Source organism: Camponotus vicinus, unplaced genomic scaffold (assembly GCF_025532165.1).
Source record: "Camponotus vicinus isolate PSW18456_S1 unplaced genomic scaffold, iyCamVici1.0 SCAF_7, whole genome shotgun sequence".
In the NCBI taxonomy this organism is placed as follows: domain Eukaryota; kingdom Metazoa; phylum Arthropoda; class Insecta; order Hymenoptera; family Formicidae; genus Camponotus; species Camponotus vicinus.
This window is the reverse complement of record NW_028141979.1, coordinates 14,912,263-15,053,464: the sequence shown is the minus strand read 5'-3', so window position 1 is coordinate 15,053,464 and position 141,202 is coordinate 14,912,263. Positions and strand designations below refer to the sequence as shown.

General features: G+C 33.4%; 5 protein-coding genes, 6 long non-coding RNA genes and 5 pseudogenes across 19 annotated transcripts; 10 read left to right on the top strand and 6 right to left on the bottom strand.

Annotated features, from left to right (window-relative positions):
• Positions 1–7,523: 7,523 nt before the first annotated feature.
• Positions 7,524–8,457, bottom strand: LOC145974787 (uncharacterized; annotated as a pseudogene). The gene is made up of 3 exons (XR_014439795.1): positions 7,887–8,457; positions 7,707–7,824; positions 7,524–7,615 (listed from the first exon to the last, which is right to left on the bottom strand). The product of XR_014439795.1 is annotated as an uncharacterized LOC145974787 (transcript).
• A 12,602-nt stretch (positions 8,458–21,059) lies between these two features.
• LOC145974453 (uncharacterized) lies at positions 21,060–22,536 on the bottom strand. Its single transcript, XR_014439680.1, has 5 exons — positions 22,449–22,536; positions 22,160–22,258; positions 21,884–21,985; positions 21,534–21,644; positions 21,060–21,445 (listed from the first exon to the last, which is right to left on the bottom strand). It is a non-coding gene; the product is annotated as an uncharacterized LOC145974453 (long non-coding RNA).
• Positions 22,537–26,844: 4,308 nt separating this feature from the next.
• Positions 26,845–29,017, bottom strand: LOC145974214 (uncharacterized). The gene is made up of 4 exons (XM_083104022.1): positions 28,913–29,017; positions 28,017–28,050; positions 27,766–27,859; positions 26,845–27,482 (listed from the first exon to the last, which is right to left on the bottom strand). The coding sequence occupies exons 1-4, from the start codon at positions 29,015–29,017 to the stop codon at positions 27,320–27,322; spliced, it is 396 nt and encodes a 131-aa protein (XP_082960148.1). The 3' UTR covers positions 26,845–27,319.
• LOC145974452 (uncharacterized) lies at positions 27,881–54,300 on the bottom strand (annotated as a pseudogene). The gene is made up of 6 exons (XR_014439679.1): positions 54,199–54,300; positions 53,213–53,368; positions 32,514–32,862; positions 31,822–32,415; positions 29,411–29,636; positions 27,881–29,343 (listed from the first exon to the last, which is right to left on the bottom strand). The product of XR_014439679.1 is annotated as an uncharacterized LOC145974452 (transcript).
• Positions 33,561–34,720, top strand: LOC145974455 (uncharacterized). Of its 2 annotated transcripts, none has more exons than XR_014439685.1 (3): positions 33,561–33,720; positions 33,832–34,174; positions 34,432–34,720. It is a non-coding gene; the product is annotated as an uncharacterized LOC145974455 (long non-coding RNA). The 2 variants fall into 2 exon arrangements; XR_014439686.1 differs by having other exon boundaries at positions 33,829–34,174.
• LOC145974496 (uncharacterized) lies at positions 43,101–44,163 on the top strand. Of its 2 annotated transcripts, XM_083104359.1 has the most exons (3): positions 43,101–43,361; positions 43,470–43,589; positions 43,673–44,163. In XM_083104359.1, exons 2-3 carry the CDS (start codon positions 43,580–43,582, stop codon positions 43,882–43,884), a joined length of 222 nt encoding a protein of 73 aa, XP_082960485.1. In that variant the 5' UTR covers positions 43,101–43,361; positions 43,470–43,579; the 3' UTR covers positions 43,885–44,163. The 2 variants fall into 2 exon arrangements, with proteins under 2 accessions (XP_082960485.1, XP_082960484.1); XM_083104358.1 differs by having other exon boundaries at positions 43,101–43,589.
• Positions 47,947–50,558, top strand: LOC145974982 (uncharacterized; annotated as a pseudogene).
• A 1,506-nt stretch (positions 54,301–55,806) lies between the features above and the next one.
• LOC145974456 (uncharacterized) lies at positions 55,807–57,194 on the top strand. Its single transcript, XR_014439687.1, has 3 exons — positions 55,807–56,121; positions 56,204–56,359; positions 57,011–57,194. It is a non-coding gene; the product is annotated as an uncharacterized LOC145974456 (long non-coding RNA).
• A 5,485-nt stretch (positions 57,195–62,679) lies between these two features.
• On the top strand, positions 62,680–66,359 carry LOC145974524 (uncharacterized; annotated as a pseudogene). The gene is made up of 10 exons (XR_014439722.1): positions 62,680–62,745; positions 62,896–62,973; positions 63,054–63,199; positions 63,309–63,399; positions 63,501–64,071; positions 64,140–64,416; positions 64,583–64,761; positions 64,878–65,173; positions 65,710–65,951; positions 66,276–66,359. The product of XR_014439722.1 is annotated as an uncharacterized LOC145974524 (transcript).
• Positions 66,360–67,996: 1,637 nt separating this feature from the next.
• LOC145974525 (uncharacterized) lies at positions 67,997–74,809 on the top strand. Its single transcript, XR_014439723.1, has 4 exons — positions 67,997–68,382; positions 68,630–68,748; positions 73,900–74,014; positions 74,241–74,809. It is a non-coding gene; the product is annotated as an uncharacterized LOC145974525 (long non-coding RNA).
• A 9,822-nt stretch (positions 74,810–84,631) lies between these two features.
• Positions 84,632–88,182, bottom strand: LOC145974454 (uncharacterized). 3 transcript variants are annotated; one of them, XR_014439683.1, is made up of 3 exons: positions 87,732–88,182; positions 85,286–85,456; positions 84,632–84,770 (listed from the first exon to the last, which is right to left on the bottom strand). It is a non-coding gene; the product is annotated as an uncharacterized LOC145974454 (long non-coding RNA). The 3 variants fall into 3 exon arrangements; XR_014439681.1 differs by lacking the exon at positions 87,732–88,182 and adding an exon at positions 86,627–86,709; XR_014439684.1 differs by lacking the exon at positions 87,732–88,182 and adding an exon at positions 85,922–85,949.
• Positions 87,312–91,798, top strand: LOC145974451 (uncharacterized). Its single transcript, XM_083104298.1, has 9 exons — positions 87,312–87,975; positions 88,254–88,482; positions 88,757–88,825; positions 89,411–89,808; positions 89,918–90,124; positions 90,254–90,577; positions 90,775–90,916; positions 91,048–91,217; positions 91,332–91,798. Exons 1-9 carry the CDS (start codon positions 87,593–87,595, stop codon positions 91,789–91,791), a joined length of 2,382 nt encoding a protein of 793 aa, XP_082960424.1. The 5' UTR covers positions 87,312–87,592; the 3' UTR covers positions 91,792–91,798.
• Positions 91,799–94,216: 2,418 nt separating this feature from the next.
• LOC145974213 (uncharacterized) lies at positions 94,217–95,155 on the top strand (annotated as a pseudogene).
• A 4,904-nt stretch (positions 95,156–100,059) lies between these two features.
• LOC145974854 (uncharacterized) lies at positions 100,060–103,561 on the top strand. The gene is made up of 3 exons (XM_083104914.1): positions 100,060–100,493; positions 101,081–101,172; positions 102,957–103,561. Exons 1-3 carry the CDS (start codon positions 100,259–100,261, stop codon positions 103,518–103,520), a joined length of 891 nt encoding a protein of 296 aa, XP_082961040.1. The 5' UTR covers positions 100,060–100,258; the 3' UTR covers positions 103,521–103,561.
• Positions 103,562–112,653: 9,092 nt separating this feature from the next.
• LOC145974770 (uncharacterized) lies at positions 112,654–114,142 on the top strand. The gene is made up of 3 exons (XR_014439789.1): positions 112,654–112,946; positions 113,726–113,761; positions 114,031–114,142. It is a non-coding gene; the product is annotated as an uncharacterized LOC145974770 (long non-coding RNA).
• Positions 113,639–116,577, bottom strand: LOC145974769 (SNAPIN protein homolog). Of its 2 annotated transcripts, none has more exons than XM_083104782.1 (3): positions 116,457–116,577; positions 116,140–116,326; positions 113,639–115,769 (listed from the first exon to the last, which is right to left on the bottom strand). In XM_083104782.1, the coding sequence occupies exons 2-3, from the start codon at positions 116,289–116,291 to the stop codon at positions 115,727–115,729; spliced, it is 195 nt and encodes a 64-aa protein (XP_082960908.1). In that variant the 5' UTR covers positions 116,292–116,326; positions 116,457–116,577; the 3' UTR covers positions 113,639–115,726. The 2 variants fall into 2 exon arrangements, with proteins under 2 accessions (XP_082960908.1, XP_082960907.1); XM_083104781.1 differs by having other exon boundaries at positions 116,140–116,381; positions 116,457–116,576.
• Positions 116,578–141,202: the final 24,625 nt, after the last annotated feature.

Sequence of the window (141,202 nt, the reverse complement as noted above, 5' to 3'; positions counted from 1 at the left end):
AAGAAATGTAATTTTCAATGAAACAGCTTAAGTGAAACTTCCCAGAAAGAATACAGTTTTGATTCAACTAGACAATCAGAACTTGGAAGAAATGGAAGTCAAAGAAGGAAACAAAGATGTTCAAATAGAAGAGGAAGAAGATGTTCAAATAGAAGAGGAAGAAAGATCCGAAGAAGATAATCAACTCAAAGAAAAAGAAGCACGAGTGCTACGACCTAGAGAAACATTGCGTCCACCTAAACGATACGAATCAAACCTAGTCGAAGCAGATGTACCACTGACTTTTGATGAAGCGATGAACAGCTCAGATTCAAAAAAATAGAAGGAAGCAATCGACGAAGAACTGGACGCTTTGAATCAAAACGATACGTGGGAGTTAGTCCCACTACCGCCTGACAAAAGGAGCATCAGCTCGAAGTGGGTATTCAAGGTGAAAAGATATCCCGATGGAAGAATTCAGCGTCACAAAGCTAGACTCGTTGCTAGAGGTTTTGCTCAAATTGAAGGAGTTGACTATTCGGAAATCTACGCACCGACTACGAGATATGACACAATTCGAGTCTTACTCTCTTTATCAGTGTCAAGAGGCTTAAAAATATCGCAATTCGATGTAAAGACTGCATTCCTTCATGGTGAATTAGAAGAAGAAGTCTGCATGGATCTTCCTGATGGAGTGAAGGAATCCACGAATCGTGTCTGCAAGCTAAAGAAAGCTCTTTATGGACTTAAGCAGGCACCTCGCTGTTGGAACCGCAAGTTCGACAACTTTCTTCAAAAATTCGGATTTCGACAGTGTCAAGCCGATAAATGTGTCTACAACGGCGAATTTGAGGAAAAGACGGTTCTAGTCGTCATTTATGTGGATGACGGTCTTATTCTGGCAAAAGATGACAAGATCTTAACCAAGGTGCTCAATGAGTTAAAACGAGTCTTTGAAATTACTGTAAATGAGCCAGGATACTATTTAGGGATGGAGATCAAACAAGATAAAAAGGATGGGTCAATCTTTATCCATGAAACCCACCTAACCAGTTACATTGATCGACTACTAAAGAAATTCAACATGGAAGATGCAAAGACAATAAGTATACCAGCTGATCCGTACGTGATACTGACACGTAACTCCGAAACAGAAGAGAACAACTTTGAAGAAAAGGTCTCATACAGAGAAGCAATTGGAACACTAATGTTCGCAGCACTCACTACCAGACCGGACATTATGTTTGCTGTCAATCTTCTCAGCATTTCAAACTAACTTTAACAGCAATCACTGGAATGCTGTAAAACGTGTGCTTAGATACTTGAAAGAAACACGAGACTTCGGAATTTTATACAGTAAGGATTATGAAAATACAACATTAATCGGCTATTCTGATGCTGATTATGCAAATGATCGAGAAACCAGACGTTCAACTACCGGATACGTTTTCTTAATGTGTGGAGGTCCAGTTACCTGGGCATGTCAACGTCAGAAATCCGTCTCTTTGTCTACAACGGAAGCAGAGTACGTAGCTGCATCAAATGCTACAAGGGAGGCAGTATGGCTAAGACAGCTGCTATTAGAAGTCGGAAAAGAAGTCAACGCCACCACTCTATGTGTTGATAACCAAAGCGCAATCAAGCTGATTAAAAACCCAGTCTTTCATAAGAAATCAAAACATATAGATGTTTCTTATCATTTTGTAAGAGAAAAATATGAAGATAACGTGATAAATGTAAAATATGTTCATACAACAGAACAATTAGCTGACATATATACAAAAGCTTTGCCTAAAGCTACTTTTCAAAAGATTCGTTAGTAGGTATACTAGGCCGGTTCTTCTTCTTCTTCCTTTAGTTTAAGTGGCCACTTCTGATCTGAAAGGCGATGAGTATATTCGAGCCAGCAACAGGTTTAAATGAGTGGATAATGCAAGAGATAGAGAAAGATGAATAAGGGGGATGATCCGATTAGAGGCGAAGGTTACAAGACTTAAGGAAAGAGAGCAGTGTGTGGATAACCCCGGGGAAGGGTCGATTTAAGATGTTTTGAATTTTGTAAGGCCGTGTTAAATCTTCAAATCTTGCTAGCTGCGAGAGCAATGGAATCCTTTGTGTGCTGTATAAAGGGCAGCTCCAAAAGATGTGGTCTGCGTCTTGAGTAGGATGTCCGCATGGGCAAGAGGGTTCTGAAACCAAGTTGCAGCGATATAAGCTGTAGTTGAGGGCGTAATGGCCACTTCTAAGTCTGCAGCAGGTGGTTATGCTCTCTCTATTAATTTTGAGTTTATGGAACCAAGGTTTTAGTGAAATGTCTTCAAATGAATTAAAATATTTGAATCCTTTGTGTCTACCTTGAGTCTTGAGTAATCTTCTAGAACTTTCGATGAATTTCCTTTGGGGTATAGAGTAAAAGTCTGAGTGAGGAAGTTGTCTTTCAGATAGCTTGCCTGTTTGAATGGCTCGTTTTGCTAGGTAGTCGGCTGTTTCGTTTCCAAGTATGCCGGTGTATGCCGGGATCCAAACAATAGTAATTTCGTAATCACCTGATCTTATTTTTTGTAATTTTTGTTTGATGGCGTAGACCACGTAGTTATAAGAGTGAGCCAGATTAATAGAGGAGAGAGCTTCGGTGACGCTTTTGGAGTCAGTAAAAATGACGGATTTTGTGATTGAATTGGATAATATATATTCAAGGGTGTAGAGGATGGCAAGAGCTTCCGCGGTAAAAATGGAAGAATAGGAAGGAGTTTTATATAAAAGTTGAAGGTGAGGAGAGGGAGAGTATGTGGCAAATCCTGCATAATCGTCGGAATCATTTTTGGAGGCTAGGCCGGTTCTAACTCAGGTCCTCTCAGGGGGGGGGTGAGGCGCGAGGGGAACCGCGGCGCGGGGGGAGTGACGTCACGCGCGGGGAAGGAGGAACTGCAGCGCTCGTTGAGTGACGTCACGCGCGGGGAAGGGGGATCCGCGGCGCGAGCGATGGACGAGGGGGTCCGCGCGGGTAGGGGGATCCGCGGCGCGAGCGATGGACGAGGGGGTCCGCGCAGGTAGGGGGGATCCGCGGCGCGAGCGATTGACGAGGGGGTCCGCGAGGAGAAGGGGGATCCGCGGAAAGAAGACGGTGTGAGAAGGATAGCGCTAGTTGTGGGAAAAGGATAGCGCTAAGTGTGTGAAGAGGACAGTGCGACAAGGATGGTATCAACGTGCGACAAGGATGGTGTCAACGTACAACAAGGATGACGTCAACGTGGGACAAGGACGACGCATAGGTGGGAGAAGGACGACGCAAAGGTGAGTGAGTGAGTGATAGCGACGAACATATGAAAGAAAGAGAACGATAATATCGCGAGAACAACGTGTACGAAAGGGAGAAAATGATAATATCGCGAGAACAACGCGTGCGAGAGAGAACGATAGCGCGAAGAGAACGCATACGAAAGAGAGACTTATGATTAACGCATGCGAGAGAGAGAACTATAATATCGCGAGACTTAGAACGATAATAGCGCAAGACAACGCGTGCGAGAGAGAACGATATTGCAAGAACAACGCGAGTGAGAGAGAACGCATACGAAAGAGAGACTTATGATTAACGCGAGACTTACAACTAACGCAAGAGAGAGAGAGACGCAAGAGATGGGAGCGCAAGGGAAAGGCGCGTAAATAATTGCAATGTTTTATAAATTACAAATATAAAATTTATTTAAATGTGTGTGTGTGTACTATACAATTTGTGTGTGTGTGTGTGTGTGTGTATGTGCGTGTGTCTAATAATAAAATAATAATAAGAATAATAATATAATATAAAATATCTTATTGTAAAAAAATATATATACAGGGTGACCCATTTTAACTTAGGCAGCCAAATAACTCGAAAAATAAGCAAGATAGAGAAAAATGTTTTAGACAAAAGTTGTATGGTTTCGAGGGGGCCATAAGATGGTATCATTGGTTTGACCTTGAAGAGTCATTTGAAGGTCACGTGAAGGTCACTTCAATTTTTTTAAATGGAATACCCTATATATTTTTGTACATTCTTGTAGCTTATTTCGAGAGCTTTCCAAAACACTATAATTAAGTACCTTTCCGTTAAGTACTTTTTGAGTTATGATGCTTGAAATAATTTCTTAATTTTACATAAACCGTAAAATATCTTGTAAAATATTCATTTTTCGATTATCTTACCTTAATACTTTTATGTACAAAATAATGAGAGGAATCAATTGGTGTAAAGAAAACACATAGTTGTTTTTAAGAAAAAATATGGAATTGTTAATTGCAAATTACATATTTTTTCTTCGAAACAACTATGTGTTTTCTTTACACCAATTGATTCCTCTCATTATTTTGTACATAAAACTATTAAGGTAAGGTAATCGAAAAATGAATATTTTACAAGATATTTTACGGTTTATGTAAAATTAAGAAATTATTTCAAGCCTCATAACTCAAAAAGTACTTAACGAAAATGTACTTAATTATAGTGTTTTGGAAAGCTCTCGAGATGAGCTACAAGAATGTACAAAAATATATAGGATGTTCCATTTAAAAAAATTGAAGTGACCTTCACGTGACCTTCAAATGACTCTTCAAGGTCAAACCAATGATACCATCTTATGGCCCCCTCGAAACCATACAACTTTTGTCTAAAACATTTTTCTCTATCTTGCTTATTTTTCGAGTTATTTGGCTGCCTAAGTTAAAATGGGTCACCCTGTATATACAGGGTGTCCCATTTTAATGTCCCACCCCAAATAACTTTCTTATTTTTAATTTTAGAAAAAGATGTTTCAGACAAAAGTTGTATGGTTTCAAGGGGGACATAAGGTGATGTCATTAGTTTGACCTTGAATAGTTGCTTCAAGGTCACGTAAAGGTCATCTTCAATTTTTTAAATGAAACCCCTTACTTTCTATTGCATATTCATGTAGCTTATTTCGAGAGCTTTCCAAAACACTATAATTAAGTACCTTTTCGTTAAGTACTTTTTGAGTTATGAGGCTTGAAATAATTTCTTAATTTTACATAAACCGTAAAATATCTTGTAAAATATTCATTTTTCGATTATCTTACCTTAATACTTTTACGTACAAAATAATGAGAGGAACCAATTGGTGTAAAGAAAACACATAGTTGTTTTTATAAAAAAATGGAATTGTTAATTGCAAATTACATATTTTTTCTTCAAAACAACTATGTGTTTTCTTTACACCAATTGATTCCTCTCATTATTTTGTACGTAAAAGTATTAAGGTAAGATAATCGAAAAATGAATATTTTACAAGATATTTTACGGTTTATGTAAAATTAAGAAATTATTTCAAGCCTCATAACTCAAAAAGTACTTAACGAAAAGGTACTTAATTATAGTGTTTTGGAAAGCTCTCGAGATAAGCTACAAGAATATGCAATGACAAATACGTTCCATTGAAGAAATTGAAGGTGACTTTCATGTGACCTTCAAATAACTCTTCAAGGTCAAACCAATGATACCATCTTATGTCCCCCTCGAAACCATACAACTTTTGTCTAAAACATCTTTTTCTAAAATTAAAAATAAGAAAGTTATTTGGGGTGGGACATTAAAATGGGACACTGTATACAGGGCGATCCTGAAAAACGTTATGTCTTTAAAATGACGTATTCCTGACACCATTCTAAGACAATTTTTCCTTTACCAAAATTTGATTTGAAGCGTAGTTTTTGAATTATGAGCAAAAATAGTTAGTAAATCACGCGTCGGGTACAGAAGGCAGGCAGGAGCGGCGCGGCGTGCCGCGAGCGCGGGCGCAGCTGACCGCCCGACGGGTGATTATCACCGCATGAGTCGCTAACTATTTTATCTTATAACATAAAATTATGCTTTAAATAAAATTTTGGTAAAGAAGAAAATGTCTTAGAATTACGTCAGAAATACATGTTCCTTAAAATAACGTTATTTTAATAATGAAAAGTTGTTCCGGATCGCCGGCCGTCCGACGTTGCAATCAGCTGATTGCTACACGCGATGTGTGTATGGCGGAGTGTGTGCGTAAGAGAGAGAGAGAGAGAGAGAGAGAGAAAGAGAGAGAGAGGGAGAGTAGGAGGGACAGACATTCATACACACGCACGCACTTTTTTTCTCGCTCTCTTTCTCTCTTTTACGCAACACTCATACACTCTCTCATTCAGTTTCTCACTCACACTCTCTCGGTCACTCACTCACTCACCTGCTTACTCACTTGCTCACTCACCTTATAGCAGCGTAGCGAATCTTCATGCTATGTATTGTTGTTATCTGCTGCACGGTTATGATTGCTAGAGATGCGCGACACATCGAAATTTTTTCGATTATTAGTCTGACACTCGATTTACTGTTTACGTTAAAATTACATTATTGTAATTAAAATTACATTATTCTTGCGATTGACTTAAATCTTCGCATCGTGAATGCAATAATTTCGAAAACGTAATAACGTACAACACATGCTTTTTAAAATAATAATTATTTATTATAATTAAAAATAGTTATTATTTATAATAAATAATTAATTTTTTAAGTATGTCATTATACGTTTCATGTTTTCTACCGCATTCGCAATGCGAAGGTTTTAGCCGATCGTTCGTCTTATTTCGCGTCAATCACGCGCCACGCGCAAGTCGTTTATTAGATGTCGCGTGTCGCGTTTCTGGCAACATAACTCTTGTGGTCGCGTAGTCTCCGCGGTCCGTCGCTTCGCGTCGAGTCATGTGCTGTTTGCATTCGCGTTTCTTTGAAAGTAATTTTTGGTGTCGATAAATCAATAGTGAGTGAATAAACAGTAAACTCGTTATCGTGTAATCTGTATTGTGTCAATCGAGTGTGAGACTAATAATCGAAAAAATTTCGATGCGTCGCGCATCTCTAGCAATCATAACCGTGCAGCAGATAACAACAATACATAGCATGAAGATTCGCTACGCTGCTACAAGGTGAGTGAGCAAGTGAGTAAGCAGGTGAGTGAGTGAGTGAGTGACCGAGAGAGTGTGAGTGAGAGACTGAATGAGAGAGTGTATGAGTGTTGCGTAAAAGAGAGAAAGAGAGCGAGAAAAAAAGTGCGTGCGTGTGTATGAATGTCTGTCCCTCCTATCCTCCCTCTCTCTCTCTTTCTCTCTCTCTCTCTCTCTCTCTCTCTCTTACGCACACACTCCGCCATACACACATCGCGTGTAGCAATCAGCTGATTGCAACGTCGGACGGCCGGCGATCCGGAACAACTTTTCATTATTAAAATAACGTTATTTTAAGGAACACGTATTTCTGACGTAATTCTAAGACATTTTCTTCTTTACCAAAATTTTATTTAAAGCATAATTTTATGTTATAAGATAAAATAGTTAGCGACTCATGCGGTGATAATCACCCGTCGGGCGGTCAGCTGCGCCCGCGCTCGCGGCACGCCGCGCCGCTCCTGCCTGCCTTCTGTACCCGACGCGTGATTTACTAACTATTTTTGCTCATAATTCAAAAACTACGCTTCAAATCAAATTTTGGTAAAGGAAAAATTGTCTTAGAATGGTGTCAAGAATACGTCATTTTAAAGACATAACGTTTTTCAGGATCGCCCTGTATATAGGGGGAAGGGGCGATGCGCCGGACTGAGGGATGCCGCTCCTAAAACAGAAATACATTTTATTATTTTTAAATTATTTAATAATTTATTTTAAGATACTTTTTGATATATTACAAATTGAAAGATACTTACAATATTATCCACGGCTCATCTTTATATTGACCAATACGCTCAATTTATAATTTTACGCAGGTTTGGATTCACATATCTGTTTATCCTCTCGTCGACCATTCATATACTCTCGTAAACTCTGAAATTAAACATAACTGTGAATGTTTTAAAATTATTACACATCGGTAAAAATATTTTTACCTTCAACGTTTCCAAGTCTTGCCGTAGCATATTCTCGTGCTCATATTCGAATTTGTCCATTTTTTTTCGTAATTCAAGATTTTCATATAGTCTATTTCCAAAACATCGTAATGTAGTGTGATTAGGATCTTCCTCGTAGATACACGAACTTGCATCACATTTTCTAAGTGAGTTCGCACAAAATTTTCGAGATTTGAGAAATCTCTTCAACGAATTTGTGCGAAGTTTTTTCAAGCCGAGCTCTCGATGTCTTATAAACTAAACGATTGAAGTTTCAAGATTCTTCTTTGAAATTTCTTCCCGCTCATATTGAAGTAATTCTTCATCATCACTAGTCCGAAAATCGAAATCAGGTTCCTTATCAGATGATTCTTCCTTCGCATACAATTTCTTCCATTTCTTTCTCTTCTCTCTCTCCATCTCAATTCTTTCCACCACAACTGGATCCATCCAATAATCATCATCATCCGTATCATCATCGATGATAATAACGTCGTCTTCAGCCATTATACGTGACCAACGAAACACAAGACCAACGAAACACAGAACAACGAAAGAAATAATATTCTAATGCTGCAAACTCCTCTTCATTATATATCTTTTAATATCTTTTGTCTCATTCCAACTAGAGCATCACGTCTCATCTACCTCAGCATTTCTCTACATCTTTAGCGGAGCGTGTTGAGAAAAATATAACTATTCTTATTCGTATGGAAGGAAAGAATTAAAATCACAGATGGAATAAAAAATAATTATTTATTGCACGCATCGTAAAGAATATCATTTACAGCACATGTTAATAATTCGCAATCAATTAATGATTCGCTGTTAAAGACATCACCATCGCGTATCGTTTTTACAGCATCGCATACAGTAGTAATATTGTTACGTTGTAATACAGTTTCAAATTGTTTAAATTTTTCATTCACGAGATACGTATTCTCGCATAACCAATTGTGCATATGATCGATACAATTTTCAAAATTAAATAAATGTAATAATGTTTGTGGTTTCATGCACAAAGAATTGTCACATAATGTGAGTTTTACAATTTTCGATTGATACATTTCGATCGATAAATCTCCAATCCTTAATGGGAGAGCAGTCGATTGTAGAAATTGTTCATCTGTTTGCTTCTGCATCAACAAATTCCACGTTGAAAAAGGCAACACTATTTGATTGCCTCGATTATCGCCGAGAATCAGCTCCACGTACGATACAGCTCCAACGCTTATTCCAATGTCCAAATATTTATACGACGTCGGGGTTAGAGCGTATCTTCTTCCAAGTATGCGAGCCGCACGACGAAGCTGAATGCTATAAAAATATATATAAATTAGACCAATATTTAAGAAAATTTTAATAAATAAAATTTTTAAATCTTTTTTCTTACATGTCACATTTTTGCTTCTTACACGGTGGAGTTTCACCGTTTCGAATCGGAACGTAAAAATTCATATCGATTTCTTCAGCAGTGAAGCTTTCACACGCGCGATTGATGCAATACTGATCGTATTAGAATTATTATTAACTCAAATAGTATCGCAAATTGCGATGTAGAGGGGATTATTGCTGACACATTTTAATTTCCTCTAAAATTTTGTCGCGCTGATGTACGGCTGCGATGATATCATCATCCTCAGAACAAAGATTTAGCTGAATATAACAAAAATTTTCAAGCGCCGATGTACGGCTGCTCCTGATGCGATCAAATGTACGTGACAAAACGCGAAATTATCAAGGTTAAATTGCGCATCAGAACAAAGATTTAGCTGAATGCGCTAAAATCAAGCGCCGATGTACGGCTGCTCCTGATGCAATCACGTTAGATTTTTCAAATGTACGTGACAAAACGCGAAAAAAATAACCGTCAAGGTTAAAATGCGCATCACCCCTAGACAAAGATTTAGCTGAGTGCACTAAAATCAAGCGCCGATGTACGGCTGCTCCTGATGCGATCAAATGTACGTGACAAAACGCGAAATTATCAAGGTCAAATTGCACACGCTATTCCGGGGAATTTTTTAAGATTAAATTATTCTAGAATGTTCGATGATATGCACGAGACAGTATATAAATCATGATAAAGAGGCACACCCCACCAGTATTTTCGCTAAAGTACATCCGGAACTATCATTGGGAAGCGCATTTCGCAAGTCTGATACAATATGGAGGAACAAAGGTTGCGAGAGCAATCCACATTGATTGATTCGCTGGAAGACTACATTGTGTGGGAGCAACGATGCGACCAATACATCGAGTCGTTGGAAGAGCAAAGTCGCATCAAGCGACCGCGATTATCGATCGGAAATCGACAATCGCTGATTGCTCGGATCGCGCGCCTCGAAGGGTTGAAAAATTCGGTACGTGGACGTTTCGTACACGCAGGTGCCGGATGTAGCGCGCGTCAAAATGGACTTGTGTGGCGTGAGATTGATACGGCGTTCGAGAGTCGCGTATCGACTGGTGCGGTGATAAACTATAATCACATCGAACCTCGCCAATTTCTCGATGACGCTAAAGACATTGTGATAGAACATGTGCAGGACGTTATAAAGAAACATTATAATGTGAAAGTGAACACTATATTTAACGGTGAATTCGTGGCTGGAGATAAACGTGCCAACAAAAGTATCAATACGAGAAACTACGAACTCTTTCGCACATCCGATTTACGCGAGTGGTATGAACGGCGCGTTATTGAACCCACCCTAGCATCGCTGGAAGAGTTTCAGGAACGCGATAGCGGGTGGGCTTTGTCGCGAATACTAAATTTAACTGTAAATATAAATAAGTATGATCCTATGCATGCGGGATGTCACATTAAATTGCCGCGGGAGATTATGATGAAAAGAGCGGTGATTAACGTGCAATCAAAGGACAATGCATGTTTCGCGTGGGCAGTGGTCGCCGCCCTATACCCCGCTGAAAGAGACACGAATCGGGAATCATCGTATCCGCATTACGCGACAGTGCTGAATCTCCAGAACATTGAGTTTCCAGTGACTGTGAACCAAATAAAAAATTTTGAACTTGCCAATGACATTTCGATCAACGTCTACAGCATCGAAGACAAGAACAGCATTGTCCCGATGCGTCTTTCGCAGCAGAAGCGGGACAAGCATATCAACTTGCTGTACATTGAAGACGACAACAGCGGACATTTCGCTTGGATTAAGAATTTATCCCGGCTCGTGAGCTCACAATTGAGCAAACACAACGGTCAAAGATATATCTGCGATCGGTAAGTTTAATTTATATTATTTGAATAATTATAGGTTATAAACTTTGTTATATAAATCTTTAAAAAATTTTTCTTTTACAGATGCCTGCATTATTTTAATTCGGACGCCAAGTTGCAGTCGCATACGGTCGACTGCGGAAAGATGAACGATTGCGCTGTCCGATTGCCGAGCGATAAAGACAAGTGGCTCGAGTTCAACAACTTTAATCGGAAGGAGCGGGTTCCATTCGTGGTCTACGCTGACTTGGAATGTGTTTTGGCCAAGACGGAAGAAAAGAAAAACGCATATCAACACCATCGGGTATTTAGTTTAGCCTATTATGTACATTGTTCATACGACGAATCTTTATCGGCGTATCATTCGCGTCGTAGCGCCGATTGTATAGCTTGGTTCGCCGCAGACCTCAAAAATTTAGCGTTACGTGTAAAAAATATTTTAAAAAGAAATGTCCCCATGGTAGATTTAACATCCGAAGAGTGGAAGAAATTCCATAGCGCCACTCAATGTCATATATGCGAAAAACCGATCGTGCAAGACGATACACGCGTTCGCGATCATTGCCATCTGACCGGACGGTACACAGGTCCAGCACACTCAAATTGTAATTTAAATTATAAAGAATCTTTTTGTATTCCCATAGTTTTTCATAATTTATCCGGTTACGATTCGCACTTTATTATCGAGGAAATAGCCACAGCATTCGAAGGGAAAATCGAGTTCCGATAACTAAAGAGAAATATATTTCGTTCACAAAAGATGTTTGTATGGATGAAGAATCAAAAACTCATGTAAAATTACGTTTCATCGATTCATTCAAACTCCCATCGAGTCTCGATAAATTGGCATCATTTTTGGACAAAGACAAACTCAAAATTTTAAAATCAGAATTTCAAAATTTATCAACAAAAAATTTCAATTTATTAACGTGAAAAGGTGTATTTCCGTACGAATACATCGATTCTGTTAACAAGTTGCAAGATACGTGTTTACCACCGCGCGAATCATTTTGCAATTCCTTGACCGGTGACACTGTATCCGAGAGCGATTACGCGCACGCCGAGAACATCTGGACGCGATTCTCCATACGGACGCTAAGCGAATATAGCAACTTGTACCTCAAAATTGATGTCTTGATGATTTATTAGCCGACATTTTCGAAAACTTTCGAGATAAATGTATCGAAAGTTACGGACTCAACCCCGCGTATTACTATACTCTCCCCGGATACACGTGGGATGCCATGTTGAAGCATACGAAAATTACGTTCGAGTTGCTTACCGACATCGACATTATGTTCATCGAACGTGGTATACGCGGCGGTCTGAGTCAATGTTCCAACAGATACGCTCGCGCTAATAACAAGTACATGGAGTTGTACGATCCATCGAAACCATCATCGTACTTGATGTACTTTGACGTAAATAATTTGTACGGATGGGCAATATGTCAAAAATTGCCTTACGCCATTTTCGATGGGTCGATGACGTGACCAATTTTAACGTTTCATCCATCGCGCTAGATTCGCCTACAGGCTATGTCCTCGAAGTGGACCTCGAGTACCCGCAACATCTTCACGATGCGCACACTGACCTACCGTTTTGTCCGACACGCGACAAACCACCTGGCAAGCGGGAATTCAAACTGCTTGCAACGCTATACGATAAGAAGCTTTACGTGATACACTACCGCAACCTGCAGCAGTGTACGCGTCACGGTCTTCGCGTAACAAAAATACATCGAATTTTACAGTTTTCATAATCTCCCTGGCTTCGAAATTACATAGAACTAAATACACATTTCAGAACATTGGCTAAAAATGATTTCGAAAAAAATTTATATAAATTAATGAATAATGCGGTGTTTGGTAAAACGATGGAAAATGTGCGGAATCGTGTCGATGTTAAATTATTAACAAAGTGGGGTGGTCGGTACGGCGCAGAGGCGATGATCGCGAAACCAAATTTCCACAGCAGAAGCATTTTTTCAGAAAACTTAATCGCTGTGGAATTGCACAAACTCGAGATGAAATTCTACAAACCGATTTACGTGGGTATGTGCATACTCGACATATCCAAGACATGTTTGTACGAATTTCATCACGAGTATATGACGCTAATGTATCGCGACAAATGCCGGGTAATGTACACCGATACGGATAGTCTCATATATCACATTGAGTGCGCGGATGTGTATGAGAATATGAAGCGCGACGTCAACAGATTCGACACGAGCGATTATGCAGTGGATAATGTGTACGGTATACCGCTTGTAAATAAAAAGGTACCGGGCCTGATGAAGGACGAAAACAACGGTACCATAATGACCGAATTCGTCGGGCTCAGAGCAAAGATGTACGCGTTACGAGTGAATGGGAAAAAGGACACAAAGAAAGTTAAAGGTATCAAGAGTAACGTTGTCGCGAGAACGATAACGTTTGACGATTACACGCGGTGTTTAAACGAAGAAATTGAAATGACGCGTCAGCAGTCGTGTATACGATCTAAACTGCACCAAGTATACACGATCTGCGAGACGAAAATTGCTCTGAGTCCGTACGACGATAAGCGGTATACCGTACCCGAAACCACCGATACGTTACTGTGGAGACATTATACAGGGTTTAGCAAAAGTGTGGAAACCCCTTAATATTTCGAAAAATACGCATTTTAAAAAAAAATGTTTCATACAAAAGTTATAGGGTTTTATGTGGCGCATTAGACAGCAACATTATTATGACCTCGAATAGCGTTGTCAAGGTTATGTGAAGGTCACCTCTAACTTTTTAAATGGGACACCCTATATGCTTTTGCATATTCTTGTAGCTTATCTCGAGAGCTTTCCAAAACACTATAATTAAGTTAGTTTTCATTAAGTACTTTCCGAGTCATGAGGCTTCAAATCATTTCTTAATTTTACATAAACCATAAAATATCTTGTAAAATATTCATTTTTCATTTATCTTACCTTAATACTTTTATGTACAAAATAATGAGAGGAATCAATTAGTGTAAAGAAAACACACAGTTGTTTTTTCTTTACACCAATTGATTCCTCTCATTATTTTGTACATAAAAGTATTAAGGTAAGATAATCGAAAAATGAATATTTTACTAAATATTTTATGGTTTATGTAAAATTAAGAAATTATTTCAAGCCTCATAACTCGGAAAGTACTTAATGAAAACTAACTTAATTATAGTGTTTTGGAAAGATCTCGAGATAAGCTACAAGAATATGCAAAAGCATATAGGGTGTCCCATTTAAAAAGTTGGAGGTGACCTTTACATAACCTTGACAACGCTATTCGAGGTCATAATAATGTTGCTGTGTAATGCGCCACATAAAACCCTATAACTTTTGTATGAAACATTTTTTTTAAAATGCGTATTTTTCGAAATATTAAGGGGTTTCCACACTTTTGCTAAATCCTGTATATATACAGGGTGAGCCATTTTAATTAACGCACGCAATTATTTCGGAAACAAAGCATTTTAGAGAAAAATGTTTCAGACAAAAGTTTTATGGTTTCGAGGGGGCCATAAGATGGTATCATTGGTTTGACCTTGAAGAGTTATTTGATGGTCATATGAAGGTCACCTTCAATTTCTTAAATGGAACCTACTATTTGTCATTGCATATTCTTGTAGCTTATCTCGAGAGCTTTCCAAAACACTATAATTAAGTACCTTTTCGTTAAGTACTTTTTGAGTTATGAGGCTTGAAATAATTTCTTAATTTTACATAAACCGTAAAATATCTTATAAAATATTCATTTTTCGATTATCTTACCTTAATACTTTTACGTACAAAATAATGAGAGGAATCAACTGGTGTAAAGAAAACACATAGTTGTTTTGAAGAAAAAATATATAATTTGCAATTAACAATTCCATATTTTTTCTTAAAAACAACTATGTGTTTTCTTTACATCAATTGATTCCTCTCATTATTTTGTACATAAAAGTATTAAGATAAGATAATCGAAAAATGAATATTTTACAAAATATTTTACGGTTTATGTAAAATTAAGAAATTATTTCAAGCCTCATAACTCAAAAAGTACTTAACGAAAAGGTACTTAATTATAGTGTTTTGGAAAGCTCTCGAGATAAGCTACAAGAATATGCAATAACAAATAGTAGGTTCCATTTAAGAAATTGAAGGTGACCTTCATGTGACCTTCAAATAACTCTTCAAAGTCAAACCAATGATACCATCTTATGGCCCCCTCGAAACCATAAAACTTTTGTCTGAAACATTTTTCTCTAAAATGCTTTGTTTCCGAAATAATTGCGTGCGTTAATTAAAATGGCTCACCCTGTATATACATATATATATATATAAATATATATATATATATATATATATATATATATATATATATATATATACCTGAAAGCAACAGCGAAACGGTTATAGAAAGCATAATATTAGAAGAAAATTTATTATACATTTATTTATATCAACAGTGAATTTTATGATTATTTATTTATTGACATCGTATCTAGATCTTTTGCAATGTGTATACATTTAAGCAGGCCCGTAATCAGGGGGGGGCAAATGGGGGCATTGCCCCCCCTAGGGACTTCATTTGCCCCCCCTGGCAAATTTTTATCTTATTTGTTTCCTAATGCTCTGCATATTTAAGGCCACTAGGCAGTAAAAAAAATTTTTTTTTCATTTTTAGAAACTATTATGTTTCCTGAGTAAAATGCCGTTTTATTTATGTCAAAATTCATAAAATGCGAATTTAGCAGTCACAAAGATCAAGCGCCGCACGAATTCGTTTTCGCTCGAATGCAGGTTGTTATTTTATGTTTTTTAGTCAAGAATTTATCAAGAATTTTTATTAGTTATTCTTCGGAGAATAAGACAATGCATATAATTGCATATTAAAAAAGAGCGGTTTTATTTCTTTTTTGTAGACAAGGTATGTATTGATAATCATACTTTGAAATCTTTCGAAACTTTAAATGCGTTTTTCTCCGTTTCTCATTTTTTTTGTTTTGTAGTGATAACTCAAATATAGAGGTTCGAATCGACTTGAAAAAAATTGAGTATGTTCACAACACATATAATTTCGGACTGAACTTCTAAAAAGTCTGGGAAAAGTCTAGTTTTTGAGAAAAAAATCAAACAGCTCACTTTTTTCGACAAAAAACAAGCTCACTATTTTAAAAATTTTGTTCAAATTAATTTTTTTTTAGGTTTAGTGCAAAATCGGATATATTCTGAAGAAAAATTTACAAGGAGATCACTATATCTTTTTGCGTTTAATAAAAATTACTGCAAAAAGAAACAAACATCTTAAAAATTCATATCTGATCTGTCATCTGCAGCTCCATTTTTAATGCATATTTTTAATTAAAGTAATATTTGTTTATACTTTATGAGCCTAATAAACTGTTAAAGGAAGAGGGATTTTCTTTTTGCCTTATTTAACTGCCTACTTTCCTTAAATGAAATTGTGCGCAGGGCCTTACTACCGCGACTCTAACTGCAAACAATTGCCTATCTAACAGTTAGATAGGCAATTGTCTGTATAGAATCGCGGTAGTGATAGCGAAACTGTCATCGTGTGCCACTTTTGGACAACGTTGTTTTAAAAATTCCCTTCTCAAAATTATGGAAAAGTGGTTAAAAGATTTCAAAGCAAAATCGAAAAATGATGGAGATACATCAAATAAGGATTCCCGCAGTTCTTTTATTTTTAATTGTACAGAGTCCAATTCCAGTACTTCAGAATTGTCAGTATGTGCACCCAGTACATCGTATATATCACTGAATAATGCATCAGGTATCATTCTTATTAAATTATCTTTTAATTGTTTAACATTAACGACAAAAACTTATATTTTTCCATTTTCTGTGATTGTGTAATTTTTACAGATAAACGTAATATTTTTGAACAAGTTATACCAGAATTTAATGAAAGTAAGATTAATCGTATCATTTTAAAGAAGTATCCAACAACTGATGATAGAAATTTTCGTAGTCAGTGGTTTGACTTATTCAAATGGCTTGAATATTGTCCTGAAAAAGATGTTTGCTTTTGCTATCCTTGTCGCGTTTTTGGAACGACTGAAAGTAAAGAGACCACTTTTACAAAAACTGGCTTTTGTCAATGGAAAAAAGCATTAGACAAGCAGAAAGGTTTTTATAAACATGATTCCACCCAAACACACAAAATATGCATGAGTAAATGGACTGAGCAGCAGCAACGTTGCAGCAAAAATAAAGAAATTTCTACTTTGGTTAATGAATCTGTTTTAGAAAAACATCGTTACTATATTTCTTCTATATTTGATATTATAAAATTCTTAGTTATACAGGAATTACCTCTACGCGGTAGTTATAAAAAAGATGAAAAATCTGAATCGGGTTTGTTCCAAGCACTGTTTCAGTACACGGTTAAAAAAGATAAACACTTGGCAGAATGTGTTAAAATAATCCCGGAAAATGCTACTTACACATCACCTCTCATTCAAAATAACGTAATTAATATTATGGCTAAATGCGTAAAAGAACAAATATTAGAAGAAATAAACACTGCTGATGTTCCATTTTACTGTATTATGGTAGATGGAACAAGGGATAGAAATAATGCAGAAGCAATTTCTATTGTATTACGTTACATTAAAAATGGTATTCCGAAAGAGTCTCTGTTAAGCATTGAGGAAGCTGTCAGTCTAAAAGCTGAATATTTGTCAGAATTAATTTTACAGGTATTAAGAGAAAATAATATAAATTGTGAACATATGTTAAGTCAGTGTTATGATGGTGCGGCTGTAATGAGTGGTCATAAAGGTGGAATACAAACTTTAATTCAACAAAAATTAAATCGCAGTATTCCTTACGTTCATTGTTTTAATCATCAGTTGCATTTAATTATTATTGCTCTCGTATCACGTATTTATGAAGTACAACAGTTTTTTGATTATTGTAAATTAGTTCACAAAATTTTTAGTACTTTTAAATTTAAGTCATTTTATGCTAGTAATACAACCACTCGACTGTTAGAACAGCGGTGGACAGGTCATCTTCATGTTGTACAAGTAATATATAATAATTACAGTAAAATGATCGAAGCGTTAAGCAACAGTCTAACTAATTGTAATGAATTAGACGGCAATGAAGTGGTCGAATGTAATGGTTTACTAACAATTATGAAAACCAGAATGTTTAGATTTATTTTATGTGCCATATTAAAATTATTGCGAACGATCGAGCCTGCAGATAAGCTTTTACAAACAAGAGAAAATGGTCTGGCAACTGCTCTACCTCTGATACATTCCGTATATTCTTGTATTAAGGATTATCGCTCCGACACAATATTTGAACGAGTTATGAAAGAATGTACTGATTTACTTCCTGATGTTGACGAGACAGCTGATAATAATCGTATTTTAAAAAGAAAAGTAAAATTAAATGATCGTTTTTCAAACTTTGTTTTAATGGAAAGTTCTGGTTTATATAGTAACAGATCAACCAACAATTATCAACAAATTTATTTTGAAATATTTGATTTAGTCATCAACGAGATAAATACTCGATTTTTCAGTAATAATAGTTTAATTAATGTTATAGATAAAATTTATAATTTCGATTTTGATGACATAAATGAACTACAGATACAGGCACTTACAAAATTGAATATTACAATTCCGTGCAAAGAAGAATTTGTCTGTGTAAAAAAGTTTTTCCAAGAAAATAATATTAAAAAAAAAGATTATTTTTCAAAATTATTTCACCAAAAAGTTGCTTTTAAAGACACGTACAATTTGCTGGCTACAATTACAGTCTTTGGTTGTAGTTCAGCCACTTGTGAGGCCTCGTTTAGTACTCTAAATAGAGTACTAACGCCACACAGACAAGTTATGCTGTTTGGTCGGGAGGCCAATCTGACAATATTACCTTTTGAAAAAAAAAAAACTGAATCAATCGATCAAAATGTTTTCTTAAGAATTTTCAATAACGAGACAACTCGAAAATTACAATTATTTTAATATTTTAACATTTACTTGATTGTAATTTTATATTATTGGTATTTCTTATGAAATATTGCATCGATATTTAAATAATAAAAAATAATGTATTTTGTGCATTGGAAAAGAGTTTTTGAGACTGCCCCACCTAGAATTTTATTTGCCCCCTCTAACATAACGGGCTGGTTACGGGCCTGCATATAAGCATATCCCAATCACAGTTATTAAGCACAAAACAAAATGTTTCACCTATCCGTTGTTCATGAGTGCATTGAGGAAAAGATACATATACATTTCGATCAAAATTTCTCGTTTATATAGAATCGTATACAATTATGCATGATTGTATCTGAACTATATTTGTTACTTATATATATTTATATATGACGCAAGACTTATATATAATTATATATTAAACTAACAGAAATCCATATATAATTATACATAAAACATTGTGAACATCATATATAAGTATGCAAAATGTGCACTTATATATAATTATATGTAACAGTTATTGCACTTATATATAAATATATATAATGTCCTGTACTCTATCATTTATAATTATACATATTTTTGCACAATTATATATAGTTTTGTACAATTATATTCAATTCTGCATGAATATACATGAAAAATTTTTTACCAGGTATTTACTTAAACTGATCTGTTCAATTAAATAATTAAAGTATAATATATTAGTAAAATTAATAATTGAAATTAAATGTAATATGTGATTTTGCATAACAAATATATTTATAGGTTATTTTTAAATGTAAGGATTGGGTATTAAATATTTAAAATTATACAAAGGTTGATACACATCTGAAGAGAAATCGTTAAAATTAGATTTAATTCCATTGCTAAAATTAGCTTTTGGACTGAATACTGAGAAAGTTGTATTTGGAAAAGTAGTTTGTTGGAGAGTACAAGACTCGGATTGTGTTCCATTGTAAGTATTTGTTCATATTATTCTGCATCTAAAATAAAAAAATTTTTTCTTTAATTGATATTCATTTATTAATGCAAATAATTATTTAATTTTTTTCAGTGCTTTTTGCATTGTGGATGAGAAAAAGACATGTATCGTTGTTACGGTGTACAATCTAGCTGTTAGCTAAAGGTTGCGAGGAATAGTTTTATAACAAATCTTGATGCAACTTACTAAACTTATACATATTTTAATTGAGTATAACATATTATATATTATACAAAAGTCATAATTTTAATCAGAAAGATAAGAAAAATTATATTTAGAAACAAAGTAAGAATGCCATTATTTTTCGTTAATTTTTTATATTATTTATGAAAAGTTTATTTATTCGTTACTGTGTATAATATATAATAGTTAAAGATCGAAAAGTTATGGTCGGGGATTCTGTTGGTATACCAGAATCTTTGTGATACATCTTTGTGATACATCGAAAATTCTATATGAATAATGTTAGTATTGAATACATGTTTTTTTCTAAATCAAATTTTGTCGAATACATATATACATATTATATACAGGGTGAGCCATTTTAATTAACGCACGCAATTATTTCGGAAACAAAGCATTTTAGAGAAAAATGTTTCAGACAAAAGTTTTATGGTTTCGAGGGGGCCATAAGATGGTATCATTGGTTTGACCTTGAAGAGTTATTTGAAGGTCACATGAAGGTCACCTTCAATTTCTTAAATGGAACCTACTATTTGTCATTGCATATTCTTGTAGCTTATCTCGAGAACTTTCCAAAACACTGTAATTAAGTACATTTTCATTAAGTACTTTTTGAGTTATGAGGCTTGAAATAATTTCTTAATTTTACATAAACCGTAAAATATCTTGTAAAATATTCATTTTTCGATTATCTTACCTTAATACTTTTATGTACAAAATAATGAGAGGAATCAATTGGTGTAAAGAAAACACATAGTTGTTTTGAAGAAAAAATATATAATTTGCAATTAACAATTCCATATTTTTTTACCAGAACATACCTAAAAGTGTTAAAAATACCATTTTTCGCAGTGGCTATTTTGACACTTTTAGGTGCGGCTTGGTAAATGTAACATTTTTTTATCACTCTTTGAAGTTTAATATATGATTTCTATAGATCTTTTTCTGCAGAACTCGAATCCATTGAGAAAATAAGGCTAACACGTACCGTTTTATAGTTATTTTAACATAAAGAATTCGAAAAATGGCCTTTTTGGTACTTTTTAGTGTAGATATATCCAAAACCTGACGTGATAGAATTACTATTCGGGCATTGGATTCGGTTTTAGCACGTCAAAATCCTTCGGAAACAACTATTAAGATCTGAGGATCAAAATCGATGTCAACCTATGTTATTAGATAAAAAATAATAAAAAAATAAAAATAATAGATAATTTTATTAAAGAGATATAAAAGATTGAAAATAAAGACTTACACAGTTGAATCTTCTATTTGTATACTTTCTAACATCTCATCACTTGAAAATTGAATTTTTTCAATTATATCATTTTTGTTGAGAATTAAGACGTCTTGAGTTTCAGATGTTCTATATATGTAAATATTAAAAGATTTATTAAAAACATAAATATAAATGTATCATCAACTTATGTTTTATCTTTATATACATATAGATAGAACATAAATTGTGTGTATATATGTATATATATATATATATATATATATATATATATATATATATGTGTATATATATATGGGTGTGTGTATAAAAATATTTATAAAAAAATGTAGATAATTTGTATATTGTATAATTAAGTATAAACTTACGTGGGTGATTCTTCTGTGTCTGTTGACATTTCTTCCACTGAAGTAGTTGGAGTTGTTTTACTAACAGTTATTGGAGAATTCTTTTTAATGTCATGGGGCTTACTATAAATTAATAAGATTTAAATTAATATATAAAGCAGAACATAAATGGTGTGTGTGTCTCTTTTTATAAATATTATTTTATAAATAATATTTATAAAAAATGTAGATAATTGTATGTGATATATAAATATATTTACATATATGTATACATTGTATAATTAAATATAAACTTACGTGGGTGACTCCTCTGTGTTTGTTAACATTTTTTTAATTGCAATAGTTGAAGATTTGATGTCAATTTTTGAAGAATTTGTTTGAATATCTTGAGGTTTACTATAAATTAATGAGATCTAAATTAATATATATAAGTGAGACAAAGGTAGTAAGTAGAAAGAAAGCGAGCGAGCGAGCGAGAGAGAGAGAGAGAGAGAGAGAGAATGGGAGAGAGAATAGGAGAGAGAATGGGAGAGAGAATAATGGGAGAGAGAGAATGAGAGAGAGAGAGAATAAGTTAAATACTCACATGGTAATATCTTTAGAATTTATTAAAATATTGGTTTTTGTAATTTCTTCTTCCAAGGATTTATCGTATTTCACTTTAACTGAAATAAAATGCGTTTTGAATTAGTTTTTTAATTTAAAATTAATTGTGTATTAATATATATGTACTACTTCTATAATATATATGTAATTATAATAAATATGTAATTTTCATTACATATTTATTATAATACATAATATATATTTATTATAATATATACTGTTATAAAATTATATTTTATACATACCTTTCTTATCCGATATTCTCTTAGACATTTTTTAATAAACTTTTATCAAGACCGGAAAACGAATTCGAAAGCTTGAATTTAAATTTATTTATTTTTTGTTACCATAGTTTATATGTTACTATGGCAAATAATAAACTTTATATAAAATAAATTTTTTTATTAGATATTATATGAAGTATGTTACATGTTTAAAGTAACGCGCATTCTGCATAAAGCCGGATCTACATTGGTCGTATCGTAACGTCGCAAGTCGTAAGTCGTAGGCAAATTGACCAATCATGGTTGATTATTTTTGAAATAATCGACTATGGTTGGTCAATTTGCCTACGATTTACGACTTGCGACGTTACGATACGACCAATGTAGATCCGGCTTTATATTATACTAAGTAGCTTATTGTGATAATATACGATGTATATATGTACGCGTAATTAATTCTTTATCTGTCTTATTATTTGTCCAATATTTACTTACAATAGAAATGATAGTGTTATCTGCATACATCGATGTTGATTTATAAACTGGATACTTTTTTTGTGTAAAACTGAATACATTAACACTACATACATTAATATTATTTATTTTATGTATTTATTATGTTTTTAGTATTTATTTATTTTACAATTCAATGTATAATTATGTATAATTCAATGTATAATTAAACACAACATATTTTAAAATAATTTACAACTACGTTTAATTGAACATAACTATATACAGGGTGTCAGTGAAATTTTAGCCCATACGAAGTAAGGAGGTAGGCTCAAATTAAGAAGGAAGGACTTGTACTGTTTTGTGATATTCACAATAATTAACGAAAAATTAAATAAAGAATATCGGGGGGAATTTGCGTGAGTAGAAGCGGGCGGCGACGAGAGTCGTCCCACTGTAATCTTATACTAGGCGCGCGGCGAAGCGATGGGCGGATCGCTCTCCGAGACATGATGGTGGCGTGCGATATATCGCAATATCGCGCCGAAAAATGACCCGTCCTTTTAGTGGCGATAAAATGATGCGCTATCATTTCCACACTACCTTGCGGTAGATAGCATGGTGCGCTTTTTTTATAGTGGTTTCCCCCATAGGCCTATTCCACTCTCAATTTAAATATTTGTGAAAATTGTTCAAAATGCCGTTACTGTACGCTGAATGTATCGTAAATCTAAAAAATTGATGATGACAGTACCTTTACAAAAATTGATCCGTGATTGAAAATCCCTCGATAAAATGTGTTACACACGTTGGTAATGATACGGACGTAATCCATTACACGTAAAGCGTGATGTACCGCGTATCGCGAAAAACCAAATTCATGTGCCACATGACGCACGCTAGTTCAGGATTTTCATAAAATGCTTCAAGAATCTTTTCTTCATCTCGTACACGAAGACGCACTGCTGGACCGGTTATCCCGATATTATGCACGATACCCAGTTTCACATAATTATTGCACAACTCGTAAAACTGTACGTTCACTTGGCTTTCGTGCACGCCCGGAAAATCATTCCACGTAAATTACGGCCGCGCGATAAGTATTTTCTTCCGCTAGTCCCTATGCCACAATCATATCCGTATATTCCTGCAGAGTACACTTTATTTTCACTATTAATTTACTACGCGAACACAAGATTTTTACTAAAACCGTTTGAGCTCTCGCAGGCTGTTGCCAGAATGCATACGCCAGCAGCACGCAACTACAGCTGAGCGGACATGCGAGTGTAAGCGTACGTGTGAGCTCGGCGCCTGCGCATTATGATTACAATCACATGTCCGCTCAGCTGTAGTTGCATGCTGCTGGCGTATGCACTCTGGCAACAGCCTGCGATAGCTGAGACAGTTTTAGTAAAAATCATGTGTTCGCATAGTAAATTAACAGTGAAAATGAAGTGTACTCTGCAGGAATATACGGATATGATTGTGGCATACGGGCTAGCGGGAGAAAATACTTATCGCGCGGCCGCAATTTACGTGAAATGATTTCCCGGTCGAAAACCAAGTGGACGTTTTTACGTGTTGTGCAATAATTATGTGAAACTGGGTGTCGTGCATAATATCGGGATAACCGGTCCAGCAGTGCGTCTTCGTGTACGAGATGAAGAAAGGATTCTGGAAGCATTTTATGAAAATCCTGGAACTAGCGTGCGTCATGTGACACACGAATTTGGTTTTTCGCGATACGCAGTACATCACGCTTTACGTGTAATGGATTACGTCCGTATCATTACCAACGTGTGTAACACATTTTATCGAGGGATTTTCAACCACGGATCAATTTTTGTGAAGGTACTGTCATCATCAATTTTTTACATTTACGATAAATTCAGCGTACAGTAACGGCATTTTGAACAATTTTTACAAATATTTAAATTGAGAGTGGAATAGGCCTATGGGGGAAACCACTATAAAAAAAGCGCATCATGCTATCTACCGCAAGGTGGTGTGGAAATGATAGCGCATCATTTTCTCGCCACTAAAAGGACGGGTCATTTTTCGGCGCGGTATTGCGATATATCGCACGCCACCATCATGTCTCGGAGAGCGATCCGCCCATCGCTTCGCCGCGCGCCTAGTATAAGATTACAGTGGGACGACTCTCGTTGCCGCGCGCTTCTACTCACGCAGATTGGCCGATATTCTTTATTTAATTTTTCGTTAATTATTGCGAATATCACAAAACAGTACAAGTCCTTCCTTCTTAATTTGAGCCAATCTACCTCCTTACTTCGTATGGACCAAAATTTTCCTGACACCCTGTATACATTGAACTATAAAACACATAACATATTTATATTTTTTTAATAATTATACATTGAACTGTAAAACACATAACATATTTTTATTTTTTTTATAATTATACATTGAACTGTAAAACACAACATATTTTTATTTTTTTTATAATTATACATTAAATTGTAAAACACAACATATTTTGAAATAAATTACAACTATGTTTAATTGAACTTAACTATACACATTAAATTGTAAAACACACATAACATATTTTTATATATTTTATAATTTATTATATTCGAGTAATTTTATAAGTTTCGAACTTTGTAAACATTTTGTAACAAATATTATTTAAAATTTTTTAAATAATAAATGTAATAATTATATTATATTATAAGAAATTAAAATTTAACATTATATTATTGTTATTATGTATTTGTTTGAAAACATATAATAATAAATTAAATGAAATGAAGAAATATTTTTTAGATTATATTTTTATTTAAATTAATTTATTATAGCATTTTTTTTATAATGAACAAATATTTTTTTAAACATTTAATAAATAATTTAATAAATTTTCTATAAAATTTTTCTATTAAATATTGTATGTCGTATAAGTCACATGTTAGAGAAGTAATGTTTTACATTATATTATATACTAAGTGGCTTCTTAGATTGAAATTGAAAAGATAATTTCGATAAATCGATTTCAGAAATATTTAAAATAAAATATATACATATAGGTGTGTGTGTGTATTTATAATTTTTCAAAGTTTTTCTTTAAAAATTTTATATATTTTATTTTATATTAATTTAAATATATAAAACTGACACGAATTTTTTTAAATTTAAAAAGTAATATGAGTACTATTATTTATTACTTAGTAATATAAACATAAAATAACATTTTAATCTCTTGTAAAATAATATTTTGATATCTTTGAAATTAATAGAATATTTAATTTTAAATAAATATGTTAAAAATCTCGAATATATCGAAATATTGAAGCTTCTATTTCATGATGTTAACGTATTATTTCGTTCACGACTTCCCAATCAGCAGACAATGTTTTTAAAAATGTTTGTGAAAATGTTTGAAAAATGTTTTTAAAAACATTTTTAAAAACGTTTAAATCATGGGTTAAGTCCCCTTTTATTCATTACAAAAATATTTATTTTAACATTTGAAAAAATGTTTTTTTAATATTTGATAAATATTTATTTTAAAACGGTTGAATATATATTTTTAATGTTTAAAAAACGTATATTTATTATTAAATAAATGTATTTAAAATGTTTTTTTCAATAATTAAGAAATACATATTTAACGTTGAAAAAATATTGTTTTATATAGGTTTATTCTATAATCTATAATATAAATAAAATTTACCCCTGATATACTTGCTAACTTAAATTTTTATTGTTTAATACTAATACAATGAGCTTTGGCAGCAGAAATAAAATGGTGCATTATAGAATTGCGCGACAATACAAAATATAGATTAGTCTATATTGCTAATAATGTTAATGCTATATCAAATCTACAAATACACATATTTTAAATTTTAAGCGAATGATATAAAATTATAAAATGTTACCAATATTAAATATATATCTTAGTACGTAAACAAACTAATAAAGATTATTTAACAAGGGTTATTTGTACATTTAAGTTATAAATTTAACGTATTTAATAAGAAATCAATCTTTTTTTCTTTTTTAATAAAATAACACCAGTCAGGAAATTAAAACTGAACACAAACATAAAAGAAAAAGAATAAAAAAATATAATACTGTAACAAAAGTGACTTATCTTTGATCACATGCAATATTACCTATCGTTATAATCGCAACTCATTGTTACTTGTCTTCATTATATATCTTTTTTATTGTCTCGAAGATACTTCATTATCTTCGTCATCTCCGTTCTCTTCGTATCTTCGTTATTGTCAGTTTCCGTCTCATCTTCACTTGTAGAGCTGACATCAGTTGCAAGTTTATTATTGTTCATGTCATCTTGATGCCTGTCTTGATGCCTGTTATTAAAAATACATCAATATTAATAAACAATGTTAACAGATAAATTTTGTTCATGTAGGGACAGATGTTTTGTCATATGAATTTAAATGCATATCAGGACAATATATGGAAAATGTACATGTAGTACATCCTCTAATATAATATGCATAAATTCATGTATAATTTTGTATAATCTCTATATGTGTAATCTATTTTCTTATAATTTTTTTTATTTATATGTATAATGTACCCAAAATTACTAAAATATCTTATTTAATATATAATATAATGTATATTTACTTTTTTATACGAAAGCTGGCTTGAGCTAACCATGGTCCTGCTTTCCTACCAAATATCGTATCATTTATCGTTGGAATTTCTTTAGCAATTGCTTCTGTAAAGAAATATAACAAACCCACAATCCATGAATATATAGAAAAATTCAAATTGTAAAGATATTTTTTATACACTTCAATTATCTTATATTTATATATACATAAGTGTAATTACATTTTTATTAAGAGGTTTAATTGTAATTAATATAAACTTACCGATAATTACTCTCGATATTCGGCGTTTCGATAACTGTCACGGACGAACTCCGCGCGTGCCGGCGGATAATCACAGCCGGGATCAGGATTCGGTTGTCGGTTAGGCAAGCTTAAAGATTACGCTCGGAATTTTCGTCAGAAATAAAAGCGATACTTTATTCACGTTGAGTGTGTACAAAAGTGAAATGTATAGTTTGTCTAATAGAATGATGTGACTGCACGTTGCAGTGCGTATGTATGTAACGGCGTGTGTGTGTGCGGCACGACGGTACGCTGCAGCGGGTATGCGGTCGCGATGCACAAGTAACCCGTGCGTTATTATCTTTCGCGGGTTCGTACGCTGGAATGCGCGTATACCGCGTGTGTTTACAAACGACGCGGTCAACGACCGTTTGACGTAGCGTGGCTCGCGTTTTTGTCGCGCGTCTGGGCTTTCGGTCTAGCCCCGTTTTTACGCAGGTGATAAGCGTACGGTTCTTGGAAATTCGCGAGTATTTCCTTGACGGAGATAGGAAATTCCGGGAACGCCGTGCCGACGAGAATGCCTCGTCCGAGGTAGCTCTCCTCTCTACCTCGAGGTGTATGCACCGGCGTTTAGGCGGTCGGATGGTAGACCGATATCGAGATCCCTCGATCGAACCGGAGTGCACTCTGATTCGGTTTCTCTCGGTCGGATAATGCTCAGATGGAAGGAGCCTGTGTCAAGAATCGAGAGTGCTCGATGGAGGAAGAGTTCTCTCTACCTCCTGATCTTGATAGCTGGCTAATTCTTTGGAGCGGTCTAAGTTTCGGATCGTTTCACTTGCGTGAGCGGATAGGAAAAATAGGTAACTAATTCGCCGAATGCGGCCTTTTTATACCGGCTAATTACCCGCGTCGGCGCGCGGCGGTATTACCCCTTCCGAACGGGTTTCGGAAAAGCGGTACGGTCGGGCCCGTTCGGAGGGGTTCGGGAAGTGCGCCGAACGCAGGCTTTCGCCGGTCGGCGATTCGGGCCGCATCGGCGACGCTCGGTTCTTTTCGGCTAATTTTAGCCTAACGGCTTAAAGCCGTTATTGCGGTGTGTTCAACGTTTAAAAAAGTGTGGGCGCACCGCGCCCCTGCCTCTGCCCGGCGGGTGTTCTGCCGGGCGGCAGCTTCCGGCGGATCGCATGCCGGGAATACAGTAACGTGCAGGGGGTGCATCGTTACATAACTTTTGTTTATTTCCTCGTTGCCCTTTCCAATTAAAAAGATTTGCCAGTTTATCTTCTAAAACCATTCGAAGTACGGAATTCACTTGTTTTTGAAGTGATTCTCCCATAATTCCTACATGCAAAGCATCGACCTACAAGTAATTAAATATGTAAAACAACTGATATGGAGTGTTTTTGAACAAAAATCAAATATCTTACTACTTTGAAATGAAAATTGTCATCTTTTTTTAGTTTACGCTCAATTTTTTTTAATCATCCAGATTTTTTAATGGAAATTCATCGTCCAAAACTTGTGAAGAAGATGAATTTTCAATTTTTTGTCCAGGTTTTAGATTTTCAGATTTTTCAATTGCCTCTACTTCCAAGAAACTTTCAATGTTTTTGTCTATCTTGCGCCAAAGAAATTTATACGATGACATTTCAGCTAAAAATAAAAAAAGAATATTATTGAATTCGTTATAAACTAAATATTTAAATTTAACACTTTCAGTATTAATATAAAATGTATTGACTTATGAGTTTAATTTTATATGTATGTGTGTGTGTGCTCGCGTGCGCGTGAAAGTATATATATATATATATATATATATATATTGTGACCGTTTATTTTTTTGATATTGGGCTGATAATTGTAGCCGGTGATTTTGGCCCACGGCACACCTTCGGCGCGATTTCTCTTCAAAACTTCAACTCTAAATTTGCATGGGCGCCAGGTGCGGGAATATGCACCGCTCTAATAAAGTCTTTGGACGATATACGACACTTAAAAGAAAGCGAAAGAATTTCAAAGCTATCGCGACGGACACTCGGCTAGCCCCGTATCGAGAATGGTAGAGGGGCGGTCCATTTAATTTCTAATTTAATTAGGAAGGATCGAGAATGCAAGGTCGCTGAAAATAACACAAGTTATTAAAATGACAAAGATGGTAGTATATTTGACATGGATAATTAAGAACATTAATGTTTGATAGCAGGCCGGCGCGGGCGGTTTGAGAAAAAAGTTTATACAATTGGTTTTATTTTATCACCGGCAGCAACGGGCCGGTGTGCGGACACAAGTATCGCGGTAACACACGCCAAGTCTCGACAGCTAGGAATTTAAACAAATCTTTGATAATAATTACCGCGCTATTCGCCCGGTTAATGTTATTTACCCTGCGTGAAAGAAAGAGAGCGAATTATAAGATTAGAATAAACAGCCGGACGCAAAATGAGTGAATTCTTTACACAATGAATTGAATTATCAATTACCGGTATGTTACACGTTAACGAAAAGAATTTAGATACGACTCGATTAATTAATAAAAGACACACTAGATCAAACGCGAACAATTACTCTCTATGATATAATACACGGAATGCGAGTCGACGCTGCAACGCAATTGCCAGCTATCGAATATCGAGATCGCCGTATGTGTGTGAGCTCGGTTACAGTACTTTTAACGGACAAAAATTTACAGTTAGCAATAATAATTGTACAACAAACACTTAAAGTGACTGTCGGCGCGCAACTGGGAGAGAGGGCACTTAATTTTACGAAAGCTCGAACAAAGTCTTCCGGCCGGCCGTCGTACTTTAAGACGCAAATATCAAAGACGCAAGAAAAAGAATCTCACAATGAATTTAATGACGGCAGCTATACGGCACCGACATTGTTCGAGCTAATTCTACCTGAATTATTTAACAAATACGGCCAGATGGGGTCGACGCTTGTCTCACCGGTGACTCCTTGCGGTTCTCCGTGCTCTCGGCATCTACCTCTCGGATCGATATTTCTGGGCCGTCGCTCTCTTCGCCGGTCCGCCGAACAGTGACGAGCGGAAGGCCCGTCGGAATTACGCCGGCGAATTAACGCGTAACTAGGCCACCTGTGGCGCTTCCGCAACCCTCAGGATCGTCGCGTGGTCTATCTTATCCTGCGGCCTTCAGGGCCGTACATGTGCCTGTCGCATCCCGTTTTCTCTTGGATTTTTCCTAATTCCTCTCGTTGAGGCCCGTCCGGAGGGATATTTTCGACAGCCACTCGCCGTTATTTATAATGTTCTTCTTTAGCGCTGTTCCGGCCGAGGGGGCTCCGACTCGGGGTCCCAGTGTTAATTTATCCGCTGGTTGGCCTTCCCCGCAATTGTTCCCCGCACCTGCTGGGCATATGAATGTTCACAGGGGCGGCAGCGACAGTCTTAAGTGGACTTTACTATTGACAAAATTAGATAATAATACTTAGCTTGGCGTGTTCCTTTTAGTCGGCGCCTCCGCTCGCCCGTTTCCTTGTATCCTGGACTTCTTCCTCACGTTGAGCCACCAGATGAGATCCCGCCAGCGTTTCCCATCACGTCCGCGCTTAAACCTAATCTTATCACGCTAATACATAAATTTTTACGCAAGGGAGGCGAGTTTAATCTCGCCTCCAATAGCCGCTCTCTCCCTAAATCTGGGGAGAACGAGGGCTCACGACAATTCTTGGTCAGATCTCGCGATCCTTGTGACGGACCGTCAAGTGTCACGTCACAATATATATATGATTAGGATAATTCTTCTTAAAAGTAATATGTGTGCCTTATTAAAATCTTATATTAAATACATAAATATTTACAACAATTGCAACATACCACTAAAATGACAAATTGCATCTGCAAGAGATTCCAATGTCACTTTTCCTTCTGAAGTATAACAACAATTATGATTTAGTTTTGATTGTATTTTACATCCGTTTGAGGAAATTTTTCCAGAATGACATATTCTTTCTGAACTATTAAATGTAGATTGATGCGTTTCCGTTAAAGAAGAATCCTCTTGTGAAAATTTTATTTTTTTAGATGCCATGTAACTTTTACTTGGTGTTTCGTTGACATCATATGAGGAGAGTAATTCTTGTTCACTATTATCCAAACTTGAACAAACTTCATCTGTGCATTTACTTGTACACGCTATTACTTTATCCATTTTTTCAGGCAATAACTGATTTGCCTGCGATAAGTTGCACATATTTGTTATTTTTGGAATTGATGGTAGCGGCGGTAACATTGACTGTACATGACGTCGTCTTTTTTTAACTGACTGATTTTCTTTATCTGACTCGTTAAAATGTTTATTTGGTTTTTTTAATCGTTTTCCTTTTCCTTTTTCTTCAATATCCGAATACAATTTGGCGTTCGGATTCTTTGAAATTTTTATGAGCATTTTCATTCCTTTATCATAATTTTCTGCAAAAGAATTTCTCATGAATTTCAATCATACCATAACAGGAAGAACATGTAAAATATGAGAAGACATAAACGAAAAATTATCTCGTAAAACTTACCAATGTTTCCTTCTATCTTCTTGATAGAAAAACAATTCCAATCTAAATAAGGTTTTGTACACTGTTTAACAAGTTTTTGTACGGTTGCTTGATGCTCATTCATTGGATACCAACTTAACGTTTCACTGTTTGTAATCCATGAAGAGGGAATAAGATCGTTGAAACTTTCAACATCTTCTTCTACGTCAGTTTCAAAATGAACAATAGACCACTCTGTCATATTATCGATAATTATTTCTTTTGTAGCAGATATTGATGTTTTATTAAAAACATTGTCTTTTACGTTTGATAAATGTTCATTCTTTTTAGGATTTGTTTCATTAAAATTAATTCCATCATTCATGGCAAACTAGAAAAACAAGAAAGAATATATATAATATTTTATATAATTTAATATTTTTTAATATTTTATATAAAAGCTTATTGACTACATAGTTTTTTGAGCAGTATTTTGTAATACTATATATTTATATAACGAAAAAACTAGAAGACTTATGGTCGGTTCAAAACATGACCTATCGAATTTTGACATTTAATTAATGTTGAATCGTAATTTATAATTTACATCAATTCAACATTAATTAGAGATTGTTGTTTGATGATAATAGTTGATTCGATAGGTCATTTTTCGCACATAGTAAAGCTTAAGCAGTAGAAATTAAAAGAATTTCATCTATACGGAATTTTCAACGTGGCTTAAATTATTTAAAAATGGCTGCTTAAATAATATTCTCAATTATGATTGACTGCTTTCCTTACATCTTAAATCTTATTGTTTGAGTTTTTTATATGTAATTGGTAGAGGTATATGTAATTGATAATTTATCAATGGAAATAAGGTCCGAACATATAAAAAACTCAAACAATAAGATAATAATACTCAAACGATAATTTATTAATCAAGTATCACTTTTACCTCAGAACCAGATATTTCTTGTATATATTTCTTGTCATATATCACAAAATACCAGATATGAAAAATAAGAATAGTAAAATAGTAGAATGAAAAAGAAAGAGAAATATAAGATGAATAAAAAACTAAAATGATGTATTACTTAACACGTGTCATAATGTAAAATTGATGATACAACATAACCGTCTTTGTATGGCATTTGTACATATTTTGTAGTAATTTCTGATAATGGCCATTCTTTGAGATTAGACAATTTATTTATTTTAAATATTCCTACGCGGGAACTCTCAGAAGGTATATTATAAAAATTACATTTATTAATAAATTCTCTACCAATTACAACTGGAATCCGTAAAAGTCTAGAAATAGCAATGATTTCAATTTGAATAATATTTCCACTAGCAGTACCACAACAGTTATTCGGACTTTGGTTTATTTTAAATTTTGCAAGAGCAACACCACGGTACTGACGCGTACACTCTGATAATACCGGACCGGTATTATGAGGATAATAAAATTTTGGAAATTCATCGTTTTGATCTGACAAATAATTAGATTCAAATGCCATTATTTCTCCAATTCGGCGACCGATTTGTTCAAGCGGTTTACTACGTCCTCTGACTTTTCTCTTAATATTCTGCATATAATTTTCAAAAGGAAATGCAGAAACTGTATCCAAAGAAAAATCATCTAACTTATCAATAAAATAGTCTGCATCGTCAGTTATATGAATATTGTTATGAAAATTGTGAGTAATAAAATTTTGATTGTACAATATTGCGGTCGACTGAACTAAATGTTTTAAAAGACTTTTGGCAAATTGGCGAAGTTCTTGCTTTTTACAAAGAATTGGGTTTAATAATATTCTCATTGCAAAATGAAATTCTAGAAAATGAATATATTTCTGTTTATTTAAAACATTTTTGAGGACAATTGACCCTATATATAAAAGAAATAATCGAAATTCCGTTCCTTTCCATCGTAAAACAATGTGCAGCTCTCTAGGTTTTCTTGCAAATTCTACTGGAATACACTTTTAAAACTTAACAAGAAGATTTGAAACTAATTCAATTTGAGCTACCGAAAGTCTATGAGGAATTGCTCCCTTGTACCACATATTCAATATCATCGAACGCATAACACCAAGACATTCCAAGTGCAAATAATCAAGAACAAAATCATGTACAAAATCTAAACTCGCAATATTAGTAAGAGGGGTATTTTTACGACGAAATTTCGAATCTTTCCATTGTAAAAAATCTTGACAAGTACGAGCAGGACTCTCTAAATCAAGGAAAATTCGTCGATTATCCGACGTAATACCACGAACAGTACATCTAGTGCAGGAAAAAAACCTGTATGTGATACTGTTCCCATTATGAAACTTTTTGCTGGAGCATCACAAACAAAGTAAATACCATCTAACCATACTGTATAATTTTTAAAATGAAAGCCATTATTTTTCAAATTTTTAACTTCTATAATAAAATCTTCTAAATAATCTTCTAAATTTGCAGGTTTCTCTTTACCATAATATATTCCTATAGGAAATAAGGAATTTGTTACGTAATTTTGAAACAGATACTACAGTACATTATATAGGATATACTTGATCAGACGAGCTTTTGAATAGAGGTAATCCATCAATGTTTATTAATAATTTAAAAGAATGTGCGGTTTTTAAATATTTAGGAGCAATTTTTAATAATTGTTTTTGCAATCCAATATGAATATAATAGCCAGGCTGCACAACTTTTTTAATTAATTTTACATTTGTTTTCAATAATGTTCGTGCATCGATAGGAAAGTTGGTTTCTAATTCATTGGCAAAACATTTATGATTTTTTTTCAAACCTTTCAATAATTCTGAAACAGCTTCATGCGTTATATTATGCTTTAAAGCCCAACCGCGAAGAAATTTAAGTACTTTGGAATTCCTAGAAACTGAATTTTCGCTATATTCTGAATTAGATGGTGAGGGTGAATGTGGGAAGGACCAAAGATCATTAGAGTCGACATTTTCATATAGAATATCATGTTCTCCATCGTTATTCCAATATTCAACATTAGAATTTTCAGAAGTATCAGAATGTTCATTCTCAGAGTACTCAACATTTTCCGAATGAGAAGAAGGTTCAGAATGATGAGAGAGTTCAAAGTGATGAGAAAGTTTAGAGTGATAAGAAAGTCCAGAGTGATGAGAAAATTCTTTTTCAAGTTAAAGAAAATCTGGTATTTTGGAATTATTTTTTCTGCCAGGAGAATATGACTGCTGAACATTCGATTGGTCGAAATCAACTGAAGAACTGGTAAAACTTAATTCTTTTACGTCTTCAGCATTTAATCTACGTCTTTTTGCTTTCTTGCAAAGTTCATAAAATAGTTTATCTTTGGACATATTCTTGAATAAATTAAAAATATATTAATAAAACTATATTATTCCAGTAATTAGTATGTTTTTCAGTGTTTCACTTTTTGTTTACATTTGGAACATAATAATGTCAAAAACAATAAATTGTATGTTAGACTTCCCCATAATCAAAAATATAAGGAACACAAAAAACAAGTATTTTAGTGATTATTAGAATAAGAGAGCTATTTTGTATTGTGCAGAGATCATAAGTCTAACACACCTTTTACATTATGTTTAAAATTTGAACAAAAAAAAAACAAATGAAAAGAAAACTAAAAAAATCTAATAATTATATACATTTTTAACCTAACAATCAAACATTTAAAAAAACCAAGTAATTGTTAAGAAAAAATAAATTATATAAATTAGATTTACTCAATTTTATATAGAAGATTTCAAACAAGAAAAAGTAAAAAAAATTATTATTACTTATATCACATAAAATATATTAGCCATAAATAGGTTATAAATACAAATACAAAAGTATAATAAAAACACAGTTTTTAATAAATCCTTACGATACATCTAGTATTATATTGAGTATTACCTTATTGGCAAATGTAGAACACTTCAAAATAAGTAGAGAATAGCAATCACGAAGCACTGCTTAGCACAATTAAGGCACAAAGGAACAAAGAACTCGTGCACTGTCGTGCAGCCAGTTTTAACGGTTAGGTTAACGCGCACTGTGATCGTGCCACGTAGTGGCGCGTACGCGACGACTCACACAACCAATCAGAGATAACCGCATGTATTAATGCGCGAGAGCGTTCTGCGCTCGAAACAATGGCTGCGTTCCGTTTCACGCATATGCGCGCATTTATCTATAGTATACGTTACGCATACTATAAATAAATGCGCGCATATGCGTGAAACGGAACGCAGCCAATTAATATTCACCATCATCAAATATACAATATTTTTATAATCATAATTAAATTTCCTGCAAAGACACAACAGTAGTCAAAAGACACAACAGTAGTGTCTTATGCTAAGTCCACGCAAACAACAATAACTAATAAAGACGCGTCTTATTGTTGTTTGTATATAATAATGATTTTAAAAAATATTTATGTAATGTTTATTTAATTTCTATTTTATATTAATTATGCCAAATATAAATAAATATTAAATTAATGTTTAATAACTGTTAAATAAATATTTTAATAAATTATATTATATTTGGCATAATTAATATAAAATAGAAATTAAATAAGCATCACATAAATATTTTTTAAAATCATTATTGAAAACAAAAAATAATGTTAATGTAAATGTAAAAATATATATTAAATAAATATTAAATAAACATAACATTATTATTTTCTCTAAATTGCTATTTTAAACGAACGTTTCATAAAAAATAAATATTAAATAAACATTAAATAAATATTATATTTGCAATAAATTGTACAAATGTACAATTAATGAATAATAAATATTAAAAATATATTTAAAAAACATTCTCTGTTGGTTGGGTTGCTTCATATTATTTACGTCTGTCAAATATCAAACTCAAATATATTAAAATTAATTCTAAGATAGAAAAAATTAACATAACATAAAAAAAAGAGATAGAAAGAAAGGAGAGAAAGTAAGAAGATATATAAAGAGCAGAGAAAATAAAAGTATGTAATAATGTTTATAATGTGTGTATAATAGTTAAATTCTGTTTGCTAGATCATTACATAAATAATTATTTACGTATTATATATGTATATAAGGATATAATTTGTTTTATCATATAAAATATAATAAATAAATAATTATTTAAGGTTATTAAAAATTAAAAAATAAGAAAAAAAATTAAAGAAGACCAAAAAATAGTGAAAGAGAAATAGAGAGAAAAGAAGATAGATAAAGGAAGATTTTTATCAAGAAAAAGAGAAAGAAAGAGAGAGAAAGAGAAGATATATAAAAGATAGAGAGAAAATACAAAAAAAGAAAGGTATGCATTAATACTAATTTAAACACACATTTTTTTAAGTAAAAATTTTGCTCGTCATATAATTAAAGAATCATTAGCACATTATATGAGTAAATATCTAGCAACATAACATATAATATATTTTTTATTATATTTTATAGATATATAATAAATCTTTTCTTTTAAATAAATAAAAACAAACACATATTTAAGTATATACAGGGTATCCTAGACCACCCGTACACCCCTTTTCTTTCAAAAACTAAGCATTTTAGAGAAAAACGTTTTCGACAAAAATTGTATGGTTTTGAGGGGAACATAAGATGGTGTCATTGGTTTGACCTTGGATGGCATCGTTAAGGTGAGGTCAAGGACACCTTTAATTTCTTAAATGGAATCACCTAATTTTTATTGCATATTCTTATAGCTTATGTCGAGAGCTTTCCAAAACACTATAATAAAGTATTTTTTCATCAAGTACTTTTCGAGTTATAAGGCTTGAAATAATTTCTTAATTTTACATAAACCATAAAATATCTAGTAAAATATTCATTTTTCGATTATCTTACCTTAATACTTTTATGTACAAAATAATGAGAGGAATCAATTGGTGTAAAGAAAACACAAAATTGTTTCGAAAAAAAAATGTAATTTGCAATTAACAATTATATATGTATAATTATATATATATATATATATATATATATATATATATATATATTGTGACGTGACACTTGGCGGTCCGTCACAAGGATCGCGAGATCCGACCGAGAATGAATTTGGGCCCTCGTTCTCCCCTAATTTAGGGAGAGAGCGGCTATTGGAGGCGAGATTATACTCGCCTCCCGTGCGTACAAATTTATTTGTTAGCATTAAGATTAGGCTTAAGAGCGGGCACGATGGGAAACGCTGACGGGATCTCATCCGGCGGCTCAAAATTGAGGAAGAAGTACAGGATACAAGGAAACGGGCGAGCAGAGGCGCCGACTAAAAGGAACACGTCAAGCTAAGTATTATTATTTAATTGCGTCAATAGTAAAGTCCACTTAAGACTACCGCTGCCGCCCCTGTAAACATTCACATGCCCAGCAGGTACGGGGAACAATTGAGGGGAAGGCCAACCAGCGGACGAAAACTGACACTGAGACCCCGAGTCGGAGTCATCTCGGCCGGAACAGAGCTAAAGAAGAACATTCTAAATAACGGCGAGTGGCGGCCGAAAGTATCCCTCCTGACGGGCCTCGACGAGAGGACTTATGGAAAATAACAGAGGAAACGGGGTGCGACAAGCACATGTACAGCCCTGAAGGCCGCAGGATTAAATGGGCCACACGACGATCCTGAGGGTTGCGGAAGCGCCACAGATGGCCTAGTTACGCATTAATTTGCTGGCGTGATTCCGACGGGCCTTCCGCTCGCCACTGTTCGGCGGACTGGCGAAGGGAACGACGGCCCAAAATTACCGATCCGACACGTGGATGCCGAGAGCACGGAGAACCGCAAGGAGTCACCGGTGAGACAAGCGTCGACCCCATCTGGCCGTCTTTGTTAAATAATTCAGGTAGAATTAGCTCGAACAATGTCGGTGCCGTATAGCTGCCGTCATTAAATTTATTGTGAAATTCCTTTTCTGCGTTCTCGATATTTGCGTCTTAGAGTACGACGGCCGGCCGAAAGACTTTGTTCGAGCTTTCGTAAAATTAAATGCCCTCTCTCCCAGTTGCGCGCCGACAGTCACTGTAAATGTTTATTTGTACAATTATTACTGTTAGCTGTAAAACTTTGTCTGTTAAAAGTACTGTAACCGAGCTCACACACAAAGGCGATTGCGATATCCAATAACCGACAAATACGTCGCGGCATCGGCTCGCATATTTCCGAGGCTCAAGTCATTTGATACTTTATTGTTATTGATAGTTTTTCGTGTCTCGATTCAACCGTTCCTGTTAGATACGTTACTAGTCGCTAAATTTTTTCGTTGAAGCAGCAGATATAATGTATGTATAATCGGTTCGCATCTATATTCGCTTCTGTTAACTGCGTGTGCGACGGGTAGATCCATTATTATAATTAATTATTTCTATTCGCGAAAGACGGATGTCATTAAAGGAGTCGACACCGCGGTGCTCATTATTAAAAGTTATTTGGGGATTCGTAGCTGCCGAAACTCTAACAAGTCTCGTTTAGCGCGGAATTCCGGGACTTTTCTTGTATGCTTTTTTTCTGCCGCGTGACATATGATACCGCGGTGATCGCGCTCGAATGCCGGCCCGTCGCTGCCGGCTAATAATCGGATAATCAATATTATAAAACCGCTTTGCATCTACACGAATCTGTCTGTCATTAAAATTTATTCATATGTTAAATATATTAATTCTTGTTATTATAATATTATGTTTTATTTGCAGCCACCTTGTATTCTCGATCCTTCCTTGTGAACTGTTAACACGGACTCCCCCCCTCTGCCAATTTCGAGACGGGGCTAGTCGAGCGTCCGTCGCGATTTTTCTGAGAATTTTGCATTCTTTGTGTACTGCCGATACGGTAAATTTTATAGAGCGGTGCGGATTACCGCACCTGGCGCCCATATATTTGATTTTGGAGAGAAACGTTTTTTTTTGTTATGTAAGGAGATCGCGCCGAAGGTGTGCCGTGGGCCAAAAACACCGGCCACGTAAAATCATTAGCCCTTAAAGAATTAACGGTCACAAACTGGCGCCCAACGTGGGGCCCACTAAAAACAGGGCATCTCATGATTTCAAATTTTCCGTTAGAGATTCGTTGGCACAAGGAAGAAGGAACTCGAGAATAACAAGGTCAACTGTAATATATATTGAATTTTGAATGTTGTGATATCTCTCTGTGTCTGATATTTGAACATGTATTTCTCTTGTATTTGAGGGTCGCAAGCAAATATGATTTTGAAAACAACTGTTTTGAAAGTATGGGAAAGTCTCAGAAGCATATATAATACAGATTAATATTTTTCCCGTACGGGAAACTTTTCAATTAGTAATATCGTCTATTTAATCGGTTTAATGAAATATCTAGAATTATAGCTGTCGATTGGAAAAAATTTTGTAATTTATTTTAATTTAATGAAAATATTAATTTTTTTTCAATATTAAAACTTCTGAGATACTATATATTGGAATTCAACTTTTTTAAGAATTTTATTCACTTCTGGAGCTTTTATTATTATCTCTCGGTTATTATTAATGATTGTTGATGACTTCTTGAAAACTTCGTAATCTTTTGCTTAATTTTTTTTATATATTATAATTAATTCTTCGTTTTTTTTGTTTTGTAAGCTGTTGAAAAGTCAACGTAACGAATTAAAAGTCAATATAGAGGACCTTATTGTTTATTTAAATTTGGAATGCTTGCGCACCCCTCCTCCTTTCTTTCCTTTATTGGCGCATTAATTGCTGCCTACCGCTATAATATTCGGCTTTATAACTTGTATATTGATGTGTGCTATTTTTGGATTCTTTTTCTTGTGTATTTTTTTCTTTTACCGTTTGCCTTGTTAGCGATTGAGATTATTTATCTTGATGTATATTCTGTGTATTAATGTGCCTTTCTTTCAGGATTTAATTGCCATAGTAAAATTCTTATTTTAAACCAATCTTTTTTTTATCTGTGGAATTTCGGTGTGATTTTATAAGAGGGAAATTATTTGGGAAAATTATATTAGTAAGGATTGCTTGCTCGGAGTTTTCGGAACATTAGAGTCGTTTGTCTTCGCGTTAGTGTTTATATTTTTGTGTGTTACCGTTCGGAGCGTTCGCCTATTATTTTCGAATTTAACGATTGTCATTGTTAGCTTCTCTCAAGGATCTCTCGAATAAAGCCTTCGCAGTGTAACACAAATATTTGCGTCCTCGGGGAACCACAGCTTTCGTCGATCGAAACACGTATATTTTCGACTCGTATAGTTGCCGTGAGATAACGGCCAATTTTGAATTTTATTTCGAGATCGAGTGTTCGCGATGAGCGTAGAAAATCGGAACGATACGGAATGGGTTCACGCGCTGACGGTGGACCAGCTGAGCTAAATATATTAATTCTTGTTATTATAATATTATGTTTTATTTGCAGCCACCTTGTATTCTCGATCCTTCCTTGTGAACTGTTAACACGGACTCCCCCCCTCTGCCAATTTCGAGACGGGGCTAGTCGAGCGTCCGTCGCGATTTTTCTGAGAATTTTGCATTCTTTGTGTACTGCCGATACGGTAAATTTTATAGAGCGGTGCGGATTACCGCACCTGGCGCCCATATATTTGATTTTGGAGAGAAACGTTTTTTTTTGTTATGTAAGGAGATCGCGCCGAAGGTGTGCCGTGGGCCAAAAACACCGGCCACGTAAAATCATTAGCCCTTAAAGAATTAACGGTCACAATATATATATATATATATATATATATATATATATATATATATATAATGTATATATAATTATACATGTAGGGAATATTTCTGCGTAACTTTATTTGTGTCTACGCAGGCAAATGTAATAAATATCTATGTAACTATAATTATGGTTGCGCAGTCAAATATATAAATTTCTACAAACACACACACACACACACATAAGTATATATAATTATCATTATACATGTAGTAGCGAATATTTCTGCGTAACTATATTTGTGTCTACGCAGGCAAATGTAATAAATATCTATGTAACTATAATTATGGTTGCACAGTCAAATATGTAAATTTCTACACGCACACACACATACACACATATGTATATATATGTATATAATTATATACTATATTATATATATGTATATAATTATATACTAATTATATACTATAGAACTATAGAGTCATAGATATACATACTTATATATAATTATGTACATAGATAATCTTTTTCTGCGTAACCATAATTTGTATGAATAGATTACTTGTATTGAATAAGGTTTAGATGTTGCTTTAAAGGAAAAGAGTAACATCATATTTGTAAAACTATATTTTAAGTTTTGGGAGGATGGACTATATATGTTGATGCTGTCTTAAAATAATATTTATTATGATTTTATGATACGCTACAAACTTATATCAAACTTTTATATATATAAAAAATATATATAAAAGTAATTATATTATTATTATTTACTTATTACATACATCTATTTAAGTTATTTCGAATTTTTAACTTCTTTTTTTCTCTTATAGACCTAGTAATGGCTAAATTTCAATTTTGTTTAAGATAAGAATCTAAACAATGACAGAATTGCAATACGTTTTATCGTTCAATTTAAGGACGTTCCCAACCTTCGTTGCGGGGTATGCTTTTCAGGGGAGCGGGGGGAAAACTCGTAAGCGAGCAAATGTTGGTAGCATTGCATAGCAGAATACTGGCTATATGATACACGGGAGAGAGCGGCGTGCTTTAACCTCAAAAGATGGACGAAAAGCAAGATCAACTTCGTTCTAGTGTTACAGGACGATTTACAACTATTAAAAACATCAATAAATATAACAGAATACGAAAGATGGGGTTAAAAAATTCTCATTACGCAGCAACAAAAAGTGATAATATTCAAGTAAAAAAAAACTGAAAAAAGTATTCCTGTTGAAGGTAATCGTATCGTGGACTTAGATTATATGTCAGAACAAATGATTTGCTCGTCTTGTGGAGTAGATCTGCTATTAAAGAACGTCGTGAACGAGATTCGTCATTGTTTAGGATCCTATTTTGATGTAAAGTGTACTTGTGGTGCAATCAAAAAAGTACTTTCATCAGAAAAATATACCAACCCTGCATCTGGAAAAAAAGTATTTGCTGTCAATACTAAAATGACTTTGGGTAAGTTGTTTGTTTTTTTTTTTTCATTTCATTTATGATTCCATGAACTAATCTTTATTTCATAATTATAATTATTTTTGTAGCTTCTCTACATGCTGGAGGTGGTATAACCCAAACCAATAAGTACTTATTTTTGCTTGATCTGCCCGTGGCTTCATCGAATACGTATAAAATGCACGAAAGAATTATCGGACCATTAATTGAGGAAGAAGCAAAAGAATCATGCATAGAAGCTGTGTTAATAGAAAAAGAACTGACAGAAAAAAATATAGAAGCCTTAAAAAAGACATTGTAAGACTATGCAACATTTTTCTAATCATTTTAAGTGTCATATTATCATGCTCAATGAAACCCTAATAATTAATTTTGAAAGAATATTATGATACTAGTATAATATAAAAAAATCAATTTACATTTATTTAAATTTTACAAATGGAACAGAAAAAATCTATTTTTATTTATTTATGTTTTTAATTAAAATTATACTGATTTATTATATAAATTTTATATGACGTACATTTTTTACAAAAAATTTAATGAAAATTTTTTCCTAGGATTGATCAATTTTAATGAAATCATTGTTGCATACAGAAAATATAAATTGTAAATACATTTAAATTGAAATATAAAAACACAAAATTTCTACCAAAGATTATACTATTTAACTTATTAAATTAAGTCCATTTCTTCCTACATCCTTTTCCAGACCTCCCGAGTATCAAGAAGGATTCCTTATAGTTACAATTGAACCGAGTGAAACTGAACTAGCCAAAAAAATCGTTAGACTTTTCGTTTCCTACGATATGGGTTGGAGCCAAAGGGGTAATGGGTATAAATACGACAGCTTAAATGGATTTTGTGCTATAATTGGATTTCATTCTGGTAAGGTATTAGATTATTGCACCAAAAATCGTAAATGTATTTTTTGTCATCACAAACAAGCTACTGGAAGAACAATCGAGCACGATTGTCGTTTGAATCATTTTGGCTCAGCTAAATCCATGGAACCTGCAGGTGCAGTTCAGTTGACTGTTAACAGCAAAATTTTAAAAGAAAATAATGCTGAAGTGGGAGTAATCATTGCTGATAACGACAGTTCTTGCATGAGTGCGATTCAAGAAGCTAGTGATCATACTATTTTGAAACAATCGGATATGAATCATACGAAGAAGGGTGTTGGGAACAGATTGTACCTCATTCGCGAAAACAAAGCTTTAGATCCAGACGGGGAACTCTCCCATGATGCCATTGCTTATATAAAAAATACTTTCGCTACTATAATAAAAAAGAACGTTGGAAACATTGATGAGATAAAAAAATGCTTAAAAAATGTGCCTTACCATGTTTTTGACAGACATGATGATTGCAACGACTCTTTCTGTGGATATATCAAAGATAAAGACAATTATGATAATAGTCGTCATTTTCAAAATGAGATATTATTTGATGCGCTCAAAGAGCTTTTTGACAAATTAGCAAATAATGCTGCTCAATATTCGTTAGCGGGGTCTTCTCAAGCAAATGAGAGCTTAAATAATAATATGAGCAGTCACTGTCCGAAATCGCACTCATACAGTACAACAGAATCTTCAGATTACCGATTTGCAATTACAATTGCCCATAAGAATCGTGGGGAAGGATTTTCTGTAAATGTTATGGATAAAGCGGGAATAAATTATAGTAAATCTTTACTTGGATATGTAAAAAAAACTGATTTGAAAGCTTTAAAAAGAAAACAAAAAGATGAACAGCCAGAACAAAAAGCTAAAAGGAAATTTAATACTTCACAAAAAGAGCAACTGCGAAACAGAAAAGAACATTCAGAAGAAGATACGTATTTCTCCAACATGGCTTTCTTTGGGAATGCTTTACCAACTACTTTTATCACAAAAACATCAGATAATATTTTTTACAATACCGATGATGTTGCTTTCGTTTTTTTCGATCTCGAAACAGGAAGTTTTAAAATTGGAAAAGATATTTTGCAAATTGCAATGAAAAATGAAAATTTATGTTTCAACGTATATATAACACCGAAACAATCTATAGATGCTTCAGCTTCGGCAGTTACTGGACTAACTCGAAATGGAAGGCAGCTGTATCTTAATGGTAAAGAAATTTCAAGCGTAGCATGTAAAGTCGCTTTTTTGAAAACAATAGAATTCTTGAAATCGTTAAAAAAGAAGTTATTTTAGTAGCCCACAATTGTCAGTTTGATTACAGGCATTTTATACATGCAGCTACACAACTTTCACTTATCGATGAACTTTCCGAGTTTATTATAGGATTTTGTGATTCATTACCACTTTTCAAATTAAAATTACCAAATAGAACAAATAAGTACAGCTTATCAGTGTTAGGGAAAGAGTTACTGGAAATCTCTATGAGTGCGTCTCATAACGCTGTTTTTGATATTAATGTGTTGGAAAAGTTAAGCTTAAAATACCTTGATATGAACAATATTATTGAAACTAAAATAACAATTAAAGAAATTATTGAAAAAACTGAAAAGAGTAAAAGAAGCAAAGAAATTGAACAGACATTGGTTCCTTTACATAATATCATTTCCAAATTGATGATAAAAAGATTAGCTGAAAATAATATTTCATACGAAGATTTATTAAAGAAATATAAAGATGAAGGAGAAGAAAAATGCATTGTGTACCTGAAAGGAGAAGTTAATGGTAAACCAAACATAATAAAGAATAAAAAAATTGTTGATACAATTATACAATTTCTTAAATGTGCCAAATAGTTATTTCTATTGAATATGAGAATTATTTTTATAAAAGTAAAATATCGATTTAGATCTTAGATAATGTAAGACTGTTTAATATGCCAAATAATTATTTTTAAATTATTATGAGATATTTATTATAATGTTAAAATAATTTTTAAATAAAGATTTTTCTATAAATAAGTATGTAATTATTTTTATCAAATGAATTTTTTCCAATTTAGCCTTTATGACATTTTACGTACTTCAAAAAAACTTTATATTCACTTATATACAATCATCTAACAATATCCGCTAAGTTTGATTCGTACGCAGTTCAAATCGTATGCGCATTTGCCGCGCTTGCGCAAAGACGTTCGATTCACACTACCAACATACACAAATTCGGAAACAGTATTTTGTTATTTATTACAAAACTACACGGTAAACAATGCCCATCTTAATAACATTTGTTCTTTATAAAAAAACCAACGATTTAAACCCAAAAAATTGAAAATCGTATATCTGGGTCCAAAGATATAAACTTTTTTAAAATCGCCATAAGAGCCCGTGTTAAAATGTCAACTTTATCCTTTTATATTAGCCAAACTACACGGTAAAAAATTCTGAAAAAATTCGAATCTTCTTCTTTTACATCAAACGACAACATATCCAAAAGTCAGACAAATCGTATATTTTTGGTTATAACTTGTGAACGTCCTTAATCTGAACTTCTAAAACTTTCTTTGATTCTTCATACGTGAATTTTATTTTATAATAAAGAATAATGCAATAATAATGAAATCTATAATAGTAAATATGTAATGATAAAAACTTAATTAAATCAATAATTAATATTTAGATGCAATGTCAAAAGATCTGTTGGAATCTAATTTGAGTACAATATTTTCTACGCTCCGAAATACAGAACAATATTGGCATAGACCGAGAAGTGATTTAAAGTGTATGGCGCAATATTATGGACCTGCAATATGGTTTTTGACATTAAGTCCGAGTGAATGGTTATGGGAAAATTTAGGTGCATATATTCGTAGAGTAAATGGCTGGAATGATACTTCATTATCTGTTAGCGTATTGATTGCTAAAGATCCCGTATCAACATCAAGATTCCTTGATAATAAATTCCAGGCAATGCTTGATTTTATTAATTCAAAAGATAATCCTATTGGAGAAGTAACTCACTATTTCTGGCGTCGAGAATATCAAGGTAGAGGTATACAACACTTTCACTTATTAATTTGGATTAAGGATGCACCAATTTTCGGTGAGTCTACTGTTGAAGAAGTTTCTAAATTTATTTTAGAACACGTAAGTTGTAAATTGCCGAATAAAGATATTTCACCGTTATTATATAGACGTGTTAATACACATCAACGACACATATATAACGATTATTGTCTTCGTTCTAAAAAAACAGAAAGTAATAAGGTTCTTTGTGTGTGTCGCTTTGGATTTCTTCGTCCCGTTACTGAAACTTTGAAAATGAGGGATGTGGCAACTTCAATAGCAGGAAGGAAACAATTGAAACATAAAAGTAGACTTTATGATCTTCCTCGAACAGACAATGAAGTTCTTATAAATGATTATAATCCTGTTGTGCTTACTGCATGGGAAGGCAATATGGATATACAATATATTGGTGAAAAATCATCATTGCTTACTTATTACATTACTAAATATATGAATAAAGCGGGAAAAAGTGAATTGTCTGATTCTATTCTTAAAAGTACAGATAGTAAAAACAAATCATTAGCAAGTCGTCTATGGAATATTGCTTTGCGATTTACGAATAACAGAGAATGTGGAATTCTTGAAGCTGCTGATACATTGCTAAATATTCCTTTACATGGAACTGATTGAAATACGACTATTAGATGGTTAGATGTTAATCAGATACGACACAGAAGATTAAAAAATCGTAAAGAAATTGAAACCCTTAATGCTGAATCTACAGATATATTTTATCCATCTTTGATAGATAATTATTATCCACAAAGACCAAATGAATTAGAAGAAAAATCTCTTTATGAATTTGCACAATGGTACGATATCACGAAGACTAAACCAAGTAGTAAAAAGATTGAATATTATAAAATAGGTAATAATCAATATGTTAAACGACGACGACGCGGACATTTTATTAATCATTATAGATTTAATGTTAATAACCAACCAGAAAAGTACTTCTTTTCGTTATTATTTATGTTCAACCCCTGGAGAAAATTAGAGATCTTAAAAATGGATGCGATACTTATGCCGAATCGTTTTATAAAGTAAAACTACATCTTACAGAAGCACTGCAATATCATGAAAAATTAGAAGAAATGCAAAGAGCATTTGAAACTGCAGAAGAATTAGTTAGACAATGTCTACATGATGATTTACAGAAACAACAATCTCAAGATGATCCTGAAAATCCAATAGGTGTTCAAAATGTAGAGGCTGATGGAGCAATGCAAGATTTTAAAGATCTTGGTGAGAAATTAATTCCAGAGATTGATGTGATTGAAATGATAGCAAAATTAAATACGGATCAAAAACGAGTATTTGATAGAGTTATTGATACTGTACAATCAGATAAATCAATATTACGATTATACGTTAGCGGAGAAGGTGGTACTGGAAAAAGTTTCTTAATTAAGACTATTAAATGTTGGATAAAACAAAATCTTAATAAAGATACTGCTGTAGCAGCACCTACTGGAATAGCAGCATTTAATATAGATGGTTTGACAATTCATAGGTTGCTTCAATTACCCGTTCAACATGGTCAGACTCCTAAATATAAACAACTATCTGATCATGTATTGAAAGTTTTACGAGCGGATCTTAAAGATGTTATTCTTCTTGTAATTGATGAAGTATCAATGATATCTAATTTAATATTAGATAATGTTACTAAATTTAATGTTAATGTATATACATCTTCGATTGTCCGAAATATTTGACACTAATGATTGCGATGATGGTTGGTTTGGCCGAAAGCACATTCTATTATTTGGAGACTTACTTCAACTGCCTCCAGTACTCGAAGATCCTATTTTCATGCACTTATCAGATGAAAATATTGCTAAATATCTTGGCTCTTTAAATGCTGTTAATTTGTGGACTACATTATTCGATTACGATGAATTAACAATTAATATGCGTCAGCAGGGAGATGGCTCTTATCGTGAATTACTGTCAAGAATTCGTTTCGGTTTAGTCACAAAATCTGATTGTAAGATTCTTGAAAATAAAAAAGTATCTTTTAAAGGTAATTCTTTTGAATATAAATTAAACGAATTATGTGATTTTATTAACACTCTGCCATCAGATACCGTTTGTTTATTGCCCACTTGTCATATGTGTGATGTTCTTAATAATGCAATGTTAAGTCGTATTGCTTCTGAAGAAATATTATTAATCGCTGAAGATACAATTGAATGTATTCCATATGTAAAAAAAAAAGTATTAAAAGTATTATCAAATAATGATGATGGTAATTCTAGAACAGCTGGCTTTCCAAACAAATTATGATTAAAATTGGAGCTAAAGTTATGATACGACGTAATATTGATGCTAGTTTGGGTCTCGTAAATGATACAATTACTGAAGTGATTTCAATTGTACAAGATCCATGTACTAATAACGTAGAAAAGATTAAACTTCTTTTACCATCAGGTGCAAAATATTTAATTGAAAGAGTAAACGTTAAATTTGAGGTGATGGATAGAGCATATGTTACCAGAAAACAGTTGCCATTATCTCTGAGTTATGGTATAACTATTCATAAAAGCCAAGGATTAAGTTTGAAATGTGCTATTATGGATATTGGTAATTCTATATTTAATTGTGGTCAAGTTTACGTTGCGTTGTCACGAGTAACATCTTTAGATGGTTTACATTTAATTAACTTTGATCCTTCGTCAATAATGGCTAGTGAAGAAGCTATTGTCGAATATAACCGGCTAAGACGTATACATAAACCAACAGACATAATAATACCTCTAAAAGGACGATATCCGAAAGTAAAAGATGTTCTATGGGCGTTACCAAAAATAATTACTTCCATTCAACAGTCGGATGAAAAAATAGAGCGAAGTACTGCTTGGATTATACGTGGTTTCGAAAATACAGATAAAGTTTCATGCTATGCAAATGCAGTATTGCAATGTTTATTAAATTTTAATGTTATTAGACAGCAATTGTTTCATTGTGAAAAATCAGATGTTTTACGTACATTAGTATGATATGAAAATGGTGTGCGTAATCTAAGTACAAATTCAATACGACAATATTTAGGAGAATATTTTTCAAATCCAGTAAAACAAAATGCATCTGATTTTCTTATGGCTCTTTGCGAAAAATATGATTGCATAAAAAGTCTCATGAGAAATCAAATAGTTTCTACAAGACGGTGTAAAACCTGTGATAATACAAAAACTATTGTTGATAATAATATTATTATTTCTATTCCTATTAATAATTTGAAGACAAAAAAATATGATCTTAATGATTTGTTAAATGTTACTTTTTCACATTGGTTTCAATTGCATAACGAATCGTGTGAATATTGTGCTGAAAAAAATAATATGTTATTAAAAATAGAAATAATATTGGCAAAAGAGATAATCGTGATTCATTTAATATCTTTTCCATCACAAAATGATAAATCAATGAAAGCGACACATGATTTTAATTTATGTGCTATTCCAATGACTAAGATATTAATAGATGGACGTACAAAGTGACAAATGCCATATTTTTTCAAAATCCTGATATTGATGAATTATATAAGTATGTGCAGAGAAGGAACATCTAATATTTGGATCGAAGCTAATGATGCTCAAGTTAAGAAAAAACAGTGGACTAGAGGTGGTAAAAATGTTTGTTTACTTTTTCTACGAAGAATGTCTAATAAGTAATATATAAATATATCCAATATTATAAAATTAATAATTTAAATATCTGTAGTAGGCAAGAAAGACCGTCACATTTTGAAAAAGTATAACGGGGGGTTTATTTAAAAATGTATAATAAATACGTACAATAAAAAAATAATATCCATAAAAAATTTATAAAATATGTAATGTTTAATACATAAAAAGTGATATTCTTAAAAAATACCTTTTAAAGAAAAGTTAAACTTAAATATCTGTAAAAAATGATTATATAATATTTAAATATCTATAGTAAGCAAGCGAGACCGTCACATTTTGTTATAGTATGACGGGGTCGTGGTGGGTTTATTTAAAAATGTTTAATAAATATTATGAAAAATAATAATTATGAGAAATTAAATTTAAAATACATAATTTTTTATACAAAAAGAAGTGATATCCCTAAAAAAATACCTTTTAAAAAAAGGTAAAGAAAAAGCGTCGAGTTCATCTAAAAACCGTCTCACAAAAAATAGCTATCACAAAAAGTAGCTACCTTTATGTAAAAAATTAACTCTGAAAAATTTTCACAAAAAATAGTTATTTTTATAAAAAATACTGATATTAATTATAAAAAATTGCGTCAAGTTGGGGTGCAATTTCACTTTAAGTTTGTTAGTGTTATAAAATTTTATACATATGTGCTTTTATATAATCCGCTGCTGACAAATAGGTAGAAGTTCCGTTTAAAATCTATTACATTTTTGTCATAAAGAAGAATATTTTTGTTAGAGTTGAATCAATTTTTTAAAATAAAAGATTACGTCAAATGATTTTTAAATTTTCTAGAAAATTAAAATAAGATTAAAAAAACTTATTAATTAAAAATTCAAAAAAATGAAAGATTACGTCAATAATTTTTCAATCTTCTACAAAAATAAAATAATTTAATAATAATAAAATTAAAATAATTAAAAGAACAAATTTTTTTAAAAATTAAAAATGAAAAAAAATATAAATTAAAAAAATTTTAAATAAAAAACTCGGCGCGCTACCAATTTGATTGGCAATAATAATAAATGATAAATGAACAATTACATATTAACATTATTTCAATAATTACTAGGTAGCGCCGAGTTTTTTTATTTAAAATTTTTTTAATTTATATTTTTTTTCATTTTTAATTTTTAAAAAAATTTGTTCTTTTAATTATTTTAATTTTATTATTATTAGATTATTTTATTTTTGTAGAAGATTGAAAAATTATTGACGTAATCTTTCATTTTTTTGAATTTTTAATTAATAAGTTTTTTTAATCTTATTTTAATTTTCTAGAAAATTTAAAAATCATTTGACGTAATCTTTTATTTTAAAAAATTGATTCAACTCTAACAAAAATATTCTTCTTTATGACAAAAATGTAATAGATTTTAAACGGAACTTCTACCTATTTGTCAGCAGCGGATTATATAAAAGCACGTATGTATAAAATTTTATAACACCAACAAACTTAAAGTGAAATTGCACCCCAACTTGACGCAATTCTTTATAATTAATATCAGTATTTTTTATAAAAATAACTATTTTTTGTGAAAATTTTTCAGAGTTAATTTTTTACATAAAGGTAGCTACCTTTTGTGATAGCTATTTTTTGTGAGACGGTTTTTAGATGAACTCGACGCTTTTTCTTTACCTTTTTTTAAAAGGTATTTTTTTAGGGATATATAAAACGTAAAATGAATTAAAAGCATTGTATAAATCAGATATTGTTAAAGCAGAGCAAGCATATATTATATGGTCTCACTTTACAGATTTTTTAATTTATAATATTTGCCTTGTCTTGAACTAGAAAATTAAAGAGTCTCTGTTGAAATTCAAATCGAATTAAAACAAATATAAGAATATGTGAAGAAGAAAATTTGAGGGATAGCGTCTATATTTAAAATTAATAAGAAAACTTGTCAAAATTAATTATTATAATATAATGTTTCATTATTCACATTGATTAATTTTTTGTTACTCACTAGCTGCTGCAGTCTTAAAGCTGTCAGTATCATCATCTATGTACTTGGTGAAAGGAACGAATTCGAATGCGGGTGCAGGGTGTTCGTATCTTGTCTCGGATATTGCTCTTAGAAATGTGGACATATCATCTTCATCACCTTTGTGAAAGATTCCAGCTAACGATGTATGATAAAAGTCCAATAGAGATTGATTTTAAAAATAGATTTAAATATAAAGATTTTCTTAAAAATGTAAAAATTTTAAAAAAATTTCTACATTTTTAACTTATTTCTTTGATGTAAAATTATTTTTCCAATTGTAATACTAATTACAAAATATTCTGCTGTTTGTGTAAAATTGTGAAATTCAATGAATGCGATAAATTTTTAACGAATAGATTTATATTCGGTTTTTAATGATTAAAAAGATCGACAAATATACATAATCGCAATTAATTTTGTATTCATAATTGTAATCCATGAATAATATTTGTTTCACTAATAGCTGACAATCGCATAGAACTTGTAATTTACGTTACACGTATTGGATCAATAGTAAGTAACGAATAACACATGCTGAGTCAGTTTTAACTCGAACATCACTATTGAACATATATATGTGTATTTCTCATTCGTTTCGTTCAAAAGTTAATTTTTTATAAATTGCATTCTTTTTACTCTATTAGATAAACATGTATTATATATGCAGGATTATTTATAATAACTTGTTATAAAAAAAAGAAAAAAGGAGAAAAACTGAGTAACAATTAATATTCTTTAAATTTTGTTTCATCTTAAATATACCTAAAAGTCGCAATATAAAGCAATATATTAGGATACTTTTTACATTACATGATATTAGTAAAATAAATTAATTTTAATTCTTAATTGTAATTTTCTTATTAAATTCTTTTAGGTAAAACCAAGTTTATATTATATTATTAGAAAAATACTTCAAATTACTCGTAATTAATGTTATTTCATCTATTTCTTTAGAGTGTGCTTACCTATTTTTATAGGTCTCGCGATTCCATGACTGCATGTTGCTAGTATTAACAATGTTGATACAATCAAAAAAGGACGTTGACGTAAATCCATTTTAGTAATGAGCTGCAAAACGAAGATAAATTTCTGCTTCAATTTGTACAAGATTTGTTGTATTTTTTAATTAGAATAACAAAATTATTAGCGCAACCTCAAATATGTTTTCTGGACGAAGGCAGCTTCATTACTCCAATGCTATAAACTATAACTAACTAATTAAGGTATGAATCTAGGTGTGTAGAGGATTATGGCATTTATTTCAGATCGCTTATCACACGCAAATAATTCGTATACTTTCCGTCAGATGGCTTATATCACTAAATTTTTTTACTAATTTTTATGTTTTTATTTTTGCTTTTAAATGTTTCTTTTGTTTAGCTTTCCAAGCTCTTAGTAATTGTTAATTTCTATTTTCCGATATGTTTTTATACTGTATATTTATAACACCATGCGTGATTTAATTGAATTATTTTTTGTAATATTATGAATTTTATCGAGTTAAACCTTGTGAGAGCAGAGAGAGTAGAAATAATGTTCATGCACTAAAAATTCCACTAGTTTCACCTGAATGCTAGCTATATAAGCACATATCAACAATTATACTCTCTCATTCTCTCAATGCGATGCAATGCACTTGCAGTTAGATTGAACGAACAAGCTGAAGTCTTTGTTCAATAGAAATTTCTCGTACTATTGAGAGGAAAAACCGATGGAACTGTCCCGCAATCAGCGTTTCGCATCTGGTATAATTCTATATACTGATCTAAATTTGGAGTAGACATCCTATATATTTTCGGCTTGATAGTCGGCCATCTTGTCGAGAACCATATCATACCGATATTGTCGCATACTCCTTTCCAGTAGCAAAAAATATTATTCTGTACTATCTTACTTAAAAGATTTCTTAATCATTAAACACTTTCATGTGTTATTAAAATTATATAATACTCTCGAGTCTTTTAAAATCCATTAAAATAATCAAAGATATTTTTTTTCATTACATTTTAAAGAAAGTTGAAGAAAGAAGAAAAGGCCAAGATCATAATGCAAGCTTTATTTTTTATTATTTCTATTCGCATCAATTTTGCTGTAAAAGTTTATCAATAATTCTTCGAATATTTCTCATTTTATAGATAAAACAAGAAAAAATGTTATATATATATATATATATATATATATATATATATATTAATATTTAGATAAATTAATGCTCAACAGAATAATGCAAATGTATTTCATACTGCTGTTTTTTATACCAGGTTTCAGAGCTGTAACATGAGAAAGAAATCTAAACATAACGAAATTTTTTGTTCTCTCATTGCAATAATATTAAATTACGATAGCAAAGCAAAAAATTATGCGAATTTTTTTTCTATTCTACATTATATTTTCAGACGGATTATTTTTTTATATCATCGTTCGATAGTATAAATTGAAAAAATATATTTTTATTCTAAAACATATATAACATATTTAGTAAAACTCAGTATAAAAATATTTTGGCTTAATATGACGGATCAAAGAAAATTAATATTAAAAAAGAAATTATCGCAGTTAACAATTATATAGACGTGTAGCATTTTGAAAAAATTTATATGAGCTCACAATGCAAAACACACATAAAACGTACTATATAATAAAAGTCAACGTATCGAGGAAAGAAATTCCTTTTGTTAATTCTTATTGTTAGCGTGATGGTTTCTTTTCACCGGCATTTCTCTCGTTAAAGATTATCTGCAGTCGGTAAAGCAAATCCCAATTGTGTCGAACACCATTTTTACCGTTGATAATACGTATAAGAATTATAAATAATTTTAGGAATGAGGCGCTGTTGACGTTTCAAAATAATATTTGACTCGGAGATGAAGTTAGTCAGATGTAAACATGTAAGTGCAAAAAGTAGCGACGCGTTGACCTTTACATATTTGGTAATGCAAAGTGTCTTTTATACTTGTTCTTTCAACAAAGGATCAAGTAGGGCAGGGGATAAGGACCGAGGCGTAGAAAGACGAAAAGATTATTATTATTCCTCTGTCGTTCGTACATTAAGAATAGTCCATTAACCATCGCAGATGGTTAAATTCTTCTACCTTGGCAACCTTCGATTCCATTAAGTCCTCTCAAGTAAAATGAATTTATTTTACATAATAGTTTTAAAATTTAATGCTTATTATATTAATAAATTATTAGTCCTTAACAAACTTCATTTATGTACAAAATGTTGCAAATTGGAGCAGCGGTCATTTTACAAATATTATTTATCAAAAAATTTATATTTGTTTTTACGAGAAAATTATATTACGAGAAATTTATATTTGTTTTTACGAGAAAATGATTGATAGTCGAAATGATCGAACGATTTAAGGCGTTTTATTCAGAATACAGTCTCTCTGTGAGTATAAATTATAAAATTTTATTTATAATAAAATCTTTTCTATTTCATAATAAAACGTCGCGAATAAATATGCACTTTATCGTATAATTATTTTTTCGTTTTATAAATCATAGAGAAACTATATTTTGAATAAAAACTCTTTTTAAATCCTTCGATCATTTGCCTATCAATCATTCCCTCGTACAAATAAATTTAATTGCAAGCTTGTGGAGCTTGCAATAAAATTTATATGTATATGTATATTTATATTAATATAAGTTTTTTACATCACTCATATATTTATCCATAAAAGTCATACGTCATACATAATAAAACATACATATATTCTTTAAGCGATCTTTTCGAAGCAATACGTGCTGCTTTGTTTCAATTGTTTACAGAACATATAAACATATTGCGGCACGCAAGTAAACACAGGGGGTAACAGTTGTCTCAACAGCTCGACGAGCGCAACGATGTCATCGAGCAAAACGACGTACGTGATTGTAGGCAGCATATACCGTTGATGTCACTTGTCCACGAACGGGGATTCCATCCAGCTCCTTGACGATGGAAAGGAGATACACCAGGTATTTAAACGGGAGTCTCGTACAAGTAGGCAGCTGCAAATGAGCAGTATCATTCAACGCGTATTAAACGGCAAGTGATGCGAATCGATATAATCTGAACTCCATAAAATTCTCTTTCCTACGTATATTTATGCGCGATGATCTGTTATTTATATGAAGATTAAAATAGCGAAAAAACGGCAAAGCCTATTATGAATGAGCACCGGAGAAAGAATTTTCGCTTATTAAGACATCCTGTTTCCTTGTTGATGACTACGTATTACTTTTTATTTTTTATTACCGAGAGGACAAATGTGCAAGTTGAAAATATAAGTTTAAAATTTTTTTTGTAACGCCGCAACATGAATGAGCACCGGAGAAAGAATTTTCGCTTATTAAGACATCCTGTTTCCTTGTTGATGACTACGTATTACTTTTCATTTTTTATTACCGAGAAGACAAATGTGCAAGTTGAAAATATAAGTTTAAAATTTTTTTTGTAAGAGGTGAAGACACCTCTTCTCTCTTTCTCTCTGATTACGATATTTCTCTATTTATTATGTGTCTATAATATTTTAAATGAAAATTTCAGGTTTAGAAAATTTTTCAATTTTTTTGTTTAGGAGGATTATTTATACTTGTTTGAAAAAAAAGTTTGAATCAAAATTTTATAGGGAATAATCTAGTAAATATCTATGGATACAAATTTTTAAACTTCTAGCTAAAAATGAGGACGAAAACAAGATATTATATGTTCGACTTTGACACCTTTCTCGTGTATGTTGTAATTAGTTCGTAATCTACAATTTCTCTTTCTCCTAGATTGCGATTAAAGCTGACATCGATAGAGTAATCTTGTTTTTACAACGCGTAAAAGAATGCGATACATCATTATTATACATTACACTTTGCAATCTATTACAAGAATTTAATCATGCACTTCGATATGCGTTTGCATAATTATCGCGATAAATAGCTTCTTCTACTGCTTTTTTTAATTAGGGTACACTATTTACAATTTTATTGATTCACCACGCGGTGTTGCAGGTTGCAACGTGCGCAAAGTTAGTACTGGGAGAGTCCCAGGTTAGCGGAAATTGTTAATTCTTAGTACCGACCGGTCTGCATATTAGCACTGATTACAGTAGTTTCAGTAATAACTGAGCTTAGAAGCACTAACACGCGGCTGATGCGGACGCATCTATATGCGATATTTAAATCAAGAACCGGAATAAGTTACTGTCCGACTATTAACCTTTAGAGGGCCGGAAAACCACTATAGTGGCTCACTCCGTGATCGGTACTTTGTATATGATAAATATGCAATATAAGATACACTTTTTATCAATTTTCTTTGGAGAATTTGGTACCTCAAATGCCGGCCCTCTAAAGGTTAAACAGAAGCGTGGATTCTTTACTCACGCACAGAAGTCCGCGCTTTCTCTCTATTCCAAAAGATAGATCGAGAGATCTTTGATCTCAAATTAAATTATCGCCGCGTCAATATTTGTAACAGGATGTCTACTCTGAAGAAATCTGAAATTCACAGAGATTCTTTTATACCTAGAAAAATCAAGGAATTTTATTGAAACTCGGGGAGTTTTTAAAAAATTCTCTCTTTGATAATTTTGCTCTTATATTGTATATAGTCGATAAGACAAGTGAATTATTATTATTTTGTAACGATGCACCCCCGAATGCATCGTTTCCCGGCGAACACCAGCCGGAAGCTGCTGCCCGACGAACACCGGTCGGGCATGGGCAGAGGCGCTGTGCGCCCATTTTTTAATAACTTAGGAAACAACCGGGTAGGAAGTACGATAACCGATTATCGCGACACTGCCGTCGGGAGCCGACAGTTGAGAACCCGCGCTCGGCACCCCGAACTCCCCCGGGCGGACCCGAACCGCTCCGATATTTTTACCGCCGCTCGGTGGGAGTAATTACCGATTACGCCGACGCAGGCAATTAACCGAGTATAAAACGGGCTCTCGGCGGCACATACGGACAGATCCTTCCGATCTCCCTCGAGCAGCTGAGCTAGTCTGACGGCAAGCAAAGCAACCACGAGAAATCCTTGCGAGAATAAAAAGGCCAGAAGGTAGTGCGAACGCTGCCTCTACCGATTGATATCGGCGCCTTCGAAATCGCCTCCGAATCCAGATCCAAATATTAGGAGTCGCACCTATCTCGGGGGGGGTGGAACTTGAGCCGCCTCCGACGCTTGCTAGCGTCGCGACGCCTTCCGAAACCCGCAATCCATCAGGGGAAATATTAGCGTCGAATTTAAATAACCGGATTTAAATCCCGAACAGCTGAGCGATAAGAACCGCACTAAGAAACGCGACAAAAACACGCCAGACGTTTCGCGTTATAAAAAAACCCGAGCGCGCCGTACCGATAGACGTGCAACCGTTTATTGCACGCATTTATTGTATTGCTATCATTTATTTCCGCGCCGCTAATTGTGCGAATCAACATCACGCAAGATTCGTGACACGTCCACGGACGAAGTGCATCTCGCGAACTCACAGTTAAGGGGAACTTCCACCGATTACAAGCGCGGCAATTATTCACGCCGGAATCCCGTAGATCCTCGGCCCGCGTTTATCGATTATAGCTCGCTCCGCATACGTACCGATACGCGCGCCCGCACACACACGCACACACACACTCAGACATTGTAAACACACAAGCTCGCATACAACTACACATTCACACACCCACGCTCACACTTTGTAAACCACCACACACACAGAGAATTAATAAATACATTTATTACACATACACACGGAAATCGTTATTATCTCCGCCACCTGGATCCGACGGCTATCCGAATTTAGAGATTCCGCGGTACGAAAACCGCACGTTACAATTTAAAATATATATATTTATCTCTCTATATATTTAATGTCTCAAATATTAAATTTACAGTGCATATTTTTTATTGTTTTGAATAATAATAAAATGAAAATTTTATGCAAGTGAAAAACGCTTATCTTAAAGTTATATATTCAGTTTCTTTACAAATCTAGCATTGGAAACTTGAGAAGATTTATGTTTTCCTTGAATAAAAAACATTGAAAAACTTATACAAGAAAAATTATTTTTCATAAATCTACTATAAAAAAAGTCATTTGTACCCTGAAGTGCCTGTTATATCGTTCGTATTGTTGCCGCTTTTCCGCGTATGTGATTGGCGGTCGATTCGAGGTACGAGGCGAACTTGATCGCGGTTATGATAATGACAGTTCGTATCGTGTCAGTTTAACAGTGATAAAGGTTAAATGTTGTGGTGATCGCGGTGTTAATATTTCTTAAGAGCTTGTGCCGTGTCACGCAAGATTTAGTAGAAAATATTTATAAACGAAGGCAAATTTATAAATAGGAAGGATAGAATGAAGCAATGATGAATGAAAGAAAGTAAGTATACAGGGTGACCCATTTTAACTTAGGCAGCCAAATAACTCGAAAAATAAGCAAGATAGAGAAAAATGTTTTAGACAAAAGTTGTATGGTTTCGAGGGGGCCATAAGATGGTATCATTGGTTTGACCTTGAAGAGTCATTTGAAGGTCACGTGAAGGTCACTTCAATTTTTTTAAATGGAATACCCTATATATTTTTGTACATTCTTGTAGCTTATTTCGAGAGCTTTCCAAAACACTATAATTAAGTACCTTTCCGTTAAGTACTTTTTGAGTTATGATGCTTGAAATAATTTCTTAATTTTACATAAACCGTAAAATATCTTGTAAAATATTCATTTTTCGATTATCTTACCTTAATACTTTTATGTACAAAATAATGAGAGGAATCAATTGGTGTAAAGAAAACACATAGTTGTTTTTAAGAAAAAATATGGAATTGTTAATTGCAAATTACATATTTTTTCTTCGAAACAACTATGTGTTTTCTTTACACCAATTGATTCCTCTCATTATTTTGTACATAAAACTATTAAGGTAAGGTAATCGAAAAATGAATATTTTACAAGATATTTTACGGTTTATGTAAAATTAAGAAATTATTTCAAGCCTCATAACTCAAAAAGTACTTTGTAAAATATTCATTTTTCGATTATCTTACCTTAATACTTTTATGTACAAAATAATGAGAGGAATCAATTGGTGTAAAGAAAACACATAGTTGTTTTTAAGAAAAAATATGGAATTGTTAATTGCAAATTACATATTTTTTCTTCAAAACAACTATGTGTTTTTTTTACACCAGTTGATTCCTCTCATTATTTTGTACGCAAAAGTATTAAGATAAGATAATCGAAAAATGAATATTTTACAAGATATTTTACGGTTTATGTAAAATTAAGAAATTATTTCAAGCCTCGTAACTCAAAAAGTACTTAACGAAAAGGTACTTAATTATAGTGTTTTGGAAAGCTATCGAGATAAGCTACAAGAATATGCAATGACAAATAGTAGGTTCCATTTAAGAAATTGAAGGTGACCTTCATGTGACCTTCAAATAACTCTTCAAGGTCAAACCAATGATACCATCTTATGGCCCCCTCGAAACCAAACAACTTTTGTCTGAAATATTTTTCTCTAAAATGCTTTGTTTCCGAAATACTTGCGTGCGTTAATTAAAATGGCTCACCCTGTATATACAGGTGTCCCATTTTAAGTGTCCACCCCAAATATCTCTCTCATTTTTGATTTTAGAGAAAAATGGTTCAGACATGTTTTGTATGGTTTCGAGGGGGCCATAAAATGGTACCATTGGTTTGACCTTGAAAAGTCATTTGAAGGTCACGTGAAGGTCACTTCAATTTTTTAAAATGGAACACCCTATATATTTTTACACATTCTTGTAGCTTATCTCGAGAGCTTTCCAAAACACTATAATTAAGTACCTTTTCGTTAAGTACTTTTTGAGTTATGAGGCTTGAAATAATTTCTTAATTTTACATAAACCGTAAAATATCTTGTAAAATATTCATTTTTCGATTATCTTACCTTAGTACTTTTACGTACAAAATAATGAGAGGAATCAATTCGTGTAAAGAAAACACATAGTTGTTTTGAAGAAAAAATATGTAATTTGCAATTAAGAATTCCATATTTTTTCTTCAAAACAACTATGTGTTTTCTTTACACCAATTGATTCCTCTCATTATTTTGTACGTAAAAGTATTATGGTAAGATAATCGAAAAATGAATATTTTACAAGATATTTTACGGTTTATGTAAAATTAAGAAATTATTTCAAGCCTAATAACTCAAAAAGTACTTAACGAAAAGGTACTTAATTATAGTGTTTTGGAAAGCTCTCGAGGTCGGCTACAAGAATGTGTAAAAATATATAGGGTGTTCCATTTAAAAAAATTGAAGTGACCTTCACGTGACCTTCAAATGACTCTTCAAGGTCAAATCAATGGCACCGTCTTATGGCCCCCTCGAAACCATACAAAACATGTCTGAACCATTTTTCTCTAAAATCAAAAATGAGAGAGATATTTGGGGTGGACACTTAATATGGGACACCCTGTATATGTATAATGGCGACGGTGCCAGGCCTTGGACGGGATCGGACGTTTGTATATTACGTGTACGAGTCCTTTATTCGCATCAGTTCGCAATTTTTGTGCTTTCCTCTTTCCAAGAGGATTTGATTTTTGATACTGTTCTTTTGCCATTAACAAATCTAGGAGTATGTCAGAATAGATAAGATATTCATGTATAATTGTACATTTTACAGGATTACATGTACGAGTCCTTTGTTCGCATCAGTTCGCAATTTTTGTGCTTTCCTCTTTCCAAGAGGATTTGATTTTTGGTACTGTTCTTTTGCCATTAACAAATCTAGGAGTATGTCAGAATAGATAAGACATTCATGTATAATTGTACATTTTACAGGAATGCCAGAGGGTTATAGTTTCAACTCACCTCTGCAGGAAACATTCTTTAAAGATGATGCTAATCATAATCCACAGTAGTTCGATGAACAAATCGTTTCTGCAGGTTTCGTAATGGATGGCATAAGGAAATAACAAAAAATAAAAGTGGATATTATGAAACATATTACTCTTGTTATTTTTGAGATTTTTGAGTGAGTTTGCGCTGTATATAGTGCTTCGATAGATATGAAAATAAATTTTGGTGTGGATCCAGATGGTGCAATTTTAGTTGCTGATATATTATTGATAATGATTCCTGGAGACTGTGGACTTCTGGAGATGAGAAACTGATGAAAGACAAGCAGGTAAAAATCTTTTTAGTGAGCAATTTATGTTTTTGGTTATTATGTTTCAATGTTACACTTTTTTATTTAAGAGTATTTAAGATTGTTTTATCTGTTATCAGGTATACAGAGATTTATCCTATGTAATACAACAATTGAGAAACAGTAAAACAGCGAGTTACAAAAAGTCGAGCGAGAATTATCAAATCTACCTACTTTGACTGAGATACAAAAGAAGCTCTCTGTGTTTTATCAAGTTGCAGTTGAATATCTGGAAGACGTTAAATTTTTAAATCCCTGTTTGTTCGAATTTAAAAAATCAGCAAAAGCTTTGACCGAAGGCAGAGTCTTGTTAATATCATACGCGAATCATTACAACAAATTAGGTTTATTACTGCAAGTCGTGCATCATAAAAGTTCTACTCAATACTTGTTGTCAACTTGAGTATTGATACTCAAGAATGCGGATGCATCCAACTCCAAAGCTGCTGAATTCAAGAGTCCTCAGATGTACGAAAAATGATGCGAAATTATTGGCTTAACGAAGAAAAGGCTATTTGTTCCGAGCACTAATGCAGCGCACGAGTTAACTTTGTACTCATGGCATATATTGAAAATAACCAAGTGCCAGATAAAAGTCGATTGCTCTTTAGTGCTGAATGATTGGGAAAAGCGGCAAATCTCATGATTTAAGTAAGAATTAATATAACAAAGCAGCAAAAATTTTTATATCTTATTCATTTGCTATTTCCTTTCTCTAGAAACGACCCACCAGGGCAGACTTGTCAAATGGTGGCTCAAGAATTAACTTCTTTATCATTTAATGCTGCTGCCAATGCTCAAATTTTATGTCCTTATGTCGAACCTATATCGAAAAGCAATTTTCAATTAAGAATAAAGCATAGAGACAAGTTAAAAGTCAAGCTTAACGACATGAGATGTATAGAAATACCAAATTTCGAAGAACAGTTTAGACCTGTATGCGAAATCAACTCGAAGATAAAAAACGGCAACTCCGGCTTAAACTTAACGATGAAGGTATGGCACTGTATCTAGATTATCTGAATATGGTGGCATTGCTCAAACAATTGAAAAATATAGATAGCAATGAAAGAGGTTTATTATGATAAAAGTATTTCTATATATGTAATAGCATTGCATGTGAATAATATTTCTTTCTAACACAATTAATATTGATTTGCAGTTGCTTTAAAAGGAAGAGTCGCGTTGCAAATGGGTAGTAACGAATTGCTGATAACGGAGCTGGTTCTCAAGAATGTGTTAACAGTTTTACAACCAGCAGAAATAGTAGCGCTGCTATCAACACTGATCTTTCAACAATGCACAGATTCAGAATCTACACTCACACCGAATCTTGCTAATGTACATGTCATCAATTGTCTTTTTTTTTGGAATAAATAATTAATAAAGTTTAAAGAAAATTACATATCGAATAATTAAGAGCATCGGAAAGCTAAAACAATGTTCTTTTTTTCCAGGATTGTGAGATAATGAACAAGGTGCATGCGGAATTGGAACGTTTAGAGCAGCAATATCAATTGTCGACTATACCGCCATTAAATTTCGGTTTGGTGGAAGTTCTGTCTACGAATGGGCGCAAGCTAAATCGTTCGCGGAGATCATGAAAATGACGAATGTTCAAGAGGGAATTATCGTTCGATACATACAGCAACTCGGCGAAACCTTGAGAGATGTTAAAGATGCGGCTGCGACTATAAGTGATCCGATTTTGAAAGAAAAAATGGAAGAAGCCTCGACTGCAATCAAACGCGAAGTATAAAATAATTTAAATGTCTAAAAGACATTTTAAAAAATTCTCTCTTTTTAATAATTTTTTATTTTCACATCGTAAATAGTTGGCAAGCCAAGTGTGACTTATATGTTTAAAATATAATATATTATAATTATATATTTTTGTTTATATATTTAATGTCTTAACAAGATATATTGTGTGTGTGAATATGACAATTTGTAGTGAAAAAGGTAAAAATTTTATGAATGTGAAAAATGCTTATTTTACAAAAGTTGTTCAATTTTTTTCGGTATATTTACAAATCTAACACTTGAAACTTATAATTTTCTGTTTTTCCTTCGTAGAAATTGAAAAACATATACAAATATAGAAAATATGTACAATAATAAACTTATTTTAGAAAATCGTACTAAAAAAATCTTTAGGATATTCTCTCTTTTTACCTAAAATTTTTAACAAAAATATCTAAAAGATCAGAGAGAGACTGTTCAACAAATTTTTTATAAGATTCGAAATAGACATTCTGTGATATGTATCTTCAATTTTCATTTTCATAGATTGTATTCTCAACAACCGTCATTCGGTCCTGCTTGCCGTTTGGCAAAACGATGGTTATCAGCACAATTGTTAGATGACACTCACGTATCGGAAGTTGTAATTGAATTGCTTATGGCGTCAATATATTTAATGCCAGAACCTTATAAATTAGCTCAGATGCCGCAAGTGGCATTTCTACGATTTCTAGAAGTTGTTGCAAGATCTCATTGGAATACTGATCCTGTCATCATTAATTTCAATGGTGAAATGACTAAGTTTTGATATATTTCCAATTTTTCATTACTGTAAAAATTTTTGCAAATGAATCATTATAAAATAATTACTTAAATAATTAATTAAATTACTGAAATAATTGATAAATTTTTCTCTTTTTCTTTTTTTACCCGGAAAATTTATTATATATTCTATTTATTATTCTATTATTTATTATATATATTCAGATATATAAAAAGATAAACAGAAATGCAATCTCTTTTATTCCAAATTTATCTATGTGTAATTACTTTTGAGCTTATTTACATAATATATATATATATATTAATATATTACATTAATTTTTTTCCAGATGAAATCTCCGCCGTAGAAACATTATTTGATACAACTCGCACTTCGTTACCACCCTTATTCATATCTATCTCTTATGATCAACAGAAATCCTTGCGGACAAGGAGAGCGCCACCTCAGTTGATTTTAAATCGTATGAGTGCACTCGCGAAGGTATCATTAAGATTATTTCACAATCTATTGTTCGATAATATAGATATAAAACCTATATTTCGTCCTTCATTGCAGGAATATGATTGTTTGTTATATCTGAAGTCAAATATGAATCCTAGAAAACTGCAGGCGGTCGATGTATCCAATAATGTGGAAATAATTGATCTGCATCCGTATAAAGCGCATTCACTTAAAAAAATTCCAGTCATAGACTTTGATCCTGTGCAATGTTTTCTGAAAGATCTAAGAGTTAGTATTTGAAATAATTAACAAGCGATTGTATTGTTAAATTGTATGAATGGGTTTATACACGCTTTAAAAACAAAAAAAGAAAAAAAATTATATATTTGTATTATCATGATTGACGCTACTGCTATATCTAAATCATTTTTTGTATTCTACATTTATTTTTCTTTTATTTCTCCAGGATTACAATGATTATGCCTTATTCTTCCATGACACTTATAGTGGTATAGTGATTGGAGTTCTGTTGAAACCCGATGTTTTCGAGCGTGAGGATTTTAAAGTGGCAGATATTGTAGAAAACTCGACAGCAATAGTAAACTTGTTTTAAATATATCGGCATGTGAATAATATTTCTTTCTAACACAATTAATATTGATTTGTAGTTGCTTTAAAAGGAAGAGTCGCGTTACAAATGGGTAGTAACGAATTGCTGATAACAGAGCTGGTTCTCAAAAATGTGTTAACAGTTTTACAATCAGCAGAAATAGTAGCGCTGCTATCAGCACTGATCTTTCAACAACACAGATTTAGAATCTACACTCACACCGAATCTCGCTAATGTACGTATCATCAATTATCTTTTTTTTTAATAATTAATAAAGTTTAAAGAAAATTACATATCAAATAATTAAGAGCATCGGAAAGCTAAAACAATGTTCTTTTTAAATTATAAAATATAAAAGAGTAATTTTCTATTCATTTTGTAATGTTCTTCCATAAAATCTGACATTTTTAAAATATGAGCTAAAGGATAGGATTTCTATTGACATGCGCTTTTAGTATTATAATTATTTTTTTTACTAGATAAATATATAACCAATAAATGTATCTATTTAATAATATATAACCAATAAATGTATCTATTTAATAATATTTAATATTTTTGTGTTAAATACAAAATATTATTTTATAAAATATTCAGTTGTATGTATATAGTTCTTAGTTATACTGTAAGATAAGGGAGATAAAAAAAAAATAAATAGAAATCTTCTAATAATATGAAAAGTGCATGTCAATAGAAATCCTATCCTTTAGTTCATATTTTAAAAATGTCAGATTTTATGGAAGAACATTACAAAATGAATAGAAAATTACTCTTTTATATTTTATAATGTAAAAAGAACATTGTTTTAGCTTTCTGATGCTCTTAATTATTTGATATGTAATTTTCTTTAAACTTTATTAATTATTAAAAAAAAAGATAATTGATAAATTACATATTATATTACTATAAATAAACAAAAAATATTATAATTATATTATTATTTATTTATACAATAAATAATATATTATATTATTATAAATAAAAATATTATATAAAATATAATAATATTATTTATTTATTTATATTTTTTATTTATATTATTTACATTAATTCTCAATTCCGATCACTTCACTTTTGACTTTTTTTGCATAATTCAAGTCCTCGTTTGTTGTGTGTAATTATTCGATAAATTATATGTATGTGAAACGCTAAAAGAAAAGATAATGTATTTAATGTATTTACATTAATTCATCGTTCTATCAATATTCAAGTTTTCTCTTTCTTTTAAAAATAATAATGAAATCTTGAATGTATAAAATTTATTGAGTTATGCGGTAAGCTTCACGAAATGATGTGTTTTGTTATGTGATATGACAGTTTGTGTTATATTGTACGAGGTTAAAAAAAGTGTTGCGCTTTAAAACTTCTGCAAATTTATACAAGAGTAAGTGTGTAGAATATTAAATTAAAATTAATATTTTTTATTGTTAAATTAAAATTAATTTTTATTTCTATTGTTAACTAATAAAAAAATACAAATTAACTTTTATATATTACAACTTATATGTACAACTTTTTTCATTAAATACATTAGATAATTAAATACGTGTTAAAAATTAAATATTAAGAATGTAGCATACAATTTCTATTATAAAATCTTTAATTATAATATTAAATTTCTTCACGCACAGGCAAGAAGCACAATTGCAAAAAAGAAAAAAAGTATATCATGTATACCATATCCGTTCTAATAGGCTCGACTCATCTTGGCATCCGTTCTAATAGGCTCGACTCATCTTGGCAGCGCGAAGCAAGTATACTAATACAGATGCTCGGCTCAGTAGTAAACACGAAAAATAAAAGAAAAGTTAAATTTTTATCATTATCTTAAGTCCCCCTTGAAACCATACAATTTTTATTTGAAACATTTTTCGTATGTTTTATGTTTTTCAAGATATTTGCTTGCGGAAATTAGAATGGGACACTGCAATGTATACAGGGTGGTGAGTCATTTTAAGTTACCCACCCCAATAACTTTTTTATTTTTGATCGTACAAAAAAATGTTTCAAATAAAAGTTGTTTGACTTAAAGGGGGACAATGATGGCAAAAATTTGACCTTGGATAGTCATTTGAGAGTTACATAAAGGTCACCTTCAATTTCTTAATTATAAATTCCCATTTTTTATCGCATATTCTTGTAACTTATCTCGAGAGCTTTCCAAAACACTATAAGAAAGTATTTTTCTCTCAAATATTTTTTAAGTTATAAAGTTTGAAGTTAATAATTTTTTGACATAAAATATAAAATATCTTGTAAAATATTCAGTTTTTAGTAATCTTACCTTATACTTTTATGCTTGGAATAATAAGACCAATCAATTGGTATAAAGAAAACACATAGTTACTTTTTTAAGAAAAATTACGCAGCTGTATGTTTCAAATTACATATTTTTTTTAAGCAACTATATGTTTTCTTTGCATCAATTGATTAATCCCATTATTCCATGCATAAAAGTATTAAGGTAACATTACTGAAAACTGAATATTTTACAAGATATTTTACAATTTTATGTCAAAAAATTGTTAACTTTAAACTTTATAACTTAAAAAATATTTAAGAGAAAAATACTTTCTTATAGTATTTTGGAAAGCTCTTGAGATAAGCTACAAGAATGTGCATTAAAAAATATGCATTTCCATTTAAGAAATTGAAGGAGACTTTGTAATCTTCAAACGACTGTCTAAAGTCAAACCAATAATTTTATCTTATGTTCCTCTCGAAGTTAAAAAATTTGTATGAAACATTTTTTCGTATCTTTCATACTTTCTAAAATATTTAAATGGATAAATTAAAATAAGCCACCTTGTATATGTATATAAGATGTTTCATTTATCTCTTACACCTTAAATAATTTTTTTATTTTTGATTGTATAACAAAATGTTTCAAATAAAAGTTGTTTGACTTGAAGGGGAACAGAAGATGTCGCTACTAATATTTTTTTAAAAGATCAATGTTAATTATGTTTATTTAAATAAAATTACTATATTTTTATATATAAATTGATTCTACGTAACATTCTGTGTAAAAAGTTATAAGGGTAAAATGACTAAAAAATGAATAGTTTACGAGATATTTTATATTTTAATTTGACATAATCTTACGTAAATTATGAAATATCTCATAAAATATTCATTTTCCAATCTTATCTTTTAATACTTTTATGCACAAAATAACGAGAGGAATCGATTGGTGCAAAGAAAACACATAGTTGTTTTAAAAAAATATATAATTTATACATAACCATCAACTACATATTTTTTTTTAATAACTATAGATGATTTTTTTACATCAATCGATTTCTCTCATTATTTTGTGTATAAAAGTATTAAGGTGAAATAATAGGAAAATGAATATTTTACGAGATATTGCATAATTTACGTAAAATTATGTCTAAAGTATCTCGTAAACTATTCACTTTTTGGCCATTCTGCTCCTATAACTTTTATACAAAATATTGCTTAAAATTGATTTATATTAAAAAAATATAGTAGTCTCATTTAAAAAAACATAAATAACCTTTAAATCACTTTGAAAAAAAGCCTTTTGAAAAAATGTCAGTAGTGGCGTCTTTTATCCCCTTTCAAATCAAATAATTTTTATTTAAAATATTTTGTTGTACAATTAAAAATAAAATAGTTAATATTTGAAGTGTAAGAGTTAAATAAAATATCCTATATATGTATATATATATATATATATATATATATATATATATGTATATTTGTATACAAAGGATGTCCCAAAAGTCTGAAAACAGTCGAATATTTCATAAACTATATACATGTTAGAAAAAATCTTTCAGACATAACTTGTAGGGCTTTAAATGGCACATTATATAGTAATATTAATGTAACCTTGAATAGCACCATCAAGATCACGAAAAAATTGCTTTGAATTTTTTTAATGAAAATCCCCTGTACTTTTATTTGCATATTCTTGTAGCTTATCTCGAGAGCTTTCTAAAAACTATAATAAAATATTTTTCTCTTAAGTATTTTTTGAGTTATAAGATTTGAAGTTTACAGTATTTTGATATAAAATATAAAATATTTAGTTTTTTGTAATCTTACCTTAATACTTTTATGCATAGAATAACGAAACCAATCAAATGATGTAAAGAAAATATAATTGCTTTAAAAAAAAAATTACATAATTTGCAACATATTTTTTTTTTAATCAATTATGTATTTTCTTCACACCAATTAATTGATCTTATTATTCTGTACATAAAAGTATTAAGGTAAGATTACCAAAAACTAAATATTTTATATTTTATGTCAAAATACTGTAAACTTCAAGTACTATAACTCAAAAAGTACTTACTTAAGATAAAAATATACTACTCAAAAAAATTAGGGGAGCACTTTAAAAATTGCAAAATTTGATGATTTTCAAGAAGTCATATCTCTGCTTAGGGAGGTCGTAGGACAATGTTCCTAGGCGCATTTTAATAGGTGAAGCCTCTACTTTAAAGAGAGTAAGGTCGCATTATTCGTTTCATCGAACTATGTTTCGTGTGAGCTCCAAAATCAGATCGTGAAAAAATTCTGAAAATTTCATGACTTTATAGTCGTCCACGGATAAAACAAGGATGGAAACCAAAAATGCCACTACATTAGCTTTAAAGTAGGAAGCTTTTCCTTTAAAATGTCGTCAAGAACATTGTTCTATTGTAGTTAGGAGCCGAGTTATAACGCGAATGTCGGCGGTATTGCTCAAAATTATGCAAAACGCAAGGTTATTTGAAAACGCGATAACTCGGCTCCTAGATATGATAGAACAATGTTCTTAGCAGCATTTTAAAGGGAAAGCTTCCCACTTTAAAGCTAATGTGGTGATATTTTTGGTTTCATCCCTGCTACAAAGACGACTACAAAGTCATGAAATTTTCAGAATTTTTTCACGATCTGATTTTGGAGTTCACACGAAACATAGTTCGATGAGATGAATAATGCGATCTTACCCTCTTTAAAGTAGAGGCTTCATCCATTAAAATATGCCCAAGAATATTGTTCTACGACCTCCCTAAGCGAAGATATGACTTCTTGAAAATCATCAACTTTTGCAATTTTTAAAGTGTTCCCCTAATTTTTTTGAGTAATGTATTATAGTGTTTTGGAAAGCTCTCAAGATAAGCTACAAAAATATGCAATAAAATGTAGGGGTTTCCATTTAAAAAATTCAAAATAATTTTTTCGTGATCTTGATGGTGCTATTCAAGGTTATATTAATATTACTATGTAATACGCCATTTAAAGCTCTACAAGTTATGTCTGAAAGATTTTTTTCTAACATGCATAGTTTATGAAATATTCAACTGTTTTCAGACTTTTGGAATACTCTATATGTATACAGGATGTCCCATTTTAAAAGTTCCACCCTCATAACTCATCAGGATCAACGTTTGAAGGAACACGACTTGGATAAAAGTTGTAGGGAACAAAGGAGGCTATCTAATAGTGACCTTGGATTCGACATTAAAGGTCATTTTCAAGGTCATTTGAAGGTAACATTTAATTTTTTAAATGGAACTCCCTATTTTTTACTTATTCCTGTAGCTTATGTCGAAAGCTTTCCAAAACACTATAATTTAGTTTTCATTAAGTACTTTCCAAGTTATGAGGCTTGAAATCATTTCTTAATTTTACATAAACCGTAAAATATCTTGTAAAATATTTATTTTTTGATTATCTTACCTTAATACTTTTATGTACAAGATAATGAGAGGAATCAATTGGTGTAAAGAAAATACACAGTTGTTACGAAGAAAAAATATGTAATTGTTAATTGCAAATTACATATTTTTTCTTCGAAACAACTGTGTGTTTTCTTTACACCAATTGATTCCTCTCATTATTTTGTACATAAAAGTATTAAGGTAAGAATCGAAAAATGAATATTTTACTAGATATTTTATGGTTTATGTAAAATTTAGAAATTATTTCAAGTCTCATAACTCAAAAAGCACTCAATGAAGAAATACTTTATTATAGTGTTTTGGAAAGCTCTCAAGATAAGCTACAGGAATAAGTAAGAAAAAATAGGGGGTTCCATTTAAAAAATTGAAGGTGACCTTCAAATGACCTTGGAAATGACCTTTAATGTCGAATCCAAGGTCACAATTAGATAGCGCCCTTTGTTCCCTACAACTTTTATCGGAGTCGTTTTCCTTCAAACGTTGGTCCTGAAAAGTTATGAGGGTGGAACTTTTAAAATGGGACACCCTGTATATGTATGTATACATACATATATATATATATCAGGGTGTCTCCTGCGTCGAGGTCAATCGCTCAGGAGATGAATGGGAATCCAAAAACAAGAAGCGTCGTCTACAATAGGTGGAATAAGCTTGACGTAAGAAGTAAGAGTAAGCGTAAGATATAAAAATAATGCATTTCGCCCTTACTTCAGTTCTCTTAAACCGAAAATAGTTCTCTTACTCTTAAGAGAACTATTTCCGATTTAAGAGAGCTGGAATAAGGGCGTAAGCGAAATGAATTATTTTTATTTCTTACGCCTACTCTTATTTCTTACACCAAGCTTACTCTACTTATTATAGACGACGCTAGAAAGATAGTTGATATTGTTAAATATAGATCCAGAAATGTGTTGTTTTCGAGTTATTGCCATTCTTACGTTGAAATTTGAAATTGCTTTGTTTTCGAATTTTTTTTATCAAAATTGAAATAAAAGATAGTTTTTATGTTTTATAACATATAATTAATTTAATTATGTTATGAAATTCATTAAAACCATCTCTTGTTTTAATTTTGACAAAATAAGATTGAAACATTTTTTAATACATTATGTTCAATACTCATAATGGAGATTATAAATTTCCAATGAAATTTATCTAATATCTATATATTTAAACATATAAATATTTACTTTTTGCAGTTTAAAGAGAAATAAAAAGAGAGAGAGAAGAAAGAGAGAGAGAGAGAGAGAAAGAACAAAAGAAAGTGAAAAAAAAGAAAAGTAAAAAAAAAGAAAAAAGTAGAGACACAAAAAGGTTTGTATATATTTTTTAAAATTATTTTAATATATCCAATTCTCTTTTTACATGATTTTTATATTTTTTTTAAGTAATTCTTTTTACACGATTTTTTTAAATAATTAGATTTTTTAAATTATTTTATAATTTTTTATGTATATATACAAATCTTATAATATTGTAAAAGTAGAAAAAAAATTAAATTATTTACATAATTATTAATATTTAATATTTTCTTTTTCAGAGATCCAACGGAATAAGTTAAAAGTAGAAAATAAGCTAATCATAATATTGAATTGAATTTTATTTTTATTTATTTAATTATTTAATTAAAATTGGCTTTAACTTGAATTAAAATTAATTTTGATTTAATTTGAAATTGACCTTAATTTGAATTGAAATTGGCTTTGACTTGAATTAAAATTGGATTTGACTTGGATTGAAATTGGCTTTGATTTGATTTGAAATTGGCTTTGACTCGATTTGAAATTGGCTTTGACTTGATTTAAAATTGACTTTGACTTAATTTGAAATTGGCTTTGATTTAATTTAAAATTGGCTTTAATTTGGATTATTAAATTGAAATTGATTTTGACTTAAATTGTTGAAATAAATTTAAAATTAATTTTTATAAAATTATTGTATTCAATTATTTTTGATTTTTAAATTAATGTCAAGTTGAAATATAATTAAACTAATTTGATAATAATTATATAAACGAAATTAATATTAAATTAAATTATTATTAAATTAAATTATTATATTAATGTATATTTATATTGTGATATTAAATTGAAATTTTAATTATTTTAATTATACTTTTATTATTTAATTATTTGATTATTTCATTATCTTATTATTTATTACTTATAAGTTGAATTTTATGTACAAAAAATTAAATAAAAGATTTATTATCATTTTTATTTGAAATTTATATATATTTTATTATATTTTATTATATTATTAATTTGAATTGATATTATCTAAATAATAATTATGCCTCGAAGAAAGATAGTTCGATCTGTTGAAGAAGAAGAGAAATATCAACGTAACAAACGAGAAAGAAAGGCAAAATGTCAAGCTGAAAGACGAGAAGCAAAGCGAAAAACGCTTATGAAAAATTCTCAATCTTTGTCAAATGATGAAATTTGCTCAAATATAACACAAACTTCTGTAAATTTTTCAAAAAATATAGTAGTAGATTCTCAAACTTCTACTTTACTTACAGAAGAAATATATTCAGCAAATGAAACAGTTACTACTGCGTCACAAGCAATTAACACATCAATCATAACAAATGTTCCTATGATAAAAAATAATAATGAAGTTAGTATAATAAATAATAACATAAAGTTATTTAACATTAACGATGATATTAATATAATTAGAAATGTTCATAACTTAAATATAGAAACTCCAATAAATAGCAATACTATTTGTTCAATACCTAACACATCAAATAGATTAATAAACTTAGATGATAATAGGATTGCAAATTATATTAATTTACAGGAAATAACATCACAAAATGATATAATAAATGATAATAATAAAAGTAAACAAATAAGATAGTACGAAAAAAATCGAGCTTTAAAAAAAGGATATACGGATATTAATCATCACATTATTCAATTAGAAAATATTGTAGAACATTATATAGGAGAAATGAATTTATATTGCGAACATTGTGGTGCGAAACATTTTAATTCTGAAAAAGTAGTTAATAAAGAAAGCTCATTTAACGATTGTTGTAGCCATGGGACTATTGAATTAAATCCTTTACCTCAACCTCCGTATGAACTTTATAAATTATTTACTGGAAATCATCCAAAATCAAATCATTTTTATAATCGTATTCGTGGTTACAATAATACATTTTCATTCGCATCGTTTAATGCAAATATAGCAGATTTTAGTGCGCAAAGATATGGACCTTATTGTTTTAAAATTCAAGGACAAATCTATTATCAAATTAATACCACGTTATATCCGGCACCTAACGAAATACCAAGTTATGGACAACTCTTTATTGTGGATAGTAATGAAGCAACAGAGTGTCGATTACATCAAAATTCGAATCTTGATCAAGAAATTTTATATTCAATAGATAATATAATGCGTACAAATAACATTTTTGCACAATCTTATCGAATGATGCACGAAGAAATTCAAATGCAACAGCAAACATCTGATAACAATATACGTGAATTGCAATTAGGATTTTTAACTAAAAAAGGCATCGATCGTGGCCGATACAATGTACATAAGATAAATGAAGTTGCAGCAGTTTTTTCTACTACAGCAGATGGTGAAATTCCTGAAACCTATGTAACAATTTATAATAAAATTACTAAAACATTAAAACAAGTCAGTACGATGGATCCAAATGTAGAACCATGGATTTATCCATTGTATTACCCATACGGTAATCAAGGTTGGCATGATAATTTACAACGTAAGAATAGTAATAAACGAGTAAGTAAAGCTGCATACGTAAAATATCGAATAGCTATACGTGATAATTTTAATATTTTCATTATGGGAAGACGATTATTTCAACAATGGCTTGTAGATAGTTATATAAAAATTGAAAAAGACCGAATTAATTATTGTAAACAGAATCAAAAACAATTGCGAGCTGAGACTTATCAAGGATTAATTGATTATTTAGCAAACACCGCCAATAATAACGATGCTCACATTGGAAAAATGATTATACTTCCATCGACATTTGGGGGTTCACCGCGTAATATGTTGCAACATTATCAAGATGCGATGGCTATTGTTCGGAAATATGGAAAACCAGATATCTTTGTTACTATGACTTGTAATCCAAATTGGCGCGAAATTAAAGAAAATTTACTTCCAAATCAACAACCTGCAGATAGGCCAGATATATGTGCTCGAGTATTTAATATAAAAAAAAATTATTTAATCGATGTTATCGTTAGACAAAAATTTTTTGGTGAAGTTTTAGCATACGTTTATGTAATAGAATTTCAAAAACGTGGATTACCACATATACATTTATTGATTACATTAAAACAGAATTGTAAAATATCAAATTCTGAAATAGTTGATAAATTTATTTCTGCAGAAATTCCTGATCCTAATGAAAATGAAAGTTTACATAATGTTGTAATGAAACATATGATTCATGGGCCATGTGGAAATTGGTGTTTAATAAATGATAAATGTTCAAAACATTTTCCAAAACCATTTCCTGACCTGAAACAACTATGGATGAAGATGGTTATCCACAATATCGTCGAAGAAATAATGGATTGCTGTACGAAAGACCTAGACGATATGTTGTTGATAATAGATATGTTGTTCCATATAATCCAATACTCTTACTTTTATTTAATAGTCATATTAATGTTGAAATAGTTTCGAGTACAAAATCTGTAAAATATTTATATAAATATATTTATAAGGGTCACGATGCTGCGTCTATAATTATTGGAGAAAATATAGATAAAACAATAATATATGATGAAATTCAAGATTTTATCGAAGCTCGATATGTTGGACCCGTAGAAGCGTGTTCGCGCATTTTAAGTAAACCTTTACAAGAAAAAAGTCACGCTATATTTCGTTTACCAGTTCATTTACCAAACGAACATAATGTTATAATCGATGATAATATTAATAATGATGCGATAAGATTTGCTGTAGAACGAGTAACAATTATTGGATTATTTTCAGTTAAATGCTCGAGATGAGGAAGCAAAACAATATTTATACAGTGATATTCCATCTCATTATGTATTTAAAAAAATTACAATTAACGGCAGAACTATTAATCGCTGGGAGAAACGTCAAAGATATTTTAATTGTATTGGTCGTATGTATTCCGTTAGCCCATCTCAAATAGAATTGTTTCATTTACGTATACTTTTACTACATGTTAAAGGAGCTACAAGTTTTCAACAATTAAGAACAGTTAATAACGAGATACATCAAACTTTTACTGCTGCATGTTTAGCATTAGGACTCATAGAAGATGATGAAGAATGGTATCGCGCAATGAATGAAGCAAAAATTTGGATGATGCCAAGACGACTTCGTAATTTATTCGTACGAATTTTTATTCATTGTCAACCAGTTCATCCGAAAAAGTTATGGGATGAGTTTAAAAAAGATATGTCAGAAGATTATATAAGACGATTTGGACCTATAATAGGAATAAAGAAGGTTTATAATTATATTATTAATTTACTTCAAAAAGAAGGATCAAATATTGCTAATTTTCTTGAAATTGAACAAGAGATAGAAGAACAAGAAATAAACGACGAAGAACAAATTGAAGAAGATATATCGATAGGTATGCGACAATATGAACAATTAAATATAGAACAAAAAGAAATTGTTGATACTATTTTAATAGCAACAAGTAACAATAGTAATAACTGTTTTTATATTGATGGTCCAGGTGGATCTGGTAAAACTTTCATTTATACAACCTTGTATTATCTACTTAAAAGTAGAGGAAAAATAATTAATACGATGGCATTTACTGGTATTGCTGCAACATTACTTCCAAATGGGAAAACAATACATAAAGTTTTTGGATTACCTGTACCTCTTTTCGCTGATTCTACATCAAACATTAAAGTTCAATCTAAAGAGGCTGAAAATTTAAAACTTGTAGATATTTTTATTATAGACGAAGCTCCTATGGCACCACGCTATGTATTAGAAATAATGGATCGAACATTACGTGATATAATGCAAAATGATTTATATTTTATTGGTAAAATCGTTCTTCTTGGTGGAGATTTTAGACAATTATTACCTGTAAAAGAAAGAGCTACGCGTTGTGAAATTATAAATTTATCGATAAAATTTAGTATTCTATGGAAGCAATTTAAAATATTTTCATTGACACAAAATATGAGAACTTTACCACAGGAAAAAGAATTTGCACAATTTTTACTAAATTTAGGTAATAGTTCTTTAAATGATCATTCAGATAATATTCATATTCCAAAAAAATGTATAGCAAACGCAAATTTGGATATGGTTAAAGACATGTACGGAGACATTATAAAACATAAACAATATAAAACTATGGCTAATTACGTTATATTATCTGCAAGAAATGTCGATGTTAATGAAATAAATGAAAAAGTAGTAAATTTGTTGGATGAAACGACGGAAAGAGTTTATACAAGTATAGATACTCTTGAAACGACTGGAGATAATCAAGATATATATGAAACAATTCCGATAGAATATCTCAACTCTTTAAATCCAATGTGTCTTCCACCTTATCAATTATGCTTAAGAAAATATACTATTGTCATGCTTATTAGAAATCTTAGTATCAGCGAAGGTTTATGCAATGGTACAAGATTATTGATTTTAGATTTAAGTAATAACTTATTACGCTGTGAAATTTTAACAGGTAATAAGATTGGAGAAATAGTTTTTCTTAATCGTATCACTTTATATTGCGAAAATGTATATCCATTTACTTTTAAAAGAAGACAATTTCCAGTGAAATTGGCATATGCTATGACAATAAATAAATCACAAGGACAAACTTTCGAAAAAATTGCAATAGATCTTCGAAAAAATATTTTCAATCATGGACAACTGTATGTAGCATTTTCACGAGTTCGTTCTTGGGATTCATTAAAAGTTTATTTAAAGGATGATAATTTATCCAGAAAAATAAAAAACTATGTTTATAAAGAAATATTTGATTAGTAAAACATAACAAACGAAAAAGTGATATATAATTATGTTATAATAATGTCAAAGATAAGAAAGTAAATAAAAATTAAAAGAATTTTTGTTTTAAATATTTGTATGTGTAACTTAATTAAAAAATAATAATTATCGTTTTATAACATTTTAATTGCATTTAGAATAAAAATTAAAAAATAAAAAACAAATAAAAAATTTTAATATTAATTTTAATTTTTTTAAATTAACGAATGAAACTTATATTTTAATTGAATTTTAAAATTAATAAAATTTATTTAAAATTAATTTATGAATTCATTTAATTTATAATAATTAAAATAAATCATCATTAATTATTAATTACTTATTAATCATTTGATTATATTTAATTTTTTATATTATTTAAGTAATGACCAAAAATGGCGCGCGCGTTAGCGCGCGCTGCGTGCTAGTCCTCTATAAAAAAAGTCATGTAGACGTGAGAAGTTTGAGTTTCGAGTCGATATGTATCGCTTGTATTGTTGCCCCTTTTCCGCGCGCGTGATTGGCGGTCGATGATGCGAGAGTTGATTGAATGTTGTTGAGTTCGGTGACAGTGCGGTGACAGTTTGCGAACGGGGTTATATTAATAAATATAATAATATAAATATAATAATGAAGAATAAAGGAAAAGAGAGAATGAGAATGAGAGAGAAGAGAGAATGAAGAGTGACGAATAAAAAAGGTATGTATTATATCATATAATATTATTTGAAATATAAAAAAATAATAAGTACATATAAATTTAAATTATTACACGTGTAAATTAGTTACATCTTTTTTTCAGATAGTTTGATCGATGGAGTTAAATCCGTGCGAAGAAATTTCAGACGCTCAATGTCAGTCAACCACTCTTATTGACACTCTTATTGATAGGAGTGTTTGTCTTTGTGTTGGAGGTTATTTTGAACAAAATATTTAATAATTATATTAAATTGATTATTTTAAAGCAATAAAGAGGATAAATTATTATACCTAAATTATTTTAAAATGATTTATTTCTATAGCTCTATAACTTTAAAAGTTAATATCTATTTTTTTTAATGAAGCGTCTGCGAGCAAACTTCCAAATAAAATTTAATTTTAAATTCATTTTAATTTATTTTAAATTGTCAACCAATAAATTATGTAATAATATAACTAAGATCTTTTATTGCTCGAGATAGGCCTAAGAGAAATTCATATATATCGCTTCCAAATAAAAGTTTTGTTTGTTTTGAATGTTTTCTAAAAACTGAAGAAGAGATGAAGAATAGACAATAGAAAGAGATATACAAAGAAGATCGGAGATAAAAGGAAAAATGAAAGAAGCTTCGAATAATCTGTCATATAATAAAAAGAGAGAATGGGAATGAGAGAGAAGAGAGAATGAGAGAGAAGAGAGAATGAAGAGTGACTAATAAAAAAGGTATGTAGGGATATCGGCCGCGAACGTGTATTGAGGTGACAGGTGTGGAGGCATGGGCCGATGGAAGAAGGAAAAGAGGATGGTTGGAAGAGGAGATGAGAGTCGGGAGCGGAGGAGGAGATGGAGGTAGACCGGGGGCGTGGATGGAAGTGGAGGCAGAGAAAAAGGTTAGAGGTTAGAGGGTTTTTTGGAAGAGAAAAGCCGATGGAAAAAGTGCTGAGTTGGGAAATGGCGGATGGAGGAAGAGACGGGAAGAGTGACGGAGATGGAGAGAGAAGATGGCGCGGGAAGCAGAAGGAAGGAGAGAGTGAAGCGGCAGAGATGGAGAGTAGAGATGGCGCCAGAGGCCGGAGTAAGGAAGCGAACGATAGATGGATGGCGCCAGGGGTATAGAAGCGGGGGATAGATAGAGAGATCGATGCGTAGATCGATTGAGGTGATGAAGAGTGCGAGAGTGTCAAATAGTAAACAAAAGACGGACAACAGGATGGAAGCTGGAGAGTTAGCGGAGGAGGTCAGGGAGCTGAGGAAGGTGATGATGGAGTTAGTGCTGGTACTGAGGAGGATGGTGGTCAAGAGAGCGTGGGAGTTGAGGTTAGGACGGAGGGAAGGTGCAGAAGAGGAGAGTAGGGTGAAAGGTGAGAGGAGAGAAAAGGAAGAGGGAAGAGGAGGAAAGGAAGGCAGGAAAGTGAAGGAGTCAACGATAGGGAAGTGGAGCGTGGGAGTTGAAGTTAGGTTGGAGAGGGAAGGTGCAGAGGAGGAGAGTAGGGTGAAAGGAAGAGAGAAGAGGAGGAAAGGAAGGTAGGAAGGTGGAGGAGTCAACGACAGGGAAGTGGAAAGCAGCAGAGGTGAGGAAGGAGGTGAGAGAGAGGACGATAGTAGGAAGGAGAGCTGGTGATGGAGAGAGGAGGGGAAAGTGGAGTGAAGGAGAGGGAGTTAAGGGAAATGGCAGAAGTGGAGGGAGTGGAGAGGAGGAGTCGATAACCGCTGTGCTTTTGTCTAATTTTCGTTTGTTTTGCAGTTACCTTCGGTTACAGGATGGGGAATGGAAAGGAAAGGATTAGAGCAGAAGGAAACGGAGACGAGAAAGGAAGAGAGACAGGATAGAGAAAGCAGAGCGCAGGAGAAAAGGAGAGGAGGGAGAGAAGGATGGAAAGCGGAGTAGTCATGAAAGGAAGCCTAGATTGGGAGGAGAAGGGTCCGTAGAATGGAAAGGGGGGTGAGGGATGGAGAGAAAGGGAGGGGAGGGTACGTAGGGAGGGTGCGGGAAAGCAGGATGTAGTGGTCGCACAAGGGCCAGGTCGGGGGGGATGTAAGCTTTTTGGAGTTGTTAAAGGTTCGGGAACGCTCCTTGTAAAAGCGCCTTGTAATCCCTAAGGGGCAGCAATAAACTATACATACATACATATATACAATAAAAAAGGTATGTATTATATCATATAATATTATTTGAAATATAAAAAAATAATAAATACATATAAATTTATATTATTACACGTGTAAATTAGTTATATCTTTTTTCAGATAGTTTGATCGATGGAGTTAAATCCGTGCGAAGAAATTTTAGACGCACAATGTCAGTCAACCACTCTTATTGACACTCTTATTGATAGGAGTGTTTGTCTTTGTGTTGGAGGTTATTTTGAACAAAATATTTAATAATTATATTAAATTGAAGGGTTACTAGGTTATTGCCCTTAGGTTATTGCCCCACCCTGTATATACACTAATATATATAATATATTTATTTATTTATTAGTTATTTATTATTTATTTATTAGTTATTTATTTATTTATTAGTTATTTATTTATTAGTTTATATCTGTTACTATAGGTACACATATATATTAATTATGTTTTATTTTTTAATTTATTTTAAGAAATTTTACATAAAATTGTATTTGAGAATCATGTATAATTATAATTTAATAAATAATTATAACTAATTGAATTATATATAAGAAATTGAATAATAAGTAATAATTATGAAATTATAAAATTTATAATAACACATTTAATTATTATAATTATATTTAAATAACTATAGTAAATAACGAAATTTAAATTTTATTTTATTTTATTTTATATTCCTTGAATTTTAATTGGAGTAGATTCCTTTTCAATTTCGTTTTCTTCTTCACATTTCTTTTTTAAAATTTTTGTGCCCAACATGCATTGTGAAAATGACAATCTTCTACCTTCTTCAATTACTTTAATGTCAGACATTTTTTCAACTTTAAGAAAATATGTGTTATCTATAAATTAAATTATGATATTGTTAAAAATAAAGAAATAATTTTTTTAGAATCTATTAAATTATATTATTTAAATTAACAAACTAAAAAATTAATTTTAATTAAAGTTTATAATTAAATATTTTTATTATATGTTATTAAAATAATAAATTTAAAATATTAAAATATAAAATTTAAATAATAAATTTAAACATATAATAATAAATATATAATATATATTAATTATTTAAATTTAAATATAATTTAATTTAAAAAAGAGGGAAACTCAAGTAAATTAAAATTAAAAAAATTTTTTTTAAATTAAAAAGTTAAAATTAAAAAAGTTAAAATTTAAAAAATTAAAATTTAAATAAAAAAATTAAAAATAATATGAATAAATATTTATAATATTTATAATTGAAAAATTAATTTTTTAAACTAATTTAAATTAATTAAAAGCTAACTTGATGTAAGTTGTACATATCCTTTTAATTCAATCTCTTGTCCTTTTTCGAAAGAATTATTATTTTCATATTCATCTATTTGCACTTCCAACTTGTAAAATCCATCAGTTATGGAACCATATCCACATATTGTATAATTGGATGTCATGTAAAAATTAGTTTTAATAAATGCTTGTATAACTAATAATAAGAGAAAGATTATTTTATTACAGCTGACGGTATATATGCAGAATGTTTGATAAAGATTGAATCAATGCTTGTAAATAAATTTTTGGAGAACATTTTGAATCTAATTTTTCTTTTACAAAAACGTCAGAGTCAGAATAAATTTTGAATTCCTAATTTTCGATATTGTATAGTTATGTAATTCAGTTTTAAATTAAATTTTTATTAAATTAAATATCACTTGAAATTAACTGAGGAATGTAATTGTGTTAATCTTTTACTCAAAGTTTGGTTTGTGAAGAACCTTTTTTTAAATAGCTTATAATTTGAAAATTATTGATATCTTAACATTTTCAATGAGAAAAAATCGTCTTTAATATATAGCCAGAGAATTTGTTTATAAGTGTTGATTTAATCTTTACAAGACATTCTATATATGTATACTAATATTAATAATAATACTCTGTATATTAATATTAACAATAATATTAATAACTAAACAATAAATATATTTTTATATTTACTAATACGTATTTATTATTTTTTTAAATATATCTAAATATCTTACGTATGCATTTATTTAAAAAATCAGGAATTTCTTGAAATGTAATTAATTTTGGTGTTCTCATGTTAATATTTGTCTCAATATTAAATGCACCCAAATTATTAACAATTGTGTTTGATCTAATAATCAGTTCATACGGAAGACTTCCGTGATTATATTCGGGAAATTTTATTTTTTTTGCTTTAGCTCCATCAATATGGATAATCTACAAAACAGATAATCAAATTTAATTAATTATGAATAAAAATTGATAAAAATATATTATAATTAATTTTTCATTAATAATAATAATACAATTTTTACCATATTAGAATTTTTAATATAATGAATTAAATATTCAAAATAAATTAAAACTTATATTACAATAGAATAATGAATTATAAATAAGAAATATTAAACATTAATAATAAATAAGAAATATTAAATCTTCCTTTATTTTCTTTTTTATACTTAAAATAAATATAATAGATGTTCAATAATAAAATAGATAAAATAGATAAAAAAAATAAATAAAATAAAAATAAAAATAAAATAAATAAAAATAAAATGAAAAAGAAATAATAAAAAATAATAAAAATAAAATAGATAAAATAGATAAAATAGATAATTAAGAATATTTATATTTAATGACTATAAAAGTAAAATAAAACAATATAACGAGAACTAAAAATTAAACCTACTATTATTTGATAAATAATAAATAATTGATTTATTAATTACTCGGTTTGGTTTTAGATGAAATGCTATGCGTTCGATTTCTTTGTTCCACGCTACAATTTGCACTCTATGCTGACTATTATTATTTAGCATAAATTTTAATAATTTATGACATTGCGCTTTTCCAGTTCTAGTTTAGGACCTTCAATTTCGTCCACAAAACCAATAATTTCTCTGTAATGCACATTTGTAAATAAATTAATATAATTATTTAAGTTATGTAGTTATTATTATTATATAAAACTATTTGTGTGTATGTGTATGTATGTTTAATATATGTATGTATGTATGTATGTACATATGTACGTATGTACATATGTACGTATGTACATATGTACGTATGTACGTACGTATGTATGTATGTATACACCCAATATATATGTAATTTTATTTTAATTACATTACCTTAATAATAAATTATTACTTTTAATTTAATTTTAACTTATAAGTACTTTAATTGCAAAAATTTAATTATATAAGTAAATTAATTATGTCATTTTTTAAAATTATTATTTAAATTAATTTTCAACGATTATTAATTGATTTAAAATAAAAATAATAATTTTGTCGATTTAAAATAGAAATAATATATTTGTCAAAAAAAAAAGAAATTACTAAAAATTAAAATTATAAACTTACACAGTTGCATCTTCAAATTGTATTGTTTCTAATATTTCATCACTTGAAAATTGTATATATTCTACTTGATCATTTTGATTTAGAATTGAAACGTCTTGGAAACTTTTTGAATTTCTACATGTAATGTAAAAAAATTTTTAATAATAAGAAGAATATATATATTTTATTCCATATTTACATATTTATAATAATAATTTTATAAGTTTAATTGTACAAATTGATATTATATACTTATTTATTTTAATTATATTTGAATTGATACATATACAGGGTGATCCAGAACAAATATTTGTCTTTAAAAAAATAAATTGTCGAGTCTATTCTAAGACGATTTTCCCTTTACCAAAATTGTCTACGAGGCTTAGTTTTTAAATTATTAAATAAAATAGTTTGCGAATTACGGAACGAGTACAAGAGGTAGACAGGGACGGCGCAACTCACCGTCCGATACAGGCGATCATGTGGGGCGCTCGACGCGATCAGCTGATTGCTGCACACGATGTGTGTAACAATCAGTGTGTGTGTGTGTGTGTGTGTGTGTGTGTGTGTGTGTGTGTGTGTGTGTGTGTGTGTGTGTGTGTGTGTGTGTGTGTGTGTGTGTGTGTGTAGTGTATTTATGCACGCGTATCCACACATGCACCGTACTCTCTCTCTCCCTCTTTCTCTCTCACTCTCTCACTCACTCACTCACTCACTTATTCTTACCTTAATAATGAGATTCTTCATACTGCTGATAAATAGCAGTGCCCAGTGTGTTGCACGATAATAATCGTCGTCGACGAGACGTCGTTTCTTCAACACGCAGTCTGACACATCGTCAAATAAGCGAAGTTTTTTCTTTCATCACTTTCGACACTTTTACAAATTTACTCGCGCACTTAATCACTCACGATTGATAAAAGGAGGAATTTACCAACGGTTACGATACGAATTTAATAAACGGTTAACGCATTTAATTATTAATTACACACTCGATTAAAGAAACGCGTTAGCAGAACGCGATACTCGATGCAAAGCGCGCGACGCGACGACCGACGACAAGCAGGTCAGATTAGTACTAGCGCCTCTAGCGCTGCCAAACATAAACGTGTAGCATTACGCGCTAGTACTAACCTGACCTGCTTGTCGTCGGTCGTCGTGTCGCGCGCTTTGCATCGAGTATCGCGTTCTGTTAACGCGTTTCTTTAATCGAGTGTGTAATTAATAATTAAATGCGTTAACCGTTTATTAAATTCGTACCGTAACCGTTGGTAAATTCCTCCTTTTATCAATCGTGAGTGATTAAGTGCGCGAGTAAATTTATAATAGTGTCGAAAGCAGGGAAGGGAAGTAACGCGTTACTTGTAACGCCGTTACCGTTATAGTTACTTTTTTTTGGTAACGATCCGGTAACGCCGTTACTTTTTTTTTTCTGTAACTGTAACGATAACGTAGTTACATTTTTTTAGTAACGATAACGAATTTACAGTTACTTTTAGCGTTACTTTTTCGCTGATTGATGCATTAGCAAATCGGCATGATACCGCGCTCGTCGTAAGACTCGCCGCACTAGGTTCGCCATTTGGCACGCCCGTTGCGCATGTGCGCCTGCTCTGTCCTCTGTACAGAAGGCTGCGCAGGAAGTAACTAAGAACTAACTTAACCTTAAGCTATACCGCGTGGCAATCGTTCATGTTCCGGTATCGAAGAAGTAACGTCGCAATAATAGTGTGTCGCGTTCGCAGTTCTGCTTTTATTACGGAGTTCGTTATATTTATCATCGTACCAGTCAATGTGTTCACGATTTGTGCAAGCGTTCCCATATACATACCTTTTCCCCGCTTCCTTGACGGTTCTTCGTGCATATTCCCGCATTACTGTATCACGCGGTCGTTCTCCGCCGTACTCTCGTGCGGTCTGTCTCGGCTTTTACAGCGGTTCTATATCTTTGTGCTATCATACGGCCGTTATCTCCTCGCGTACACGGTCTGTCTGTCTACGCTACGTTCGTTTTTGATCTCGCAGTTTGCACTTTGCACTGACTACGTCGCAAGTGATATTTTATATCTCACAGTGTAAGTATATTTAATTATTTATTCGTTCATTATTAAAAGACATTACTTATAATTTAGTATTGTGCGGCTTTATTCTGTATCTCATAAAGTCAACGACAAAATCGCTATCGTTACACAGTTTTTTTTTTGTATACTACAGCTGCGCAATAACGTGTCAGCAAGAGTTACGGAATAGACCTGACTCATTCTTACAATATCACACGAAATATTATTTAATAATAAGTCTCTCTGAATAAAAATAATAAAACTTTTGGCCTTGGTTTGTGATTTTTTTGTAGCGATCGGATCTGCTCAGAAATGGAAACGATAGCCGAAGAGGCGAGTACGCCAAGTACATCATCTGAATCCTCGAATAAGGCACCATGGCCGACATACAAAGAAATTTTTGTATTCGAACCCGAACTTAGTAATGAGAAGAATTATGCATTTACTTGCAAATTATGTTTAGGCAAAAAAATTATACATGCTAGCAAAAGCTCTACAGCCAATTTAAAGAAGCACATAAGCGTAAGTTTAGTTTTCTTATTATTTTTATTTATGTTAATAAATAAATTTCAATATTTTATTTGTTAATATACATATAAATAAATAAATAAATAAATACCTGAATAAATAAATAAATACATATATGTACATATAAAATAATTTCTTAATTTCTTAAAAACTTTGTGCAAGATAAACGCAATAACGATAACTGTATATTTTTATAATAGTAATTAATTCAATATTTAAATAAAAAAGAATACAAGAAAATTTGTAAAATTAAAAAATTTTTTTTTAGATTCTAAGGAATGTACACAATTGCACCGTATATTCTAGTTCATTGAATCAAATCTGCAATGTAAAAATAGTAGGTATAAAAAGCATGGCATGTAAAAGTGTGTTTAAATAAATATAAAAATTAATAATTCTTTCCTAAATTAATATATATTTTTATTCTTTTATTTTTTTTAACATTAAATTTTTGTTTTTTATTTTTGTAAATGACAAAGAATTATTTGTATTTTATAACAGATTTTTTTAAATATAAAACAATATTAATATAAAAATTTATATCTTAATATCTATTATTTACATATATATCTGTTTCAATATATCTATATATTTGTGTGTATTTTGTTATAAATTAAATTTATTTTATAATTTTTTTTAGATATGCTTTCTTTTATTTCTGTTTAAAAACTTTTTTAGTTAGTTGAACTTTTAAATAATTTTTAGTTATATTATTATTTTCTATATATTGTAACATTTATAATATACATATATATGTATACACACATACATATTTACATACATATGTATATATATATATAATATATACACATAAATGCATGCATACATACATACATACATATATACATGCATACCTATCTATACATATATACCTATGATATTATTTTTATTTCTAAGTATTAATTATATTGAATTAATATAGGTAAAACATCCACATTCTTTAAAAGATTTGGAAAAAGCTAAATCTAAACTCACACATAATAAACGTCAATATAAAGAAGACATTAATAATGTTACAAAAAAGCAGTGTGTGTTACAAAAATGGGGTTCTGGAACAGCTGGAATAACTCAAAATAAGTTAGACACTGCCATACTACGATTTATTGTTGAAAATGTCCAACCACTCGCGGTTGTTGAGAGTCCTGCATTTATTGATTTGATTAAAATTGGATTGCCTTCATCAATTCGAATAATGTGTAAAAAAACATTAAGAGATAAACTTAGTAAATTATATCTGGATATGAAAATCGCTCTTGAAAAACAATTTACTGAAATCAATACGGTTTCAACTACAGCAGATTTATGGAGCAAAGCGAAAAGGTACATGTGTGTATAATTATGTTTTATTTAATATTTTTACATTAATATTTTATTTTTTAATGTTTTGTTACATAATAATTAAAATAATTAAAATCTTTTATTTTTATAGAAGTTACTTAGGGATAACGGTCCATTGGATCAATCCAGAAAATTTAACAAGAGAGTCTGCCGCCCTAGCTTGTCGTAGAATTAAAGGGAAACATACTTTTGATGTTTTGGCAAAAGCCATTAACTCTATATTTGTTGAATATCATATTCAAAACAAAATTTGTTGCACAACAACAGATAATGGTTCAAATTTTGTTAAAGCATTTCGGTGAGTTAATATTTTATGATATTATATACACTTTTGTATTATACGTATGTACATAATAATTTTATATGTATTCATTATATTAAAAAAACCACATATTACATTTTTATATAAATATATTTAATTTTTTAGAGATTTTGAAAAAGAAGAAGATGATGAGGAGATTAACACGGAATTCCACAATTTAAGTGATCTATTGATTACGGATGAAAAAGGTTTAGACACGGAAGATATTACTCTTCCACCACACCATAGGTGTGTTAGTCACACGCTTAACCTTATTGCAGCCAAAGATTCTGAAAGAGCCTTGGAGAATGATCCCACATATAAAAAAAAGTACAGACTAATATTTGCAAAATTATCGAAATTGTGGAATAAACAAAACCAGTCTACTCAAGTGGCCGACAAAATAAAAGATATTTGCGGCGTTTATCTAAAAACTCCAGTTATTACGAGGTAAAAACTAAAAAAACTCTTATTTTTTATTTATCTATATTTTTTCTGTATTTTATTTTAATAAATATGTTATATTTTTTTAAAAATATCTATTTACACATACATATGCTTACAAACATACGAACGCACATACACATGATATATACTTATACATATGTATATATATACAATATAAAAACAAAATTTATTTGTTATAGATGGAATTCAACTTTTGATTCCACATATCAACTTGTAACTCTTTTGAAAGATAGCTTAGATAAAATTAATCAATGTTTGGACTATTGTAATTTACAAAGGCTGACAAATAATGACGTAAAATTTTTAGACGAGTATTGTCAGGTAAAATGCACATATTTAATTTAATAGAATATATGAATTATATGTATAATATATATATATATATACATATGTGTGTGTGTATTGTATATGCACGTATATTAATAAGTATATATTTTTAATATTTTCTTTAGGTAATGGAGCCTTTAGCTAGAGCATTAGATATCTTACAAAGTGACGTAGGAATGTATATGGGATACTTATTGCCCGTATTGAGCAGTTTACAAGAAAAATTAAAAAACATTAAAAATTTGACGGATTGTCAATCATTAGTTATCGCAATTCAAGAAGGCTTAAATCGAAGGTAATTTATTAAATAATAAAAAAATATACAACTAAAAAAATGCATATAATATTCGCATAATAAAAAATATAAAAGTATAAATATTTTATTATATGTATATTTTTTAAATTTTAGATTTTGTACAATATTCGAAAAAAAGGAATTAATAATAGCAAGTTCATTACATCCTAAATTTAAACTAAACTGGTTAACTGGAGATAAGAAGAAATTAGCTAGAGCCTATTTAGAAGATTTGTTAGACATTCGCTCAAATGAAAGTTCATCAAACTCAAGCAAGGATAATGATTATGACGATTTTTTTAATTTTCATGGACACTCAACATCAATTTCAGAATCTGGCGAAGAAGAACTAACACGATTTCTGAAGTCGAAAAGATCTGACGTTGCATTATTACTAGATTTTCCAAAATTAAAACAGTTATTCATTAAATTTAATACGGCTTTGCCAAGCAGTGCTTCTGTTGAAAGATTGTTTAGTGTCGGTAATTCTGTACTATCACCTTTTAGAGGCCATCTAAATGATGACCTATTAGAATATCAACTTTTATTAAAAATTAATAAAAAATATCGATAAAATTTAACATATGTTTTGTGATTTAGATAATCCTTTCATAAAGAAAGAAAGAGAGAGAGTATGTATTGCACGAAACAAAATTTATTACAATTATAGATTTAAAAAAAGTAACGAAAAAGTAACGAACCGTTATTTTTTAAGTAACGGTAACTATAACTAGTTACTTTTGAAAATCAATAACTAATAACGGTAACTAGTTACCTTTTTAACTTGGTAACGAGTAACGGTAACTAGTTACTTTTAAAAAGTAACGTTCCCTTCCCTGGTCGAAAGTGATGAAAGAAAAAACTTCGCTTATTTGACGATGTGTTAAACTGCGTGTTGAAGAAACGACGTCTCGTCGACGACGATTATTATCGTGCAACACACTGGGCACTGCTATTTATCAGCAGTATGAAGAATCTCATTATTAAGGTAAGAATAAGTGAGTGAGTGAGTGAGTGAGAGAGAAAGAGGGAGAGAGAGAGAGAGAGAGAAAGAGAGAGAGTACGGTGCATGTGTGGATACGCGTGCATAAATACACCACACACACACACACACACACACACACACATACACACACACACACACACTGATTGTTACACTCATCGTGTGCAGCAATCAGCTGATCGCGTCGAGCGCCCCACATGATCGCCTGTATCGGACGGTGAATTGCGCCGTCCCTGTCTACCTCTTGTACTCGTTCCGTAATTCGCAAACTATTTTATTTAATAATTTAAAAACTAAGCCTCGTAGACAATTTTGGTAAAGGGAAAATCGTCTTAGAATAGACTCGACAATTTATTTTTTTAAAGACAAACGTTTGTTCTGGATCACCCTGTATACTTACGTAGGCGACTCCTTTGAATTTAATTGTGACATTTTTTCTTGTGCTTTATTCTCTAAGTTAGGAATAACTGATTCTTGTCTGTCAAGCATTATACAAATATATATATATATAATAAAAAAATAACAGATATAAGAAAAAAAACAGATATTAAAAGATATTAAACAGATATTAAAATTATGTTAAAGTATTACATTAATTGTCAGCTTTTTTTAAAATAATTTTATACAATATTTATTAATATTTAATAATATTTTTAATATATTACAATTTTTTTATGATTTAAAATTGAAATATTAAAATATTGAATATATAAATATAAAAATATTAAAATATTGAAGTTACATGTATAAAGACAAAAAAAATTTTTATGAACAAAATGTAAATATTTTTATATTGTTATATTAATTTATATTTTTATATATACACGTTAAGTTTTATATATGTATACGTATATATTCTTTTATATATTTGAAAATATAATTTATATAATTCTTTTCAATTAATATATATGAGATAAAAATCATACATATATATGCAAAATAATAAGAGGAATCAATTGGTGTAAAAAAAAACAATTGTTTTTAAGAAAAAATATGTAATTGTTAATTGCAAATTACATATTTTTTTTTTAAAACAACTGTTTTTTCTTTACACCAATTGATTCTTCTCATGTTTTGTATATAAAGTATTAAGGTAAGATAATCGAAAAATGAATCGAATAATTTACTAGATATTTTATGGTTTATGTAAAATTAAGAAATTATTTCAAGCCTCATAACTCGAAAAGTACTAAATGAAGAAATACTTTATTATAGTGTTTTGGAAAGCTCTCGAGATAAGCTATAAGAATACATAATAAAAAATAGGGGGTTCCATTTAAAAAATTAAAGGTAACCATCATGTGACATTTTTGCTTATTACTTAATTATTGCGAATTTTGCAAAATGGTAGAGGACTTTTCTTCTTAGTTTGACCCAATCTATCATCACTTTTTGTTTGGTTCCTCACGAATCGGACACCCTGTATATACAGGGTGCGCCAAAAGTCTGGATACACCTAAATATCTCACAAACGGTGCATTTTAGAAAAAAATGTTTCAGGCAAAAGTTGTTTGGTTTCAAGGAGGCCATAAGAAGGTACAATTGGTTTGACCTTGAAAAGTCATTTGAAGGTCACGTGAAGGTCACTTCAATTTTTTTAAATGGAACATCCTATATATTTTTGCACACTCTTGTAGCTTATCTCGAGAGCTTTCCAAAACACTATAATTAAGTACCTTTTCGTTAAGTACTTTTTGAGTTATGAGGCTTGAAATAATTTCTTAATTTTACATAAACCGTAAAATATCTTGTAAAATATTTATTTTTCGATTATCTTACCTTAATACTTTTACGTACAAAATAATGAGAGGAATCAATTGGTGTAAAGAAAACACATAGTTGTTTTGAAGAAAAAATATGTAATTTGCAATTAACAATTCCATATTTTTTCTTAAAAACAACTGTGTTTTCTTTACATTAATTGATTCCTCTCATTATTTTCTACGTAAAAGTATTAAGGGTGATATCGTGCATCCGCGGTTCTCGTGGGACCAAAATGGACTCGACAAACAAAGTAAATTATACAACAAAAGACACCATAATGGACAAAGTCCTCCAGGGCGTGGCTTCCTTAGGGAGCGAACGACCGGAGGAATGCAACTCGGGGGCACCTAAAACCCGAGTCAAATATAGCGGAGCAGCAAGGAGACGCTATAAGAAACAGCTTCAGAGGGAGGGAGAGGCTTCTAAAGTCCAAATCCCTCCCGCTGAAGCTGATTCTAGTCCTGGGCCCAGTAGCGGTGGAGCCCCGACTGTGGCGATTAAACGCGCCCGGCCGGGGAATAACACTCCTAGCCCCAACGATACTCGCCACGGTAAACGATCCAAGATCAACGATCAAGGGTCATATGCCCAAGCGACCAAAGGGCTTGTCAGACTAGCCCTCATTTTGGAAGGCTTCCCTGACAAGAAGCTAGGAGCGGCGGATTGTGGATTGATCAGGAAGATGATCAGAGGGCGTATCCTCGAGTTACCCGAGGGTACAAAAGCCCCCACATTCTCCGGCTCCTGGGAGAGAGACGGAGCCTTTGTTTTTGGGTGCGACGGCGAACAGTCTGGGGGACTGGCTAAAAAGCCTATCCTCCGACCTAAAGGTGGGGGGAAACTCCCTACGTGTAGTGCCGGTCGATGAGTTGCCTAGGCGCCATCGAGTGGTGGTACACGTGGAGGAGCCAGACTTGTCTGCTGAGGAAGCCTTGAGTCTCCTCGGCAGACAAAACGCAGGACTGGCGACCGGAGATTGGATTGTCACCAGGGGGAGCGTGAGTAGGGATGCCACTTCGCCTGCCTGATTGGGGATCAATCTCTAGACGCCCTGAAGTCCTGCAATTTCAGGCCCAGCTGCAGTCTCGAACGGGCAACCGTTAGGCTGTTCGAAAGGGAGTGCGGCAGGAAGCCTGAATCCGTGGAGGGATCACCAGGGGAGACTGCCTAAATATGACGGTCTTCACGGTACTCATCACCCAAATTAACTTGCATCACAGTAAAGGCGCCTCGGCTATCCTTGCCAGGAGCACTGCTGCGATGCACACACACCTTGCCATTATCCAGGAGCCTTGGCTCCTGAATAATGCCATCAAAGGTTTGGGCGGCTGTGGAACTATTTTCAGAGCCTGCTCAAACCGCAAACTAAGGACATGCATTGTAGCAAAAGGCCTTAATATCACTTTTCTGCCTCAGCTTAGCAGCGAAGATCTAACTGTCGTCCAGACGAGCATCAACCTGGAGGAGGGGAAGACAATGGACTTACTCATAGGGTCAGCATATACGATTCCTGCAACCCTACGATTCCTGCAACCCTCCACCTCAGGACAACGTCAAGAACCTGGTTGCCCATGCTGAGGAGGCAGGACTCGAACTCCTCCTGGGCTGTGACGCTAACTCCCACCATGTTGGTTGGGGGAGCTCAAACATCAACCCGAGAGGAAAGAGCCTGCATGACTTCATTCTGGACAAGGGACTTATCATCCTAAACAGAGGTACGGAACCTACCTTCATGGGCGCTAGAAGACAGGAGGTATTCGATATCACTATTTGTACCAAGGGCGTGTCTGAACTGGTAGGAGACTGGAGGGTCTTAGACGAACCTTCAGGATCCGATCACAGGCAGATACGCCTCACCCTTCGCCAGCAACCTACGACCTTGCGGAGGCGGAATCCTAGGAAAACGAATTGGGACGGCTTCAGGCTACACTTGAAGAATAGACTAACTACCGTTCCGACCAGATTCCACACCAGGGATAACTTGGAAACTGCCGCGGCTTACTTAAGTAACGCTATCTCGGATGCCTTTGAGGCAAACTGCCCCCTGAAACTTATACGGTCCCAGTCCAAAGTCCCCTGGTGAAACAAAGAGCTGTCAAAGCTGAGATCCGAGACCAGGAGACTCTTTAACAGGGCAAGAAACTCATGCTTGTCTTCACACTGGGAAGCCTTTAGGAACGCCCAACGCAGGTATAGCAAGGAAATAGTTAGAAGTAAACACAGCAGCTGGAGAGAGTTTTGCAAAAGCATCGAGAGTGCTCCAGAGGCCTCCAGGCTAAACAGAATACTCAGCTCTGACAATTTAGTTGGGATGCCTCAAGCGTCCCGACACAGGCTACACAGTCAACCTCACTGAATCTATCGAGCACCTTATGGAGACTCATTTCCCAGGTTTTCGAACGGTCGACAATCTTCCTACCGCGTGTGAGACCCAGGGAAGTTTTCAAACCCAGGGATTGGTCACTAGCGGCGAAGATAGTCCATCCCAAAGGCGTTGAATGGGCCGTTAAAACCTTCAAACCCTATAAATCACCCGGACCAGACGGGATCTATCCCGCCTGCTTACAAGAAGGTTTGAGCCTTTTGATAGGCCCCATAGTTAAAGTGCTTAGGGCTAGCATAGCCCTTAGACACGTGCCCCTTATCTGGAGTGGCACCAGAGTCACTTTTATACCTAAACCAGGCAGAAATGGCCATATCTTGGCCAAAGATTTCAGACCCATTAGCCTTACCTCCTTTGTTTTGAAGACACTGGAGAGACTGATAGACAGCCATATTAGGACATATCCCCTTACTACCCGACCACTGGCCTTTTCTCAATACGCCTATAGGGCGGGCAGATCCACGGATACTGCCCTTCATCACCTTGTGAGCAAGATTGAGACAAAGCTGGCGACTGGAGGGTATGCCCTAGGATTATTTCTCGATATTGAGGGGGCATTTGATACCACCTCATATACAGCGATCAAAGAGGCCATGCACAGGCATCACATCCCCGAGACTCTGATGGATTGGACACAAAGCATGCTATTGGATAGAGTTTTGACCGTTGATTATGGAGATAAAATTCTGAGTGGTCTCCCGGCCAGAGGTTGCCCGCAGGGCGGCGTTCTCTCTCCGCTCGTGTGGTGCCTGGTGGTAGACGAACTCCTGGTCAAATTACAAGAAGCGGGCCTCCTCGTTTGTGGCTATGCGGACGACGTAGCTGCAATCGTGAGAGGCAGCTTTCTCTCAACTCTTAAGGAGCTTATGGATAAAGCACTTAAGATTATTCAAAGCTGGTGTCAAGTCAAAGGACTCACGGTCAATCCGTCTAAGACCGAGGCTATGATTTTTACCAGAAAATACAAGCCCGAACCCATAGGGCCTTTGAGGCTCTGGGGCAAAGAGCTACCATACACTTCTTCGGTGAAATACCTGGGGAACCATCTTGATCCTAAACTGAGTTGGAGATTACACCTTGAAATCAAACGTAAGAAATTTTACACCTCTATGTGGGCATGTAGAAGGGCTGTAGGTAAAACGTGGGGCATTAAACCCAATATTGCCCTCTGGATCTACAAAGCCATTCTACTACCCCGTCTCACATATGCTGCGGTGGTCTAGTGGCCCAGGGTGGAGAAAGTGCCATGAGAACCACCCCCACAGAGGCGCTTGAGATTGCACTGTCTTCTACTCCTGAACCGCTTTATTATCAGCACAGCCAAACTTTCTGCCTACAGATTAAAGTGTCAGGGTGAGTGGAGAGGACAGCATCTTGGTCATACCAGGTTATCGTTCCTCCATGAACACTCATTCTCTCTGCTGCAGGATAGAATACCTAGGAAATCCCAGGTCTTTAAGTTCTTCAAAACCCAGATACCTTCTAGGGAAGATTGGAGTAAACCAGAACGAATCTGCCGGCCAAACTGGGACATCTGGTACACGGATGGCTCAGGAGCGGAAGAACGATTTGGAGCTGGAGTCTACGGCTCAAAGACTAACCACAGGAAATCTTACTCCCTAGGGAAGCTGGCCACGGTTTTTCAAGCTGAGGTTCTAGCAATCCTTGAGTGTGCAAACACCTTAACCTTAGTTAAAGCCACCAACAGAGATATACTCATCTGCTCCGATAGTAGGGCAACTATTAACGCTCTAGCCAAGACCACCACTGAGTCCTCAGTGGTTGGGATTGCATGCTAGCACTCAACAGACTAGGCGAATCCAATAGGATCACCTTAGCCTGGGTTCCCGGTCATCAGGGAATTCATGGCAATGAAGTGGCGGACGGCCTAGCAAAGCTAGGCACCCTCGAGGTCCCGGCTAGACAGGTCGTCGGCGTCCCCTTTACCATAGGTAAAAGACTCATCAAAACGTCTTTAAAACGGGAACATCTGGTTTCGTGGGGCCAGGTTCAGGGCTGTTGTCAAACCAAGTTATTGTTGAACCGACCTCTTTCTAAAAGGACGGATGAACTCTTAACCATGAGCAGAAAGAAGCTCAATATCTCCATTGGCCTGCTCACGGGCCATGTGACCCTCAGGGCCCACTTATTCAATCTCAGTTTGGCCGAGCGGAAAGACTGCCGGCTATGCGGCGAAGAAAAAGAAGACAGCATTTACATTCTGTGTTACTGTCCCGCACTTACTCTTAGGAGACACACACTTTGGGGTCATATGTTCGCTGAACCCAGTGCATTACAAAACGGGTAGGCGAGGGAGGGTAGGCGATCTATATAACCTTCTTGTAAGGGCCAAACTGGATCGCCACGTATAACTTCAGACAACCACGGGGTTACAGAAGATCTTTTAGATCTAGGTGACATCAGGGACTGATCTAGCCCCACCCGTCTTTCTTACTACTACTACTACTATATATATATATATATGTATGTATATATATATATATATATATATATAACATTTGTTTTAAATACTTCTCATTTAATATTACAGTATATTTTATATATTTTAGGATAATCCATTTTTTAATAAAACTAAGAAGGAAGAATTTGCTATATCATTACAAGCTGTTTGTGATGTAAGTCTTGTATTTAGAGATTGCGGTAATTATGCATAAAAGGAGCCTCCTCTCCGATTTGCTTTATTTTAAATATGTTATAGGGGAGATCTTCCCGAGTAATTTCGTATATATATATTTATATATATAAGGGTCGGACTCAAATAGTTTTGGAGATATAAACTGAAAAAGGATAAAAATAATAAATACAAAAATTCGCGTGGAAAGTCGCAAGTATAGATATTATAATTTTACCATGTCATATATGTTTAAGAAGAAATATATTTAATAGAATATACAGGGTGTACCAAAATTCCCGCATGTGGAATGCACAGTGTGATTGTTCGTACCAAAACAAACAACTTTTTCCTCTAGGAAAATTGCGTCTGAGCATTACTTTTTAAATGAGAGCAACTTTAAGCTAACGAATAAACGCTTTAGATTACGCTTGAATCAGGGGCGGCGCGCGCACGGCATGTGTGGCGTTTAAGCGTGTAAGCTATTTTATCATTTCATTAAAGTTTTCATGAATTATGCATTTAAATATCGCTATTTTCAATACAATTTACAAAAAAACGTCCAACGTATACAAAAAAATCTCATACGCAGAGCGAATATACAAATAGAAAGTCTACATTTCGAAAGAGTAGAAATAGAAAGTCTACATGTGCTAAACATTTAAAACATTTAATCGACCCTTTTCAGAGCCAAAAAATATTTAGAACGTAGAAGCAATAATTTTGGATCAAAATTATTCGCATGTTTGAATCAAAATTATTCTAATCTACTTATTTCACTTTCAATCGTTGCTTCGATGATATCAATTTAAAAAATCTCTTATTAATATATAAGTACGTTGTATTGAAAATAGATATCATGAATAATTCTTGTAAAACCTTTAGTAAAATAGTAAAATAGCGTACACGCTCAAACGCCACATATGCTGCGCGCACGCTGACCCTGACAAGCGTAATCTAAAGGCGCGTCCAGACTTGTGTCGTATCACCGTATCGTATCATGATCAGCCAAGTGTGGATGGGGCACCGTATCGTGTCTGCGTATCGTATCTGCGTATCAAGGTGATACGCAGATACGATACGACCATGATCCACTTGGAGTCGGTATTTCGCCGAAACATGAAAGAAATGATACGTGATACGGATACAGTCAGTGTGGACGCGTTACCACGATCTTGCCTCGATCTGATAACGTAGCATGGCTCATTTTATTCAGTCTTGTTGCTTCGTGTCTAGCGGTCACTTCATGTCTGGTCACAATGGAGTGGTCACAAGAAAAAGTGATGGAATTGATAGATTTTTATAAACAAAAAAGCATTCTTTGGAATCCAACGGATCCGCATCATTTTAATCGCTTAAAGAAAAGTGATGCATGGGAGGAAATCGCACGTGACACTGGAAGATCGGTCGAGCATTGCAAAAAAAATGGAATATCTTCTTTCTGCTTTAAGAAGAGGAAACTGAAGATAAAAAAGAGCATGGGAACGGGAAAAGGTAAGTACTTGAAAAACGCATTTTTTCGTAAAAAAATAATTTTAGAAGATAGGAATTGGTTTCGACTCTTTTCAAGACGATAACAAAATATATATAATAATAGTCTGTAATTATGTTATCAATAAATGTGAACTAAATTAATGAGAACTTAATATAAATCATTGTTTTACCTCACTGTGTAGGCGACAATTTGTAAAATATTCATTAAGGTTGTTGACAAATGTTGTTTGCTATTGATAATATTAAATGTATAATATATATTTTGAAATCTTAAAAAGGGTCTGTAAACAATGACTAAAACTTCGATGTGAATGAAATAAACTCATTCGACTGGGAAATCGACACCAATTCGTACCTTCTAATTTAAATCACTCAGTGATATCCTCTATGAACAATATTTTTAAACAATATTTTTGAAAAATATTGCAATATTAATAGAAAAATTGTATTCTGTTGGCCTCATAAATTTAATGCGACTCATGAAGAAAGTTTATAGTACTTAGCTAAGTAATACTATTTATCGCTATATTATAGTAACTTTTCATACACAAACCTATAACTAATTTGTTATCATATTTTGTTTACAGGTGCAGACGAGATTTACAGGAGTACATGGTTTGCATTTGACAGTTTAAAGTTCCTCTTGGACAAAAACACGCCCCGCCGGATTTTTAACACTGTAAGTATTTCGAAAAAAATTTAAGCTTATAGTTACTTTAAATTAAATTTAAATAATAAATTTTATAGTCTGAGTGTTCGTACAGTGGCATCCATAATAGCCTCGTGATAATTTTTTTTTTTTTTTTTTTTTGGTAACCCAGTGGAAATGCTTGATGCATACATGTCCCCGGGGGAGGAGCGAGGGTTATGCGGGACTCCCGGCAGCGCCAAGTTGTTGGCCCGCCAGTTTACCCGCTAAAACCACTGGGGTGGCCTTCCGCGCGTTGGAGGGGCAGGCGGGAACCCGGAACTGCCGTTGCATTACATCGGCATCCCCGACTGTGTCTCCCCTCCACGCTTAGGGCCCGGCAGACTTGGGTGCTACTGCCGGGCCTCCTTCCCGGGGAGGGCTTTGTTGGCCGCTCCCCGCTTTCCTTCCTCATTGTGGGCAGACGGGGCCAGCCTCGTGATAATCGTAGGCGTTTTTACGCATATTTCTCTTGCCACTCAACTCTTCGCTCATTTACGAAATAATCTGTTAGTTCCTGCCTGATTTCTTTTGCTTTCAAAGATAACTTCCTAAGGAATTTTTCTGACAGAAAGTAAAGACGTGGGAGTCTTATTCTCAAGTGCTCTCCAGCTTCCCCTGATTAGCTGAACGTTTTCTTCATAGTCGAAAGTTCCAGGAGGAGTATAGGTAGATGCTGATTAAGGTTGCCTTCTTAAAAAATTGTGAAGGCACGCAACTGTCATAACCACGAGTCCAGCCTTTTTAGGTTCCACAAGTATTGGTTTCCTGAGGACTCGAAAAACTGATGACGCTATACCGAAAACGTTTTCAACAATTCTGCGTGCTCTGCAAATCCTATAGTTGTAAATGCGTTCTTTAGAGCCTTTTGGATGAAATCCAGGGTATACTTTCATTAAATACTCAGTTAGAGCAAAAGCTTCGTCTCCTATCATAAAATACGGAATGCATTTTGTTGAGCCGTTAACTAGAGGTGTAGGTTGAGGTAGGCGTAAAGATTTTGCTTCCAATTTGTTATATAACTCTGTGTTGGCAAAAACCCCTCCGTCTGATATTCTACCTTGACAGCCTACATCGACGAACATGAAGTTGTAATTTGCGTCAACGAATCCAAAAAGAACAATGCTAAACACCTCTTTATAGGAAAAAAATTCACTGCCACTTCTTATTGGACACTGTATTATTACATGTTTTCCATCGATTGCTCCTAGTGTGTGAGGGCAATTCCACAGTTCATTAAACTGTTTCGCAACAAACAACCAATCCTCCTCTGTTTTTGGTATCTGAAAAAAGAAGAAAAGTATTGTACAAATAAATCTTAAAGGGAGTGCATTTCATCGTGATAATTTGTTCTTAATATAACATATAGTATTTATGAGAATAACAATACATATAAACAATCAGGCATACTAGTTAATGAGCGCCAGTTTACTCGGGAGTTTCCGAGTACCTTGCTGAGGTCTTGATAATTTTGTATAGTATACAAGATACAGAGTATTATCTTCTTTCATTTACTTCCATTATATTAATTGATCTAAAATAACTTAAAACATGATCATCGAATCTTAAATCGAATATAAATCGTATACAATTATTAAATAAATTTTTAACTCTGTGGTATTCCACAAAGGCTATTGCCCTAGCGATATATCGCAATAGACTGGAGCACAATTGTCAATAATAGACAAAATCAAAGATTTAATCAATGAGAGAGAGAGAGAGAGAGAACGCTCTTCATGCTGCAATTTATTAATTTTATTTTGATTTTCTTCCAGATGGAAAGTGATACAATCAATTGTGAAGGGAATGGAAAAGAAAATGAAGAAGAAAATAAAGAAACCGTTGATGATCCTAACCAGAATGTTGAGAAAAACACCGAATCAACATCAGCACTCAGTCAAACGCCAGAACCTTCTGTGATTCCTCGCAAGAGGAAGGCTACAATGGAAGATAGACGCCTCGACAAAGCTTTTGAAATTTTTAAAACAAGCAGTAAGGCTATACAAGATGATTGCCAGCACTTTGGAAACTTGGTTGCAGCCAAATTAAGGAAATTTAGTGAAGACGTGAGGACAAATCTGGAAAGTGATATTATAGGGCTGTTTGTAAAGATAAACAGAGGGTTTTACAATCTTCCATCTACATGCAATTATTTTCTACTAGAACAAATGCCAGCCACACACCAAACAAGTAATTCTGCACCTGAGACAAGTCATCTGTCTCCTCAGTGTAGTTCTTATGCTATTACACCCTTTGAGCCTATAAATGCTTCCAGCATTTCTTCTCCAGCCAGTGGCATGTCATCAGAGGACAGCTTTAACATTATCGAGCTACTGTAAATGCTTATCTATTTTATATTTTCGAAAATTAAACATTTAGTATGAATTTTATTAACAATTTCGAAAAATTTATTGAGTCAATGTTTTCACACTTAATTGCATAATTTTCAACAAATAAATTTTTGTTCAAGTCTGTACCTTAAATTTTTCGTACTGTAATTATTGAAAGATGTAAAATAAAATATTAAAAATATTTCACTTAATTTTAATTACATACCTAAATGTAGTGCTTCAGTTTATCAACAAGAGCAAAACAAACTTCGAGGCAAACGATTTCACTGATTGTTTGTTTGGAGACTTTAAACAGGTACTGTAGGCTTGCATAAGAATCGCCAGTTGCCAAAAAGCGCAAAGTTATGGCTAACCTTTCTTGCACAGGTATTGCTTTCCTATATATGGTGTCTTTTTTGGAAATCTGCTCCCCCACCAAATTTATCAGGTACTCAAATTCAGCGGGCGACATCCTTGTGAAGTTTTTGTACTGTCCACTAACAGATTGAAACTTTAAGTCACGCAATAAACTTGAGCCACTGTACACTTCGCGATTCGCAAAAACTGTTTTTATCCACCACCGTCGTGGTTTCCTCTTTTTCTTCTTCCATAAATAATGAAGAAAAATGTAGCTAGCAGCAGCTAACTGTACAGAGAGAGACATTGTCTTCACAGCAAGCAACGTGGAATTAACGATACGGACGTGCTAGGTGGAAAACTAAAATAAAGATACAGATACGGGATACGGATACGGATTGAAAACAAGGCCATGGCGTATCATCATAATCAGCATATCCGTATCATGATAAGAGGCGATCATGATACGATACGGTGATACGACACAAGTCTGGACGCGGCTTAAAGCGCTTATTTGTTAGCTTAAAGTTGCTCTCATTTAAAAAGTAATGCTCAGACGCAATTTTCCCAAAGGAAAAAGTTGTTTGGTACGAACAATCACGCTATGCATTCAACATACGGGAATTTTGGTACACCCTGTATGTATTTGTAAACTTTACTTTTTCTTGCAAAGTACATGCGGGGACACCGCATGTTCCCCCCCGCCCCTACGGGGGGCTCCACTTTCGGAAGATATATCCTAACCCAACCTGTGTCTGAAGTGTAGGAAATATCTTGATATGACATTTCGCTTTACATGGTTCATACGGTTTATATAAGTTTGTAACTTTCTATGCGAAGCCAGATATATTCCACACCAAACGGGATGGCGAGGAGGTGGGAGGAGGCCTTGGCCCTCCTCCCCTCTCAGTGTCAGTGTTCGGCACTGAAAGAAGCGGGGGAGCAATTAAGCTCCCCCAGGCCCGGTTATGGGCGGAGTCGGAGATAAAGGGGGGAGGCCGAAACTCCCCCCCGATTGGAATGCACGAGGGGGTCGTCCAAGGACGGCTCTCTAGTGCGACTCCCTCTGGACCCGGTCGCCGAGGGCGGGGGCCCAAAGTGACCAAACGGGTCCACGAGGAAGGTGGGCGGACGGTATGGTCCCGTCTCCCCACAGTAAGGAAGGATGGAGAGGGCAAAGCCCTCCCCCGGGAAGGAGACCCGGCGGTAAACCAAGACCGCCGGGTCCTGTGCGTGGAGGGGAGCTATAGCCGGGGATGCCGACGTAATGTCCACGAGTCCCCGCCTGCCCCTCCAACGCACGGAAGGCCATTCCAGAGGTTTTAGCGGGTAAACCGGACGGCCAGTGGCGCGTCCGGGAGTCCCGCATAACCCTCGTCTCTCCCCCAAGAGCGAGGGTATGCATAAAGCATTTCCTCTGGGTCAAAAAAAAAGGTATATTCCACACTTCAGACACGGGTTGGGTTAAGTTATATCTTCTGCCCGTGACGGAGTCACTGAATCCACTCTTCCTCCAAAACGTCGTGGATACCCTTTTCCCTTTAGAGGTTGAGGGGTCCACGCTCGATTGGGGTCCCGGGTTAGAGGGCCCCACGAACTTCAAGAAGAAGAGGAAATATCCAGTGACGAACTCCGGCACGCTGTCAAGAGGGTAAAATCGGGGAAAGCCCCCGGACCTGACGGCGTGCCCAGAAGAATATGGGTCCGGGCGCTGAATTTCCTGGGGGACCGTCTGAGGCATATCTACAATGAATGCCTCAGACGGGGCGCTTTCCCCCAGCAATGGAAGCAGGCCAAGTTGGTCCTGCTTCCAAAGGAGGGCAAAATCTTAGGGGTCCCGTCGGCATATAGGCCGATATGCCTGCTGGACGAAGTCGGCAAGATTTTCGAAAGAATTATCGCAAGCCGGCTCGTCCAGCACCAATCCCGGAATGGAGACCTCCACGAGGAGCAGTACGGCTTCCGTGTGGGACGCTCCACAGTTGACGCTGTAAATCGCGTCAGGTCCCTCACGGAGGCCGTTGTGATGGAGGGCGGGGTGGCGATTGCAGTGTCCTTGGACATTGCAAACGCATTCAACACCCTGCCCTGTGATGCGGTGGGGGATGCCCTTTTATACTATGGGGTCCCCCGCTACCTCATGGAAGTCATCAGACAATATTTCCAGGATAGGAGTCTGGAGTTCGTCACACAAGACGGACTCCAGAGCCGACGGGAAACCGATGCGGGGTTCCACAGGGATCGGTACTTGGCCCCTTATTGTGGAACCTCGCGTACAATCGGATACTTTGCCTTCCTCTCCCCGGCGGCTGTCACGTCGTCTGTTACGCAGACGACACATTAGTGGTGGCTGCTGGGGATAGCTGGGGGGATACGGCTGCCAAGGCGGAGATAGCGGTGGCAGTCGTGGTGCAAGGTATCACCGGTATGGGTTTAAGAGTGGCGGCCAACAAAACGGAGGCTCTCTACTTTTACGGTAGATCCTCCGGTAGGCCGCCAAGAACCCATATCCGAGTGGGAGGAAACCTTATCCTGGTAGGGGACCGATTGAAGTATCTCGGTCTCCTACTAGACGTTTGGGCATCATTTCGATGCCCTCGTCCCCAAGGTGGAGCGCATTTCAACCGCGTTGGGAAGGCTCCTGCCAAACCTTAGGGGTTCGGACGGTAGGATTCGCCGCTTATATATGACAACCGTAAATGCGGTAGCACTGTATGGGTGCCCTGTTTGGGCAGCGGATTTCGCGGCCATGCGGCGCGCCAGAGAAAAATTCTGGCGCGTCCAGCGTTGCATGGCCGCGAGAGTTATCAGGGCTTACCGCACGGTGTCACACGCGGCAGCCACGGTCCTGGCTGGATGGCCCCCCCCTGGAGTTCCTAGCAGAGATGTATGCTGAGATATATCAGCGCGAGCGGGAGCTCCGGGGGCAGGCGGGCGGACCTTTGCCAGCCAGGGCCAAGAAGATCGTCCGGGTCCACGCCCGACGGTCCATGGTTGAGAGGTGGAATGCCCACCTCTCTGACCCAAGAACAGCGGGTCAGAGGACCGTTGGAGCCGTCCGGCCCTGTCTAGTGGAATTGCTGGACAGGGCTCAGGGAGAGGTTTCCTTCAGAATGACACAGGTGCTCACCGGGCATGGATGCTTCGGTGAGTACCTGTGTCGAATAGGCAAGGAATGCACCACGGCTTGCCACCACTGCGAGGCGGCAAGAGACACGGCGCAGCACACGCTGGAAGTCCAGCGTGGAATGTGCTGCGCCGTGATCTCTGTAACGAGGTTGGTAACGACCTCTCGCTGCCGGTTCTAATAGCAAAGATGCTGAGCAGCGAGAGGTCGTGGAAGGCAGTCGCCTTTTGCAAGGCAATTATGCTTCAAAAGGAGGCGGCCGAAAGAATCCGCCGACAAGAGGCAGAAGCGGAGGAGGAAGATGCGGCAGCGAAGGATGTTGCCGTTGTCGCGGCTGCTGACGATACGGACAGCAGCGAGGAGGAGGATCTGGAGGAGGTGGAATCGAGGGATGGGGCTGGGAGAATGCTCCCCTCTCCCTCCTCGAATACTGAGGCTTAGGCCTCGTGGTACATGTAGGGGAGGGACACAGTCACAGTCACCCCCTCCACGACGGAGGGGATGACAATAAGGAGGGTGGACGGTCAGGAGACATTGTCTCATTGGCGACATGTCCGCCCTCCAGTCCCTCCCCAAACATAACAGAACGGGAAGGCGAGGAAACGAGACTTGGTCTCTCTCCTCGCAGCCGCCCTAGCGCGGCTGCGACTGAGACGTAGGCTACGGCCCCCCTAACAATGTGGGGGGAGCTACTTCTCCCACCGGGAAGCTGGTCGCCTTTTGGCGACAGGGGAGGGCGAAGCCTCCCCGGCTTGAGGGTGGCTTAGTCCTCCCCCCCCGAGTAGAGGGGGTCATTGGGGGGGTCCAACACCGCTACGGCGGTGGACTCCTTCGCCGGTGACCCCTCAGAGGGATAAGGGTGGATGGCCCGCAGCTCGCAGCGGGGCATCTGCCCGAATCTCGGAGAATGGCTCCTGGGCCGCCGCCGAATCCCAACTCCTACGGGAGCGGAGGGAGTGGCGGGGGCACGCGGGGGGCCGGGCCTCGAGCGGGAGAACTCGAGACCTGACCCAGTCTTCCGCCGTGGAGCGTGTGAGATAGCGGTGTGGTCCCGCTCTCTCACGAGTTAGGAAACTTTTGGGGGCGGACCTTCTGTCCCCTCCAGGGAAGGAGGCCCGTGCGCGACCGACGATGTCTTCCGTATGTCTGAAGTATTGCAACTGCGAGTCCCGGGGCGCCGTCCCTCCCCCTCTCGCCTAGGATGGCCACCCCAGGGGTTTTAGTGGGTACCTCCGTTAAATAGGAGAAGTCCCACATAACCCTCGCTCTCTCCTCGGAGAGTGAGGGTATCCACAAAGGAATTCCCCTGGGTTACAAAAAAAAAAAGGTTATATCTTCCGAAAGTGGAGCCCCCCGTAGGGGGGGGGGGCGGAACATGCGGCGTCCCCGCATGTACTTTGCAAGACAAAGCAAAGTTTACAAATACATATATTCTATTAAAATTATTTTTGTATTTATTATTTTTATCCTTTTTCAGCCTATATCTCCAAAACTATTTGAGTCCGACCCTTATATATATATACGAAATTACTCGGGAAGATCTCCCCTATAACATATTTAAAAATAAAACAAATCGGAGAAGGGGCCCCTTTTATGTATAATTACCGAGATTGCTTTGCGGGATTTGTAGGATCTATTCATGATAATAGAATATTTGTAAATTCTGATTTATGGATAGAAGTACAGCGTAATAAAGAAGCTTTTTCCCTAACCATGAATATATAATTGGCGATAAAAATATCCAATTTTGCCGTGGTGCATAACACCTTACATCGATCGCGGAAATCTAACAGAGGTAATATCTTTATAGTTTATTCTTATAGTCATTATACTCAAAATATATTTTATATCTGAAATATAATCATTTTATAAATTCCAAAATCATTTAACAAAAATTTATCAAAGATGAGACAAATCATAGAACGTGCGTTTGCACTATTAAAAGGTAGATTTCGTCGATTAAAATATTTAGACATGTCTATTATTGAATTAATACCTGATGTTATTCTGGCTTGTTGTATTCTACACAATATGTGCCTTAAAGGATGTGATGAGAATAACACAGATTTTATTGAAGAAGGAATAGAGCATATAGAAGTTTCAGTAAATAATGTAATCAACATCGACAACACAAGGAATGATCCAGCTTACTTAGCAAAACGTGATTATCTGTGTCACTTAATAACATAAAAGCAAAAGCTATACATATATCTATATCTATATATCTATATCTTGAATCAACAACATGTACATAATCATTTTATTATATTGTTGCACCCGGGACGACGACTTCGAGATTTATCGAAGACGTGCACTAAGAGAACGGCTGTCGCGGATCGCGTTAAATAAATTAACACTTTTCGAGAACACTCAGGAACTTTAATATGAACACAGAACACATTAATAACAGATTAACACAACGGATTATTAACACAATTATGGCTCGTAAACGAGAACGCGTCCGGACAGTTTGACGGCTGTTTTCCGACTCTCGGACTCAGCTGACTATCGTTGTTTATCAACATTCTTCTTGTCAACGGGATCCGGACAACGGCAGGGCCGTAACGACTCGGGCGCGCGCGTAACAATATGATAGCTATCAGATAACTCTGTTTCGAAATATGAAAATTATAAAATAGACATGAATTATAAAATTGTTGAAAAATAATAAATTTTAAGTATTTTTACTCCCGACTGCTGCCAACCTACGGTTGGCAAAAGACGGAGGGAGTATGCGTTTCACCGAGCTCGGATCGGTACTCACAGCTTTTCTCGATAACAATAATATAGTTCGGTGTCATCTGTTGCACATCAGTTTTTTATTAACCAAGTATGGTTTAAAACATATAATTATTATTCTTTATTCTATTAATAAAAAGCGGAAAAACAATATTATTTCGCCGATATGTTCTCTCATTGGCTGCGAGCGAAACTAACAATAAGAAGCAAAAATGATTCACCAATAAGATTCGTTCTAAGCATCCGTATAGGGAAAAATATAGTTGGAGACATCTCGAAGTAGTGGCGGCAATAATAATTGACATAACCCTACATGTCAAATTATTATTGTTGATTAATGATAATAAATTGTGAAAAATTGTAAAGTTATTAAAAAATCAGCATGGATATATCTGAAGCAAGTATTCCTAAACAGGTAAGCTTTTCTCTCTTTCTATTATTAATAATAATTATATTTACAGCAAAATCATAATAATAATATAATATAACACAAAGTCATAATAATAATATAATATAACATAATCAGAGAAAATAATCTTCTGCATAGCCATATAATTATGATTATATGATATTTCTACAATCATTCTTGGCTACGCAGCAAATATATAAACTTCTATGATTGCAGAAATACTATACAGGGTTTAGCAAAAGTGTGGAAACCCCTTAATATTTCGAAAAATACGCATTTAAAAAAAAAATGTTTCATACAAAAGTTATAGGGTTTTATGTGGCGCATTACACAGCAACATTATTATGACCTCGAATAGCGTTGTCAAGGTTATGTGAAGGTCACCTCCAACTTTTTAAATGGGACACCCTATATGCTTTTGCATATTCTTGTAGCTTATCTCGAGAGCTTTCCAAAACACTATAATTAAGTTAGTTTTCACCTTTTAAAAAAAAGGTAAAAAAAGGTGCTAAGTCCGCGTAAAAAACAGTATATGTATTTGCAAAATAGTGTATTATTAACTGTAAAAAACTATTGTAAAAAACCTGTCTCCAAAATAGTGTTATTTTAAAACTGTAAAAAACTACTGTAAAAAATCTATCTTCAAAATAGGATTATTTTAATCTACAAAATAGTTATTTTAATCTGCACAAAATAGTGTTATTTTAAACCGTAAAAAATTGTTCTACAAATTATTTTAATTTTGTGTAAAATTGTATATCCTACAAAAATAATGATATCAAAAAAATTGCGCTAAGTGAAAATAAAAACTTATAAAAATATTTTAACCAAAAAAAGTTATACAAAATAGTTGTTTTAATTTTCTACATTATATCCTAGAAAAATGATGATATCCAAAAATTACGCTAATTGAAAATAAAAACTTAAAATATTTTAACTAAAAAAAATTGTACAAAATAATTGTTTTAATTTCCTACAAATGATATTAAAAAGTTGCGCCAACTGAATAAAAATTTTCACTATAAAATATACATTTCTTTTTTATTTCCAATATTAAAAGAAAAATGATATTAAATGAATTGTAATATATCTATTATAAAAAATCGTTGAAAATATGAACAATCATATACATTGCAATAATCATATGCATATATCCTGAAAAGTTTAATTAAAAAAAAAAAAAAGGAAATGATAATACAAAATACAAAATTAAAAATTATAAAAAAAATTAAAAATTAGAAATTAATAAAAAAAAATAAAAATTTATTTAAAAATTAAAAATTAATACATATAAAAAAATTTTAGTTAAAAAACTTAGCGCTGCTACGTTGAATAATGTGCTAATGAAATTAGCAGCGCTAAGTTTTTTAACTAAAATTTTTTTATATGTATTAATTTTTAATTTTTAAATAAATTTTTATTTTTTTTTCATTAATTTCTAATTTTTAATTTTTTTAATAATTTTTAATTTTGTATTTTGTATTATCATTTCCTTTTTTTTTTTTTAATTAAACTTTTCAGGATATATGCATATGATTATTGCAATGTATATGATTGTTCATATTTTCAACGATTTTTTATAATAGATATATTACAATTCATTTAATATCATTTTTCTTTTAATATTGGAAATAAAAAAGAAATGTATATTTTATAGTGAAAATTTTTATTCAGTTGGCGCAACTTTTTAATATTATTTGTAGGAAATTAAAACAATTATTTTGTACAATTTTTTTTAGTTAAAATATTTTAAGTTTTTATTTTCAATTAGCGTAATTTTTGGATATCATCATTTTTCTAGGATATAATGTAGAAAATTAAAACAACTATTTTGTATAACTTTTTTTGGTTAAAATATTTTTATAAGTTTTTATTTTCACTTAGCGCAATTTTTTTGATATCATTATTTTTGTAGGATATACAATTTTACACAAAATTAAAATAATTTGTAGAACAATTTTTTACGGTTTAAAATAACACTATTTTGTGCAGATTAAAATAACTATTTTGTAGATTAAAATAATCCTATTTTGAAGATAGATTTTTTACAGTAGTTTTTTACAGTTTTAAAATAACACTATTTTGGAGACAGGTTTTTTACAATAGTTTTTTACAGTTCATAATACACTATTTTGCAAATACATATACTGTTTTTTACGCGGACTTAGCACCTTTTTTTACCTTTTTTTTAAAAGGGTAATTTTTTTAGGGATATCACTCTTTTTTGTACTATATGTTAAACATCTTTAAATAAATGAGCAAAGAACCCGCCACCACCCCCGTCATATTTCATTAAAATTCGACGGTCCTCTTTGCTTACTATATAGATATTCAGATCCTTCAAACTTCTTTGCTATTCTTATTGCAAAAATAACGGATAATTATAAATCAATATGTCATTAGAAATCTACATTTATTATTCACAATTAATACTTATAAATCCATTAATGAATAATCGTTGCTTTGCTTATCTAATTCATCATTGAATATATAAATGGAACAGAGAAAAAGTGAGTTATTTAATTCTATTTTTAATAGTAAGGAAAATAAAGACAAATTATCAAGAGACACGGTAGTGTTGGCAACTTACCTAAATATTTTTTCACAGTTCATAAATAATGCAGAATATGAAGCAGTCTTCACGAAATTATTGTTGATACATTACAACATTCTTTTATATGGGACTGATCGAAAGGGTTTTCTATCATTTTTATACAAATATTTTATAACTTATATTATACATTTACAGTTCCAGAAACGAAAAAGAACCAGCAACAATTAATGATAATGAAACTCACAAAAGGTAAGCAATGATTATTAATAATATCTATAAAGATATTTTATAATATAATTTATTATTTTATATATTTTATTTCAATCTTTTATTATAATCTTCTATTTATATATGTTTCACGCATGATACTGTTTAACTTTTATTTAAATGTCTTATTATAATTCATATATGTATTATACATACAAATACATATAATTACTCATCGCAATAACTAATGATTGTTATAATACATATATATTACTATATGTTGCATGCGCAATACAAATGCATTATAATAAAAAATTAAAATAGACCATTAAAATTAAAACTAACCATTAGTTGTTGCGATACGTAACTATATGTACTTCTGCGTATAACACATATATATGTATTACAATAAAAGATTAAAATAAAGGTTAACCAAGTATTGTGTGTGCAACTCATATGCATTACAATAAGGATTAAAATAATAAAATATATAAAATAATAAAATATTATAAAATTTTTTATAGAAATGATAGATAACAATCTATTATTTCATTATAAAAATGTTTTATACTCTATTTTAATATTTTATTATCTTAATCTTTTATTATAATGCATATGTATTGCACACACAATACTTGGTTAATTTTTATTTTAACACTTTATTGTAATACATATTGTAATACATATATATAATAAAAATATAGAAATATATAATAAAAATAGATGACAAAGAATTAATTTTTATTTTAATCTTTTATTGTAATACATAATATAAAAATATTTTATATTGTACAATATATTTTATACATTTCTATTTTCAGATCTAACGAAAAGGAAAATGAAGAAAATCCTAAAAAGTAAGTGTAACACATTATATTATTAATACATATGCGTAAGAAATGATAGATAACAAGGGAATAAAAATTTATTTTACTATTTTTATTGTAATTCACTTATTGTAATTACTTATTTTTTATTGTAATTCATATTTGTGTTGCACACACAATACATATATGCATTACAATAAAAGATTAAAATGAAGATTAATCATTTATTATCTATCATTTCTACTATCATTTCTAAACATATTTTATAATATGTATTTTATATGTTTCCATTCTTTCAGAACCTACAATATGGAAGAAATGGAGCCAGAAATTGAATTGTCGTCCTTTTTACGTGTTGAGGCTGAAGCGGCTTTAAAAGAAAATATAATACTTAAAAAAAAAATACAAAAATTAATGGAAACACAAAAATTAATGGAAACACAAAAAGAATCGCCTCCACCAACGATGGCATCACTACCACCGCCACTGCCGCCGTCAACGTCGTCACCGCTGCCATCGCCGTCAGCGTCGTCACCGCTGTCACCGATAACGACAGCGGGGCAAGTAAGAGGTAAATAATTTTGAATTATATAATTGGCACGTTAATTATAAAGGAATCAGCTAAATGAATCAGCTATGTTAAAAGTTAATAAATCTATTACATTTTCAGATTTATGAATTTAACATTGCCCAAAGTATTTTTAGCCTTCTATAGAATTAAAATTTGTATTTTCATGAATTTTTGTGTCGTATAAATTATATTTTACAAAAGAAATTTTTAATTCACAAATAATTATTTTTATATTTTAAAAGGCTAAAAGTATTTTGCGTAATGTTAAATTCATGAATCTGAATGTACATATATTAAAATTAGATTTATTAACTTTCAATATAGTTAATCCGTGCAGTTCTTCTTTAAATATTATATTCAAATAAAATAACATTAAAATATTTCTTTTATTGTAGAACAACCGCGTGCACGATGGGCTAGAGCGGGACGGTCGAGAGGACGAGGCCGAGGCCGAAGTTCCAATCCAAGAACCTCAGCCCGTTATAGAAATAATATTTTTAATTTTTATTAATATTTAAATGTGTATGCGTGTGCGTGCGTGTGTGTGTGTGTGTGTGTGTGTGTGTGTGTGTGTGTGTGTGTGTGTGCGCGCGCGCGCGTGTGTGTATCATCATACATAGAATATTTTTTATAAATGTGTCTTTTTGTTTTTTCTTTCTATGCTTTGCACAAACTACTTTTTATTTTTCAGTTCCTTTTGCAAAGCATAAGCTATTTTTAATTTTGAAAATTTAAATATTCTACGTTATGATGATATAAAAATATGTTTGTATATGTGTACATGCGTGTGCGTGTGTGTATGTAATATCATCAGAGCATAGAGTATTTATTTTTTCTTTCTATGCTTTTGCATAAACTACTTTTCATTTTTTTCATTTTTAATTTTCTTTCGCAAAGCATAAGTTATTTTTAATTTTGAAATTTTGAATTTCAATACTCTATGTTATGATGATATAAAAATATGTGTGTGTGTGTGTGTGTACATCATCATAACATAGAATATTTTTTTTTATAAATGTGTTTTTTCGTTTTTTCTTTCTATGCTTTGCATAAACTACTTTTTATTTTTAATTTTCTTTTGCAAAGCATAAGCTACTTTTAATTTTGAAATTTTGAATTTCAATATTCTATGTTATAATGATTATATCAACTGCAATAAAATGAGCATTATATTTTTTCAATGCCATTGCTAGAGCTGTGATGACTATACCAGAACCACTACCTATTTCTAAACAAATCACAGGTTTCATCGCATGCAGAATGTCTAAATCTTCTTCCAAAGTATCTATTAAAAGATACGAATCCTCAGAAGGATCATAAACTGTCTTGAGTTCTTCATCTGATAAATTAACTACTGGAGTTTCCATAATTTATGGTGAAAATTGTAAGAAATTTCTTTTATAAAACTTGCAAAGTAATCAATGTTAAGTAATAACAATCCGCTGCTTCAGCTCTATTTGACATATCCTATAACAAAGAGAATAGTTATGCATAAAAAATAATACTCTTCGCAACTTTTGTACGCAACTTGTAGTACATGATAGAAGCACAATTTTTTATAACATTCCAATAATTATATATGAAAATTGAAAATGATTTTCAAAATGCTCAAGAATTCTTGTAAAATAGGTAACAATAAGATATATATGTTGCTTGTGTAAGTAAATCGCAATTTTTTATCGTTACAATTCGATGAATAAACATATATTTTGCAATAAATAGTACGTACTGTGAAAAAAATATAAGAATAATAAATATACGTAAATTTGCAAGAAGAAACGCGAAAAATAAATGTTACTATTATTGCATGCGCACTGAACAGAAAACTTGACGTCACCTTGTGGCGCGAATTCTCTCGTCCAGTTGATCCACCGTAGGTTTCAAGAGACTCATAAGACCTTCCGTTAATGCATCCCGCGTCGGATTTTCGCAAAAGTCATCTATCTTGTCGTCGATAGATGTATTGTCACTCGCTGTGTCCACGTCCATGTTATAGCTGTAGTGAAGTAGACACTACCGTGTCTCTTGATATATATATATATATATATATATATATATATATATATATATATATATAATCTGAAATAATAATATAGATACAATCTAATCTAAATATATAAATGTTATATGTATATTATTATTTTATATAATTACCTGAAGTGACACACTTAACCTTTTACAACATATTTATAAGCACCGTTAACGCCACAGAGCGCTACTAACGCTGCGTCGCGTGAATCACTGCTAGCGCATTCTTGTGGCAGACGTTGGAAACGTATTTCTGTATATTCTTTGTTACATTAAGAGGAGTTGACGATGACTATGACGACGTTTCTTAATCGAAATTTTCACATTTCAGACTTTGCATCATGATATCTCCGTTTACAGAGCACGTAGCGCAAAAATAAAAACACTTTTATTATTTAATTTAAACCCAAGCTATCGATTAATTCTACTAAGAACTCGATCCGTTGAGCGGTTATATGAGAAATAAAAATATCGAGTTATACTCTCAATCCGACTCGCGTAATAATACACGAAGTGCATTTTTTTGCTTACGCTGGGACTTAGCAAAGACACTACCGTGTCTCTTGATATAAAATGTTTTTATTTAATATATTAAATATTATTATTTTTTTCAGAGGGAAAAAGAAAAATGTTGCTGCCTTCGAATATCACATAAAGTGCACACACATTCACACACATTAATGTATTTGATATAATATAAATATATATATATTTTATTTTATTTTATTATTATCACATAATTATATTTTTTATTTCTATTAAGTCAAAAACTATTTGATTTCTATATTAAAAAATATTGTAAACATTTATTTTTGCACACACACACATATCCACTCACATTAATATATTATAATATAATTTTTGTTTGTCTCAAATTATTTTTATTATTATATTATTTTTAGCAGCGATAAAGAAGCGAAAAAAAAGAGTACTTTTATAAAACTTTCATAAAAAGAGCACTTTGTCAAATAAACTCTTAATTACACAGATTATTATATTCCTTAATTATTCCCCCAAACTAATATAATATGAGCAAGCTTTTATGTTACAACTGTAAAAATTAATGTGGAACTGTAAAAATTTATATATTATATATGTGTGTGTGTATATATCAATTTCTACAGTTCCATATCAATTTTTACAGTTGTAACATAATGTGGAACTGTAAAAATTTATACACACACACACACACACACATATATAATATATATATTTATTATTATAATTATTACAATTTATATATATACATATATATATATATATATATATATATATATATATATATAATTATTATAATTTATATACAGGGTGACCCATTTTAACTTAGGCAGCCAAATAACTCGAAAAATAAGCAAGATAGAGAAAAATGTTTTAGACAAAAGTTGTATGGTTTCGAGGGGGCCATAAGATGGTATCATTGGTTTGACCTTGAAGAGTCATTTGAAGGTCACGTGAAGGTCACTTCAATTTTTTTAAATGGAATACCCTATATATTTTTGTACATTCTTGTAGCTTATTTCGAGAGCTTTCCAAAACACTATAATTAAGTACCTTTCCGTTAAGTACTTTTTGAGTTATGATGCTTGAAATAATTTCTTAATTTTACATAAACCGTAAAATATCTTGTAAAATATTCATTTTTCGATTATCTTACCTTAATACTTTTATGTACAAAATAATGAGAGGAATCAATTGGTGTAAAGAAAACACATAGTTGTTTCGAAGAAAAAATATGGAATTGTTAATTGCAAATTACATATTTTTTCTTCGAAACAACTATGTGTTTTCTTTACACCAATTGATTCCTCTCATTATTTTGTACATAAAAGTATTAAGGTAAGATAATCGAAAAATGAATATTTTACAAGATATTTTACGGTTTATGTAAAATTAAGAAATTATTTCAAGCATCATAACTCAAAAAGTACTTAACGGAAAGGTACTTAATTATAGTGTTTTGGAAAGCTCTCGAAATAAGCTACAAGAATGTACAAAAATATATAGGGTATTCCATTTAAAAAAATTGAAGTGACCTTCACGTGACCTTCAAATGACTCTTCAAGGTCAAACCAATGATACCATCTTATGGCCCCCTCGAAACCATACAACTTTTGTCTAAAACATTTTTCTCTATCTTGCTTATTTTTCGAGTTATTTGGCTGCCTAAGTTAAAATGGGTCACCCTGTATATACAGGGTGAGCCATTTTAATTAACGCACGCAATTATTTCGGAAACAAAGCATTTTAGAGAAAAATGTTTCAGACAAAAGTTTTATGGTTTCGAGGGGGCCATAAGATGGTATCATTGGTTTGACACTAAAGAGTCATTTGAAGGTCACGTGAAGGTCACTTCAATTTTTTTAAATGGAACACCCTATATATTTTTGCACACTCTTGTAGCTTATCTCGAGAGCTTTCCAAAACACTATAATTAAGTACCTTTTCGTTAAGTACTTTTTGAGTTATGAGGCTTGAAATAATTTCTTAATTTTACATAAACCGTAAAATATCTTGTAAAATATTCATTTTTCGATTATCTTACCTTAATACTTTTACGTACAAAATAATGAGAGGAATCAACTGGTGTAAAGAAAACACATAGTTGTTTTTAAGAAAAAATATGGAATTGTTAATTGCAAATTACATATTTTTTCTTCAAAACAACTGTGTTTTCTTTACACCAGTTGATTCCTCTCATTATTTTGTACGTAAAAGTATTAAGGTAAGATAATCGAAAAATGAATATTTTACAAGATATTTTACGGTTTATGTAAAATTAAGAAATTATTTCAAGCCTCATAACTCAAAAAGTACTTAACGAAAAGGTACTTAATTATAGTGTTTTGGAAAGCTCTCGAGATAAGCTACAAGAATATGCAATGACAAATAGTAGGTTCCATTTAAGAAATTGAAGGTGACCTTCATGTGACCTTCAAATAACTCTTCAAGGTCAAACCAATGATACCATCTTATGGCCCCCTATGGAAACCAAACAACTTTTGTCTGAAACATTTTTCTCTCCCGGGCTTGGTTTTCGAGTTATTCTCCATTAAAGGTTAAAATGGTCCACCCTGTATATATACATATATAAATTAATTATTATATATATATATATATATATGTATATATATATATGTGTACTATTAGTTTATTAGTATTTTTTCCTATCTTTTGTCGTTACATCAATAGTTGTATCACTTTTAGGCTGATGGCAGAGAACGAGACGTAAACGCTTACATCTGTCGCAGTCGTGGACGTAAAATAAGGCAGAAAAAAATGTATACGTAAGTTGTTTAGTAAGTTGCATATACGTTTTTCTCTGCCTTACTTTACGTCCATGACTACAACAGACGTAAGCGCTTATGTCTCATTCTCTGCCATCAGCCTTAGCTACATTACTATTCTCACAAGCTTGATTTGTCTTTCTCTCTCTGATACGTGACATTCGTATCTTGTCTAACAAAAGAATTGCAGCACTCTCTATCACGTTATTTATAAACTAAATTTACTGCTTTTTCTACTCAATTTTACCGACATCTCAGGTACATACGGACCGAAATTTTTGGACATGTGCCATTTATTACTGAGATTACTAAGCTCAATTTTCACAGTTCCACACGTTTTTACTGTGCAGTCCGTTATGGGGTATGCTATTGTTTTATGCATAAAAGCTACAAAACATTTATACAAGGCTAATGTCTTTATGAGGTGATAGCTTCAGACGCCATGTTGATCTAAGAAGTCGATAAATAAATACATATATAATTTTATACTTTTTTTTCTTTCTCAGTATATAATCGGCTTTGCCCTGTCCGTTTGCATCTATAATTAAACCGTAGAAAAGGATTTTTAATTCTATACAGGCAATAAAAAATGGCACCTGCTCAAAAATTACGGTGTTTTTGTCGGTAAAAAAGTACGCTTGAGGGATCCCCTTAATAGCTTTTCCCGATTGATTGAGCATTTATTTATGTCTTTTTTCACGTGCTTCTTCTCTTCGTTTAGCCTCAGCTCTTAAAACTGTGCTCCATATATGTCAAAATCTCTTTCACTACGAGGTATTTTTCTCTTTTTTGATTCCTCATCATTTTCAGAAGTATCGCTGTTACAGTCAGTGCTATTTAAATTGTTATTTATTGATAATGGCCGCTTTTAGATTTGATACAATTGAAACTGGTGTTATGCATGGTTTGTCTCCAAGGATATCGTCTATTTCATCATAAAATTTACAAGTTTTTGGATTATTCTTAGAAGTATTATTGTGATCTTTTATTTTAACATATGTCTTACGTAGATCTTTCCATTTATTTTCGCACTGTGTAGCACTGTAATGCCAATTACTATTTGCTCCCAACATTTTTACAGCTATTTCTTTCCATACTGTATCATTCCGAAATTTTGAACTTTTAAATTTTAATTCATGTTCTTTCCACAAATGAATTAACATTTTTACTGCATTATCATGTTTCCATGAAGCAATTCCTAAAATGTAATATAAAAAGGTTATATAACATGTTATATTTAAAATAATTAATTTAAAATTATTGTATTTGATTAGTTATTACCTTCAATACAACTATTATTTTGAGACATTAGAAGAGTTTTAGAATTTTTGTGTGTTGTATGAAGTAATGTAGAATTTGCTCCTGAATTTGATTCTATTTTCTCTAAGTTAATATTTTCTTTGTGTTCCTCAAATAATTCTTGATCTTCAAAAGGTAAATTAAAAAATTTAAGTACGTCTACTTCAGCTGGTATATATAAAAAACATTGCTTGATCTACAAATAAAGAAATTATATAAAAATAATGTCGCCATTTACACTCTATATCAACTACACATTAACGATCTTTTATCATCCTATTATTGCAGGGTGCATTAAACATCTATCAAATCCCACACTTTGATCACTCTGCAATTTGTCGCAATCCCAACTTTTCAACATGCTTATTCATTACAATATAAGATAAATAATGTTTTGTAAATATATCCGCTAGATGAAATACATTTTAGATCAATTAAATCATTCTCGTGCATCTCTTTAGTAATATGATATGCAATATTGATATGCTTAGTGCGCGATCTTTCTATTTTATTTCTCGTAAAATCAATCGCTGATTTATTATCACATCTAATAATATATGGCTTACAAGGCACGTCTAAACCTATTTCCTGTGTTAATTCATTAAACATCATGTTTAAGAGGATGCCGGACCCTCCTGTGTTATACCGATAAAATGTTGTATACCGAAAACTTTTTATTAGTTGCACAGAATAATAAATACTTTTTCACAATTAAATTACACATAGCAAGAAATATGAGAGTGAACCATTTTATGTTCAAAATAAAGAAAAAATTATAGTTTTCTTATCGGCTTCTGACATCAACTCGTAACAATATTAGCTGAATATAAAAGTTTTGCAGTTTATACGTACAAAATAAGAGCACATTCAGCTCGGAATTTCCTGAAGGAATATAAGTGAACAGTCAGAAATGCGTTTAGAAGCGTAGTAAAAATAATTTCGGTATACAAAAGTTTCGTGCATACGTGTGAGTGTGAATCCGAGATACAAGAGTAAAACAGAGCAGTAGATTAGTTGCTCGCTATCGCGACAGACGGCGCTATAATCGGTTTGTGTGACAAGGAGAGTCAATCTCATACCATCCTTCTCTTTCATCTTGCGTGTAATAGTATACGTCAGTATACATGTACGCGCACATTAAAGCATTACACTCTTGCGTTTTCTTTCTCGAATTCCACGTCATAGATACTCGCTGTCACGCAGCGGCATAACAATCGTACGCGTAACAAGCTGCGGGAAAACAGCGTTACAACGTGTTACGTAGAAAATATTCTGTGTAAGTTATACATATACACAATATATATATATATATATATATATATATATATATATATATATATGTATATATATATATATATATATATTGTTGCGTCCGCGGAACGATATATCTCGAATCGCGCGGCACAACGTTCGGCACTCGCGAACACGGAAATAAACACTCGTGTTTGAACAAGAACACAGGAACTTTAATAACACCAGAGAACACAGAATGTAACAGATATAACGATAATTATCACACGGGAAATCGAGACGCGTCCGCTCAGCTTGACAGCTGGCTCCAGACTCAAAATGACGGCTGCTCCATCAACAATTCCTTGACAACGAGACCTTCTTCCTTTTTCAAGACAGACTCGACCGCGACTCAAACCAGGGACGTAACACTTGCCCTCCTCTTCGAAAGATTGTCGTCCCGACAATCACAAAATGGCAAGTTTCTTCAGGAATCTGGTCGAATTATAGTTCCCGATGTGTCTTCATGTTCTCCCTGAACTGCTGTTCCAGGTTACCGAACTGCACATCTTCCTGGGACCAAACGACTCCAGTGATTCCGACACCTCCATAGACTAAAATCTTCAGGCAAGAGGGGGGGTATCTTCCCGTGGACCCTTCATTCTCCCAAGAGAACTCCTCAGGCTCCTGCCTCGGCATTCGCCCGAAGACCCACGGGAAAAGCACGGGTCAAAAACCGTGGATGAGGCAGCCTTTATCCCTTCTGGTTATCGTCGTCTTTCTCTCTTTTTAATCCTTCCTTTTTTCCCTCGTTGTCAAAAAAATTCGGAATTATTACCAAAATTTCTTTTCCTTAAACAACAAAAACAATTAAACGAGTTACAAGTACCAAACTTTTTCATCCATAACTCTTTCCCCTCGGGCCTCGGATATAGAGCCATTCCCTAATCAAAATAAATTCGGGAGTCCCTCCCACAACACTTCGAGGATTACTCTACCAATTAATAATTCATTCAAAGATAATTAGAACCAAGACAACCATTATTAAAACAAGCACCGGAAATCACGAATATTGCCATCCAGGGATTCTAATGAAAGAATTAATCCCCTATCCAAGATACATCCGAGCCCGCCTTAATTTTATACACACCAGTTCATTCTATTTTTTTAAAAGAAAATTTTTAAAGGGAACATTTTTAGTATAAACAAACCACGCGTGCCGATCTGACCGCGTTTAGCCGCTCTCATAAAACTATTATTTATAATATTGGAGCGACTTAGCTGTGACTGTGGAGACCGACTTCTTCGCGGAAGCGGCCGACTCCGTCGCCCTCGCCGTCTCCGACGCCGCCGACTTCGACGCTCTGGTTTCCAACGGCGGCTCGGATTGCTCGCGCCTGCTTCTCTTTGCAGCTATAGAGGCCATCGCACAATATCACTGCTGTCCGTTCTATCCCGGACGAGCCCCCAAAATGTTGCGTCCGCGGAACGATATATCTCGAATATATCGCGCGGCACAACGTTCGGCACTCGCGCACACGCTCGCGAACACGGAAATAAACACTCGTGTTTGATGACATCCTGATTCCTCAATCAGGATTCCTCAATCAGGACATTGTCCTGATATAATTATAAAACTTGTATTATCAGACTAATTAAAAATTACCCGATTTACGCCGTGTTTAATATCATTTTAATCGCAAAAATCTCATTAATTCATTAAAATTATTTTCAAACCGATGAAATTAAAAATAAAAGTTTCAATTTTTATTTTATAAGATGTTTACATTTTCATGAATTCGGAATGGATAGAGGAAGCGAAGAAACCGATTGTAAGAGACTTCGGAACTCTTTGATGATAGGTCATTTCGCTCGCTCTCTACTCATGGTCTTGCTTTCTTCGTCACACTTGACAATCGTGATAGACAGTTCGAAAAGATAAGCGGACCCAAGAATCGAGAGCGAGGGAGACAGTAATAGATGCGAGCGAGACAATAATAGGAGCGAGCGAGACAGTAATAGATGCGAGCGAGATGAAAATAATAGTGTGAAAGAAAGATCCGATTCTCGAGCTCGAATCCTCGTTGCTCGTGCTATTTCTATCTCGTTCGCTCTTATTGTTATTTCGCTCGTTCTTATTACCTCGCTTCTTTATGTAACTCTCGCATCACTTTTATACATACATACAGGGTCTGTCCGGAAAGTAATGCGTCGCATTTTTTTGTGACGTGACTATACGTCGCAGTGCGGTCGGATCGGTTGGGGAGAGTGGGGGGAACCCTTAGCTTTCCAGCGGTTGGTCGGTCAATTGTCTCCGTGCGCTTGGAGGGTTAGGACGGCTTTTTTCGTGAACGTCTACGTAGTAGTCGCGTCGAACTTATGATGGAGAAAACTTTAGAGCAACGCTATGCGATAAAGTTTTGCGTGAAGCTGAAAAAGACGCCGCTCGAAACTTTTGAAATGCTTAAGGAAGCCTTCGAGGACGATTGCCTTTCCAGATCGCAGTCCAACAGATGGCACAAGATGTTTAGAGAAGGTCGGGAGGAAGTCGCCGACGAGGCCCGCGCAGGACGCCCGTCAACATCGCGAACGGACGACCATGTGACTCGTGTGCGCCAGTTACTGAATTCAGACCGTCGAATGAGTGTTCGCTTGATGTCGGAATTATTGGACTTGCCGAAAACGGTTGTTCATGAGATTGTATCGGAAGACTTGACCATGCGGAAGATTTGCGCAAAACTCGTGCCCAGAGTTTTGACCGATGCGCAAAAGCAACACCGAATGGAAGTGTGTGGAGAACTCAAGGAACTCTGTGAAGATGATCCCAATTTCCTGGACAACGTTATCACTGGGGATGAGTCATGGGTCTTTGAGTACGATCCGGAGTTAAAGAAGCAGAGTGCGGAATGGCACACGACGTCGTCGCCGCGCCAGAAGAAGGCTCGCATGAGCAAGTCCCGGATGAAGTGCATGCTCATTGTTTTTTTTTATGCAAAGGGGATAGTGCACCATGAGTTCGTACCCACTGGCCAGACCGTCAACGCTCAATGTTACAAGGAAGTGCTCCAGAGACTGAATCACAGGGTCGCCCGCGTCCGAAAGGAGATCCGCGCTTCGTGGAAACTCCATCACGATAACGCGCCGGCTCACACCGCCTTTGTTGTCACGGCCTACCTGACCAAGATCAGTGTGACAACGTTGCCGCAGCCGCCCTACAGTCCCGACCTGGCCCCGGCGGATTTTTTTTTGTTTCCTCGGCTGAAAAGGGACTTCAAAGAAAAGCATCTCGAGTCGGTGGATAACGTGCAAGCTACTACGATGGCTTACCTGAAGAGCATCCCGCGTGAGGAGTTCCTGAAAGCTTATGACGCATGGAAATCGCGCTGGCAAAAATGTATTGATGTAGAAGGGTCATACTTCGAAAAATTTTAAGTTGTTCAACCTATCCGATCAATAAATTTTTTTTAAAAAAATGCGACGCATTATTTTCCGGACAGACCCTGTACGTCCATACATACACACATCCACACTCACACCCACCCATCCACACACACACGCGCGCGCGCGCGCGCACACACACACACACACACACATATATATATATATATATAACGTGTATATATATATATATATATACATGTACAGATTATATATTTTACCAGATGCAGTTTGCATGCGCGCTCAAGTTATTAATTAAAAAATACTTTTTAAAAAATATTTATCCCAGAGGCGATTTATTCGTGGACTGGTGGTTTTTAGAAATATTTCATACCAGATGCGGTTTGCATATGCACTCTGGTTATTAAAATATTTATTTCAGAGGCGATCTATTCGTGAGCTGATTATTAAAAAAAAATCCAGAGGCGACCTAATTCGTATGCTGATTATTCAAAAAAAATCCAGAGGCGATTTAATTCGTGTGCTGGTTGTTTTTAGAAATATTTCATACCAGATGCGGTTTGCATGTGCGCTCTGGTTATTAAAATATTTATTTCAGAGGCGATTTAATTCGTGTGCTGGTTATTGAAAAAAAAATCCAGAGGCGATCTAATTTGTGTGCTGGTTTAAAAAAAATCCAGAGGCGATTTAATTCGTGTGCTGGTTATTCAAAAAAATCTAGAGGATCTAATTTGTATGTTGGTAATTCAAAAAAAATTCGAGAAGCGATCTTAATTTGTGTGCTGGTTACTTTCAAAAATGTTTTATATCAGATACGATTTGCATGTGCATTCTGGAAGCGAAATTTAAACGAAATTTAATTCAGAGATCATAAAGACATTGCCTCAACTAAAAGGCATATTTGATAAGAATAAAAATCCAGATAAAATGAATCATTGAACCGATTTTACACGTTATAAGAGATTCTTATTTTGAAAGTGTGCTATATATTGCGATAATTCTTATATAATTGTAGCATGTCATATAGCGACAAAAGCTAACAAATTATTGGAGCAAATTATACTGATCGCTGGCGATTTTTTTTGATAACACCAAGCTTCGAATGTACGATAACCTACCCGGCTGTGGTCTATTGGTGCCTAAAAAAAAATTACTTTCATTGCCGTGCCTACAAATAATATAATATTTGAAAAGCTTCAACTTGATAGCATATGCTGTGAAATTTATGCTGCGGCTTTCCCTACACTACTATAAACTATAGCCTTAGAAGGAAATCCTTGTAAGGAAAAATATTTCAATAATGTTAAATATACAACGCAATATTTTTTTTTAAATTAGAGCAGAAAGTAAATTGCCTTTTCCAAAGTGATAAATTATTCATATATCTTACATTTATCATATCTGATCACGATATTCCAATGAATATCGTTAGAAAAAAACGTCTCAGTACAAATATCTCATTTGCATATATCGGAGAGACGAAAAAAATATATATTATGGTTGCGTCTGGAAAGGGACGGTGAAACCTATTATATTATCGATATAAATCTATCATTTCGATGCTTTTGAGACAAAGAATGTATTATGAAAATATTTATATTATTTATAAATTTTACGACATTACATCAATTTGCATAAAACATTTTATATTGTTAGCTTTTGATCATATCGATTTAACAAACGTCGTGCATAAATTGTAATTTGTAGAAAGTTATATGCAAATATCTTTTTTATTGTATATACAGAATGTCGCAGAGTACTATACATATATAAGCGCTTGTGAGGAGCGCAGTAAATTGAAGAAACAAGTCCCATAGCATTTTACGATTTTCGCAATAATAGAAATTATAAAATAAATAAATTATATAATAATATTAAATAAAATCGAACGAATGTGTATCTACGTGTGTGTTTGTGTGTGTATGTGTTTATGTGTGTATGTGTTTGTGTGTGTGTGTGTGTGTGTGTGTGTGTGTGTGTGTGTGTGTGTGTGTGTGTGTGAGAGAGAGAGAGAGAGAGAGAGAGAGAGAGAGAGAGAGAGAGAGAAGCGCTCGGCCGTTCGAGCTATCGCATGATCCAGTGTGTTAGGCATTTTGTCGGCGCGCGGCAAGGGGAGGGACAGCGCGGCACGGCGATGACGTTGTAACGAATGACAACGACATGTCCCGCTGTTCTTCCCCTTGCCACGAGCCGACGAAATGTCTAACACGCTGGACCATGCAATAGCTCGAACGGCCGAGCGTTTCTCTCTCTCTCTCTCTCTCACACACACACACACACAAACACACACGTAGATACACATTCGTTCGATTTTATTTAATATTATTATATAATTTATTTATTTTATAATTTCTATTATTGCGAAAATCGTAAAATGCTATGGGACATTTTTCTTCAATTTACTGCGCCCCTCACAAGCGTTTATATATGTATAGTATTCTGCGACACTCTGTATATACAATAAAAAGGATATTTGCATATAACTTTCTACAAAGTACAATTTATGCACGACATTTGTTAAATCGATATAATCAAAAGCTAACAATATAAAATGTTTTATGCAAATTGTTTGATGTAATATCGTATTCGTAAAATTTATAAGTATATAATATTTATAAATATTTTCACAATATATTTTTATTATACAGGGCGATCCCGAAAAACGTTCTGTCTGTAAAATGACGTATTCCTGACACCATTCTAAAACAATTTTTCCTTTACCAAAATTTGATTTGAAGCGTAGTTTTTGAATTATGAGCAAAAATAGTTAGTAAATCACGCGTCGGGTACAGAAGGCAGGCAGGAGCGGCGCGGCGTGCCGCGAGCGCGGGCGCAGCTGACCGCCCGACGGGTGATTACCACTGCATGAGTCGCTAACTATTTTATCTTATAACATAAAATTATGCTTTAAATAAAATTTTGGTAAAGAAGAAAATGTCTTAGAATTACGTCAGAAATACGTGTTCCTTAAAATAACGTTATTTTAATAATGAAAAGTTGTTCCGGATCGCCGGCCGTCCGACGTTGCAATCAGCTGATTGCTACACGCGATGTGTGTATGGCGGAGTGTGTGCGTAAGAGAGAGAGAGAGAGAGAGAGAGAGAAAGAGAGAGGGAGAGAGGGAGGGTAGGAGGGACAGACATTCATACACACGCACGCACTTTTTTTCTCGCTCTCTTTCTCTCTTTTACGCAACACTCATACACTCTCTCATTCAGTCTCTTACTCACACTCCCTCGGTCACTCACTCACTCACTCACCTGCTTACTCACTTGCTCACTCACCTTGTAGTAGCGTAGCGAATCTTCATGCTATGTATTGTTGTTATCTGCTGCACGGTTATGATTGCTAGAGATGCGCGACACATCGAAATGTTTCGATTATTAGTCTCACACTCGATTGACACAATACAGATTACGCGATAACGAGTTTACTGTTTATTCACTCACTATTGATTTATCGATACCAAAAATTACTTTCAAAGAAACGCGAATGCAAACAGCACATGACTCGACGCGAAGCGACGGACCGCGGAGACTGCGCGACCACAAGAGTTATGTTGCCAGACACGCGACACGCGACATCTAACAAACGACTTGCGCGTGGCGCGTGATTGACGCGAGATAAGACGAACGATCGGCTAAAACCTTCGCATTGCGAATGCGGTAGAAAACATGAAACGTATAATGACATACTTAAAAAATTAATTATTTATTATAAATAATAACTATTTCTAATTATAATAAATAATTATTATTTTAAAAAGCATGTGTTATACGTTATTACGTTTTCGAAATTATTGCATTCACGATGCGAAGATTTAAGTCAATCGCAAGAATAATGTAATTAAAATTACATTTGGAAAAATTTATTTTTATTCTGCTCACAATGAAATGTTCCAACGTGAAAATGTATTGGTCGCTCTGAAAAGAGCGGATTGACTAAAAAAAATTTTAAAGCAGATGCTCAAAATGCCCGCCATCCTAATGCAAGCTCTCATGCGTTTTTTTCGACGTTTTCCATTATTTCTTCGTCAATATTCCAAATAGCGAATCGTAATCTTGTCTCCAGATCTTCAATATCTTCGGGAAGCGTTTTATAAATTACTTCCTTGCAGTATCCCCATAAGAAAAAATCTAGAGGATTGAGATCCGGAGATCTTGCGGGCCAACGTATCGGGCTGTACCGACCCATCCAGCGTCCGGGAAAATTCTCGTTTAAGTAATTCGTAACGATCCTGGCGTTGTGTGGCCCAGCACCGTCTTGTTGGAAGATAATATCGTTTCTTTCAAATAATGGCACATCTTCTAAGAAATGTGGTAGATTTTCTGTTAATAAATCGACGTAGGTTCTTCCAGTTAAAATATCTGGAAGAATAACTGGACCAAGTATTTCAGTGCCCATTATTCCAGCCCATATATTAATCTTCCAACGAGTTTGAAAATTTCGAAATCGCGTGACTCTGGGATTTTCTTCGCTCCAAAAGTGCATATTATGCACATTAAAAATTCCTTCTTGTATGAATAGCGATTCATCGCTGAATATCACACGAGAGGAATATCTGGGATCTCGATCGACGTTTCGCAGAAAATTTTCGCAAAATGTTCGTCTTGCAGGGTAATCTGCTGGTCGTAAATGCTGCACGTGTGTATAATGAAACGCGTGCAACTTTTCTTCTTTTAATATTCTTTGTACGGTTGTATAGGATAAATCATGTTCTCGAGCAACTACCCGAATACTTGTTCCGGGATTATCCTCGAAAGTACGTATGACTCTCTCCGTGTTCCGTACATTTCTAACATCGCGATTTCTCCCAGCGTCGTGTTTGTTCGGCAGGACACTGCCAGTATCATACAGTCTTTGAGCTGCTCTAAGTATGACGCGACCTGATGGATGTCTTCGGTTTGGATATAATTCGGCGTATCTTCTTGCAGAAGGGTTTTGCTGCCCGTGACACTCGCCAAGTGCCATCAGCATGTCATAATATTCTTGACTTGTGTACGCTGCCATATCTTCTTCGCGCTTATTGATAATCGCTGATAATCGCAGGCTTATTGATTGCATCATCGATCGTGCGTCTAATTTATACGATCTTCGCTGGGGGTCTATGCCCCTCCTCGCCTCCCGCGACCAATCGCGAATGTAGCGGACGCTAATTAGTGATTGGTCGCGGGAGGCGAAGAGGGACATAGACCCCCAGCGAAGATCGTATAAATTAGACGCACGATCGATGATGCAATCAATAAGCCTGCGATTATTAAGACGAACGTTTTGCGAAAATTTTCTGCGAAACGTCGATCGAGATCCCAGATATTCCTCTCGTGTGATATTCAGCGATGAATCGCTATTCATACAAGAAGGAATTTTTAATGTGCATAATATGCACTTTTGGAGCGAAGAAAATCCCAGAGTCACGCGATTTCGAAATTTTCAAACTCGTTGGAAGATTAATATATGGGCTGGAATAATGGGCACTGAAATACTTGGTCCAGTTATTCTTCCAGATATTTTAACTGGAAGAACCTACGTCGATTTATTAACAGAAAATCTACCACATTTCTTAGAAGATGTGCCATTATTTGAAAGAAACGATATTATCTTCCAACAAGACGGTGCTGGGCCACACAACGCCAGGATCGTTACGAATTACTTAAACGAGAATTTTCCCGGACGCTGGATGGGTCGGTACGGCCCGATACGTTGGCCCGCAAGATCTCCGGATCTCAATCCTCTAGATTTTTTCTTATGGGGATACTGCAAGGAAGTAATTTATAAAACGCTTCCCGAAGATATTGAAGATCTGGAGACAAGATTACGATTCGCTATTTGGAATATTGACAAAGAAATAATGGAAAACGTCGAAAGAAACGCATGAGAGCTTGCATTAGGATGGATGGCGGGCATTTTGAGCATCTGCTTTAAAATTTTTTTAGTCAATCCGCTCTTTTCAGAGCGACCAATACATTTTCACGTTGGAACATTTCATTGTGAGCAGAATAAAAATAAATTTTTCCAAATGTAATTTTAATTACATTATTCTTGCGATTGACTTAAATCTTCGCATCGTGAATGCAATAATTTCGAAAACGTAATAACGTATAACTCATGCTTTTTAAAATAATAATTATTTATTATAATTAGAAATAGTTATTATTTATAATAAATAATTAATATTTTAAGTATGTCATTATACGTTTCATGTTTTCTACCGCATTCGCAATGCGAAGGTTTTAGCCGATCGTTCGTCTTATCTCGCGTCAATCACGCGCCACGCGCAAGTCGTTTGTTAGATGTCGCGTGTCGCGTGTCTGGCAACATAACTCTTGTGGTCGCGCAGTCTCCGCGGTCCGTCGCTTCGCGTCGAGTCATGTGCTGTTTGCATTCGCGTTTCTTTAAAAGTAATTTTTGGTATCGATAAATCAATAGGGAGTGAATAAACAGTAAACTCGTTATCGCGTAATCTGTATTGTATCAATCGAGTGTGAGACTAATAATCGAAAAAATTTCGATGTGTCGCGCATCTCTAGCAATCATAACCGTGCAGCAGATAACAACAATACATAGCATGAAGATTCGCTACGCTACTACAAGGTGAGTGAGCAAGTGAGTAAGCAGGTGAGTGAGTGAGTGAGTGACCGAGAGAGTGTGAGTGAGAGACTGAATGAGAGAGTGTATGAGTGTTGCGTAAAAGAGAGAAAGAGAGCGAGAAAAAAAGTGCGTGCGTGTGTATGAATGTCTGTCCCTCCTACCCTCCCTCTCTCTCTCTCTCTCTCTCTCTTACGCACACACTCCGCCATACACACATCGCGTGTAGCAATCAGCTGATTGCAACGTCGGACGGCCGGCGATCCGGAACAACTTTTCATTATTAAAATAACGTTATTTTAAGGAACACGTATTTCTGACGTAATTCTAAGACATTTTCTTCTTTACCAAAATTTTATTTAAAGCATAATTTTATGTTATAAGATAAAATAGTTAGCGACTCATGCGGTGGTAATCACCCGTCGGGCGGTCAGCTGCGCCCGCGCTCGCGGCACGCCGCGCCGCTCCTGCCTGCCTTCTGTACCCGACGCGTGATTTACTAACTATTTTTGCTCATAATTCAAAAACTACGCTTCAAATCAAATTTTGGTAAAGGAAAAATTGTCTTAGAATGGTGTCAGGAATACGTCATTTTACAGACAGAACGTTTTTCGGGATCGCCCTGTATATATAAAGAGACATAGCTAAATGAGAGCAATGATATTAGAATTATGTTTAAATATGTACGCAATGAAGATAGATCTATGCTCTAAAATCGTTGCTTGTGCGAGACGATATAGCAGTGAAAATGCAACATATTTTTTGTTCCAATAAACACAATTAAACACAATGTAAAGAAAAGCTTTCACATTGCTGTTTCTAAAATATGCATGTCTTTTTATTCTAGACAATACTGTTGGTAACATAACTATAAGTGTTGGTAATGTACCGACACTTTGAGTTATGTTAAAATGAGGGCGCCTACCCGTCGGAGTTCGGCTGCGACTCCGGCATCCTCTTAACCATATAATTTCTTTTACAGCTATTTCTAACGCAACATATTCAGCTTCCATAGTTGATGTTGAAATTGATTTTTATTTATTAGATTTCCATATTATTGGATTTCCGTTTAGAAATACTACCATACCACTATAAGAATGTCTATCATCTGTATCTGACGCTCAATCTGCGTCACTGAAAACCTCTAACTCATTCGTATCGCAACTATACATTAAACTAACATCTTTCGTTGCAGCTAAGTATCTCAGTACTCTCTTAGCTTGTAACTAATGTGTTCTCCCGGGATTGGAACTAAATTGTGACAATTTTGTTACCGTATACAATATATCTGGCCGTGTTGTCAACGCTACATACATTAGTGATCCAATTAACTGCTTGTATGGTACACTATTCATTTCGTCCTTTTCAACATCGCTCTGTGGACCGTCATATTTTGATAACTTTATCTCTGGTTCGATCGATGTTTTACAATCATTCATTCCATATTCGTTTAACAATTTATTTAAATTTAGTGTTTGTGATAATTTCACTTTATTTTCTTCATATTCAATAGTTATACCTAATAAATACGATACTCTACCCAAGTCTCTTATTTCGTATTCTGACGCAAGTAATGACTTAGCTTCGTTTATTTTGTCAATTGATGGAGCAAACAGTATGATATCATCTACATATAATGTAAGAATAAGATTATCATCATAAATATAAATACAATTGCTTGCTTGCAATCTTCTAAATCCATGTTTTATTAAAAATTTATCAATCGTATTATTCCAGTTATGCCCTGATTGCTTTAAACCGTATATTGGTCTTAAAAGTTTCGCTACTTTTATATCATAGTCTTTATATCTTGGCGGTAATCTTATGTAAATTTCCTCCTTGAGGTTTCCGTAGAGATATGCACATTTCACAACTAAATGATGTATCTTCCAATTATAAGATATTGATATAGCTATTAACAATCTAATTAACGAAATATTTGCAACGGGTGCGTATGATTCTGAATAATCTATATCCTTCTTTTAAGAAAAATCCTGTGGAACTACTCTAGCTTTATATCTTGCTATTTTCCCTGCCGAATCTGTTTTAACTTTATACACCCATTTACTTCCGATACAACTAACAATTTCCGATTTACTTAATATTTCCCACGTGTTTCTATTATTCACGTATTTCTATTATTCAAACTTGTTAACTCTTCATTCATTGCTATTTTCCATTTTTTGGATTGTGGTGACGTTACCGCTTCTTTATACGTTGGTTCAACTATTTCCGTTAAATTAAATTCTATATTTTTAGGTTTACCTGCACGACCCCACGGATTTTTAATTATTTTCTTCGGTCTACCTACTTTACGTTTTTCTTTTGATATAGTTTTATGCGATTTAATCGATTCTATATTATCATTCGCGTATTCTTCATGCGTTTGACTATTTTCTGATTCCTCATCTTCATCTACATTATCTATATCTTCTACTTCATCTATATTATCGGCATTAGTAAAGGGAGTTTCGAGTATCTTTTTACTATAAATATACTCATATCCATAAACATCTTCAACAAACTCTACGTATTTTGTTTGTATTATATCGCGTTTAATCGGATCCCATAATCTATACCCTTTGTCTGATTGGAATATCCAACAAATATACATTCTTTCCCTCTAGAATCAACTTTGTGCCTACTCTGTTTAGTAATATGTGCATAAGCTAGACAACCGTAAACTTTTAAATGTTTTACACTCGGTTTATTTCCCGTCCAAATGTTTTCTGGAATATCATTGACGAACGAATGTATGACTCTATTTTTAATGTAACACGCTGTTACGATTGCTTCAGCCCAAAATTTTTCAGGTAACTCGTCATTTTTAAGCATTGCTCGTACTAGATCTAACAATATCCTATTAATTCGTTCTACAATTCTATTCATTTGTGGTGTATCTACGTTTGTTCGTTCATGTCTTATTCCCATTTCATCAAACATTCGTTTAAGAGTTTTATTACAATAATCTATACTCTAATCCATTATCACTTCTAAATCTCTTTACCTTTCTATCTGTTTCTCTTTCTATCCTAGCTATATATTTTCAGACATATTCAGTTACTTCATCTTTATTGTGTAAACAATATACTGTATCATGTATTATATATGCAATATATAATAGTATATATACATTAATGTATATGTAACTAAAATAATTTCCATTTTATATATACATTAATGTATATGTAACTAAAATAATTTCCATTTTTGTATAAGTCAACATTAAGGTTCTTTTTATCGAAATGAGAAGATGTTATTTAATACTTATTTATATTAAAAAATTAAAAAGAAAATGGCATAAGAGCCAACGCGCGGTAGTTGGAGCGCAGAGAAGTAACAACACTTCTTTCTTTTTTCAATATTAGTTTATTAAAAAACACATTATAATAACAAAAAGCGAACGTTTCGGATCATCTTTTGATCCTTCTTCAGCGCGATGTTAACAATATATATTACAGATAGTGACGCGTTACATTAAACGAATTTGTTTTCGACGCGTAGGTGACGCTAAATTGCATCCCGCGGAGGTCTCGTAAGCGCTCTGCTTCCAACAGTCAATTAAATATACTATAGTTATGCTATGCGACGTCACAGCAGATCTTACAAATCGAGAGAGTAAAAATAATAAAATAAATACCGAAAGATATTACACGTGAATAAGCTTTTTTGCTTAAATTAATAGTTAGAAGCATGGCTCACCAGATTCCGCGCTTTTTACAATTAATAATATAGTATGCCGCTGTGCGCCCCATGTTGATTCGAGATTCGATGACGAACTGTATAAATATGTCCTCGGTTGTCAGGACGTAAACATGGACTCAACCAAGGACATGCGCAGTTGACTCAACGATAACAAACATACCGACGCATGAACGAACGCCTCATATTTTCGATAAATTATCGATTATCGTCGTAAATGTATAATGCAAGCCCTCTGTATCACTCTGCAAGTTCAAGCTATTTTTTTGGCGCTTGATAAACAGCATTTCAGAGACAAGCCTTTTGCCCAACGAGGACTCCCTGTCCAAAATCTCAGATTCTTCCCAATTAAAATCATGACCGAATTCCAGTCTGTGATTAGTTATAACCGAAGGTTGTGACGTATTTCGTCGAATGTGATTTCGGTGTTCAGAAATTCGTTTCTTTAACTGTCTGCTAGTTTGGCCGACATATGACGCATCGCAATCATTGCACGAGACTTTATACACTACATTGTTACACGAATCTTTTGGCATTATGTCTTTATGAACCTTGACAAAATTACGAAGTTTATTTAAGCCAAAATAAGAAACTCCCGTGTCATGATTACGAAGAACTCGCTTAAATTGTTCCGAAAACGTTGGAATGTATGGAATTGTGAAATATGAAGAGGGTCTTTTCTCAGGGTGGTCCTCGTCGGGCTCCAAGCCTGTCCGATTCAAGGCCAATAGCAACTTCAGACGCTCTCGTATTACATGGAAAATATAAAATAGAGGATAGCCATTGTCCAAGAGGACGCCGACTATCAGCTCAAAGTTTTTTTGATGGAATCTCGGATGCCATAATAAAAAGGCACGATCCACCAATCCTACGATTGTTCCCCTCTTATGGCATAGTGGATGATTCGACTTATAATTTAGATATCTCCCGGAAAAAATAGGTTTGTGATACCAATCGAATTCGATTGAATTACAACGATTGCTTTTTCATTACTTCCAATTGGTAAGCAAAAATTATCCCCTAGTTGTAACAGGCCTTGGACCTCTCTCAGAATGTCGGCGGAGGAAAGACCTTAGTCCTTCTGCTTTTAACCGCGAAGAAACGCCTTCCGCTCTCGATTTGGTTCATTAATCTTTTCTCCGCCGACATTCCGAGAGAGGTCCAAGGCCTGTTACAACTAGGAGATAATTTTTGCTTACCAATTGGAAGTAATGAAAAAACAATAGTTGAAATGGTCAAAAATATTGAACATAACATTAGAAGGCTTCCGATTGGTGATCAAATTGCTATCAGGAACCGCTCTGCCCCAATAATTAATAAGATAGCTGGCCACTCTTTTGGTGTCGGAGGAGGATGAGACAACCGTCCTGACAACCGAGGATATATTTATACAGTTCGTCATCGAATCTCGAATCGACGGGGCGCACAGCGGCATACTATATTATTAATTGTAAAAAGCGCGGAATCTGGTGAGCCATGCTTCTAACTATTAATTTAAGCAAAAAAGCTTATTCACGTGTAATATCTTTCTGTATTTATTTTATTATTTTTACTCTCTCGATTTGTAAAATCTGCTGTGACGTCGCATAGCATAACTATAGTATATTTAAACATTAAATTTCTTGATGTCGGCTCTCGAATATAAAATATGTGATATTAATATTCGGGTAATAAGAGCCTAGACTAGGGGGGGTTAGAGGGGAATTTATTGGAATTAAATCTCAAACCAAGAGATTATTCCAAGTAAAAGTCTTGATCATTGTATCAAAGAAAAATTTCGCGCAATTACATCCGCGATAGGCTCTTATTACCCGAATATTAATATCACATATTTTATAGTATATTTAATTGACTGTTGGAAGCAGAGCGCTTACTAGACCTCCGCGGGATGCAATTTAGCGTCACCTACGTGTCGAGAACAAATTCGTTTAATGTAACGCGTCACTATCTGTAATATATATTGTTAACATCGCGCTGAAGAAGGATCAAAAGATGATCCGAAACGTTCGCTTTTTGTTATTATAATGTGTTTTTTAATAAACTAATATTGAAAAAAGGAAGAAGTGTTGTTTCTTCTCTGCGCTCCAACTACCGCGCGTTGGCTCTTATGCCATTTTCTTCTTAATTTTTTGATTACTTGAGCCAAATCTCTAATTATTAAATTTATTTATATTATTTTATTCATATTAATTTACTTACTTTTTGTATCCCAAACAGCTATATTATTTCCATTTTATATTAGTTTGTCTTCTTTCGTAGTGCATAAAATATGCTGACCTTTTGTCAGTTCTGCCATTTTTATTTTTGGCGCAATATGTTCAGTACCACTCAATCCCTGCAAAGAAATAAAATGGAAATTTCACTCGATTGGGTGCTCTTCGAACGTTTCCGAATGCTTCAATCAAGTGATGGGAAGAGGTCCCTAGACATTTTCGAACGTAAAACGGGAGAGAGAGTGCACCCGAGTGACATTTTCGAACGCAGCCCTAGTATTACTTTTTATTTAATGCTTCTTACTCCGAGAGACAGAGTTACATATGCTTATTGTTGACGTGGTTCTGATAAGGATTCGCTTTGCTTTCTTTAGTGCAAATCTTACATTTCACCGGACGTACCAACTATAAGCATATGCGACTGTTTAATTTTATAGTAAAGATTTTTAAGTTGACAGTGACTGGCCATCCGCGTAATGTTAGATTTTATTTATTATTCTCTGTCTCAGATATCTGCAAGAGTTGGTACCTAATGTTGGTTTTTAATGTTTATCGTATAGTTTTAAAGAAAGAAACGAATCGTGGAGTCTACACCGGACGTAACACAATTTTATGTAAAAACAAGTACACAAATTCACGATCGTCTTCCAATCGACAATAACTTTGGTAATTATTTAGCTTAGGGGAGCCACCTCGGATAACCTTGACCTTGACATATATTGTCAAGGTGATGACCCTGAGTAACATTCAAAAGGTTTTAGTCGGCGCTTGTTGTTTATTTAAAAGTTATAAACAAAAGAAGTTTTATAAATAGAACATATTTTTCGGATACCATGTACATATATTATGGATTTATATTATAACTTTCTATGCAAAGCTAGATATACCTCATACCACGGACACGGGTTGGGTTAGGTTATATCTTCTGAAAGTGGAGCCTCCCGCAGAGGGGCGGAACATACTGTATCTACACATGTACTTTCTAAGATGAAACAAAATTCACTCTTAACGAAGGCCAAGATTAAATGAACTTCGCTTCATCTTGAAAAGTACATACGTGGACACAGTATCTTCCGTCCCCCTGCGGGGGGCTCCACTTTCAAAAGATATAACCTAACCCAACCCATGTCCGTGGTATGAGGTATACCTCGCTTTGCATAGAAAGTTATAAATCCATGCAGTATTCTACGAATTTATTTTATATTATAGTACGTTTTTCGTTAATAACTGTTATTCGCTCTCGTAACTTTTATGATGGTAAACCTTCGGAAAACACACCTATATGAAATAATGGGTAAGAATACCCAATTCCTACGTCCATTTTTACTTCCTGAACACGAATATGAAACTTAAAAATGGCGGTCGAACTCGCAAATCGAAGAAAAACGCAAAAAAGGTAAATTAAAGGTAAAAAAAAAGGTAAACAATTTAAATTTATGGAATTTAATACAATTTAATACAATTAAAAAATATCACAAATGTATGTGTACACGCACCGGCAGGAATGGTGTCCCGGTATGTATGTGTGAACGGCTGACGTCATACGCACACATGCGAAGCGCGCACGTAGCCAAGAATTTATTATTTCATTAAATTTTATCTTTTTATATAATTTAATTATTATTTAATTTAATATAATGAATGCCGACCTTTAGTACGCGATTAAGCTGCATTTCGTAAAGAAAGAAAAGAAAAGTACGCATATCGATACTAGAGCGCAAGAAACACGTATAGAAATAGCGCGGTGTCCCGCGCGGTATATAGCTGTTTCGCTCGCACTCTCTCGTTCGAGCGTCGAGCGAGAGAGACGGCTATCGGACACCTCTAACTCGGTATCACGTCTTATAGTGCTTTCTCTCTCGCTCTTGTGCCGTGCGCGAAGGACATCGGAATGCCCCCCACTACTTTACCCCCACTTTCTCTCTCGCTGCCCGGCCCGCTTACATGCGCGCTTCGCTTGTGTGAGTGTGACGTCAGTGAGCATCACACAAGCATACCGGGACACCATTCCTGCCGGTGCGTGTACACACGCGCGCGCGCGCGGGGGGTGCAAAGGGGGGCCCTCCCTGCCGCAACCACCCCGCCGGTAGGCAAGGTGGACCTCGCCTTACAATTTACAGCATATATCCATAGGATTGAACTCTTCGCAATGCGTCCCCTGTGTGTGTGTGTGTGTGTGTAAGAAACGTATAAGAAAAGTAAACAAACCAATCTAAACGAACAAGGTAATACATATATTGTATACAAAGTGTTATATAATTGTAGTATTAGGGCTATATATTTTTTATTTTTCAAGATGAAGCGAAGTTCATTTATATTTAACCTTAATTTACATTTAACCCTCGTTAAGAGTGAATTTTGCTTTTCTTTCGATAAATGTATTAATGAACTTATGAAACTTCTTTTGTTTATAACTTTTAAATAAACAACGAGCGCCGACTAAAACCTTTTGAATGTTACTCAGGGTCATCACCTTGACAATATATGTCAAGGTCAAGGTTATTCGAGGTGGCTCCCTTAAGCTAAATAATTACCATAACTTTTTGCATTTTATTGCTGTTTTCGATGACAAAACTATATTGTTTGAGTGTGATCGAGACTCAATGGTTCTTAAAGTATTGCAAGTTAATCTCAGATTAGGAACTAGACGTAAATGAATTGTAAATGAAAATCTTTATGTAAAATCGATCTTCCTAAAAAAGTTGATTGGACGAAATTAGCCTTTGATGATATGTGGATATAAATCGGTTTATGTCCTACAGACGATAGAAAATTTTGTTTCTCAAATTTACGATCACTTTTAAGCGTTGTAAGAGCCCTTCTTCACTCAAACACTGAAACTTTCTGTAATTCCAGATGCGAAAACGAGTAAAAGTAATAATATATTCATTACCCTAGTAGCACACTTTATTGCAGCAATATTGGCTAACAATATATATATATCCAATATTTCCCATGTTGGTCCAATATTGCAAAGTAGACGCGATTTCATTTTGAGTCAATATTGAATTGTAATATTGGACGAATATATTATTTTCATCTTTAACCAAGATTGGCTAATTATACATACCTAAATATTTTTACATTGGATATACAGGGTGATTCTAAACAGACGTTTGTCTTTAAAAAGATAAATTGTCGAGTCTATTCTAAGACGATT

Bases quoted from the DNA above. Each gene is read 5' to 3' on its own strand.
- LOC145974451 (XM_083104298.1), top strand. From the start codon at position 87,593: ATGTTCCGGTATCGAAGAAGTAACGTCGCAATAATAGTGTGTCGCGTT. The intron at 88,483-88,756 runs GTAAGTTTAGTT...ATTTTTTTTTAG, and splicing joins ATTTAAAGAAGCACATAAGC to ATTCTAAGGAATGTACACAA. The intron at 90,578-90,774 runs GTAAAAACTAAA...TATTTGTTATAG, and splicing joins AAAACTCCAGTTATTACGAG to ATGGAATTCAACTTTTGATT.
- LOC145974854 (XM_083104914.1), top strand. From the start codon at position 100,259: ATGGAGTGGTCACAAGAAAAAGTGATGGAATTGATAGATTTTTATAAA. The intron at 100,494-101,080 runs GTAAGTACTTGA...TTTTGTTTACAG, and splicing joins GAGCATGGGAACGGGAAAAG to GTGCAGACGAGATTTACAGG. The intron at 101,173-102,956 runs GTAAGTATTTCG...ATTTTCTTCCAG, and splicing joins CCCGCCGGATTTTTAACACT to ATGGAAAGTGATACAATCAA.
- LOC145974496 (XM_083104358.1), top strand. From the start codon at position 43,388: ATGTCAGAACAAATGATTTGCTCGTCTTGTGGAGTAGATCTGCTATTA. The intron at 43,590-43,672 runs GTAAGTTGTTTG...TTATTTTTGTAG, and splicing joins CAATACTAAAATGACTTTGG to CTTCTCTACATGCTGGAGGT.
- LOC145974214 (XM_083104022.1), bottom strand. From the start codon at position 29,017: ATGCGGCCCGAATCGCCGACCGGCGAAAGCCTGCGTTCGGCGCACTTC. The intron at 28,051-28,912 runs GTAATACCGCCG...CGTCCGTGACAG, and splicing joins CCGAAACCCGTTCGGAAGGG to TTATCGAAACGCCGAATATC. The intron at 27,483-27,765 runs GTAAATATACAT...TTTTAATAACAG, and splicing joins GCCAGCTTTCGTATAAAAAA to GCATCAAGACAGGCATCAAG.
- LOC145974769 (XM_083104782.1), bottom strand. From the start codon at position 116,291: ATGGACGTGGACACAGCGAGTGACAATACATCTATCGACGACAAGATA. The intron at 115,770-116,139 runs GTGACGTCAAGT...TCTTTGTTATAG, and splicing joins GAGAGAATTCGCGCCACAAG to GATATGTCAAATAGAGCTGA.